At 41.5% G+C, this 144,179-nt stretch overlaps 8 protein-coding genes across 10 annotated transcripts; 4 read left to right on the top strand and 4 right to left on the bottom strand.

The window, feature by feature from the left end:
- Positions 1-26,043: 26,043 nt before the first annotated feature.
- On the top strand, positions 26,044-32,677 carry LOC311035905 (methylmalonate-semialdehyde/malonate-semialdehyde dehydrogenase [acylating], mitochondrial-like; the record flags this gene model as incomplete). Its single annotated transcript, XM_084044385.1, has 12 exons — positions 26,044-26,082; positions 26,623-26,661; positions 26,910-26,984; positions 27,865-28,026; positions 28,565-28,643; positions 29,076-29,378; positions 29,602-29,723; positions 30,097-30,286; positions 30,777-30,958; positions 31,108-31,287; positions 32,165-32,263; positions 32,543-32,677. The coding sequence occupies 12 exons, from the start codon at positions 26,044-26,046 to the stop codon at positions 32,645-32,647; spliced, it is 1,575 nt and encodes a 524-aa protein (XP_083900511.1). The 3' UTR covers positions 32,648-32,677.
- Positions 32,678-33,038: 361 nt separating this feature from the next.
- On the bottom strand, positions 33,039-53,317 carry LOC311036093 (basal body-orientation factor 1-like; the record flags this gene model as incomplete). The annotated part of the gene is made up of 13 exons (XM_084044616.1): positions 33,039-33,511; positions 33,732-33,800; positions 34,610-34,714; positions 34,873-35,366; positions 45,424-45,568; positions 46,799-46,869; positions 47,429-47,509; positions 47,606-47,749; positions 48,615-48,669; positions 49,779-49,947; positions 51,154-51,253; positions 51,546-51,798; positions 53,274-53,317. 13 exons carry the CDS (start codon positions 53,315-53,317, stop codon positions 33,412-33,414), a joined length of 1,830 nt encoding a protein of 609 aa, XP_083900742.1. The 3' UTR covers positions 33,039-33,411.
- A 4,048-nt stretch (positions 53,318-57,365) lies between these two features.
- entpd5a (ectonucleoside triphosphate diphosphohydrolase 5a) lies at positions 57,366-66,662 on the top strand. The gene is made up of 13 exons (XM_084045655.1): positions 57,366-58,529; positions 58,980-59,059; positions 59,568-59,711; positions 60,371-60,446; positions 61,210-61,245; positions 61,667-61,755; positions 61,849-61,928; positions 62,045-62,106; positions 62,225-62,326; positions 63,043-63,186; positions 63,495-63,551; positions 64,472-64,587; positions 64,824-66,662. The coding sequence occupies exons 1-13, from the start codon at positions 58,088-58,090 to the stop codon at positions 64,905-64,907; spliced, it is 1,512 nt and encodes a 503-aa protein (XP_083901781.1). The 5' UTR covers positions 57,366-58,087; the 3' UTR covers positions 64,908-66,662.
- An 816-nt stretch (positions 66,663-67,478) lies between these two features.
- coq6 (coenzyme Q6 monooxygenase) lies at positions 67,479-80,470 on the bottom strand. Its single transcript, XM_084045150.1, has 12 exons — positions 80,141-80,470; positions 78,983-79,117; positions 77,634-77,692; positions 74,814-74,940; positions 73,475-73,605; positions 73,250-73,357; positions 72,808-72,870; positions 72,604-72,711; positions 69,823-70,025; positions 68,896-69,011; positions 68,313-68,479; positions 67,479-67,605 (listed from the first exon to the last, which is right to left on the bottom strand). Exons 1-12 carry the CDS (start codon positions 80,340-80,342, stop codon positions 67,576-67,578), a joined length of 1,449 nt encoding a protein of 482 aa, XP_083901276.1. The 5' UTR covers positions 80,343-80,470; the 3' UTR covers positions 67,479-67,575.
- A 1,621-nt stretch (positions 80,471-82,091) lies between these two features.
- fam161b (FAM161 centrosomal protein B) lies at positions 82,092-90,614 on the top strand (the record flags this gene model as incomplete). Its single annotated transcript, XM_084044615.1, has 9 exons — positions 82,092-82,300; positions 82,389-82,888; positions 83,238-83,557; positions 84,908-85,032; positions 85,247-85,414; positions 85,673-85,772; positions 85,857-86,032; positions 86,294-86,359; positions 90,500-90,614. 9 exons carry the CDS (start codon positions 82,092-82,094, stop codon positions 90,612-90,614), a joined length of 1,779 nt encoding a protein of 592 aa, XP_083900741.1.
- A 469-nt stretch (positions 90,615-91,083) lies between these two features.
- Positions 91,084-92,867, top strand: ngb (neuroglobin). The gene is made up of 4 exons (XM_084045022.1): positions 91,084-91,293; positions 91,900-92,002; positions 92,180-92,299; positions 92,429-92,867. Exons 1-4 carry the CDS (start codon positions 91,199-91,201, stop codon positions 92,579-92,581), a joined length of 471 nt encoding a protein of 156 aa, XP_083901148.1. The 5' UTR covers positions 91,084-91,198; the 3' UTR covers positions 92,582-92,867.
- Positions 92,868-102,131: 9,264 nt separating this feature from the next.
- Positions 102,132-141,164, bottom strand: tmem63c (transmembrane protein 63C). Of its 3 annotated transcripts, none has more exons than XM_084044869.1 (23): positions 141,035-141,164; positions 135,785-136,029; positions 130,548-130,627; positions 129,035-129,122; positions 127,783-127,820; positions 126,741-126,883; positions 124,736-124,787; positions 124,132-124,240; positions 123,724-123,797; positions 122,379-122,459; positions 122,129-122,249; positions 121,761-121,894; positions 120,662-120,784; positions 119,140-119,293; positions 117,174-117,280; positions 116,462-116,548; positions 116,215-116,280; positions 115,954-116,116; positions 115,678-115,783; positions 114,473-114,640; positions 113,920-114,032; positions 105,736-105,810; positions 102,132-104,746 (listed from the first exon to the last, which is right to left on the bottom strand). In XM_084044869.1, exons 2-23 carry the CDS (start codon positions 135,992-135,994, stop codon positions 104,522-104,524), a joined length of 2,517 nt encoding a protein of 838 aa, XP_083900995.1. In that variant the 5' UTR covers positions 135,995-136,029; positions 141,035-141,164; the 3' UTR covers positions 102,132-104,521. The 3 variants fall into 3 exon arrangements, with proteins under 3 accessions (XP_083900995.1, XP_083900996.1, XP_083900997.1); XM_084044870.1 differs by lacking the exon at positions 141,035-141,164 and adding an exon at positions 139,989-140,272; XM_084044871.1 differs by lacking the exon at positions 105,736-105,810.
- Positions 107,864-108,940, bottom strand: LOC311036883 (beta-1,3-galactosyltransferase 5-like; the record flags this gene model as incomplete). Its single annotated transcript, XM_084045894.1, has 1 exon — positions 107,864-108,940. The coding sequence occupies one exon, from the start codon at positions 108,938-108,940 to the stop codon at positions 107,864-107,866; it is 1,077 nt and encodes a 358-aa protein (XP_083902020.1).
- Positions 141,165-144,179: the final 3,015 nt, after the last annotated feature.

The raw sequence follows: 144,179 nt of genomic DNA, 5'->3' as shown, positions 1-144,179 counted from the left end.
AGAGGTGTACAATTGCAGGGCTCAGTCCTGTTAATGTCGGGCCTCCGTGAAGGAAGCTGTGGCCGATCATTCTCCCGACCATGATGAACAGCTCACTGTCAATGAGGCCAGGCGCTGTAGATGGAACCAGGTGATCTTTTTCACCATCAAACATTCGTGTCACTTCTGCACAGCCTAAAACACAACAAAAAATAATGAGAAAATTATTTTGTGCGGGGACAGTGGGCAAGAAAAAAAGGTCTTGCCATGTCACTTACCAACATCAAAATGGAAGCCAGTCTTGACCTTGTGCATGACAGACGACAGGACATAACGCCTCACTCCAGTTCCAATGGCTTTATCACCTGTTCAGATGTTTTAAAAAGACAAATTAAACCCTAGTTCACAACTTAAGTAGTCCTGGCTTTCCAAAAGGTGGCATACCCATTTGCTGTTAGAGATAGCTTCATTTGGCACAGTAACAGATACAAACAATATCCATATGCGTTTCAGGTTCAAATCTGCTGACATGAACTGAAGTGTAAGAGGAAAATGATATGCCACTTTCCAGAAACCCCAGACTAAAGGGTCTATTATGTACAATTTACAACACTTCATTATTAAATATGATACCACACCTTGTAGTCTGCACTTAAGCGGCGAAGCCCACACTTTACCCTCCGCCTTGTAAAAACAGATCACTGTGGCATCTTGCTCGTGTTGGTCTTCCGTCACATCGATTGTAAGATGCAGCGCTTTTCCATTTCCATGTTTATGAAGGAGTTCCGTACTGAAAAGATAGCATGCCATCTGAGGGTCCACCGCAGTTCTCCAAGCTATGAAAAATTAACAGCAGTACTGTTATGCAAGCAAGACTATATAATATGCCACAGTCTTGCATAGGCACAAGATTAGGGCTCCCGCCTGATACATTAGTTATTAGTATAAAAACTAATTACAGATAGGGGCAGCTGCTCAGAAAAGGGGCGGATGATTTGAGCACTTGCTTTCAGCTTGTGTGTTAGAGACCATGCTGAATTCAACCCCCCCCCCCCCCCCCCGTACGTCAGCAAGCCATGTTTTAGCTCCACCCAGTGCTGAAAACTGTCTAAATGGTCAAACTACACAAATCAGGACTACATAGTGCAGTCTCTTTAACCCTTTTCATCCATTATGTTGTCTTTAACACAGTATGACATGGGTTATAAACCAATAACTTAATCTCCTTTACAGGGCAAAATCCAAAAAGGCAACTCAATTTCATAATTAACAGCTCAAGGGTCCTGGGTTATTTGATAAAGGATTATCACCATTCAGTGGAGATGCTGGTCTCTCGTCATCTTGTCCTGGTGCCAAAGGAGAGAGATCCTGTGAAGATGAAGCTGGTCTTGGACCTGGGGAGCTGTCCCTTGAAGACGACTGGCCAGGCCCGTAGTCCAGGAAGGTATACATTGAAGTCCCCGGGAGGGAATCTGTGTAAAACGGACGTGGCGAAGGACCTGAGAAGCTGTGCCTTGAAGACGGACCTGGCCCGTAGTCCGGGAAGGTATCCTTTGAAGTCCCTGGGAGGGAGTCTGTGTAAGACGGACGTGGCGAAGGGCCTGGGAAGCTGTGCCTTGAAGTCTGACCTGGCTGGCTGGCCATTGGACCTGGACTGGTGTCCATTGAAGTCCCTGGGAGGGAGTCTCTATACAATGTACAGGGTGTGCTGGCTTGAGATGGAAAACCAGAAGTGCTGGTTGATGAAGAGGGCACCAATAGTCCATTCACTCCCCGTTGAGTTGTGGAATCAGCTGCATTACGTTCTTCTCTGTAGCAAACGATAGACATTTTAATTTTTTGGATGGGAGACTTTTCAATCAAGAGTTAGAGACAAGTACAATATGACGGCAGCGCAACATGGAGTTAAAGTTTGACCCAGTCTACAGTGCCGGTTTTAAAGGTATAACAACGTATAGTCTTAGTGGGTCAATTAAGTCTTGTGTATAGAGTAAATATGCCTACCTGTCAACACACAGGCTGGCATGGAATTGAATGATGGAACGTGGCTGTCTTTCCTGACAAATTGGACACACCTGTAATAAGGGGGATGTAAAGCAAGCGTCAATTACATAAGAAAAAAATCAACATTCAAGTTAACACTTTAATGTAACTGAATGCTATACCAGAAGTAAAAAGAGAGACAAATACCTCACACCCATCGTCTACTTGTTTCGTGTCCTCCTGCATGTGCTCCATTCCTGTAGAGTCGCCCTCCAAATCGATCGCTTCACTGGTACTGTCCTCCAACTGTTGATATCATACATCAATAGTTTTGATCAACTCAATAATTGGACATGTAATCCCAATGAACAAAGGACATGTGTATGTTACTACTCACGTTACAGTTCTGGACATGGATGGCAAGCATCTGTAGTGGCATCATGTTTCCACACATTTGGCATGATGCCTTTGGCATGCTTGCAAATTCAGGGGCATCAGGGGGTAAGGGGTCGGTGGACAGCTGTTCCTGAAGAGGAGCGATGTAGATGCACCTCTTTCCATTGCCCGAGTTGTCCTTCAGGACTGCGGTTGTTGAGTACCCAGGAACGCCAGTCGGAATGGCATCAATCTTCCGCCGCCCACTGCCACCTTAAGATAAGTCGTAATTAATAATTAGCACTTCGAACCGTTCAAACAATGTAGACACATGGCAATGCCTTACCAGGTCACTTAAGCAATTAAACTTTATTGTAAAGTAAATGAATTCAAAAAGTGTGAGAATGTTTGTAAGGTATAAAGCTGCAAAAACGTCTACCTTGCGCCTTATAGAACATCCAACCTCCCTTTTTGCGGCTTCAGCTTGGGATATTCAGCATGAAGGATGTCCTCTATATGAGAGCTGTGTGTAAAGAGAAAACCACCATCAACACACATTAAACAACAACATTATCTTAATAACTGTTAGATGAGTTTAAAATGTCAGATCATGCAAAGAAGACAAAAGCCCTAAACTGATTGTAAATTCAATGTGACACAGCAATGTCTGACCTACCAACCAATGGGAGTGGCAGACATTAAAGACAGAATGTAATGAAAAATGTGTTGTTCACGCTTTTACAGCATACCCACGGTCATATGAGGACATCTATCATTAAAAACTAAGCCTTGGCATACCATGTGGCCCATAGGGCAGGAGCACATCTCCTGTTTCTGTAGCGTTAGGTGGCTTGATGGTCATCCCTCAGCCATGATGTACTCCAGGACAAAATAGTATACAACCCTTAATGCTGAATGCCAAGCAGGGAGGCATTGGGTCCCATTTTTATAGCCTCTGGTATAACAACCGGGGAACCGCACCCCGACCTCACAATCTCAAGGCGGACACTAACCAAAAGGGCGCTGAGCTCAATTTTCTTTCTATTCAGTATATAAAAGTCACTAAAAGTTGAATTGTAATTACTTTCCGTGTACGTGAGGGCATAGGCAGACCACGTATAAATACATCTTTTTTTCATTCCCCCTTTTTATTCTCATAGCTGCACTCAAACATTCAAATAAGTATCTGAAAACATGAGGTGAGAAATAAGCAACGCAGTATATTAAAGTGCGCAGCATTGCTGCATTGTCCCTACTGTTTATTATGTGCTTTTTGAATAAATAAAAAATGATCTTGATTCTATATAGCATTGTGTGCATTGTTTTTAATTCTCAAATATGAGTTAGCCTTACAAAAGACAGCTCTACAACAAGCATGTGGTGTTCACAATCAACAAATAAAAATACATTTTGAAGACGAATATAAGTTTTTATACTGTGAGCATATCTAAACGCATAGGCCATATATATATATATCATTTTTTTACCTAATTTCTTCTATGCAGCGACTCCAAATATAGTTTTAATATGTGGGCTACAAATCCAATAAAGTAGCCTACACTAGTTGTCATACTCTGTATGTAGTTCCAAATGCAATTTCGGAGCACTAACATTTTCCTATTTAAAAGTATTTCTATTTATGTGTATGGTCATGGTTATTGTGTAATTAAAAACAATGCTGTTTATTACCACACTACAGCACATCTGAATCTCGAGCACTTCAATTTGCACAAAATACCTGACAGTAAATCATCAGTAGATGAGAATTTTAATGATTTCTATAACTTTGGGCTAATATTCATTCAGTGATATGCCACACAATTGTGCCTATTATGGCACTAAATAGGCCTACTTGTTTTGGCCATATTAACATTTAATTTCAGCAAATAAAGATCTTCAGCAGGTCTCCGTGGCTACCAGTGTTGGGCAAGTTACTTTTAAAAAGTAACTAGTTATAGTTAGTAGTTACTGCTCCAAAAAAGTAGTTTTGTTACTTTACTAGTTACTAAATTATGAAAGTAACTAGTAACTAGTTACTTTACTTTACAAAAAAAATAAGAAAAAATGTATAAAATAAAATAAATATATTATTTCCAAATGTTTTTGATAAGCTATACATTAAAAAACGTTTATTTGTTTCTTCTTTAGAAATATTTTCTTTCACATCAGGATGTAATGATCATTATACTCAAAGCAATACAATAACCCACCTATCTCCCACACTCCCTCCCCAGTCAGTTATCAGTTTGAATGAATTTGATGTTATTTGCATAATGTGAGTGGCCTTAATCTAACTGACAAAACCTTTTTTTTATAAAAAGAACTCACACTTATGCCAGTGTACTGTATTACACACACACACACACACACACACACACACACACACACACACACACACACACACACACACACACACACACACACACACACACACACACACACAGAGAGAGAGAGAGTTTTAGTGTTGCTCTGTGGCACAGTGAGAGAAAAGACCATTGTAGTCATTATGAAACGTAGTGGAACAATTAAACGTCTTTCTGCACTGTAGTGGCCCTGCTGCTTTCACTGCTATTTTGCTGACTAGTTCTCTGAAGGCAACAAACTCAACCGTTGCGATAGGAAGCATGTCCTCCTCAACAACATACCTGCCAATCAATCTGTTTAGTTGAGTCTGGGTGACATGCTGTGGTGATTCTTTTTTTAAATCGTTTTTTGGACGTTCGTTTTTTGGCTCCATCTAGATCACTGCTGGTGATTAGCATTGCTGTTACTCGATGTGGACAATGTTTTCTGTCACTGCAATGTCTTTAGCTGCGCTGTGTGCTGCCTGTGCGGTTGTGGTGATGGGTGTGTTGCCGTGTGTGTGTGGCAAGACCCGCCCAACTCTGTCTCTGATTGGCTTAGGCTGACATTTTACCCCCTGTTAACCAATCATTCCTCTCTCTGGCAACTTTCACTTTCTCAAGTTAGAGTGAGTGGCATCGCTTGAATTTGCCTGTATCCATCCAAGCCTGCCTGTCCTGTTTAGATGACAGGCAAGCTGCTCCGCGGGGGAGACAGTTCAGTTGGATCACTTAATGTAACGCACCTTTTTAAATCACAGTAACTATAACGCCGTTACTGAATTGGAAAAGGCAACGCGTTACGTTATTAGTTACCGCAAAAACTAGTTGCATTACGTAACGCGTTCCCAACACTGGTGGCTACTGAAGTGACACAAAACAAACACTACCGTTTAAGGGTCACACGCTGCCATCTACTGAGCCTTTTTGTATGTTCAGGCAGGATTTTACTGCGCATTTGCAATACCCCGGTACTACGCTGGGACACGCCCCTGTAATCCATCCTTCTTTATTTATTCTAGGTGTGTACCCTCTTCAGGTAATGCTACCTGCCTTCGACCGAGCCCAGCCTGGGCATGAAGAAGTTCTTCCCCTCCCTTTTGCGTAGTGGTGCTTGGTGTGGGCAGAAGGTAGAACTGGAACAGCCTAGTCTTACTCTGTGGAGTTGGATATGGACTCTTTCTTGCTTTCGGGGTTTTCCCCACAAAGAGAGCTCCAGTGTCTTCAAAAGTCAAAGAATATGCATGCATACAGTGATTAAAAAATAAACGATGACTCATGTATAATGTGTTCACTCTTAATCATAAATTAATTAGAACCATTACATAAACACCAGGAACGTCCCTCGTGAAAAAACACTATTGAATCACTACTCATAACTACTACCAAATGTCTACACAAAAACTACCATTTCATTACTCAATTGCTATTGCGATTAGTAGTGATTTATGTAGTGATTTCAATAGTAAAATGTGGAGAAATGGCCCGTTTCAGTACTTAATCACTACTGATAATTACTACATAATTACTATTCAAATCACTGCCTGGCTGCTACTTAATTACTTCAGCCTCACTATAGGCTTTTTGGAAAGAACTATACAATCACTACACATTCATTGTTGAATTACTACACAATGCTTACAGATCTACTGCTGCAGCTCTACACAATCCCTATGGAAAATATTCATGTAGTGTTTTATCACTACTGATCACTAATGAATTACTTTGTGTTCCTACACAAACCCTTTTGATTCACTTTTTAAACATTACACAATTATCATTCAGTTACTACTGTCTTACTATTAAACAAACCCTTTTGAATTACCTCTGAAATTCTACAGAATGCTTACACATTTACCGCTGTTTCTCTTAACAATCCCTACTGAATCACTCCATGTTTGTGTGTAGTGTTCTATCACTACTGATCACTAATGAACTACTTTTTGTTTCTACACAAACCCTTTTGAATCACTTTTAAAACATTACAGAATCATCATTCAATTACTTCTGTCTTACTATTAAACAAGCCCTTTTGAATTACTTCTAAAACTCTATAGAATGCTTACACATTTACCCCTGTTTCTCTTCACAATCCGTACTGAATCACTCCATCTTTGTGTGTAGTGTTATGTAGTGTTCTATCACTACTGATCACTAATGAATTACTTTTTGTTTCTACACAAACCCTTTTGAATCACTTTTAAAACATTACAGAGTTATCATTCAATTACTTCTGTCTTACTATTAAACAAGCCCTTTTGAATTACTTCTAAAACTCTATAGAATGCTTACACATTTACCCCTGTTTCTCTTCAAAATCCCTACTGAATCACTCCATCTTTGTGTGTAGTGTTATGTAGTGTTCTATCACTACTGATCACTAATGAACTACTTTTTGTTTCTACACAAACCCTTTTGAATCACTTTTAAAACATTACAGAATCATCATTCAATTACTTCTGTCTTACTATTAAACAAACCCTTTTGAATTACTTCTGAAAGTCTACAGAATGCTTACACATTTACGCTGTAGCTCTTCACAATCCCTATTGAGTCACTCCATCCTTGTGTGTAGTGTTCATGTAGTGTTTTATCACTACTGATCACTTACAAATTACTTTTTGTTACTACTTAAACCCTTTTGGGTCACTTTTAAAGCTCTACACAATTGTCATTCAATTACTTCTGCCTTACTATTAATTAATGACAACATCTACTCATTACTTGACCACTGCATATCAGCAATTTCTGATGATGAAACTGGTTACATTACCATTTATCAATTCAGAATCATGCTCAGGTTCAGTTATTCGAGGGGACATGAAATCAATCAATTATAACAATTATATAACATTTATATAACAATAACAACAATAACAATACAAATATCAATACAAAATATATTATCTGTCTGGCAGTACATTCATTGCTGTAGTTGGACTCCATTTACAGTGGCAGCCAAGTTCAGTCTGAATCAGATCTGGGCCACATCCAGATTGGAATCCGATTGGTTTTAATGGTCACGTGATGTTAATACCGTTTGGATTCCAATCTGGATGTGGCCCAGATCTGATTATCTTTTAGTTTTTTTCAGCTAAGGTCTAGACTTCATTACGTATATTTGGAGGTGAAGGGTCAGTCTTCTGTGATGTCTTCTTTTTTGGCCCACCGGTCTTCTTGGGACGTTTTGGCTTCCCTACCTTGTCCTCGTAGTTAAGCTTTGCTGTCACCACCTTAAGAACTTTCTTTTTGGGAACGCCGCATTTCTCCATCACGTAGGCTGTATGAGGGAGAGAAAACAGATTAATGATTAAAATTGAATTCTGGGTAACAGACTAGAGCAATGCTGAACCATCATCGCCCAGTAGTGCCATTCAATGACCAATGGGAGAGATAACAACCGCTGGAACACACCCACCTTTGTCAGGTTAGGATTGTTTGGGCTCCGAGGGTATGATCCATAAGACATAGATATTAGGGCTGTCGCGATGACACAATTTTAACCGTGGTGTGATTAAGTGTCTCAGAAGTACGGTATGCGACAAAAATTGCAATGGCCCACCCCACCCTTTTTTAACCTCATCCTTTTTGTGGGGAAGGCAAATGTGTTTAAAGCGTTGTAAGCTTGTACAAGCGCTGTAAGCTTGCCAAGCGGCTATTTTCAGCAAAAAGCTTTCCCCACAATAATATAAGACAGAACATACACTAGTATAGAGCTCTGAGGGACTTCGCTCAACCATATGGAGTTCAGGTGGTTAACAGCAATTTTACACTTGAATTACTATATATAAATAACCTACAATGAATAAGCTTTACAGTGTTGCTTTTTAAATAGCACAGCAGAGATGAGTTTTTACTGTATTTTAATGTTCACTTAGTCTTCATTGCTGTGTATGCTTTTGTAATGCTTTGTGACCATTTCGTATGAGCCGTGGTTTGTGTGGTATATCTCCCCATTGCGGTTTGAAACAGAAATATTGCGGTATGCGATTAATGCGACAGCCCCAATAGATATGCCTCTAATGTAGAGTCATTATGATCCCAAAGATTTTTAAAACCATCCTACTGTGTGCTCTCGCCCTGTGTCTCTATATCCTTCCGGGTGGGAGGGACATCACGACAGACCCTTGTCTGTCGACCTAAAGTTGTCTCAAATGTTAACATTTCAGGTCATGAAGCAAGAAACAATAATTTAAAATCTCACCAACAACAGCTTGAAGCTTCCACGGGTCAAGCATGGGCTTCGGGGTGGCAACGTCTTTCTGGATGTTGCACTTCTTTCCTGTAATTAGGGGTGGGCAATATGGACAAACATTGTATCACCATTTTCAGCTAATTATCAGGATAACCATAGTTATCACAATCACTTTTGCTATTATTTTAGGATGATCATCATTATGATTGGCATACAATGATTAATTGTATTATGATTACTAATTATACACACAGGGCGACTGTATTCTCTGTGGCATGAATAATCAATAGAAAAGGTCATTTTGTGGGCTGCCGCTGGCCTACTGCGCATATCACAAATGTCTCTGATGTCGCCGGTTCGACTCCCGATCCGGGCGACCTTTGTCTCTCTCTCTACCAGTTTCCTGTCAGTATGCTGTCGTATCAATAAAGGCATTAAACCAATCCCGGGCTCCCCCAGAGTTAGTGTCAAAGAGTCCTTGAGCAAGACTCTGAACCCCTGGTTGCTCCCAGTGAGCAGGTTGGTGCCTTGCATGGTTTCCTCCGCCATTGGTGTATGGATGCGTGTGTGAATGGGTAAATGTAATGCAATATTTGTAAAGCGCCTTGGATTAAAGGCGCTATATAAATGAACCATTGAGACCATTGAGCACACCCCTACCTGTGATGCTGCATTGTGCTAGTTCAGTTCTGCTGAACAGGAGGGTCAGGAGACCGTTTGTTAAGGCTGAGTGCTTGGAGTGGTCGATGTACCGGAGGGAGTGCTCTGGCACAAGAACCCCTCCTCCAATGTCAGTCTGAAAAAGAAACAGAACAGTGTACAGAATAACTTCAGAAATTATTGAATATTACTAGTAGTAGTAAGCTATTTACCACGAGAGAGAGTGGGTTATGCGAGTGCAAAACAACCCAGAAACAGTGGCTTTATCAGACCATAACACACAACCCTCGAGTGGTAAATTGCTTTTCTACCACTTCGACCATATAAATGAAAGAAAACAAGTTGTTGTTAGCCCACAACCTTTTTTTTTAAGTCAATCAGAATCCAGTATCCAATCATGTGACCAAAAAAAGTGGTAGAAGTTATAGTAGTTATCGACAACACTGACAAATGTCTAAGGTTAGAGCTGGATAGCTGAGAAGTGGCACGTGACAAAAACAGTCAAATTAATACTGGCTTTAGACCACGTAGATTAGGACATTTTCTATCAAATTGGGGGTTCTTGAAATAAATAAGTAAATATAATATTGTGTAACAACTACCTCTTTTTGTGCAGCTTGATTTTGACAGGGCCTCAGGGTGACCCCTGTGTCTAAAGCCCCCGAGAGAGCTTCAACTCGGCTCAGAGGTTCTGGGAGATCTGTAAAGATGTACAAAAACAAATCATGTAATTTAAATCAGAATCATTTCTGAATATTTGGAATTCAACAATATATATCACTTCTGTAAGTTTAACCTTAGATCCTAAATGCTCAGTAAAATACCTGATGACATCTACACCAGATCACGAGATCTACAAGCTCACAACGCGTCACATTGTGAGCTTGTAAATCGGCTTTTTTGGGGAATGTTCCCCCAGAATAGGGATGCTAAGGTTCAAGTGGTTGAACGTCAAGTATACATTTATTTGCAGTCAGTACTGATGCAAACTGATGGACATTTCATGCTGTGGAAAGATGGGGATATTTACGTAGTGTAAAATGATACAAGATCCTAAAAATGTAACAGTGTAATTCAGGGGTACCGTGAATGAAAGGTTATGGTAAACTAATGGACCCTTATATACCTTTTAACTCTTAAGATGCTAAAATGATACGTTTCATTTTACGCTCTCAAGAGTTGAACTATTGTTGAAAATCTGCATTGTTAAAATAACTTGAACTTACTGTCAAAGAGCAGCATACTGCTTCTCAGCTGAGAGTTCTCTTTAAATTAATAAATTAGTCATAATCCCGTTATTAAGACAATTTAAATAACTAAACAATGTGTAGAGTTGGGTCATTGACTTCAAAAACATCAGCCTACGCACTTATTATCAATACAGTAATAGTAGGCTAAAAAGCCTACATAAACAGTATTTCTGTGTGTCAACACTCACCTAAAATGTCCGCCGCTTCTTCTTCATCCTTTTATCTTCTCTGAAGCCGGTTTATAATTCTTTTTGATGAATCCAAAGCAACGCAATTTATCTAACTTTCTATTGAAGTGCTGCAGGCTCGAGACAACATTCATTCTCCCCGCGCAGTCACGAGCATGCTGAGACATTGTTGCCAGATTTTGTGAGAGAAATAAGCAGCCAGGTCTGTGAAAACCATTAAGCCCAAAAGAAGCGACATTTGCAGATGGCTATTCGAAAATAGCCGATCTACAAGCTCACAGTGCGTCGCATTTGCAATGCATTTTGTGAGCTTGTAGATCTGCTATTTCTACTATCAAAAAGAAGTGAAATCTTTCACTAATATTTACAAGCAATTGAAGCAACTTTACAGAAAAACAAGCCCAAAGTCGCTTATAATAAGCAGATATGGCAACACTGCTCAGGGCCCATAATGCACTTCTCTGTAAAAAAAAAAAAAAAAGAATAGATGTACAAGCTCACAATGCATCGAATTGCGACAAGATGTAGATCTGTAGATCTGTTCATTTTGGTAACCATAGCAATAAAAAGTGTTATTTAGAATCAAACTAGCATATTATTTGGCAATTGCGATAAAATAAATATATTATGTCACATCACAAGAAAAGGACAAGAAATGTAAAATAAAATAAAATAAAATAAAATATACTGTATAGGCCTACTGTATACTGTATATACTGGGGGGGGGGGGGGGGGGGTATTGTAACAGAAGAAAAACTTCACAGTCTAATGGCAGGTATGATGTATGATTCTTAGATTTTGTATTTATTTGTTTTTTTATTGATGAAGATTTTCGATTTTTGGGTGGGAAATGTTTTGAAATAATATAGTAATATATTTTTGTAAGAAACAAACAAAGGGATCTTTCCTTGTGATGTGTCCATGACCCACAAATGGGCCCCGACCCTCTGTTTGGGAAACAGTGATCTAACCCTGTGGTTCTCAACCCTTTCAGGCCGCGACGTCACAAAATAATCATATTTGAGCTGGGGACCCCCCACCCTGATAAGCACTTGGAATGTAGGAGTTGATGCATTTACGTTTAGTTTGACTCTCTTGTGAAAATAGCAGATCTTCAAGCTCACAAAGCCTCGCAAGGAAGGTGTTGTGAGCTTGTAGATCTGCTATTTTCAAAATGTTTTCTTATATTATTATTATTGTTAGACAATTTGGCCAATGTTTGACCATTTTTATATTATAGTTTGTTACTTTTGATGGAGTAATGGTGTTTTGTTTTTTTAGGTATTAAAAAGGTCTTAAAGGTCCTTAAATTGTCACATCTGGGGACCACCCCCAAATCATGTGGGGACCCCCCTGGGAGTCCCGATCCACATGTTGAGAACCACTGATCTAACCAAACCTGACCAGCTGCTAAGCTGGTCTTTGCTGGTCTGTCCAGTGTCCAGCCATCTGACCAGCTAAGTCTAGCTGGTAAGCTGGTCTTTGCTGGGCAGTCCACCCATTTGACCAGCAAAGACCAGCTACCAGCTTGGCTTTGCTGGTCAGTCCAGCCAGCCAGCTGGCTGACCAGCAAAGACCAGCAGAATCCAGCTTAGTGACCAGCTAACCAACTACACTGGCAAACCAGCCTGACCAGCCTGGTATGCCATCTAAACCAGCTTAAGACCAGCCAAGACCAGCTAAAACCAGCTAAAACCAGCAACCATCATAAGCTGGTTTGTGCTGTTTTTTTAAGCAGGGTAGGCCTATATCTCCATATGGGCATGGCACCTTTTGTGCCCATATATGGAGCAGACATCTATTGGCGCCTGATGCGAACATATTGAGGTTAGACACTCCATATTTGGGTGTAGCTGCATGGTTAAGGCTGAATTTGACATCAGAGATAAGGTTCTCTTTAAATTCAGTTCTCTTTACAGTTCTCTTTAAATTAATAAATTAATAAATTAGCTCCATACATTGCTGAATGTACTAAACTGGCTAAAGATGGTTTTGAGTGGACAAATCCCATCACGGGTAAAAAACTGATTTCCAAAGTTTTCAACCTTATTTGTACTGCCGACGCTGTTGCTAGACCGCTTCTCAAAAATACAACTCAATTCAATGGCATGTATGGGTGTGATTGGTGCTTAACACCAGGTGAAATTGTACCCAAGGGAGCAGGTTTTATGAGATCATATAGTTCAAAAGACGTACCCAGGTTACGAACCCACCAGCAACAAGTTAACTATGCAATGGAAGCTCACCAGACTCAAAAGTCTGTATGTGGCACTAAAGGTCCAACGTCCTTAATGACTCTTCCCCTATTTAATGTGGTTGATGGTTTTGTTCCAGACTATCTTCATTGTGTGTTACTCGGTGTTATGCGGCAGTTGGCTGCCCTTTGGTTTGACACTACTCACCACCGAAAACCATGGTACATTGGCAATCAGATCAAGGCTATAGATAAGCACTTGGAGAGTTTTTCTCCACCATCCAAGATAACACGCCTACCAAGAGCTATGTCTGAGCGGACACATTGGAAAGGGTCAGAATGGAGAGCTTTTCTTTTGTATTATGGTTATGTTGCCTTGGAGGGCATCCTGCCCACTGTTTATCTCAGACAGTTCTTTCTACTCTCGTTTGCCATTCATCTGCTGTTACAGGAGACTGTTACACAGTCTGCAGTTGAAGAAGCTGAAAAGATGTTGACCAAGTTTGTGAAGAAAATGACAGTACTCTATGGTAAAGAACATACCACTTACAATGTTCACCAGCTTCTACATGTCCCCAAAGGTGTGCTAAATCTTGGGCCACTGTGGGCAACGTCCACCTTTTCTTTTGAGGGAAACAATGCTGTCCTCTTAAGTGCATTCCATGGCACAAGACACATTCCCAAACAAATATGTAAGTCGCTGTATCTTCAACGAGCACTTGTAAAACGAGCATCTCATCTGCTGCAACCAAGCAGTAAGTGCAAATCATTATATGAGACCCTGACTACCAAAAAGGTGACCTTGAAAATGAGAGAGTCTCTAGCTCCTGACCTTTATGTTATGACAAGGCAGCATTGTCCACCCCTGACACACCTGAAGAAGCCCATAGAGACACTGTTTGGGTTTCACATAGAGGACAGTCAGGCGTCTGCTTATGACAGGTTTTCTTTTGGCGGTTCCATTTTTACCACAGCACACTACTCAAGAGAATCACGAAGAGACAACTCGGTAGTTCTGGTTAGAGATGGTACATTTGGTGTATTAGAAAAACTGATTTGTGTCCACTGTAGAACCAACCAGCAAGTGTGACTGTGAGCTGAAAACCTGTCTAGTGGTTCGAAAATTGTCTCTCAAACCCACAACTACCTGTCGACATTATGATCTAGGAATCCAGTTGGACTGTCTCCTCAAAGAGGTCAAACTGACAGATGTTTTCTTTGCCATTAGACCATGCGAGATACTGCGGAAATGTGTGCTCCTCAAAAGTCAAACGAGACTCTATGTCATTCCACTGCCAAATCACCAAGAAACAGATTGAGTCTTAAAAGACATCTGTTTTGTACAGTACTCATTTATTTATTTTATGTTCTTTATTATTTGTGTCTGTTCAGTGGTTCAAATTATTTCATGCTGAGGACCCCCAAATTGACACTCTTGTTCCAGCCTTTATGGCACCCTGGGTGAACCAGTAGTAGGGCTCTGTACTTCTTTGCCTCGATACATCATTTTCCCCATACCTGAAATGTACATCTTTACATTTCTCAAAATTGGTTCATCCCTTCAGACTGACACCTCTGTCGCAAGTTGATGTAATTTGGTGATGTGTGGCACAGATACTCCCAGTGTTTTCACCCAGTTAGTGGTTGTGACGAGAATCCCTCTTTCCCTAGTGTTACGCCCTGGTGGGCATGGTTATCAGGTTAGGGATAGTGTTAGGTTCAGATTAGGGCTGGGGATGGTGTTTAGGTTAGGGTTCTGGTCAGGGTTAGATGTATATCCACGCCCACCAGGGAAAACACTATGGGAAGGGGGAGTATCGGTTTGAGTGTTAGGTTTCTTTTCTTTTCTGAGAGGTTAGGTTTAAGGTTAGGGTTAGGCATAGTCTTTGAAGTTTAGGGTTGAGGTTAGGTTTATGTTTTTGTTTTTTAGTTAGGGTTTGCCACTAACTGGGCAACACGCCAATTAAAGGGAGTATCTGTGCCACACATCACCAAATTGCATCAACTTGCGACGCAGGTGTCCGTCTGAAGGGATGAACCAATTTTGAGAAATGTAAAGATGTATTTCAGGTATGGGGAAATTGTGTATTGAGACATGAGTACAGAGCCCTACTACTGGTTCACCCAGGGTGCCATAAAGGCTGGAACCGCCACTGACAGTACTGTATGTGTCGATGGAGTTAGACTCCCAGGTGTTGTTGTTGCGACCTGTAAATAGTTGTAAATATGTCTTCCCTGTGCACTTTTTTTTTTTTTTTTTTTAACATCTGTTTATTGCAGTTTTTTGTTTTTTTTCACATAGGAATTTTTCAAAAAATCGACAACAGAATTTGCACAGATAAAGAAAATACAAAAAAACAACATGAAACAAAACAGAGACATACAAAACACAACAACAACATACACAACTTAACTAAACTGAATGACATACAAACAACATGAGGCTGATGACAGTACGTGTACTTTTTACTGATTTTGCTAATGGTGGTCCTTTAGCCTTTAAACTCAGGAAATAAATGATTTAAATGCAACCTCTTTCTGTTGTGTTTTCAGTTATCCTGCCACATATATCCTATGTTACAAAGACAAAGTGTTTAATATTGATTGATACTACAATAAGAGGTTTATCTATACAGAGTGTCAGAGACCATGCTACTGGTGGTATTATTACATATTCACTACACTAGCACGTAGTAAGAACTCTACTTGATCAATTACATGGCTTCGTAGTAAAGCAGTAATGTTTTAATAGCTTTTTCACTACTCTACTTCTGTAGAGGATTGTCGTGTTTTTACTATATCTTCACTACACAATCAAGTAGTAAAAACTCTACATAATCACTATTTGAATGCCCTTGTAGTAAAGCAGTAATGTTTAACAGCTTTTTCACTACTCAGCTTCTGTAGAGTATTATATAGTGTTTTTACTACACATTCACTACACAACCTAGTAGTAAAAACTCTACATAATCACTATTTGAATGCCCTTGTAGTAAAGCAGTAATGTTTTAACAGCTTTTTCACTACTCGGCTACTGTAGAGTATTATATAGTGTTTTTACTACACATTCACTACACAACCTAGTAGTAGAAACTCTACATAATCACTATTTGAATGCCCTTGTAGTAAAGCAGTAATGTTTTAACAGCTTTTTCACTACTCGGCTACTGTAGTGGATTCTGTAGTGTTGTTACTACACATGCACTACACTAGCAGGTAGTAAAAACTCTACTTGATCACTTTTTTAAATATTTGTAGTGATTCTGTATAGTAGTTACTGCATATTCACTACACAAGCCAGTAGTAAAATCTCTACACAATCTCTATTTAAATGCCCTTGTAGTAAAGCAGTAATGTTCTAACAGCTTTTTCACTACTCGGCTTGATTACTACTGGGAACACTACTGTTTCACTAAGAAACTCTACTGATGTATTGTGAATAGTGAATAAATTACAGATTTACTACACAATTGCTACAGGTGACTATACAGCCACTACTACACAAGTAGCTTTTGTGTAGTAATTCAGTAGCAGTTTTTCATGAGGGGTGGTTCCTGTTCAACACAAAGTGAGATAGAAGAAAATGTGATCAAATAATGTATATTAAATATTCCCTCCTGTAGATGATTTTTTTTAAATAAATCAGACTTATATAGCGCTTTTCTTAGTACACAAAGTTGCTTTACAAAACAGCTGAATAATGTAGCCTAGTGTCCACTTCTCTATCCTGTATGAGGCGTCTTAACTGATTGAATTGTATGGACCTGAAAATGCATTTTCAGTAAATGAAACGCTTGGGACAGAAACCCCTGTTGCTCAACCAACACTATAGCAAGTGTTACTGTCACAATATGGCCTAGAGCTATTTATCACTTAATTTAACAAAAGAATCACATTTTGCAATTATTAAAAGACTGCTTGAAATACTCTACCACGTGTGGCAGCAGTTACAAGGGGTACAAGTGGCGTGGTGCTGAGTCTGCTGACACTATTTGGCAACGGTGTGGCAGGAGGAGTTGGGCCTTGTGGAGGAGTTGAGATGACTGCCATTGGATTATTTCTGTTAATTATAGACATCATGACTCTTTCGATTTTGGATACCAATTCACTTTCCTGCTCCTTAATTTCAAGAGAGAAAGACAAATACAAAGACAAATGAAATACATTAGTTACAATTGCCATTAGCTTGCAATCATTTCATCTCTATGAGAGTCTGTTTTTGAATGAATGACTATTTGAAAAAGGGTTGCATGAATTGGAAATTTTACCAGGACATCATGAACAAGCGATGCAAACCATTCACATCTACTTATAATACACTCACATATTCTGTTTCGAGTCCAGCACTATCCACAATCATGTCAGTGTAATGTATTTGTTTCTATGATGACAGCAAGTCTAGTTATGCTTGCTAAGGGCAGTTCACATTGAACACTACTAACAACTACATATTTTTCCATTGTATTTGTTAACACTTCACCCGCCAAGGGTTTATTCATAATGTACACACTGCTAGACATTTGGGTTTTATAACCTTTTAACCGGTCACAAAAATGTATATCCATTATAATCCGCGATCGGCTGGTGTTTAAAAACAAACACGACGGGTGGACGACCATTCAAAGGGTTAATGTCTCTCTCTCCTTCTTCTCTGCTTTTAGCTCTGCCTGAAAACAGGCTGCAGACGTCATATCTGTTTGGCCGTCACGTGATTTTCACCCCGTCCGGCCATCTTGGATTAGCTTAGAAACCGATCAGCTAACAGATCGTTTTTAAACATAAAGAGGATAACTGTTCGTCGATCAAATAAAGGAAAATATAACCGGAGCTTACCATGCGTTTTTTAAACAGTGTGAAAACCATGATGTTTAGCCAAAACCATGAAAAAAAAAAGCTTTTTCGGGAAACTTTGATTGATTGATGTACTTTATTTAGTAAGACATGAGAACAGTACATGGCAGTACATAACAGTACATGGAAGTACAAATTCGCAATACAAGGTCTACTAAACTGGATAGCTCAGTTAAGCACGTAGCTTGTTTAAGATGAGATCCCCATGCACACAAATCATGTTGACATATAAGAGACAGACAGATATACACACTACTATACAGAATGTCATACAATCAGTTTACAGGTTACTGGTATGAAGTATGAAGGGTGAAAAATATGTACAAAAAGAAAGAGAGGGGGGGGGGGTAGGTTAGGTTAGGACATGGGGTAGGTTAGGACTTGGACAGGGGCCATTTTTGAATTGCAGCCTCCTGAAGGTGTATCTTTAGGGCATTTTTGAAAGTGAGTAGGGTTTTACACTCCTTTACTCCTTTTGGTAGGGCATTCCACATTTTAGATGAATAGCATGAGAAAGAGTTCATTCCCTTTGTTGTGCCAAATCTGGGTTGAACATGGTTTGTGGAGCTGCCTCTGGTGTTATGATCATGGACTTGATTAACATTTTGGAAGTATTTTGACAAATACAGGGGGATCCCAATGTTGTGGTGTATATTTTACATAGGATGGGTCCTAAGCGTCATGGGAAGAGAAACAAAAACAAGGATGGAAAAAAAGATTTAACGGCCCGTATAAATACAGGCTTGGCGGTTAATGTGCTAATAGTAGCGAGCCTGGCTCTTTAACACATTGCGTGTACCAGGGGGTCCCCAGCTAGTATAGTTGGCTATCAAAAAATTGATTTCTCTAGAAGCTTGTGGCTACAAGCTTGTAGATCTGCTATTGTTGTTAGTTGACTAGTATGTAGCTTAGCACAGTAGGCTATTGCTAAAGTGGAGATCTGGTACCCAGCTAAATCGTTTGGCACTTCATCTAACATACATTTCTTCCCTTCTGCAGGGAATCATTTCAAATGTGGCCCCATTCCGTACACCAATAGGCTATATGAATCCATTTGAAGGCCTTGATATTAACATTTTTGAAAACAACGTGGTCTGCTAACTGTAAACGGCTTATGGTTAGCAGAAAATGATACCTGAATTCGCATGTAACAAATTATTGTTGGCAGAAATCCTAGTTTACTGTTTGTCTAAGCTGAATCCTTAATTCATTTGACTTTTATTAAACGTTTAACCGAACGGGGGGGGGGGAAGTGGTTCACTGGTTAGAGTGGGATTAACTTTAAACATGTTTTGCTCACAAGAGTAAAATGCTTACATATTATTGCGTTCGGTAAAGAGGTGATGTGTAATACTGATAAATATTACTTAAAATCTTTACTTACTGCCAATGTGTGAGCTGTAGGTGAAAACTTTTAACACGATGATATATACAGTGGCCCAATTCCAAACCACCCCCTCACTGACTCATTGACTTGGGTGCGCGTTCATGTGAGCTCCGTAAGGGCTTGAGGGTTGTTCCAAATGAAATCGGAAAGTCAGCCTGAAGTCAGCGAGGGCTCGGGAACGCCCCTTTCTGCACCCTTTCCGTAAGTCAGCACCTTTGGAGACTTTGGCAAAGAAATTGCCCACAATACATTGCGTAGTGGGAGTTACCAGAGGACGCCGATACCCACGGTGCCCGGATTTAAAAGGGAAAGAGGCCTTTCTTCTGCGACGTCGCTGGCCGAGAAATAAATGCAGAATTAATATGTCTTTTTACCACCGGTCTCAGTAGCGGGGGGGGCGGAGGGCGGGGGGGGGGGGATTCATGTCATGGCATCAGGCCAGGGTTCATTAGTGAGGAGAATGGAATAAAAAAAATAAAAAGAAGTTCAGTTGAACGTTTGAGAACCTTCAAAAAGCAGGTTTTTGAGGGATTATTTTTATTTATTATTTATTTTATTTCTAAAGGAAAAATTGTAATGGATTTTTTATTATCAAATAAATTGATTAAACACTTTAATCAACCCTATTTTATACTTCGTTCGTTGTACTAAGTTGTTGTGCAAAATAGCAACGTGTCCCAGAAATATAAAGTTACTCCTAAGGCTATCATATAATTTACTTATATTGACTGTATCGATAGCTGTTTCACTCATGATACAATGTCTCTTTTTTATAATATTTTATAATATAAAAGTTTATAATATTTAGAGAAATTCGAAGTTTCAAACAGGGAGGCAAGTGTCAGTCGAATCTTTGGTTGTCACGGCAACGTTGTCATCTGTCGTCAAGGTAACGTGGGACGTCACAAAGGGCTGTTCCATTGCTTTTGTACCCTTTTGGAACCCTTAAACCCTCCCACACTCAGGCACTTACCAGCTGACTTACCTTAAGCTAATGAGGGTGCAGGGCTTGAGGGCTTAGGGTGGAGTTTGGAATTGGGCCAGTATTAAGACGACACGACCATCCTTGGCGCGTTTTAGTAGTACAGTTGTACAGGAAGTTCCAGGTTATATACAGGTTACCTTGGCTAAAGCCAAATCACGTGCCTGCATCGCCACCTGCTGGATGGAAAATGTAGCTGCGTTCATAACTGCATTCATACAATTTCAACAAATAGAAATGGGGTGTTTCCTTCAATGTAAAGGCCTCTACGTTTTTTTCCCCCTTTCCCCCTAAGGCACATATCATGAACCGAATATGACTGAATTTGAAAGTAATGTGCATAAAAATCAATAAAACAAAGTAAGAATAAATAGAAGGGCAATATTAACACATATTTAATATGCCGCATATATAAATTTGACAGGGTTCACATAGGCAGTGTGTCAGGAAATCCAGTCAGTTCCCTGCTAGACCTACATCTGGAAATTCAGTCAGAATAGGAAAATCAGCACCCAGTACAGCCTACATTTGGTGTAGAGAGAACAGGTCCTGCCCGTCCGAAAATAGACATTCCCATGGACAGACTTTTTTACTTTATAAAGCAGAGTGAATGTAATGGTACTTTTGTGGTATCAATTGTGCACATGTTGTACCAAGATCTTACATACAGTACAGCCAAGTTGAGTTGAAGACAATTTTATTCTCCATGACGGAGTATTGGAGGGGATTTATTGCAGCCTGGAGCATTCCCAGTTGTTGAGTAAAAATCAGCTCATTTGGATGGCCAGTGTCCTCCCAGTCAATGTCATCCAGGTCTGTTTCCTGCAAATAGTTTGAGAACAAGAAATGAATAAGAATTAGTTTACAGTTTTTATTTTTCTTCCTTTTATGTGTAAAAGTATTGCAATAGCAGTGACACAACTGCAATAAAAGCATAATATTAAAAACAGTGTCATTCTACGGTATTGCTTGGCGGTTATAAAGGACTCCTAGGTGCTTGTAGCAATCATAGTTATAGTAGTGCTTGTGGAAGTATTGGCCATCCGCAGTAGTTGTAGCTGAGGTCATAGTGACAACATACAGTAGCACATGCCATCATTGGAATGTGTGGAGGTTAATCAGAGTCAAACGTGATGTGTCCAAGTATTAGAGTCCGACCGATATATCGGTACCCGATATGGCCTTATTTGGTTATATCGGATCATATCGGTGAAATTTCTCACCGATATGAAAAAAAAAGACCGATATGAAGAAAAAAAAAAGTTTGCTCAAAAAGCACGTTGCTGGTGTAATGATATATTTTGTCCAGCAGAGCGCGCTGGGCTTGTAGATCTGCTACTTTCAGTAGGTCTACCATACTCTACACAACAGCGTCGACCAAAGCAGCTTCAACCAGCGGATACTTTTCCCAGATGCGACGGTAAATTAGTTCAATCTGATGACTGGTTCAGCCCAAGACGTGCCAGTATAAATAATTGTGGATTGTCCTATAATAATAATAAATATAGCTGCAAGCAGCGATAATACGGGGCCAGGGAATGAAGAGAGAAAAAAGAAAGAAGCAATGATAAGTAATATGCACAATAAGCCATTGAAACATAGAATACTGAACTTGAGAGAAAGAAGACCATGCAATTAACATGAGGATTTTAAACCCTCACTAACCCTAACCTCAGTAAAATAACGCCTAAGCCTATCCTCAAGACACACTATGTGTTATCCGAATAATGCCAAATCATGATCACCTCAATACATTGTCGTGGACAGGGATCGAACCAGCAACCTACGGACTCCAAGACTGCCTTTCTTCTCATTGAGCTAGATATATGGCCTCCCTGATAGTGTCTGTTGATATTTATAAGTATTTCCGTTCATTTTGAACCAGGCCTCTGTGTCCCGAACTACTCTAGATCACTGGTTCACAAACCATTTACCAATAAAGGCACTTTTTTGTGTCTCCTCAGAACGAAAACTAGTGAAAGTAGCCGATCTACAAGCTCACAAAACGTTGCTATCTGAAAAGTTGTGAGGTTGTAGATCGGCTATTTTCACAATGAAGTATATCATACATTAAAAGAGAGACAAAACTATAAGTAATATGCACAATAAGCCATAGAAGACTGAGCTTAAGGTCATCTATTTTTCAATGCCACCTCTCACCGAGAGAGAGAGAGAGAGAGGGGGAATAGATTGAAGAGAGATGGAAGCAGATTGGATTGATTGGACATCTCAACCTATTGCCATTAACAGGAATCGAACCCTCAACCTTCAGATTGACAGGCTGCAACACTACCTATAGTGCTATAGCTTTGTCCAGGCTGAGGTTGTCTGTTAAAGATAAAATTGAATTAGTGAAAGCAGCCGATCTACAAGCTCAGAAACACATTACTATCTGAAAAGTTTTGAGGTTGTAGATCGGCTATTTTCAGAATGAAGTATGTCATACATTGCAAAAACGTACCCTCTAAAATAAGCATTTCATGTTATCTTTATCAATTGCACATGTGTTCATGTTCATGTGTTGGTAAAGGTGGGGTGTCCGCCTCTGCGGTCCTTGCCTACCCGACCCGGTTTGGCCTTCTCGATTGCGGTGGCTAGGTCCCAGGTCGACCCCCGTGGCGATGTCGGCGTTGAAGCCGAGCGACACTGGCTCCCGTCGAACCGCCCAGGAGAACTGCACCGCGTTTCTGACGCCGTCAGCTTCTGGGAGCAACTTGGAGTCGACCATACGAAGGGGGAGGGGCGCCAGTCCCTGGAATCCTGGAATGGGGGCCCCGACTGACGACCTCACAGGCTCCATCGGCTAGGCAAGGCCGCACCTAACCATAGCACGACGGAGCACGTGATAATGGGCTCCCCGGCTACCTTGGCCTCCTGGCTAGGCACCGGTGAGGTCGTCGCCTTCTCTGGCTCCGGGACAGGAGGGTCTGGGCTGACCATCGGTTCCTCCTGTTCCTGGTAGGGGGTCATGGTGTCATCGTCGTCGTCCTCCTCCGCCTCCGGCGCGAGAGGTTCGTCCTCCTCGCTGTCGCCGTCGTAGCAGCACCCTGAGAAGTCCCAGTTGGCTACGGGCGAGGTGGGGGTATGGAGGAAGTCATCGCTACCCTGGGAAGGTCCGATGGCTTCTTCGACGACACTCCCGGAGGAGCCAGTCTGGCCTCCCCAGTCCGTTTGGGGTCCTCTGCTGCGATGAGTAGTCAACATCCCCTCTTGCCGCAGGGACGAGGAGACTCCATCTTGTTGTTGTTGTTGTTTTCGACACGAGGTGGTCAACAAAGGCTAAGCTAGCCTAGCCTAGCAGAGACAGAGAGGATAGGAAAGTTGAATAAAGTTGAAAACTCGGGAGAGTTATAACAGAAACTTATTTTATCACAAAAGCACCCGTGAAGGAACAACTTGTGCCCTCGCTTCAGGTTGTGTTGGAATTCGCTAAGTTTCTCAGGGACCCCCACAGGTCCCCAAACCACAGTTTGGGAAACAGCCATGGACCCCCTTGACACCCTTCAGGGACCCCCATCGGTCCCTGACCCACAGTTTGGGAAACAGCCATGGACCCCCTTGACACCCTTCAGGGACCCCCATAGGTCCCCAAACCACAGTTTGGGAAACAGCCATGGACCCCCTTGACACCCTTCAGGGACCCCCATAGGTCCCCAAACCACAGTTTGGGAAACAGCCATGGACCCCCTTGACACCCTTCAGGGACCCCCATAGGTCCCCAAACCACAGTTTGGGAAACAGCCATGGACCCCCTTGACACCCTTCAGCGACCACCATAGGTCCCCGAACCACAGTTTGACACCCTTAAGGGACCCCCATAGGTCCCTGACCCACAGTTTGGGAAACAGCCATGGACCCCCTTGACACCCTTCAGGGACCCCCATAGGTCCCCAAACCACAGTTTGGGAAACAGCCATGGACACCCTTGACACCCTTCAGGGACCCCCATCGGTCCCTGACCCACAGTTTGGGAAACAGCCATGGACCCCCTTGACACCCTTCAGGGACCCCCATAGGTCCCCAAACCACAGTTTGGGAAACAGCCATGGACCCCCTTGACACCCTTCAGGGACCCCCATAGGTCCCCGAACCACAGTTTGACACCCTTCAGGGACCACTGTGGTCCTAGACCCACAGTTTGGGAACCAGCCATGGACCCCCGAGAAACCCCTCAGGGATCAAAGGTGGTCCCAGAAACACAGTTAGGAAAGCAGTCATGGACCCTCAGGAAACCCTTCAGGGAATATCATAATGTATAATATTTTTTTTAATATATATTTCATTTATACAGATATCATAGGATTTTATCATTTTGATTTAAATTTGTAATTGTTTATATGAATCAGGAATGATATATACGAAGGGGGTAGGAGTAAATACGTCTTCATTTCTTCCTATTCCTTTTTGAACATGTTGGGGATTATCCCCAAGCATTTATTTATTGTTATATATTATTTAGTTTTGCTTCATATTTTTAAATATATTATGGCTTTCATTGTTATTTGTTAATTTATCAAATCAAACCAAATTATTATAAACATAAACACAGTTATCATCATCAACAAAATAGTAATACATTTGACCACTGACCAGCTCTATGGGCTGGAAGTTTGATCGCTCTGGGTTTGATTGCTAAAGCCTGCCCCCTCATTAACATACCGTCAATGAAATACGGCATGAAATGATTCATGAAATAAATGTTTAAATAAATACGGAAATAAATACATAAATAAATAATTAAATGTTTAAATAGATGATTAAATAAATAAATACGTAAATAATAAGGAAATAATTAAATGTTTAAATAAATAATTAAATAAATAAATATGTAAATAAATAAGGAAATAAATACATAAATAAATAATTAAATGTTTAAATAAATAATTAAATAAATAAATAATTAAAAACATCAATAAAAACATAAATATACAAATAAATAAATACATATATATATAAATACATAAATAAATACATAAATGAATAAATTTCAATATTTAATTGTACATTTCCTTGCACAATTATGTATTTATTTTAACATTTCTTTCTTTATAAATTCATGTATTTATTTATGTATTTATATCTAGATACGGCATTTTTGGCATTCCATACACACACACGTTTCTTTTAGTGCTTTCAAGTGTCGTTTCTGAATGTTAGTCTTCAAAACATGCTTCAGAGTAAAGAAGAAAGAGGATTTGAACTCTTGACCTTCGGACCACATAGACAGTGTATTCACACAGTAAGCTACCATGCTGCCTGCTTCTAATCAGTTTTCAATCTGCTTTAACTAACAACAAACAATGATACAAACAAAATACATGTCAAAATAAATGTGCAGTTAAAATATTTTAGTTTTTTCTCTTTGGCACGGTTTGTTGCTTGTCTAGATGTTTTATTTTTGACCAAGTTATGATGATCAACACCGATAAACATTGTATCCAATGGTTGTAACAATGGCTCAGCTCATAGGCGTACTTTGTAAGAGCCAATGGCAGGTCACGCTTTTCTCCCGTGCCCGCCCACTTGAGTGAACCCAAGTAGGTGAAGGATTGTGAGCCTCCTGACAAACTGGCCACTGTCCTCCTATACCTGGGTGTCAGGGGGTCATTTTTTGTACAATAATAATTCATAGTAATTACATTCATAAGAAGTCCACAATGGCATCGACTGCAATGAGGTCATTGTTGCAGAAAAAGGTAAGAAAAATGTATGGTAACAACTAAAACAAACTTATCGCCTCTTGACATCAATGTTTACAAATTGGTGGATTACATGTTGTTGCAGGATATGGTGTGCCAGATTGTTCTGTAAACTACTTTGTTCTTCACTAATGGAGTTGATTTCTTCAGTTACTGAGAATTATTTCACAATGCTTCATCTGTCTGTAATCGTTTTGGAAGAGGCACTCTATGATTATTTTAACACTGTGAAAGAAGTGCATTTGCAACCAGACAGGCATATATATCTCTTTTAATCACTTTTCGGGGTCTTTATCAGTCCACCTGTTAGCAGAACCTCAGCTCCAGAGTCCACGTTCATTATGCATGGTTTGACTTTGACCCCAACAAGTGCAGTCATGCCTGTGCCTCATAGTTGCACATTAATCTGGTAAAGGCTGGTTGAAACTGGACAATGCTCTTTTGCATTAATGTTTTGCATTATCATAAGCTATACAATTCTGATCATGTGTATTGCAACACAACCTGCACTAAGCACCTGCTCTGTCTTTTGTACAGGTCCCACTTCAAGTGGGGCGCATGTGTTACTCCTCTGTGGTGAGTGGATGAAATATTAATATTGTCTGTATTGCACAGTTTTGCAACACAACCTGCACTAAGCACCTGCTCTGTCTTTTGTACAGGCCCCACAAGTGTGTTACTCCTCCTCTGTGGTGAGTGGATATATCACTAGTCTGATCCATCTGTTACATGACACAATGAACCAGAATTATAATGATCAGCTACATACACGGTAAGTTATATGGTGAAAAGATGCAGATATAATGTATCATCTCTCCTTCCAGCCAACCACTAAGCTGTTCATAGATGGAAAGTTTGTTGAATCCAACACTTCAGAGTGGCTTGATATTCACAATCCTGTAAGTACTTCATCTGGTGTATACCACATAACAGTACACTTACATCACTGACCTATGTCCAGTAGTTGAGTTAGTTACCTGGGTATGGGTGGAATGTTTCACAATGGTCAGTTATTGAATAGATGTCTTTGACATGACTATAATCAGCTAAATCTACTGAGCTAACCAGTTCCTCCTTTTTTGCATTCCTTTTTAAGGTTATTATGCACTTTCTGATGCAAACGGTTTTCTCTAGGAAAATTGCCTATAGCAGCTTAATTATTAAGTCAACGTTTTCCTGTACAGGTCTATGCAGTGTTAGGGTAAAATGTCCTTCATGGGAAAGTTTGGCCGGCAGCCTCTTGGTCATTTTGGTGAAAAAACACACGTCACATACAGCGACCACATTCCAGTCATAAGATTAGTTTTGACTAGGACTTTGAACGTTTGCCATGTACTGTAGTTTACTAAATGTCCTGGGCCCCTGACCAAGGGGTATCTCAGATGAGCATCCTGTGGAGTTAACCATTTACATCATTGTTACCAACTTGAAGAAAATGTCCTTTGACAGTAGACAGTAGGTGTCGAAACATCAGTTGGAGATTTTCTTTGCACATTAATGTCTGTAAATTATCAGTGTGCTCCAGTCTTCTCTCTTAGTTGTTTTATTAGTCCTAAGCCTGAGAAGTATTTTGTTGGATGACACCCTATGACCTCCAGTTCATCAAAACATTTCTCACTCAACACTACACTACAACATTATCTAATATTTATCTAATATTTATTTAGGTGATATGTGATACGTTATGAATCTACACCCCTTCTTCAGCCTGTCTACATACGTCTTGATGTTTTTCATAATGTCCCATTACGGCGTTCTATTTTATCTTCTTGGATGCAGGCTACCAATGAGGTAATATCTCGCATACCCAAGGCCACCCAGGAGGAGATGCTGGCGGCTGTGGACTCTTGCTCCAGAGCCTATAAATCCTGGTCTGAGACCTCCATCTTGGCTCGGCAGCAGATCTTTCTGCGCTATCAGCAGATTATCAAGGACAACATTGTAAGTCAGTGAAAGGTTCAACAGCTCATAGTGTAGTTTTAAACCTCACAGAGTTGAGTTAAGACCTTGGTTTTAGGGATGCATATCATATCCCCTATGTACCTTTTTTAATTGTGTAGTACGCTGGATTTCAATGTGGGGTCCAGCGACCCCCAGGTGTTTGTAACTCAGAGCATGTACAAATGGAACCAAATGGACCCATACGTGTCCGTTAATATGCTCTCCGAGTTAAATGAACACTGAGGATTTTACAGAATAGATTGCCTCAGACATAAAACATTTTTTCTTTATAAAATGGGTTTCTGGCCTAATGCATATCAATGTCTGCAAAATGTTTGAGAATCACTGGTGCAGTACATTGCCTAATACTTCTTTCAGGTTCAGCTATCTTTACCTTGCCTGTGTTGATCATAAATTGACAACCTGACACTGGAGTGTTACTACATACACTGTTGTTGACGTTTTACTTTGATGCGTCAGTTGAGACTTAAATGTGATGAGTTAAGTTGAAAATGTGAGGTTTCCTTGTGTGTTGCAGAAAGAACTCGCCAAGTCAATCACTGTAGAACAGGGCAAGACCCTTGCAGATGCAGAGGGGGATGTGTTCAGGGGATTGCGTAAGTTACTTACCACACACAGACACACACATCCCTGCCTTTCTAAAGATCAACGTATACATACTGTACACCCTAAACGTGCTCTGCGGTAATGGGAACAGTTCATCATGTAGATGAAAATACTGTAATCCAGTGAGTCTATTCCAGCACTTTGAATGAGTTTACCTGCTTGTTTCCACCTTCCAGAGACTGGTTTATGTGGAATTATTAACCTACAGCCCTGCACATCCACAATCTGTTTTAGTGAAAATGCAAGTGTCCCCTGTATGTAGCTGTCACATTATGCGATTGCTTGCTTTAGGTGCTCTTTCAATTTGACTTTTCAAGTTGGATGAAGACCTTGTTGTCCTGTTTTGCCTTTCAGTGGTCTTGATACGCATTTATGTTTGTTTTGCTTTATGGACTGTATGGTTGTATGGTTATTTCCTCCAGAGGTGGTGGAGCACAGCTGCAGCATTACCTCTCTGATGCTTGGGGAGACCATGCCCTCCGTCACCAAAGACATGGACATCTACTCATACCGCCTGCCCCTTGGGGTGGTCGCCGGCATCGCCCCCTTCAACTTTCCCGCCATGATCCCTCTCTGGATGTTCCCCATGGGCTTGGTGTGTGGTAATACCTACCTCCTGAAGCCATCGGAACGTGTGCCCGCCTGTGCCATGCTGCTGGCCAAGATGCTGCAGGATGCTGGTGCGCCAGATGGAACACTTAACATCATCCATGGCCAGCATGATGGTATGAAATTATCTATTCTTCCTACGTTGCACAACCCTTTCAGCAACCCTTCAACAAAAATGACGTATTTCTGTCGAGTGAAAGGGCCGTGTAGCAAAGTATAAATTACCCGTAAGCTGTAATATCACAAGTTGGAACAGATAATGAAATGAATAATAGTACATGTAAGTATAAGATAAGTAGTGATGCTAATAGACATTGTGTATCTGCCTTTCTCTCACAGCTGTAAATTTCGTTTGTGATCATCCAGCCATCAAAGCAATCAGCTTTGTAGGCTCTAACCAAGCTGGAGAGTATATCTATGAGAGGGGATCCAAAAATGGAAAGAGGGTACAGTCTAATATGGTGAGTATGGAAAACCCAAGTCAGAATGTAGCCTACTATAAGATTTGCATTTCAGATATTAGTTTTCAGAAATGACCAGAAGGTGGCAGCATTGGCCCACAAATTGTTGTTGGATTTTGTTTTTGCTCTTCCTTATTGCCAACTGTACATAAATGAATTGAGATGCAGAACAGAAATTGGAATTGGGCAACACTGCTGAATTATGGGGAAGCAATGTAATATCTAATCTGTACAACCTATCCTGTTCCTATCCATTATCTTTTATGGCATTATATATATTAATAATATTGATAACATAATAAATGCCACAAATATTCACATTATATTGTGTAATCATTGAAGTCACATGAGTCAATTGAATCATGTGCTGTAGGGAGCCAAGAACCATGGTGTAGTGATGCCTGATGCCAACAAGGAGAATACCCTTAATCAGCTCGTAGGCGCCGCATTCGGGGCGGCAGGGCAACGCTGTATGGCCCTTTCTACAGCCATCTTGGTGGGCGAGGCACGCAGCTGGCTTCCGGAGCTGGTGGAGCGTGCCAAGGTTCTGCGCGTGAATGCAGGTACCCCACCCTCTCGCCCCGCCCTCCCGTTCTCTCCCTCTCTCCTAGGCCCCCATTCATCGCCGGGGGCCTTCGGTTTGGCCCTCTTAGGGCCACCCACGCCGGCCTAACCACACCTCTCGCCTTGCGCCCTACTATAACTTTGCATTGGAGTCAGCTGGGACTGAGAGCATGTTCAGTCAGTCATGCTGCAAGTTTGTGGCCAAATCCGCAGCCCTGAGCTAAATAGTGACTCGGAGCATCAAATCTTTTGAGAAAGCAAGTTGATGTGGAAGAAAAGAATGAATAATCTCCCCCTTGTTTGCAGCGATATGCACTCTAATTTGTGCGACTGCACAGGAAACCTCTAAACAGCCATTTTGGAGGGAGTGTCTTGGAGTGCCCTTCGCCCTGGCTTTTGTGTGTTTGTGGCTGGACGAGTATTTGTAGTGTCTGTACTGTACATGCATAATGTAAACCTCTAACCGGTTGTTTTCGGGGACCCTGTCAGGGGACCAGCCTGGCGCAGATGTGGGGCCTTTGATCTCTCCCCAGGCTAAAGAGAGAGTCAACAGCCTGATCCAGAGTGGCGTGGACGAGGGAGCGACGGTACTCCTTGACGGTAGGAATGTACACGTCAAGGGTTACGAGAACGGCAACTTTGTTGGACCCACAATCATCAGCAAAGTCACAGTATGTGTATTAATGTCTATGTTGATTCAATTATTAACAACACCTACCATGTATTTACCCAATGACATAAAATAGTAAATGCCCAAATGGTGAATCACGTCATGAGGTCTGACCTCAGGTGTCCTCCTTTGTTTTGTCCCCCCCCCCAGCCCCAGATGAAGTGTTACACTGAGGAGATCTTTGGGCCGGTGTTGGTCGTCCTAGAGGCAGACACATTGGATGATGCCATCAGTATGGTCAACAATAACCCCTATGGCAACGGAACAGCTATCTTCACCACAAATGGTGCCACCGCACGCAAATACACTCATGAGGTGGACGTGGGCCAGGTGAGTGACTAGAATCTCCTTATGTGTTTTCTTGTTTTAGGAGAACGGTTACATTCACAGCCCGCTGTCAATGTCTATACAGCATTTTAAACAAGGAGTCACACTTCTGTTTGAAAATGTACACACACGTGTACACACACACACACACACACACACACACACACACACAGAGGAACAATTATTTTCCATGGCAAGTATAGCCTTGTTTGCTCCTGAGTTAAAATATACACTTTGGTGCCCCCTTTCCATCCCGTGGGGTCTACAAATAGCCTCAGTAAATATGTATCTGTTCAATAAAAACACGGGGGACAAGACTTTTCCTGGTAGAATTAGAGGAGGGGGGGATCTTAAATTAAACTCAAAAAGGGATTCCTTGGAACCTGTTAAACTTTTAAGCATAAATATTATATGACCAGCCTGTTTGTTTGCTTGCGGTGCCCAGTTATGGCCCTGTGTTTGCTGTTCACATGTCGGGGAATGCTGCAGGCCATGTGCTGGACTCCTTTCCAAACCTCCATGCAGCAAACACCTTTTATTCCCCCCCCCCCTCCCTCCCATATACCTTGGCCAAAAGGTCTGACTCCAGTGTGTCCAGAATTACACCCGCAGTTTCAAACATTCTAGACCAGTGCATGCTCATTTCCACTGCCTTCAAAAGAAACACGTTTTGTTATTGTTTAGTTATTCCTCTCCCTTTCATAAGCAAATGAACAAAACACTGTCAAAACTGAGAACAAATCAGTTCTTAGGTTAGTTTTAAAGATAAGTATAGGGTCTGTCAGGTATCATATTTACATACTCATCCGAAGGCTTAGATCCAGGCCGCTATTGTGTAAAGCTTGCGCTCATGCAGATGATGACTGGTTGCGTTTTGCAGATTGGAGTGAATGTTCCCATCCCTGTTCCACTGCCCATGTTCTCCTTCACTGGATCCAGAGGGTCCTTCAGAGGTGACACCAACTTCTATGGAAAAGCAGTAAGTAGCAAACGAACAAGTGCCTTGGAATTAAGGTTTACTAAACTGTCAAATTTGTGACAGTGCCGAACAGTGTTAAAACATTTGGATTATACTCAATACCTGTTCGAACATGGCGCTTTGCTATCTTATACTACAATACCCAGAATTCACTGCAAAAGCGTAATACTCTCCATTCCATTCCCCCTGGTGGCACAGGGAAGAATGGCTGTAGGTTTTTTTTCTAAGTGATTGATAAATGTAGTGTAAGTGTTGATGTAAATGTGTTTTCCTCTGCAGGGCATCCAGTTTTACACACAGATAAAAACTGTTACTTCACAATGGAAAGCTGAAGATGCCACGTTGAAAACTCCTGCCGTTACCATGCCCACCATGGGACGCTAAGCCCCAATGTGTGTTGTGAATAGATTTTTTTTAACTACTGTGCAGTCCCACTAGCTCAAGGGACGTTGCCAACCCTCCTCCTCTCAATGAGACAAGCCTTAATGTTTAGAGATTGTCTTCTTGACACATTTTAATGGTACATCATTATGAAAGTCAACCATTATAAAGCTGTAGATGGATAAATATAATTTCTCTCCTGAGCAGATTTTCTACTAATGAATGGTGTAAAGAATGTTCCTAATGTGTAGACATGTGTCAAGATCTTGACTATGCATACAACCTGTATAACGGAAACAATACAATCTATTAACAAAGCTAAGAAAAACGTTGTTTGTTATCCTTCCAACACAATGCCAGTATTGAAACTCCACTTACTTACTATAGTACATGCATTATCTGTTTAACATTTGGTGAAGGCATTTTGCCATGAACATTGTATTTCCTTTAATAACTGTCAGTCACACGTTCAGTTCCAGATATTAAATCTTAAATTAATTTAGTTTTTACAGTACATCAGAATTTCATGGTTAGGAAAGGTAGCAACTGGAGTAAAAGGCAACTTGTTAAATCGGATGTACAGTACATGAGCTGTGCGTGCTGCAGAGATAGGACAGAAATAAGCAAAGGATTCATTTAAGTCTTGGTTAAGGTAAGAGCTTTCCCATGAACATAAAGAACACAAAGACACACATAATTGCAATTTTGCGGAAAGCAGCAGACATCCCAGTGAAAGTGCGATGTAAGTGTCCAGGGCCAGACACAAGTCATGTGGTGTTTATATCCGGAAGGCTGTTGGGGTTGGAGGGCAGGCTGGATACAGGCGCCTGGGTGAGGAAGGTCATCGGGGACGGCAGCTCTGTAATTCTGCAACACAGGCGTCATTATGTCACACACACACACACACACACACACACACACACACACACAAAGAATCTGATAAATCACACTTGGGAATCACAGTCTCACAAGTCCAATGCTTTGCCGGCTAAACATGGAATGTGGGAACAATAAATCTGCACAGGCTTTGTAATTAAAAGAAGAAAATATAGCTGTTGTATTCTCATGCATTCCGCTGCTGCCTTACCCAGCAGCCTCGCTGTGAATTGGATTCTTCTTAGAGGACACAGACAAAGCCAAAGGTTGGCTGGGGTCCCTGTCAGGAAAAATGCAGAGTTGCAATGAAGTACATCATTTTGAGAGGCCATGTTTTAACACTCTGGTGTTTCTATTCTCTTAGGACTGCAACTAGCCTCGTAAAGAGGTTAGTTTGGGTCAGTGCGAAGTACACTGACCGAGGTTCTCTAAAATGGCCTTCCACGGTCACCAAATTCAGCATGTTATGCTGCTAGACTACATGCCAGACCACGGTTAACGTGAATATACATCAACTCTGCCCTGATGTACCCCCTATGCAGTCAGATCTCCTGTACACTGCTTTCTGAAAATCATGTTACCAGCTGCTCCACGACCACAAGCGTTCAAAGAACTAAATAAACGTCTTGGTGCACGTGAAGTGGAGCCAATAGGCTCAAGGCAAATCGACGTGACCAGATGTTTGTTTCCAAGCACACGACTCTGTGGCTGATCCTATTTTTACTATTGTGCCCAGACTCTTTCTTCATTCTTTTTAAGCAGCTGGACGGAAAAGAAAATTGGTTGAAGCCTTAAGTGATGTTTTATGGTATCCTCTTCTGCTGAGAACAGAGCTGTTTAAGACATTAAATAGAGGGAGGAGTCACAAATGGGGGCTCAGGCTGAACTATTGCTTGGTGTCACTGCATTTTGTTCTGCAGAATTAATTGCATCAGAAGTTTCGTTTTCATGTTCGGTGACTCCAAATGGACCATCTTGACCAAAGTGGGGCCATTAGGCATAAAAGGGAAAGTGACTAACAACCAACATGTTCGTTGCTTACTCAGTCATCCACTTGAATCCAATCTGTTGAAGGGGGTAATACTATACCTTGCTCTCTGTCCGTTCATTTTTGCAAAGAGCAGTCTTAGCACTTTCTCCTTCTGCTCCCAAGTGAGATCTGAGATGTCAACCTTGTTGCTCTGCACATGAGTCCTGAATCAGAAGGGGTGCATGAAATCAATGAATGCAAAACATGACTATAATACATGAGCATTTCCTTGCCATAAGCTGCATAAAGATGTGTACATTAGCATTGAAAAACAAAATTAAAAAAAGGACATTCTCGCTAGGATTCTGGCGTAGGATCTCACCATTTTGCAGCCTCATCCATGTCTGAATAGACACAGTTGGTGCTATGAGGGTTCTTGTGGAAGGTGCGGATGAGGGGATACTTCTGCTTGCCTGCCCTGGCCTCAGCCATCTTACTGCGGTAGGCTTGCAGTGCCTCCTCTCTGTACTGCATTCTGCTGGCCTGGATCTCTTGCTTCACCTGAAATAGAGCCTCCTGGAAGAAGCACTCCAGTTCTGTGCGCTGTTCTACGACGACACATGCCAACCGCTTGACACGGCCTATCTCTTTCTCCCGCATGGCCAGCACCTTCTGCAACTTGTCCAGTTCTACCTGGCTGGCTTGGGTTCTGACCCGGTGTCGCTGCTGGGTCTCCTCCTTCTCCTGATCAAACTCTTCGGCCATCGACCCGAGGGCTCGCTCCAAGGTAGCCACCTTAGCATTCAATTCGGATATCTCCTCCCTCCGGGCCTTCATGTGAGCGGCGTTGTCCTGGATCATCAGCTCACTGGTACCCTGAGCGAAAACGATAGCAGTGTTGTTCAGGTCAGTCTAAGAATGGTCTGATCAGTATTACTATACAAATCACTTGGGGCATGCCGGTAGGTGAACAACAGGAGGGAGGCTCGCAACTCACTTTTAAATGCTCAAATTTGTATTCACAGCAGCAAGCAGTATGCATACCGGTAGGTGACCAGATAGTGTGTCAACCACGTCATTTACCTGCATTTACCAGGTTATAAAGTTGGAGTCTAGCTGGAGAACAAGTCAAATGAGAGCCCAATATCACAAAACATGTCCTAAAGGGCTGTACATAAAAACTATAATAACTAATAAAACAATAATAAAACAAAGTAGTGCAATGCATATACAGTACATACAAATACACGCGCGCACACACACACACACACACACACACACACACACACACACACACACACACACACACACACACACACACACACACACACACACACACACACACACACACACACACACACACACACACACACACACACACACACACACACACACACACACACACACACACACACATACAGTATAACAATGTAGACCATTTAAGATAAGATCATGTCAAAGGCTAATGCAAAAAGGTGTGTTTTCAATTAACTCTTGAATAAGTTGAGGGAGCTAGACTCGGATATGGATAGGGAGCTGATTCTTGGGCTTGATAGTTGCAATTACCCATCTCTGCCAGAACAGGACATCAAATGAAGAGAAATACATATGTAAATGGGGTGTACAACACATTTTTATGCCTCCATTAGCAGACAGCCATGGCCGCAGGCAAGTTTTTTGCCAGTACGTACGTACATACGTCCCAACCTTGTGAACGTGATATCTCAGGAATGCCTTGAGGGAATTTCATGACATTGAGTCCCAGTTAACAAACGTCCACTGGGATTCAAGGATGAACTGATTAGAAGTAAGAGGTCAAAGGTCGAGATCACTGTGTCCTTCATTCACTGTACTATACTATTATGAGTCTGGACCGACACGGATGTAAATGGCGGGTTGGCGCAATGAGATACAGTATTTCTAGTTTCCTCTTGAGACAGTGTATTTGGCCATTCTGTGACATACATACAGACAGTCTTGTTTCGCTATCACCTTCTGGCTCACTTAAAAGTACTAAAGCTGCAGTCTACAGGATTTGATCCTACAGTATGTCTCCCATACAAGTGCAGAAATGTCTACCGCTGAGCTAAGATGGAAAGCCTGTCTAGACAGAGGGTATTACAATTTGAGCATCAGGCAGTACCTCTTAGTTGTCAACCAGTAGTAGTGGTTGTGGTGACTACCACACCATAGGATCTAATACACTATACATTTCTCAATAGAAAAGCAGGGAGACCACTTCCAACCGCAGCAGTATAGCATAAACAAATTCTACCATACAGATTGGTTAAAATAATATTTTATTCATTAAAATAACTTCCAGATTTTAGGTTTAAGAGAGAAAGTTGCTCCAGTACACTAACAAAGTTCTATAGAATGTAGACACTTAAGCAGATTCTATAATGTGCAGTAAGGTATACACATACTGTACATACACATTGTATGCAAATTAGTGCAAGTAACAGTGTGTTGTTGGCTCAATTCACTTGCTGAAACATTTTTTTACTCTGTAACCTTTCATTAAGAGCAACAGACAGCAGTGTTGGAAGGAGGAGTGTCAGGACTCTCATGTGCTCATGTAGTTCAGTGGTAGTGTCATTGTGACAATAATAGCAATGCCTATTTTCAATTCCTACTAAGACCTTTTTCCAGAAACAAACTAAAAAAGTGTGCTCCTTGGAGCACAGGTTTTCGCCAGGGCCCAGAAACTTAGGAAGGCAGTCTTAGCTAATAGCCAATTGGAATGGGATCTGAAAAATCAGACTCATACCGTCATCTTGATCACATGACTATAGAGATAATGTAATGTGTACACATTTGTGTGAGGTTTGGACAAAATAATACTGTAATATATACAGAGTAATATTTTAAGAAATTGTTTTGTAAAAATCAGCCTCCTGGTGTCGCTACAGGCCGATGTGTAAGATTTGGGGCAGAGGTTCTTCCTTGGCCTTCCGGGAGTATGCGTGCAAAGTTTTAAGCCAATTGGTCCAGAGATTAGCTGCTCACAGACACACGGACCGACGGACGGACAGAGGCGATTACGTCGTCTCCGGCCTTCAGCCATCCGGCCTGGCGTCAACAATAAATTATCACAAATGAGTGAGAGATATACAGAGAGATATGAAAGAGAGGAAAGGTAAAAAAAGTAAAACACTTTTAATATTTCAAATATAGTTTTCATCTTTAAAAATTGGCTTATGGGAGGACCGGCCAGCGAGCGGGCCGGTCTGCGGACCATGTCATCAATCTCAGCCATAACCATAAGGAGTTCCCAATGCAGCTACGCCCAAATATGGAGTGTGTTGTCTAACCTCAATGTGTCGTCATGGCATCAGGCGCAAACAAATCAGTCAGCTCCATATATGGGCACAAAAGGGACTCAGGCATAACCATAAACAAACCCGATACACCCATATATAGGCATGTCACTATGACTGAGACATAAGATCCGAGGAAAAGATCCACAGAACCACAGATCCAACCGCTATGCCCAACTTCAAATTCAGTGTGCGCATCGGCAAGGACTTGGAGTCCGCCGTGGAGTAATTCAGAACCGCCGATCTGCTGGTCCTTATGGGCATATGTGTGGGAATCTAGGTGAATGGCGCACCCACTGCAACTGACCTAGTCACATGACCAGGACGTTATGAAAGTCTAGTTCTTCCCAGTAGAGAGAGATTTTGACTCTACAGCAGATGATGGTAGATCAAAGCTCAACCTTGTGTAGCACAGAATAACCATGTGAAAGGCTACCCTTTTGTTTGTTACGGGTAATGCTACTGCTGGCCTTTGTTTGTTAGGCTATTGTTTGTTTGAGCACATGGATGCTTTACATGCTTAGAGCACTTTAATTTGTGTCAACATCACTGTGTTTTATTTGATCTTCTTGAAATGCATTTATTTATTTCAGTTTACAAATGAAGTGACCTTCAATGAACTTCTGAGCTGTGTCTAGAGACCTGGATATACCGGTAAAACAGTATACAGTCTATGAGTTCCTTTATATTTTAATACATTTTTAGTTTTGTAATATCACTGTCGTCTTCTTGTAGCTGTGGTGCTAGAATTGTCCCCCGCCCCTTGTCCTTGCATTGTGCTGCTGGAGGTGTGTATCATTCACTGCAAAGCAAAGTAGGTTTATACTGTTTGTTCTTTTTAATGATGATTTCAATATAGGGTTTGCATTATGTTGTAATACTAGGGCTGGCAACTAATGTGTTTTGTCTATTTCCTGAAAGGGACCAGTCCAGCCACTGTTTTCCACTGCTATTTTACTCTTGTTTGGTTTGTCGCTGCATATTTGATTTATTAGTTATTGGCATTTAAGGTTCAGTTACAGCAGGTGCATATGTTTTATGGTGTTTTTGGATGGTGATGTGTGTTAATGAGTCTGCTCTCCTCTCTTTGTCGAGTGTGTGTGACTCACTCTACAAGGCCGGGTCCTCCTTGCTCCGTTCTGTCGTGGGACTGCACTGTGGGACTTTTTGTTTTTTAGTGGTGTGTATATTAAACCCTGACACTGCATGATATTTTGTATCAAGTTTTTTAGATATTGTGTTTGCATGTTTGGTGCCAGGCCTGCGTTTCACCTTTCTGTCCCCCATAGTTGCTGGTAGGTCTGTGTGCACGTGCCAACCGACCTTCATAGCCTGAGGAGAGTAAATCTCAAAAATGCACTTAACCCTAAAGCAGTGGTTCTCAAACTTTTTCAGGTCAAGGACCCCCAAATTGACACTTATTAGGCCGCGGACCCCCATTTCAAAAGATATGCCAGGGACCCCCATAAGAGAAGATTTTTTACGGCTCTAGCAGTGATTCTCAACCATTTTAATTTCAAGGACCCCCAGTTTGACATGCATTAGGGCTACAGACCCCCATTTAATGGCATTTCTATCACTTGGACCGCAATTTATATTGTAAAATCTATGCTAAATTTAACCCTAACGGGTCCATTTGGTTCCATTTGTACACTCTCAGAGTTACAGACCCATAAGGGTCCATTTGGTGCCTAATCTATCATTTAGCTGGGGACCCCCTGGAACTCCCACAAGGACCCCTGGGGGTCCCCGGACCCCACTTTGAGAACCAATGCCCTAAAGAGATCTGCCTTACTGACCTTAGGCCCTGGCCATTTTAACTATTGAAATGAATGTATACTGTAGTTACTTTCTAATAATAAAGTCAAGTAAATAAAGTATGTCCTATTTTTGCACGAAAATGCCTCTTGTACAGCGTTCCTGTTTAGGGGAGAAATAGTCGGTCACATTACACACAGTGAATATTCTAACCCAGTGGCAGTGAGCCATAGTCGCTATTAGACCTCTGTCTAAAACCGGGTTATAACTGGTCTAACAGTGAAAGTCTATATAGACGTCATTTCAACGGCTATAATATACCAGAGCCTTGTAATAGAGAGTTCCGCCACTGAGGGGGCAGAAACAGCGCCGGTCACATGGTTCATGTAAACTGGAAATGGTTACAAGGAGTCATTGACTTCAGTGCATTCTATAAACTTCCGGTTTAGGGCTTTGTCACTATTCGCCAATAGACGGCTGTGTAGAAGACCTAGCCCGATGAAGTGAATGGAGGTGACCCAACTCTTCTTGAATGGCTCTGTAAAATACTAATGACATGAAGTATCTTCATATATGGCCATAAAAGGGACACAGGTAGACGGACAGACACAGGCCATAAAAGGGACACAGGTAGACGGACAGACACAGGCCATAAAAGGGACACAGGTAGACGGACAGATACAGATATCTCCATACATGGGCACAAAAGGGATACAGACAGACGGGTACTCTGACAAACCCCCAACACTATATGATTCAGACATATTGGTTGGATCGGCGGTGCGACGAAGGTGTGAGGGCCGCACAGCGGCCTGAACTCTCGAAGTCGGGCCGAACCTCTAGTTTAAGTAAAAGAGGTGCTTAAACCCTTAACCTATCATCAAATAACAAAGACATGCATGCAGGTGGGGATTTGAACCCAGGTCTCTTATATCAGAGGCAGCAGCACTAACCAGTTGGATTTTTCATATTCCATCCTGATTAGCTAAAATTGGCTTCCAAAGTTTGCATTAGTGGCCCGTTTTGAACAAAATGCCTCAAATCGTGAACACAATCCGATTGCCGTGACACTTTGCACGCACATTCCCACTAGGCCAAGGAGGACATGCCACCCTTCATTTTTCAAATCTGCCTCATCGTGGCGCTGTAACAGACGGATTCACGTTTTGGCCTATAACTCTTGAACCGTAGCCAAGACAGATTGCAAGACGTGCCACCTCCGGTTTACTTCCCGTATCTGCTTGACGTAGGTGGACGCCTTTTTAGATTGATTCCAATGGAAAAGTGAACATGAACACAGCTTCTGAGGGCTCTGTCCCTTATTTTTAACTCTATGCTCTGTCCCCATAAGATGTTCTAAAAACTGATAAACTAAGATTCTATATATGAATATAGTACGTGACATTATTATGGGCATATTAAAAATATCATTTCCCATCATTTTCTTTTTTTATTATTATTTTTTGAATCTTAATTTTTTTATCCCACGATTTTGTAACCCATGTTTTCACCCAGTGACATTTGCCTATGTAATCCTGGGCACTACTCTCCCTCTGCCCTAGGGAGAGCCCAGAACTGAGCTCATGCCTCCTTCAATGCATGAGGAGCCAGCAAGCCGCTTCTTATCGCCTGACAGGGGGGAGTTTCCCCGGTCGGACGTAGCGCGTGGAAGGAACACGTTATTCCAACCAGTTCCTTTCCGCTTGATCAGCCGCCGGTTGACCAGGGGGAGGCAGTATAGAGACCAGGATTACTGCATGTTTTTTGTGAGGGTACCTACCCTAGGGGACACGGGGAGAACATGCAGATTGCAAACTCCACACAGAAAGGCCCTTTCGCCAACCCCACCTAGGGTATGGGCACTGATGACGTGGAGGAGAGGACACGCCCCCAGCACCCACAGCATCCCCAGTGGGAATCGAACCAAGGACCTTCTAGCTGTGAGGCGGCAGCGCTACCGACTGCTCCGTGCCCCCATCATTTTCCATTATCAACTGTCTTGGTTGATGGGGTATGATTTGGGAATCATGACATGTTGCTAAAAAATCATGCTATACACACTATAGTCTATAGTGGTAAAATATATACCTTATAAAATGAAAGGCCCTGTTAAACAGGAGCACATCTAGCATAAGACTGAATAATACACATGTGTGTTTGTGGGGGGAATTTTATGGGTTCAGACAGTATAGACAGTACACCATGGCAGACTATTTGACCACAGTGACTATTAAACTGAGAAAAATCATAACAATGTACAGACACAGAGTGCACAGCCTCGACTTCAACAAACCTGACTGACCAGAGAGGACAGGCTGTGCTTTCACTGCAGTCAAGGAGTGGTGGAGACAGAGCTTCACTTCTTGACCACATGTAAAAATAAAGATACATGAAAAGAAAAGGGTGATACCCAGGCAATCCCCTACTTGGGTGAGAAAGCTGAATGTTCAAGGTCATTAACAATGATCAACATCAAAAAGGTCTCAAATACTAAACCAGTAAATGCTTAACTAATGTATGCAGGTCATTGCAGGACCAACCAATGGCGTGTGAATTAGCAGAAGAGTCCTTAATTGGCTATGAGAGGCTGCTACCATAAGCCTCCACGGCCATTAGCCTGTGTCTCACACTGAAACTCTCAGATGTACAAACTTGCTTGTAGATCAACAATTTTTGGCAAAACATAAATTAGGCACAGTGACGGCTCCAAAGAATGGAGGGGCTATGGGGAGGCTGGGTTTTTTAGAGCAGGGGCAATGAATTTTGGCAACAAAAAATACATAATACGCCAAACGAGTTTCAATGTTCCTAATAAATAAATAAAAATAATGATTTCATAGTATGTTTACATAGAAGTCAGTCACTTTTATTTCACATATTTATATAGATTTTATTTATTTATTTATTCCATAAATATCTTTCCGTTACTGCCAGGCAATACTGTTCAACTGCAACAGCATCACTGCTTTGCTTTTTTGCACGACCATTGGAATCTTACCTTAATTTATTTTAACTAACAACTTATACCCTCTATCTATACTTAGTAAACTAATTAGGACATCTCTTTACCGAAAATAGCACACTACAAACTCACAACGCATTGCGGTTGCGATGCGTTGTGAGTTTTCAGATTTGCTATTTTCTGCAAATGTTCCCCCCAGAAGAAACATGGCAAAATGTAGAAAATGATTGTTCAAACAACTCTGTGTTTAACAGCAAAGTTATGGTGGCCTTGGTTTGTTAGAATGCCATTCCTACAGTAAAGCTCTGAAATGTAAACTACTAGTGTATGATGTACTATGATTACATGCTTGAAATAAAATACAAACTTTGGATATAACTCTAGCAATTTTGCCAATAATACACATGTCCAATGCACTTAGATAAGTATGACCTACAGTTCAAGAATTGAAGGCCAAAACGTGAATAGGCCTGTTATGGCGCCACCATGAGGCTGATTTGACAAATGTTGGGTGGCATTTCTTCCTTGGCCTGGAAGAGGGAATGTGCGTGCAAAGTTTCACAGTAAGTGTGGACATTATTTGTGGCATTATGTGCAAAATGGGCCACACCCGCAAACTTTGGAAGCCAATTGTAGTCAGGAATATCTTGATCACATGACTATGTACAGATAATGTGTACTGATTTGCGTGAGGTTTGTTAAAAAATCATACTGTGCTAAGTCATACTATTATATATAATAAAATCACACTGTACCAAAGAATGTAATCTTATACTATACTGTTAAGTCATCAAACAAATGCCATACTATAGTTTACAATGTATTAATATTTTTAATCCATTCTAATTTATATGACTATGCTATAACAAACCCATACTTTTTTTTAAAACCCATGTTTTAAGGAGATAATCTGGCGAACTCAGCACAATGAAAATACAGTGCAGTATTTTCCCTGAGTTCCAACAAAATTGCCCATCAGTGGCTAGATTCCCAAATGTAATGGGCCAAAACCATGTGGCCTTCCTGATGTTGGTGTACAATATTCCACAGACAATGTGCAAGTTTGATTAATCACAGCCATATCTAAATCAGCAAACAAATTCCCATTTATTTACCTCTGCTGGATAGGGCACACAAACCGATAATAAGAATTAACTGTGCTCATCGGAGCACAGGTCTCCGCCAGGTCAGGTAGGTTATTGTGGGCCAGCAATGTTCGGAATTCGCCAATCAGGATAGAATATGAAAAATCGGAAGGAACCATCTTGATCACTTGACTACAGAGATTTACATGATGTTTGGACAAAATTTGTAGGAGTAATTTAAAAAAGAAAAGTGTTGCAAAAATCGGCCTCCTGGTGGCACTACAATAGGGCAATGTTAAAAGGATTAGCATTTGTTTTCTCAATGTAGTGCGAATGTGCGTGCAAAGTTTCACCGCAAATTTCACCGCAATCGGACGTGATTGCTTTGCGGCATTTTGTTCAAAACGGGCCACTCCTGCAAACTTTAGATGTCAATCTTAGCCAATCAGGATGGAATATGAAAAATCAAACAGATCCGTCTAATCATGTGTACCGATTTGCGTGAAATTTGGATAAAATCTGAAGGCTTAATATATATATATATTTTTTTTACATAAGTTGGCCTCCTGGTAGCGCTATAAAAGGCAAATGTGAAAAATGCAGGGCAAAGGTTTTTCCTTGGCCCCTAGAGTGTGCAAACAAAGTTTTACACAAATCGGTGCAGTTATATGTAAAAACACAAATCGTCCCGTTATAGCGCCACCATGAGGCTGATTCGAAAAGTGGCATTTCTTCCTCGGCCTAGTGGGAATGTGCGTGCAAAAGACGGAGACGGAGTCACGGACGGACGGACGGACGGACAGGGTGCAAAACATCTCGGCCATGCCTTTCGGCCTGGCGGAGACAATTAATGCAATAAAAGACAGCAGTGCGGTGGGTTGTCCCTTTTCATTAGGCACATTTTTAAAGCCATTAGCTCCAGCTATGCCGACTCCACTGCTGTGACATTTAGAACAAAATAATATATTTATAATACTCTGTATCATCATCACCATGGGGCCTGCCCATTGGTCCGACAGCCCATTATTCCAAAACCCCAATAGTTAAAAAAAAGTTATAGTTTAGTGTGAGGTTAGGGTAAAGATTAGGTTAGATTTTGTGATCATCTGCACCGTTGGACCAATGGTGCTTCAGTACAAACAGCCGGACCAGTGACATGGCACATCACCATCTCCTGTTTTTCCAAAATGCGTTATCCACCCGTAAATACAATTTTGGTTGTGATGGTGACGTCATGGTGATTTGGTCTAGACTGGAGCACATTAGATAGATAATGGTTTGTGACATAACAATTAGATGTGATCAAGAAAGTACTAGGCTGTGTTGATGTAGAAGATTTCAGAAGGTTACTTTAAATCTTACCTTATGGTAAGGTACGATTTAAAGTAACCTTTGGTGTCATTTAGTGTAGAGTATGGTAAGGTCCTAGCTATACTCTAAATTGTACTTATGAGGTAATTAATGTATAAAGTATTTGTTTGTTTTAGAAAATCATTACCGGAAAACATTAAGTTGGGGGAGGGGGTATAGCCACTGAAATGGAGCCCATTTGCCGGTGGAAACTCTCACCACAACCACCAACCACAGAGAGGCTGGCAAGCACTAGGAGGTGAGGGGAAAGCAGGACCACAAGCTAAATACACAGGGTCAGCACAAGTAAACAACACAGGGGAAATACCACCTGAAATACACCCTCCACAGATTATCTGACAAGTGTTTTCTAACCAAAAAGGATTAAAAGTTTCTTTTTTGGGTGTGATTAGTCTCTGTCCAACATCCCTGTCTCCTGTCCCCTGGTTTAAGCATACCTTGTTCAGTGCAAGGGAGGCGTTTTCCTCAACCATTGACGCTGTCAATCTCCTCAGGTCTTCCACCTCCTTCATGTGATAGTTAAGGGCCTCATTCAGCCGGACGTTCTCCTTGAATACAGAGCGCGAGGCGTCATCCAGCTGGCTGTTGATTTGGGATACAAGCAAATTAGAAAGAGAGGCCATGTCTGAAACTTTCAAAAAGTGGTTACTGCCCCCCCCCCCACACACACACACACACACACACACACACACTCTGTGTTGAAACCATAGCTGTTTCATGAAATGTTCAGTTTCATAATTTTCCCATAAGAAACACTGTCGTGCAACGAAAAATAACTTCAGTGTCATGTTGTATACCAGATGTGTGGTGTTTGCCACACTAGGGCAACACAATGAGAAGTTATAGCAGGAATATCAAAAAGTCAGTTTAGCAGGCTACATGAAGATATGAGTGTTGGCCTTATGCAGCAACTACTATCTACTGTAGCTATTATAGTAGTGATCTACAAACATTTATGTTTTTTTCACTTTCTCCCTTATTTAGTCTTTGTGCCCCAGTCCCTGCCACTGCCAACCCCTACTTGTTGGTCGCCAGCTGCTTCCTTTCACCTGACAGTGAAGAGCATCACAGTGAAGTTGTAACGCATGTGGAGGCACACGCTATCCCTCCCTCCCTCTGTGCAGACAGGTGTCCTGGTCAACCTGTAGGAGTTGCTGTTCATTTTGAGCGCCTGGCCAAGCCGAAAGCACAGCGGAGGAATCAAACCTCAGCCTCCACGGTGGTGGGCAGGTATTTTCCCCCTCGCCACCCGGACGCCCCACAAATGTTATTTTGAAATACTATTTGCGGCCTGTTAATTTACTGTGACTCACTCATAGCTGGTGAATTGGCTTTGGAGCTGAATAGAATGAGATGTGTCCATGTAGAGGAAATCATGACTAATATATCCCAGTCACATTCTGTGCTCTTAGTCAGCAAATTAAATTAAACTGGGTCAAACTAGAACGTGTTCACACTTAAAATCAATTAGTGGTACTCAACTCAAATCAACATCAAAACCTCACCAACACCAATGTTTTATGCATGGTAAAATGTAACAACAAGCAAAGTATACCCCCTTATGGATTCAAAATGTTTATGTTTATTTAAGGCAAAGCAGAGACAGATATAGAGCGAGACTGCTACAGTAGAATTGTAATCGTTGTCTGTAAGTGATGTACACATTCGTGAACATGGCAAGATGGTACAGTGGAAACAATGACCTTGTTTTTTATACATATGATTTATTTACTTCTGCTGCTCTACCCTGCCCTGAATGTTCAATTTGAAGAATAAAATTAGCCTGTAATGACACAGCAGAGAGACACTTACACAATGGCTTCGTTGTGGGCTCTCTCAGCTAACAGGGCGATCCTCTGCTCAGCCTCTCTCTCCAGGCAAGCCTGCAAAGGAATAGACACAACTCAATGTTCCTCCTGTGTCTCTTTGCTTGTTTTGGCTTCATACCTGACTACATAATTGTTCAATTTGATGTCAATAACTACTTTCAACTTGGCGTCTCTATTTTGGGAATGTCATTATAGGTGTTATAACTTTCAAACATCGTAAAAAAAAAAATCTAAATCCTTTAAAAACTTAACTACGTAACTTTTCAAAGATTTTTTTTGCTATTTAATAACAAAAATAGCCAACAAGCTCACTACATGTCAAGATGCGACACTTTGAGACACACAACACTAACTTAGTTGGATCGCATTAGTCCACAGCTATTTCCATGTGTACTTTAACTTATGACGGCAGTGTCGTCTTTAAGAATTGACCTAATTTCTTCCACTGTGAAAGACAAAAAAAAACTGTACATACTGTAATAATAATATTAACTCAAATTGATATAACGCTTTTCTAAGTACCCAAAGACGCTTTACATGGGGGGCATGAGAAAACAACAAAGAAAAACAACTTTATTAGGGGGAATAATTGTCTGTCAAATCTCTTTCATACCTTTTCAATGAAAAATCTGTGCTCCATTCTGGCCAGGTTGTCCTGGTGTTGTTTGTCAGCAACACGCATGCTTTCCTTAATCTGGAAACCACAGAGTTAATGTTTACTGATAAAATTCTGTGATGAAGGCCAAACACACCTGTGAAGTACAGTAATCATCTGCGTATTTATCCTCACATCGCTGAGCTCTTGCTCCATCTGGGCTTTCTTCTTATGAAACTCCTTAATCGTCTTCCACTCCCCCTGAATCATCTTAAAATCATCGGACCTCTCTCTGAACCTGTCTTCCAACTTGTTTATTTGAAGTGTGTATTCAGCAACCTGCAACATTCAATAACAACATTATGTACAGAAGATAATATACTGTAGTGTGTGTTTACGCACTATATAGCTTAAATACATAAATTTGTGAAAGGCCATTTGTAGATTCAGGAAAAGTACATGTTTTTTCAGAGAGCTGTCCAGCGATTCCAGGAACAGAGAACAACTGCTTATACCAGCTGGGAAGTAAACGTTCTAAAAGTTCACAATGACCATGCCCTTTGCAACCCAGCCCAACTTAAGCACACATCAGGCTGGGTTTGTCAGGCTCAATACCTCAAGTCAGAGTCAATTGCTACTGTGGACACACCAGTCAGAGAAAAAATGCAACAACGTGACCAAAGTCATGAGACACCAGCGAAACATGCGCCCACAATGATGTACATGATGAGTAAATGAATGGTTTCCAACCATCTGACTACATCTTTTTGGCTTAATTGTTATTCTTCAGATAAGGAGGAAAGCCGAAATCTGTTTGCGCTGCTACTGTATGCTGTGACGCCAACGCGCGCTTGTGCTGTTGTTGCCCCTTAACTGACGTTTCTGGCAGCTACAGCAACACTCAAATGGCAGTTACCCTAAGTGGTATTGTGTTACCAAGTGTTATCATGGTATCAAGTCAATATGGCAGTGACATATTCTTTATCTTTATTTATTTTTAAATAAATGAAAAATGTTCAACATGGTGACATTGGGTGACACTGAGACTCAGTGGATAGCACTCTTGCCTCACAACAAGGCATTTACATCCTTGGTCTACTGGCAGCGTGCACAAGACATTTGGCTCTGATCTGTCCAGTGAGACACTGAGACGGATGTTCTCCGAAATGCTTTTCAAGTATTCCTCTATAAATTGGCTCTAAACCTTTAGGTCGGAGGGCTTGAACTCAACCTGAGCATCTTCAGGTAACCTGAACACACTTGAGACCGAGTAATGTTAAGTTGTTCTTCAAGAGATTTCAAGCATTCCCCTGGGTCACAACTTAAGTGTAAGAGAAACAGAAACAGTGCTTGAACACACAACCTGAGCAACAGTGAGTCACTGAGACGTAGGCGGCCGTAGACGGCCTCTACTCCCAGAGTTTTTCAAGCTTTCCTCTGGTTTATTCCCCTTAAGTTCATTGTAAGAGAAACAGAGAGCTTGAACACCCAACCTCAGCAACACTCATTGACACATAGGTGACCTCTACTTAAATTGGCTCTCAAAACTCACATTTAAGTTGGAGGTCTTGAACTTGCAAAGTCAGCACCTTCAGCCAAGTGCTGAACATTCTGAGCCACTCAGTCCTTTTGCATGTTTGCAGTTATTCACCCTGTCCGATTTAGACCTGAAGAGCATGGGATTTGAACATGGCCAGCCAAACTTTTACCTACTATGAGACAACAGACCATCTGTTTATGTTTTTAATACATAACCATGTATGAATGGTATGAAACCCACTTATGTCTTTTAACGTAGTTGGCCCAGAAAATATATAACATTTGGAAGAATAGAGGATCACCCAATTAATTTGTTTATGAAAACACAAATTTTATTGGTAGTCTTTAAAGAAGAACTGCTGTTTTAGTTTAATTCATTGAAATGTATAAAAAATAGAAAACAGCAAAGAAACTTGTGAATATATTTAATGGTTTAGCTTTATTAGACAATGAACCCAACTCAAGTTCTTTTCTCTTTTTCTATTTCTATATTTTCTCTGTGTGCTAAATAAAACATTGAAACTGTTCAAATGTATTTCACTGACATCACCATATTGACGTGCCACATCGCACACACATCTTGACTCTTAAGATCAAGTTTGCATGTGTTCCAGAACTACATACATGCACAAACTTGCAGTATATTGTACATGTATACTGTATGCATGCCAATGGTTTGTAGTTTGAACATTATTCAGGATTGGCTGTGATTTCACAAAGGTTATCTTTGGGCCTCGCTCAGGTGGAGGGGTAGAGATTTCGTCCACCACCACGGAGGCTAGGGATTTGAATCTTCCCCATTACCTCCGGCTTAGCCGAGCATCCTTACAAGTACAACTGGCTGTGTTCGGGGAAGGGAAGCCGGGCAGGGAAGGTCATCTTTGTTGCTGCACAGGCAATTCCTATGGGCTGGGGCAGCACCTGACAACAGGGGGTGGTGAAAGGTGAGGAGTAGGAACCGGGTGGAGGCACTACATCCTCTCGGTGGGGGCTCCTCACTGGCATGTGAGTTAGTAGGGGCAGTAGTCAAGACTACACAGAAATGTGTGGGGAATTGACTAAATTGGGAGAAGGCTTCTCTAAATTATTTTTAAAAGGTCATCTTTCCAAACAAAGAATACCCGCCATTTCAAAGTGGAAATGCGCCTACTGTGCAGTTCTTAATGTAGTGTGGTAAATGGCTTTGGAAAACTCTTTATGATATAATTGTTTGGCTGACTGGTTTTCACAGCACCCAGAGTCTCATCATGCATGACTTTCAAGACAAAGGCCAGGGAACTCACGTTCTCGGACTGCTTTTGATGAGGTAGTTTCCATTAGCTAAGTCACTTTTCAAGATGAACCATTTTATCACCTCGCAATGAGAAAAAGGGTTGGAGGAGCGCGTCTCGAGGTCAAATCTTTGGAGTCGACCACAACAATATATATTTTTTCAACATGGGCATATGTGACAGTTCCACCATGCATGTCTAAAATGGGGATGTTTCAAGTTGATCCAGACCAAGCCTCTTTTTTGTGCCTCTGCTGCTTATTGGATCACATTTTTACTAGTATGAAGTAAGAGCTAGGAGATGGAAAACAGCTGTTAGCAAAAGCTGAACATTTTCCCCCCTGTTTGGACGCTTGATGATAATAGCATTTGATCATGTGATTTTAATTACAATTAACAGAGGCTAATAAATAGTGTCAAAAAGAATTAAAATAGACTGTGCGCTATTCTTGGCAATTTACAAAGACATGTGAGGGAATGTATAACACGTCAAGATTGACTAGCAGTGTCAGTGCAGTTTTCCAGACCATGATCTTTTCTTTCTTTTTGTTTTTGCCACTCAGAAGGATTCAAATCATGTTTAGATTGTGTAACTGATAATGTACTGTTTAGTTTTTTGTTATGGCTGCTTTCTTTGTCTTACATAAAAAGTAAGTGTATAATTACATACAACACAGCTGTTCAGATCCAGCACATTCTTTTGATTCTTTAGATGGGTTAAAACTGTTCTTTTGACACAACAATTCTCATTCCACTTGACACGTAACTTGATTTGACACTAAGATGTAAAAACATTGTGCGTATTGACCACTGATTGTAAAAATGTATCTTTCTACACTGTGTATTACTGTATACTTACTGTTTAATTAACAATGAGATTTTGTTTTGTATGCAAAAGGATTTCTGCCATTTTTTCTACCAACTTTCTAGTCACATAATGACTGCTGTGTTTGTGTAATGTAGGCTACCAGTTTCTGTTGCTCCTCCTGCGCGAGTTCCTTTTGCCTTCTGAGTTCATCCTCCAACATTGTTATCTATAAGAATGAATGACACAAACAAAATGTATCCAAATACACACACACACACACACACACACACACACACACACACACACACACACACACACACACACACACACACACACACACACACACACACACACACACACACACACACACACTTGGTGAAGTTGAGATATTGGCAAAAAGACTATAGCCTATGGATGTTACAAAAATGACTACATAAAGGAATAGACTAGCCTACATTAATAACAACAACAATATAACAACAACAACAACAACAACAACAATAATATTAATTAACAACCTTCTCTTCCCTCTCTGCATCCTTTATGTTTAACAGTCTGATGATGTCAATCGTGTCCTTTTCTGTTCGATACTGATGGTTTGTCAGGTCATCATTGGCTCGTGCCAACCGGCGGGCAGCCTCTCGGTACTGCCCACGTGACTGGTCGGTCAGCTCCAACTTGGCCTCCCATAGAGCAGCGTTGGCCTTTGCCTTCTCGATGTCAGACTCTTTGTCTGCTTTAGAGTCTTGCTTGCTTTCCTTCTTTCCCTTTCTGCATGAAATCAAGTGAAATTGTGTTTGAATAGTGCAGGGGTCTTCAACACGGGGTCCGGGGACCCCTAAGGGGTCCTCAGAGTTACTACTAGGGGGCCGTCAAATCTTTGTGTGATAAGATTTGTCTTATTCTGAGGGGAACACGATCTACAAGCTCACAACACCTCGCGTTGCGAGGCGTTGTGAGCTTGTAGATCTGCTATTTTCGGCAAAGTGGTTTGGTGCAGAGGGAAAAAGGAGCAAATCAAGTGCAGAGCCAAAGGTCAAGTTTACTTAAGTATTAAGGGTTAAGTGGTTAAACGTCTGAAACAAGGGAAAAACATAAATTGACCATAAACACTGATAGTGCTGTCAAACAAGTCTATGAAGCTATCTATGAAATCTATGAAAAAGTTTAATCTGTAACACAATTTAATGCAATATGAAGTGGGGGTCCCTGCTTCATCTCTCTGTCAGTTAAGGGGTCCTTGGCCTGAAACACACTGAAGACCCCTGGAATAGTGTTAAAACGAAAAGTTATTCGAAGCTAAAGTGTTAACAGTCACAGCAGGGTACAGACAGCTGCAGCTAATTAAATCAATAATTAGTGTGTTAGATGTTTATTTTATGGTAAGACATAAAAACCCATAGCCTACTTTGTGTCAAATTAGCCAAAAACTACAAATAATTTTCTTTATGTGACAATAAACAAACACAGTTACCAATTAGACATGCATACACCTAATTATGTTGTAATGTACCCAAAATATAGCTACTTAACTATAGACACAATACCCAATTTTAGGAATGCCTAAGAAGTAGGCTACTGACTGACAGTATCAAAGCTGTATGCTTGCTAACTGTAAACAGTGGTGGAAAGTAAGTACATGTACTCAAGTACAGTACTTACTTAAGTACAGTTTTGAGGTATTTGTACTTTACTGGAGTATTTCCAATGTAATACTTTTACTTCTACTTCTACATCTCAAGAGGCAAATATTATACTTTTACTCCACTACAATTTTTTGACAGCTTTAGTTACTAGTTACTTTCTAGATTTCAATATTGCAAAACATAGATTAACCACTTTATCCCTTTATACTTCGGCTATTTGAAAATAGAAGATCTACAAACTCACAATGCATTGCGTTGTGAGCTTGTAGATCTGCTATTTTGAAAATATTTGTTATAAACACAAATGGGACTTTCTGAATAATGAGTACTTTTACTTTTGGTACATGAGATGCATTTTTATGCCAATACTTTTGTACTTTTACTCAAGTAAATTTATAATTCCGGAATTTTACTTGTAACAGAGTAGGCTACTTCTACATTGCAGTATTGATACTTTTACTTAAGTAAAACATGTGAGTACTTTTCCCACCACTGCATCTAAATCAAACATGCCATCACTATTGTGTTGCTGTGTACTGTTGATCCTGTTATTATGACACTTCTGTTAGCCGGCCCATTCATTGCTGCTTGCTAACTTACCCGCCTTTCGCCTTCTTTCCCTTTGTACTTTTCTTCTTTGGCATGTTGTGGCTGACAGGCACAAATATATAATCAGAACACTAGCTGGAGATGACTGTTGCAACGAGGAGATGAGAGACTTTTCCCTACTGTAGCATTGCTTCACTGATCAGAATTGCCACTGATACCAGCAGGGACATTGTTTGCAATTAGTGTTGCCATAGCGATGCAGTCACGTGTGGAGAGACTCCCGAAATGTATCTGCCTTTGGTACCTGCAGGGTATGTATAGCAACCCATTCATTTGGCTAATTTCTGTAACTTTCAGTGGTGGAAAAAGTACTCAAATGTTTTTCTTTTAAGTAAAAGTATCAATACTGCAATGCAATGTAGAAATACTCTGTTTAAGTAAAAGTCCGGAATTCTAAATGTACTTGAGTAAAAGTACACAAATATTGGTATCAAAATGTACTTAAAGAACCAAAAGTAGAAAGTACTCATTGTGCAGAATGTCCCATTTCACAAGTTCAAAATGTATACAAAATCTTTTGAAAATGGCCAATCTACAAGCTCACACTTGTAGATCTGTTTTTTTTTTTCAAATGGCAGAAATATAGGGCTGAAGTGGTTAGTGTGTTTTGAAATAATAATCAAAATCTACAAAGTAACTAGTAACTGAAGTTTTCATATAATTGTAGTAGAGTAAAAGTACAATATTTTCCACTGAGATGTAGTGGGGTAGAACATTGGAAATAGTAAAGTAAAAACAATACCTCAAAATTGTACGTAAGTACAGCACTTGAGTAAATGTACTTTCCACCACTGGTAGCTTTGAACAAATGCAAAATGTTTTGCACATAGACATTTCTACATATAGGCCTAGTTTATCCCACTGTGCAAATGTAAATCCTCAGGGATAGCAGCCTATTAACAGGCATACATTTGAATTACTCCACGAGATAGGCGTGCGTTATGTTCCTGCTCAAAATAAGCTCATGAATGTTGGATAGTGGTGGAGATCATTACTACATTTGAATGTCTGCCACTGCATGTTTGGAGTCTGGGATGACACGGTATGGGCTGCATATGTCACTTGGCTTGTAATTATGATTTGTTTGCATGATCTGTTTTTTATCAAACAGGATCTGTTTGCACACAACGTCTTCCCACATGATGACATGACATACACTTTGCCTCTGCAGAAATGTTTGCATTGTCCTGAAAAGAACAGTGAGCTGGTCATTGGCACCAAAATTGTTTTATATTTGCAATTACATACAGTAAGTCACAGAGGAGCCACTAAAATCAAATAAATTGCAGTTGACTGTACATCTTCGGTTAAGCTTAACCAAAAGAAACAATGTAAGCTCAGCGCAGGTCATAATTTCAACCCAGAACCACTGCATGTCCCCAGCCATCTTGTTCAGCTCGCTGGAGGCCATCCAGGGAACACTATTCAACAAACAAAAAAGTAGATATCACAAAATGTTAGGGTGTAGCTACTGTAAACTGAATCATATAGACTTATGCCTTTTTTGCTCTGGCATCATGCATAGAGTTTGAAGACTAAATTTAAAGGTAATTGCTATGACAGCAAGCAGAGAAAACTGAAATAACCCTGAGTTTTCAAAGCTGTCATTATCATTGGAATTGTAATGACAAGGTTTAGGCCTCTTCAATAGACTTTTTGGGGTAGAACACCCACAAACATGGCATTCCTGAGGGCAACATTGCAGCATATTAATAATACATTGCACAGCTTAGATTACAAAGCTGGGGTCCCCTCTTATGCTTTACAACGTTCTGCTAGCTGGAGACAAATCACTAAACCTTGTATTCAAGCTACCCCATCTTTGGGTAATTGTGTTCATAATATGCTGTGTCATACCATACTGTAGTTCTGCCATACTTAGCTTGCCTATAGATTACAGTGTGTTTGCTACATATGCTATTATTTGGCTGCGATTGACCTAGTTTTCCTTGCATCTTTCATCCTAGTCTTCCTTTAATTTAGTTTGTCAATTCACTCTAGAGTAAGATAGAACAGTTCTAAATTGCCATTGCAATATCAAAATGAATATGACAGTGTAATTGTAGGATATGCTTGTCAAGCCATTGTTCACACAATATCACATTGTAATTCTTGCTTAAAAGAAGGTTTATGTGTCAACGGCTAGAGCATGCAATGATTCACTGTGTGCAAGATAGCAAGTGCCGTAAGATGCACACCTGTTAAAACACAGCATATAACCCCAAAAAAACTGTTGTTTTTCTGTTTTTTCCCCCTGTTTTTTTTCTTAATTTGTATATGGCAGAACAAGACTATACCCACCAAGCCTATAGTTAGAGAGAAGAATAGACACACTTTGCAGACAAGACATGGCTTCTTCAAGAAGTATGTAAGTAATTGTTTAATAGGAAATCTTTCTAATTAATTATGAATGACCAGATCATACTGTTAACATGGCCAACAGAATATCTGAGGTCTTACACATGCATGCTTTGATAGGGGTAAAAGACCATTCTGGTCAGCCACAGGATTGGGGGAAAAAAAGTAGCCACGGTATTTAGAAAAAAGGAAGGAGGAAAGAAAGTCCAATATTTTTAGTCCAAATTACAGTGTTGGAACGGTGCTTTGCACAGCAGAGTGTCCTGGGATTGGAATGGCATGATGGGTGAACACTGGTGCCAAGCCCAACCCGCTGTTCACTGTCCTTTCTATGTACCTCCTCTCTGAACTCCGTGGTGCCCATCTGCAGGACCTCGCTCCACCCCCAGTCCTTCTTACCCTTCTAACCAGGCAGACAGTTTCTGCTTCGCTCACCCAACACCCGCTGTATGAATGTGAAACGGCTTCATTAATAACACAAGCAGAATTGAATGAGCCAGCAGGCTCAGATCACCTTGGACACCTAACTAAATATCTTGAAATTCAATTCATTGCAATGCTTTTCCAGCCCCTCTATTCCTCATCTGTCGAAGCAATTGAAAGTGTTTAGTTCATATAAGGTCCCTCAGTCTGTGCATAAATGTCCAGTGCTGCTGGGATATCCTCAGTTCCTCTCTCTTCCTCCCTTCCCAAAGACCAGGAATTCTGAATGTTACATGGGACTTCAGCTGATACATTGCTGCATAGTTTCAAATACATTGCCAACCACCCACCTAAATCAGAGAAACAGCCACTCATGCTTTTCATGCATCCTTTCTTCAAACATGCCTTGCTGCCCAAATATTTCTGCCTTGGAAAACCTGTGGTCAGTTCAGGGATGAGTGGGAGTGAGATGATTACTAACATTCTTTCAACTTTTATGCCAGTTGGAATATAAATCACGTTTGCACATCTTTTTTGAAAGTAAGCTTGGTTAAAAGTACTACAAGTAGTTTTTTATGTGGGTTTTCATGCACACGTCATGGTTGTAGCATGAGGAGTGGATTGTGATGTATTGCAGGGCATTTCTACACATGCAGTTCATCATTCCAGTTGTTGAAAGGGGTTTGTCAGGTAGTAATGTAAACTCCATCTAGTAACTCCACTCAGTGACTCATAGTTTCAGCTTGAAATGGACCATTCTGCTTTTGGGGTTTCTCTTCATTATAACACCATCTTGTGTCTTCACCACAATGTCCCACAGCGTATTTAAACAACCCTCAGCATTATTTTGGTTTGGTGAATGTAAAGCCAAGTTACAATTTAAAACGTAGGCATATAGCAGACTCCCTTATCCAGAGTGACTTACAAAGTACAAGATCTGAGTATATGGCATGAACCTATTCAACAAACAGGGGAAGTGGTCAAGTAACTACAGTAGTGTGCAAAGAAAATAAATAAGTACTACAAAATAACTAGGATTACATTTGAAAACAAGCGTTAACATCTAACAATTGCAGCACTTCAGTAGCTATAGCATTATTAAGTGTAAATAAGATTTGTTTAGAAAATGTCAATTACACATTTCTATATACTGTAAGCAACGTGAGCATCAAATAATAAATACATATTTTGCTCCATTACAATTGCAACACTTCAATAGCTTTAGCATTAATAAGGGTAAATAAGATTTGTTTCAAAATGTTCAATTAGGTAATATTTCTATATAAGCAACGTGAGCATCAAATAATATACATAATTTGCTCCGCAACAATTTCATACATCACTGCCAATATAAGGAATAGACCAAATTAGGATTATAAGCACTAGTGAAAGTAAAAAGAAGAAAAAAAGTACATGCAATGGGATTTTAGAGGCTAGTTGCTCTGTAAGTCTTAATTAAACACACTCATAAAATATATTTTAAGACCATTGCTTTAAGTTTCTGTGTGAACCATTCATTTTGATGTCTTGATAAATCCTTTTTTCCCTTCTTATTTTTGGGGACATTTGGCTCCCGATGAAGAAGGGAGAAAAAAACATGTAGCCAAAAATAATGTAAAAGAGAGAAAAAAAGAAGAAGAAAAAAAGAAAAATCTGCTGGTAAGCAGGTATTCAGCCTCTAGCACGAGGTGGGGGGGACTCTGGAAGGAGCTGGGATGGAACTCCACATGATTGGTTGATGGCTGCTGTTGGCGTGGCTCTGTGCCAAGCCCTTATGTCTTTATATACTGTAAACAGATGACCAGACAGTCCCGAGTGTGCACTGTGAGCCACCGTGTCTCATCCTCTCTGTACCTCCATCACAGCAGCCTGCAACATCTCCGGTCCCTGCAGCTCCTCCGTACAACGGGGCCCCTCTGATAAAGTTTTAACAACAGCACCAAAAAAGGCTTTTCATTTCTTATAGCTTTTTTTGCTCCTCTTTCTTCTTTTAAAAAGTCACGGGCGGTCTCTCTTCCACAACAATGGCTCTCCAGATGTTGCTCCTGACTCTGTCCTTGTGGTGGCTTCTGGCCGGGAACTTCTTAGCGCAGGCCACCTACTACCGGCATCACCGCCTTGTTCCCCATTACCGCTACCGCGAGCACTCCGCCAACGCGGAAAACCATCTGCCTGAGGTCTCCAACCCGGTTCCTGAAGCTTCCCAGCCGGCCATTCAGGCATACCCTGACATTCCTGAGGTCTTCCATCCGGCACCGGATTCTTATCACCCCGTGCCTGACGCTTATCTCCATGTGCCTGAAGTCTTCCATCCGGCACCTGAGCCTAACCATGAGGCTGCACATCCACCAGAACCTGAAGCTTCCACCCCTCTGAATGTGAACCGTGTGTTCTATGGAGTCATGTTCGACGCTGGCAGCACCGGCACCAGAATCCACATCTATAAGTTTATTCAGAAAGACCCAGGTGAGTGGGGTTTTCTCTCTCTCTCTCAGCCTTATCCAGTCTCTCTCTGCCACGGTCCCAGGAGCCAATAAGGATCCACATGCCGGTGTCTCCCAGAGAGCCTCTGTTTGCTGTTAGGTCATTCACTTTCTGGTGTAAAGACAAACATGTGCCGGCAGGGTGTGGAGAGAGCACGAGCAAGACAGGAGTGTAAAAGTAGCTGAGTTGGAGTTTTAATTTGCCTGTGTGACTCAACTCTGCGTTTACTACACTAGTAAAGCAGACTTGTAATAGTGATTCTGGATTTAAGTCAACTCCTACTGTCTAAGTATCGTGTGTGATAATTGAATGCTTTGAAAATACATGTTTTAAAGTTGCAACTCTTTCATATTTGAGGCGAACGTCCTTCAATTAGCTGTCTTTTGCTTGGCTTATTATGTGCTCTTTGACACCCACTGCTTCTCTCTTTAGTGGAGCTGCCAGTTCTCGACCACGAAATGTACCACGCAGTGAAGCCTGGTTTGTCTGCTTACAAAGACAACCCTGAGGAGGTATGTATGCCAGTTATGCCATTACTTGATATTTAAGATGATAAAAATGGGGAAGTTCCCCACTGTCTACACATTATCTAAAATCTGGAGTTTTAATTTAACTCTGAGAGTGTGAAAATGGATCCCTTACGGGTGCATTTTTACTCTCTCAGAATTAAATGAACTCTCCGGATTTTACTGTGTACAAACCATTGGGATTTGTTGCATCCCTGTGATAGAGACTATATACTGTAATTTGAAGAATTCTTTGTACTGATGCCATCACCACTGCCTACAGTCCAATTAACTTCCACGAGATGACGACAGCAACATATACTGCATTTATAGTCTTTAATCCTTGAATATATCCCATTGAACCGAAACATCACTACGAATTGTCGTCTAACCATCAGTCCAGTCATTCATTCATCTTTTTTGGTTTGCTACCACTGTGGGTACGTTGCTATGTGCTACTGTATGTGACTGCTGACTGTCACTGGTTTGTAACTGCTCATTATCCCTCCTTCAGGGTGGTAACACTGTCAGACAGCTGTTGAAAATTGCCAAAAAGACTGTGCCCGAGGAAGACTGGAAGCAGACACCGGTGGTCCTGAAAGCCACAGCGGGTCTGCGTCTGCTCCCCGAGGACAAGGCCAACGCACTGCTCGATGAGGTGAGGCACGTTTTCTCTCAGTCCTCCGGCAATTTGGCACAAACATAATCCATTCCACCAAGGAATGGGATGAGAAACCACTAAGTGCTTACAAGTGTCTTTGAAAAGCACGCACGCACGCACGCACGCACGCACGCACGCACGCACACGCACACACACACAAAACCAGGGCAAGTCTGCCCATTTGGAGGATATCATCAAGTTGTAAAAAAACAGCTGTTGTGGGGTTGTCTGGAGTAACGGTTAGCCGTATGTCATTTGAATTATTAACTTTTAGACTACTGTTTCAACCATGCTTGTGGTCGGGCATCTGTCACTCAGAAACACTTCACCCACCACAGTTTATTTGCCGGTGTTTTCAGAGAGGACATTCATTATTTAAACCCTATATACAGTACTTAGTTGACCAGGGTCCCCCTGGGGTCTATCCTTGCCCCACCCATTTTCCCCTCTACACCAAATCTCTTCACCAACAATAGCTGATCTACAAGATCTACAAATGTTCGCCTATTATGAGAGACATGCCTAGAATAGGAATGCTAGGGTTTAAGTGGTTCATATTCGGATTGTCATAGTTTATGGCTACTACATACTGTAGTGTAGCCTATTACATGGTTGGTGGGTGAATGAGGTGAAATGTAAATGTGTTGTTTCCACAGGTACGAGAGGTGTTTGACGAGTCACCTTTCTTTGTACCAAACAACAGTGTTTCCATCATGAACGGGACAAACGAAGGTAGGTCATCTTGGTATTGCCAGTACATTCAGTATGATGAAAGCATTCAAAATGTCAGAAAATGGTTCGTGTTGACGATTGCCAACTGAGGTACATCGTCATTCACTAAAGTTGTATCTACCAATACTGTCTTCATAAGAGCCTTTTTATGGCCTGCAGCTACCTCATAAGGCCTGCTGCTACCTCATTGAGACAATTAAATATCCTTGTCTGCGCTGCTGCCCCACGCCCAATAATTTAAAGTGATCCTCCACATCACCCATTAAGACAACCTCACCACGTTATGCTTCATCATGCACTTTGTGCCATTCATTATCCACAGTTTATGAGCGCAATAACTGACATCTGAGACTATTGTTATTACCTGGGCTGGTCTACAATCCTACAAGACTCACACCGCTAATTTTATTGCACTTTAACAACAGAAAGCTAGACAATGGTCATCTCCGCCACCCTCGTTTAGGCCTTTTCTCTGTTAACCCATTTCAAACCAGTGTCCCTAATTTGGGAATGATTATTGGCAGAAATGTTCAAAAAAAGGTTAAAAAATAGCAGATCTACTTGTTCACACTCCATCGCAATGCTACGCATTGTGAGCTTATAGATCGGCTATTTTTAAACTATTTGAATAGGGCTTAAGTCGTTAAACATGTGTACGAATGCCTGAAACAAGCCATGTTTTGTAGTTGAGCTGTAATAAATAGCAACCAGGTCTCATGGTTTTACTCATGTCTTCTGTTTTCCTTCCACGTGCCCGGTTTAGGAGTCCTGGCCTGGGTTACTGTGAACTTTCTGACAGGTAAGACATTGCTCCTTTTCTGCTACAGTGGTGTTAACGGTCAGGGGGGCTTCATATCTGAGGTTGCCACTGTACACAGTGGGCCGGCAGTGACTGACTCTTGTGTTCTCTCTGAGGGTCTGAAGTTGAGTCACTGTGACCCATCTGGTTACTATATTCTTTCACAATTGACGATGCTCTGGTATAGCTTCACATTATTTAAAGACACACCCTGAGTCCAAAACAAAGGTCAGCACAGTTGCAAGAATACTTGTCAGCAGGCCAGAATGAATTCTAAATAAAACAAGTGGCCAGTTAATGTACTGTACATGATATATGGTCATATCATCTGCTTACAGACAATGATGATGAATATTCAAAAGCATGCCTTCTACAGTTTTCTATATTGAGTTGTGTGTTTATTGCAATTTGTTTGCTTTAGGTCACTTATATTCCCATACAAAGAGGACAGTAGGCATCCTGGATTTAGGCGGTGGATCTACCCAGATCACTTTCCTTCCCAAATCAAAGGTGAGACATACTGACATACTGTATGGTTTGACTAATTAACATTTGAATATATTGATGCATATTACCAATAACACACTGCCCTTGTTTCAACAGAAAACAGTTTTCACTGCCCCACCCTCTTATATAGCCAACTTCAACATGTTCAACCTTACATATCAACTCTACACACACAGGTAAACAATGGAAAAGAGGCAACTGCCCTTCTACAGTATATGTAATTCTAATTATTTTGGGCATGAAAACCTGTAAATAGTTACAAATACATAACTTAATGTCTCACCCCTCATAGCTATCTTGGAAACGGACTGTTTGCAGCTCGACTGGCAACTCTTGGTGCACTGGGAGCTGATGGTGGGTAATTCTACTAAGTTCTACTTAGTACCTGCAGGGCTCATTCCACATCTGTCATGTGTACTTCTGTACGATGGAGAATGGCAGGTTAAAATTGTCTGTGTTTCCACTTTCTCAGGTCTAGATTGGAAAGTCTTTTCCAGTTCCTGCCTGCCTAAGAAGTTTAAAGAGGATGTCACCTTTGGAGGAACTACCTACCAAGTTAGCGGAAAGCCAGACGGTAAGTTTAAAAAGCTTTTGCGGTTTTGATTGCCTTCCCAGTTCCTTGGACCCGACAGCCTACATTCCTTGCATTCACGTTGCGGAACCCAACGGTATATTATGCAGAACAATATACAGTACTGTAGTCTCTCACGATATTTTCCCATAGGAGTCCCTGGGACATTGGCACCGAACTCATGTTTTGTCATCCTCTCACTCTCCGCCTTCCCTCTTGAACAATTAGACTACAGTCAACCTTGTATTTAAATGAAAGGAAAACTGTCAGTTAACTCCACAAATAAGGCAGCTACTCCCATACCACAGTCAAGTAGCCAAAAGATACTGGGTTAGTCCCTGAGCTGTTATTTTTCTGTGTAACGAGCGGCTTGATCTTGACCGCTTTCAATTATGTGGTAAAAATAGACAGCCCAACAGGGCCATACTAAGTGCTGCCCTTGTCAACACATGGTTTTGTAGGCTCGACCGAGCCAACCAGTCCCATGGGTCTGTGTGAAAGTGGTCTTTCTGGGGCTTCCCTGGTATAACTGTATGGTGAGAGCCCCCAACTTCACCCGTCTGACCTCACTGACTGAGGCTTCAGGCTCTCTGGGCTGCATTCCTCTTTACATTTCCTCTAGCCACTTCCTTAACACGCGTAATGTGCTCTGATATAGAATGTTTGAGTGTTAAGTCACTGTGACAATACTGCATTCGTTTTGATTTTGTCATATGCAGGCTATGCAGGCTATAAGCTGTGTTACTACGAGGTGATGAGGGTGATCAAAGGAAAAGTGCACCAGCCGTTTGAAGTAAAGGGCAGCAGTGTCTTCTATGCTTTCTCCTACTACTTTGACAGAGCTGTGGAGTCAGGCCTCATTGGTAAGTGGGCAGAGAGAAGAGAATCACCTTCCAATTGTAGTAAATAGTCATTTATAACAGAAGAGATATAGTGTACTTTGTTGTAAAGTAAATCGTGAAAATTGCAGATCAACAAAGTTCACTGTGCTCACTTACTACGCATCGCAACACATTGCAATGCAATGCATTGCGAACTTATAGATTTGCTTGTAGATCTGTTATTTTTGCTATATATTAAAAACGGTTTGCCTATAAAGACATGACCAAAATAGGGACACCAGGTTGAAAGTGGTTAAAGCAATGTTTTGTTTTGTTTTGCTTTATTACAGATGGAAGCCGAGGTGGCATGGTCGAAGTCAGAGATTTCAAAAAGAGAGCCAAGGAAGGTGAGAGTCAAACATTTTCTTTGGGGCGGGTAAGCTGTGGTTTGCATTAGTTCAGAGCACAGAGTACAAATAAGGAAGCTCGCTGTTTATTTACATATTTTAGAACCCAACAATCTCACAGGCTTCACATAACCACTGAGTTTTCCTGCAAAACACACACTGTTCTAATCACACGAGTACTAAACCTTGTTTGTGCCCAGATAACTTGGCACAATCGTGTCAACTTGGCACAGCTTGCCCTGGCACACACAGGGATTATTGGTGTGACAGTTCTTAGCTCAAATGTCTCATGGAGACAGAATGTAAATAAACAACTATATGCATATAGTGTTTTATAATGTGTAATATGTTTTAGGGATGCATCACCAAAACATAACATTTGAGGTTTCACAAGGCCTTTGCAAATTTGTTTAGATACATTCTATGATCACCATTAGCTAGAGTTTGTGTGGAACTCTGAACATCCAATGCAGAACTAGATTTATCACTAGCAGGAATGAATTGGTGTCTTCTGTAAACCTGTTTGTGTTTGTGGGAACACAGTCACATGGTCTTGATGAGCATGTCTGGCACAGACAGGGGGCTGGCAGCTGAACTGAGGTTGTCTGTCTGGCCCCCGGCAGAATGGCACCTGACAGCCACACACCACACACTGGGGGCTGGGACACGCTGTGTACAGTACACGACTAGCGGACACTGCCTGCCACCCACCCTCACCCTTACCTGACCCTTACCTCACACCTCCCAGCAAAACAAAACGCTCACCTTTTAATCACGTATCGTTAAGGTTCGAAAATATGTTCTGCATTACGACATTAGGATGGGCTGCAGTGGTGTCTGCATATTTTGCTCAAAAGACACTTTGTTTTAAATAGAGCTCATGACAACGTGTGACGCTTGTGTGACATGCTTTTTTGCAGTGTGCAACAAGATGACCAAGTACCGCGCCATTAGCCCCTTCCTGTGCATGGATATGACATACATCACCTGTCTGCTAAAGGAGGGCTTTGGTTTTAAAGACAGCACCATGCTGCAGGTAAGTCAAAAAGGGACAGTCACTGCACTGGACACAATGCAGACTAAACAAAGAGACACATTGAATGCTTCAGATACGTGAGGCACAATAATGATAGTATAATGACAGCTTGGCTTATAAATTATGGCACATTCTATAATCCCCTTAAGCTTTCGATATACAACTTAATTACTGTTGTTTTGTCTTTTATCCAGTCATGGTTTGACATATATCCTTTGTGCTCTTTATTTCCACAGCTAGCTAAGAAGGTGAACAACGTGGAGACAAGCTGGGCCCTGGGAGCCACCTTCGACCACTTCCGTGACCTCAACATCCACTAAGGACAGCCAACTGTCACTGCCGCACTGAACGGGACAGGTCTGTCACCGTGGGGCTGTCCACGATGCCCCACTGACCAGCCCCTCCCTCAGACAACCCCAATCCTGCCACACTCCTCCAAGCCCACCGCCCCCCCCTTCTTTGACCTCAGCACCCTGCAGATACTCCAAGAACTGTTGAAAAAAAGAAATCACTATATTTTTTATAAGGCCAGCTATTTCTACTGTACGTCAAGCCCATTATTAGTGAGCTGACTTTATTTTTGTAAGGCAAAGCGTTTACATTTTTGGCTTCCTCCAAGGTGTCTGATCAGAAATGCTGTCTCACTTGCCCAGAGAGGGTTGTTTAGAAGCAATGCAACACGTCATGGTTTTTAGAGAAGTTTGTACTGTTGTCCTGGTACGCACTGTATAGTACAGTGGAACATTTGAAAAGATGGGTTGTATGCAACATGCAACCTTTAGTTGTATTTCTAAATGCTTGCAAATCAATACTTGTCTTTTTTATATTAACTAGGATGTTTTCATGAGACGGGGGGGAGATAAGTTGCCCTTACAAGCTGTTAGAGAAGTGTAACAGAAGCGTAGACATACAGTAGTTGGAAAGAGTAGTTGGAGAACGACCAACACAGTCAAAAAGTTTCCCTTTCCTTAGATTTTGCACGTACCACTTTAAGTTGCAGAAACTGTAGCTAAGACATTAACTGTTGCTTTGGTGTCATCTGCATATAGTTGTATATATTAATCAAGGAGCGTCGGATTCACTATGACTCAGGGGGCCTAAGAAAGCACAGCGAAGGAGAGATAAGTCTTGAGTGTGTGTTGCATGATAAATGAATACTGTTGTATGTATGAAGTTAATGCCTGTGTTTGAAAGTTAGCCTTGAATATTTGTTTTGTCTACAGTGGAGCAGTTCCTATCAAGCGGGGAGGCCAAATTGTAGTGCCCCAAGTCTAAACTATATGTTAGTATAGCAATGGAGGAACATATCATCAAGGCTAGCTAGAGTGTATCTCAACATCATTTACAGACATAATACATGAAACACAAACAACAAGAAAAGCACAGCAATTAGGCAAAAAACTATAAATCCATGACTGCTTCATCTGTTCGTGTTAATCCAAGCCACAAATAACACAAAAAAAGGTTTTGTTATATTTTCTCTTGTGAACTGTACAAATATTTAAATAACTGCAAGATTGCCTCATTATACAGTATTTTAATAATCTTTGTATTTAATATAGCCATTGAACATTTCTGTGTAACTGCTCTTCAAGCCATGCCTTTGCTGTCTTTTCAGTATTCAACATGTACAATAACTACTGCTGTATATAATATCACAATGTAAACTTGTATTAGTGAAGTACTTTGACAAAAATCTGCTTTGACATTTAAAGCTGCCGCTGCACATTTGCTCAGAAATGCCTCTATTTTCATCAGTTGAATCACCTGATGACTTCAATACTTGTATGTAAATTCCAATATTTGTAAAACTTTGTAAGTGAAATACACATATGCTGTACATTTTAATAAAATATAAAAAAATACACTTTTCTGCAAATTCATACTTAGAATCCACCTGGATACACCAGTATTTTAGGCATAAACCCATTTAGACCTGGAACACCTACAGTACAGTATATGTTGTTATAACTATCATGCCGGGAACACCTCTGTGTTACAATATTAGCTGTTGCTTTATATATATATATATATATATATATATATATATATATATATATATATATATATATATAACAACTTATCGTTGCTGTCGGGCAGAAACCTCTTATCTCCATATTTTAAAAAAAAAATCCCACAAATGAATGCCCTACTACAGCGTCACACAAAAGAAGCAGATATACAAGCTCGAAACGTGGTGCAAAGCGACTAGTTTTAAGCTTGTAGATCTGCTACTTTTGCTATTTTTGAATTTGAATCCTGAAAAGTAAGTTGTCAGTTTCCACCTGACAGAGACGATATATTGTATAAAGTAAACGTTTTTCAGAAAACTGAAGTCAGGATTTAGAAGCCATTTTTAGAATTGGCCTCAGGTCTAAATGGGTTAATAACAATAGCTTCATGCCTTACAGAACATGTACAAAAATATAAAGTATACCTGACAGCATATCTTAACACCATTTATCTATTTCTGAACACTTGATTTATGATTGACTATAACAACTATTACAGAGTAGCAACATGCACAATCCATCATTAAATGTCTCTAAAAGTGTCTTGTGTTTTAGCATATAGGAGACATGCTTTAGCCCTGATGATATATTTCATAAATTCTCCTACAGCAATTAAGAGAACTGTGTGTGAAATATGAAGCATAACATATCAATTTTGGGCGCCACTTATGTCTACATCATATTTAATATGTGCTCAGCGCTGTCATAGAGCATGTCAACCTCAATGTTCAATGTCACGAAAGGATGTGGGTGTGGATTTCTTTTTCTTTCTTTTTTACACCAAAGACCACTTCTAAGATTAACTTTTACCATTAGATGGTTCCAAAAACAGGCTTTTGTCCTTGGTTTCTCAAGTTACAGCAATAAACACATATAGAAAAGAGTAAAATAAAACTTTTATTAATTTACACTTTCACATTCCATTCACAAAGCCATGAGTCCAATCAAACCTCCACTGCAGGGCAAATATCACCTGTCACTTGCTTGCAAATGCCATGATCTGCTCCTGTAAGAATCAAGATAGAACAGGATGAACTACACCATCACTGCACCCGCCTCATCATGCTTAGTAACGGTATGTTAGAACTGAGCGCTACTACAAACCTCTATACGAGACCTGTAAACCGGGGAACTCTTGACATTTAATATGGAAAAAATGTCACGTTAAACTTCGTGCCTTTAGGGTGAAATGTCTTTACAGTCACTTTGGTCTGAATCACTTAGTAGGAAATAAAGCTATTTCACTTGAGTGGTCTGTAATAAAAGTGGTGTGAAAACACAACCCAACACCGCTGTCCGCTGCTGCCCCAGGGCCAGCCCTGCACCCCACCCACACACTTTCAGTAACACTAAATTTGGGGCTAAACTTAGATGCCATAGTAGTAGGTTCAGAAGCATGGAAATTATAGGCACGGCTGGAGTTAAGCCCCATGTAATCAGAAGAGGGAGCGGAGCGGGGTGGAGTCACGTTGGAGGCGGGGCTTATATCTGACAGGTGGATGAACGTTCCTGAGTGACGCTGAGATTAAGACTTGATTTATACTTCGCATGCTTGTACATACTGTGCGCTATTTTCGGTGCGCGACACCCACACACAAGTATAAATAGGGCTTACGTTGACTGGCGAAAATAGGTTTCCCCAGGGGGAAACGAGGTTTCCCCAGTGACATATAGGATATATATAATTAAAGGTGAGAAGGAGAGAGAGCTTACTTTTAGCGGAGGAAGCATGTTGGTGGCCTGCAGACCAAAGGTGCGTAGGAGGACCGCAGGAGCAGCATTAGTGGAGTAAAGATGTTTCATAAGGTCAATGGCAGCCATCATGGGTAGGTTGTGCCGCTGGCGTTCAGTTTCGTATTCCAGCAGGTGCTGCATGGCTCCTACACAAACAAAGCACAGCCTTTATGAGCTGAAGTGTTTGAGAGGGTCTTGCACTGTGTTAAGCCTTGTGCATGGCCTTCATGTGTTTTCTGCATTAAGTCAATATACACTGGAGCTATTTTGACTTCAAAACAGACCAATCAACTAAGCGAAGAAGTAAAAAAAAAAAAAAAGAGAAGAAAAAGAAAATACAGAATCACATAACAGGATTTTCATTTTTTTACTGAACGCAACGTGCATGCAGTTCTTTGGTGGATTGGGGAGAAAAACATCAAATAAACTCTTGAGGAAAAGCTGATTCTTTTTATAATGCAAGGTCAACAGTGTGCATTCAAGCTGGGGCCATGGAAAAGAGCTTAGGAGAAACCACTGGCTAGGGCTGCAGAACTTGTGTCTGCTTAGGGCTCTCACTGACCCAGGTCTTTCCCGTTAAAGGCTGCTTGGCTCAGGACCCGCGTGAGGCAAGCCACATCCCCAAAACCCAGGTTGGCTCCCTGACCGGCTAGGGGGTGCACGCGGTGGGCTGCATCCCTGCAAACACAAACAAATCCCTTACTATGCAAATACAGGCAACATATTTTTCTCTATGGCATAGGATCAAAGCAGTGTCCACTTGAAGCAGTTTAAATTCATTTGCATTCTGATTCGGATTCAGATTCAGTGAACTAAAATAAGCGAACATTTAACAAACTAGTAGAACAAAGCGCTTTCCATACTGTATATTCACAACAAAAATAATTTAGGAGCCTATCATTATGCAAAGAACAAAATAAAATAAAATGACTAGGCAAGCTAAAACATGACTTTCTAGGACACTCTTTTCACGCAGGTTCCAGCACTCTCCACCTATTGAAACACAGCTATTAGCTACTGTACAGGTATGTTTCAGAAAGGATAATGTACATGGTTATTACTGTACAGTTATGTTTCAGAAAGGATAATGTACATGGTTATTATTTTATAATCTATGTATGGTTTTATAATCTATGTATGGTTTGAGGACAGAACTGAATGTTTTCGGAAAATGGAAATGCATACAATCCCATGTTGACTTGTGTCATACTGAAACTGGAATGCACAAATGAGGTAGTTGCACATCGCTGTTTGCACACAACATGAGGGAGTTATTGTTTCAACAGTGAGGGAGTTATTGTTTCAACAGTGGGTGAGTGAGTGAGTGAGTGACTGACTGACTGACTGACTGACTGACTGACTGACTGACTGACTGACTGACTCAGGGTCATTGACTATACTAGCCCCCATTGTTTGTCAGAAAAGTTCCTGTGTCAATGTCCTCTACATCTGAGTCAGTGGCACAATCCTCTCTGCTTTAGTGTCTTACCCAATGAGTACCACCCGGTGCCTTATATATTCTGATGCATGGCCCATGCCCAGGGGGAACATGACCCTACTCTTTGGGCCAATGCCGGACACGCTGGGGGGAAGCTGGCGCGTTGAGCCGGCAGATGGCATCAGGATCGACAACGCGCTGCGGAACAGGGAGCCAGCTGTCTCCATCAACTCAGACTGGTTCTCATTACTCCACTGTCTCACACACACACAGAAACACAGAAACACACACACAAAGTAGAGGAATGGATCAGCTGTGGTTTGTTGAGAGAGAAGCATCACAGTTGACAAAAATAGGATTAACAAAGTGATGATGTCTGAGGTCCTCTCCTCATACAGGAACCTGCTGATTCTTCCTGACTTGAGGCTGAAGACAGAGAGTCTTCCAGAGGGGAGTAGCTCAAGCCTGAGAAATCAGTTTTCTTTCAAATCCCTTGTTAAAACGTAATTATTGTTTGATTGATTTAATGATTTTATTTCTCACTGCAGTTGATATTATATACATCTCATGTTTTTATCCTCTTGCAGATTTTTTGGTGATTTACACCACACACACACACACACACACACGCCATCTTTTATGGTATCTAGTGGCCTTAGAAGCACTTTCAGTGATAGATTAGTTATGCTGAAACATTATACTGAACAACAGAATATAACGTCTTTCATACATGCAGTGCCAAGCTTTTTAATGAAATGCATTATTACATGTATTATTTATTTTATTACTGTATAGAGCGTGCCAACGTGTTGTCACCACGGGGGGGCGTGGCATTGGGTGTGGCATTGGGCAATGTTAAGTCAACCTGATGATTTTTACCCCTCAAAGATGTCCGCCGCTACCAAAAGACACTTGTTGACGCCCCCTTCAGGATTTTTGGCACGCTCTATTGTATTTCTCTGTAGTTTTTGAATAGGGTAATGTTGTTTTTTTAATTGTCTTTTACAGTACACATGTTAACATGTGTTGGCTTGTAGCTTCCCCATTGAGGATTAATACAACTGTTAATCTATGAATCAACTAATCGATCAATTAATCAAGAATGAGCGATGACAGCCCAGAAAATTGAGAAAATGAAGACACCAGTACACAACAAAGAAATTAGCTGACAAAGGGGCAATTCTGAAGTACAGGCCGTACTTCAGTTTCCTCCTCCCTAACTAACTGGTTTGGCAGGGCTTTGAGAGCTGGTCTAATTAAAAGAAGACGCTGGCCAGGCCATGCAGTTGAATTAACTCCATTTGAAAAACATTCCATGCAGTAATGGTCGACACTGGCAGACCACAGGTTTAATTAGCAAACCAGGTCTGAAACCAAGCATGAGTCAACCGTGGTGACCCCAGCCATCGGCAGGGCCAGTAAAAATAGCAAGCTTGGGAAAAAGGAGTTTCTCCAAACACAAAAATGGAAAGGTAAGCTATATAATGTTCACTGTCAAACATTAGCAGTGTATACTGTTAACGCAAACATATCAGTGACAAAATAAATGAGTTAAACTGGTCTTACATGGTCTGGCATGTTTGACTATGACTCACAATATACTTGACATTACTGCTGACCTTTTTCCAAAGCATACTGCCACCTTTAATTTTGGAATAATTATCTGAGTTTCCCTTAGTTCTGCTTACAGGTGATAAATCCACATTAAAATGATCTGCTTCTCTGGCTGAGAATTCGATTTGAATTTTGTTCATGAATCAATCTTTTAACACCATATTGAAATCCATGGAACCTGGCTAGTTCTTTGTGCCAGCTGCGACCATGATAGAGGCCTGTTAATTGCTGTAACTGTTTAATTCTGATAGATTAATACTGTAAACTATTATATTCACTGTTGATAGACTGTACATGTATTATCCAGACCGCCACTGTTGTAGGCTAGCTGACACTGTACATAATCAAACTAATAGCCACTGCTAATAGTCTGTACATACAAGGTGATTTTCACCACAAATAAAGGCATCAACATGTATGAAAGAGAAATCAACTATATGAATGGTTTTGATGCTACATACTCGCTGGCGATTTTTGCGTCATTCATTTTTCATGCCCCCGGTGTGTAAAGACCTTTACCAGTATCTATTACCTGTGTTTCACGCTTACTGCTATGACACCTGAATTTCCCCATGGGGGTCTATCGTATCTTATCTTATGGAATCCAATTACTTTCCTGGAAACAAACAAAACACACACACACACACACAAAAAAGCATGGTATGCTTTGGGAAATGGTTGACAGTAATTTAAAGTACTAGACCATACCCGGTCGGCGCAGCGCATCCGTGGGGGGATATGCGCACATGATCTGGCAACCCGGGAGGCAGTTTGTCCCATAGCTGGGCAGCCCCGTAACCATGGCGACAGTGTTTGAAACAAAAACGCAAATAAGAAGCTGAGATTTGATGAAATTGAAAAACGGGCTTCACAGTTAAGTTCAGATGGTAATGGTCAATGGCTGTGTGCAAAATCAGAGCAATTGGTCCAGCCACTGAGGAGAACCGGGTAGCTTCACCTACTCACTCACTCACTCACTCACTCACCACTACAGACAGAGGTTACTAGAATTATAGTAGGATATCGTGAGTTGCGGTCCATTGGCTAAACATGAGTCCTCTGCACTATCGGAGTTAAATTCTTGCTGTGTATAAGCTACTAAATTAGTCTCAAAATGATCAGTGTGTCAAGACATGTTTTGTCTCGTACATTGGCCATTACATTATGCATTATCATATAAAGCAGTTTAGTGTTGCTGATGTTAGAAACAGGCCTTACGAAGGCAGAGTTGATGGCATCAACGAAGCTCTCTTCGTCCAGTTCCAGCAGTTCTTCTGCATGGCGGTGGCTGGTAGACCACACCAGAGAGCTCTGTGTGTCCGACAACTACAATGCACAGGACACAGTCGTCAATATACAATCACATTCTCAGGTAAAGGAAGGATTCTACTAAGGAACTACTAAACATGGGTTGGAATTTACCGGTAGCATTGCTATGGGTCCTGTTGGGAGGAACCTCTGCCATGCAACAATGTTCTCTGTGGGCTGATGAGACACATACGGTAAAAATGAATTAAAACAATAATAATCCCCCTGCGGAATAAATATAAATATATACATACATACATACATACATACATACATACATACATACATACATACATACATACATACATAAGAAGAAATTGTTTTTACATTTATGTATGTATATAAATATACATACATATACATATGGTAGAGAAATTGTTTTTAAATAGCTTTTAACCACTTTCACAAACTGCGATGCCCAAAATAGGTGACCCTATTTTGGGCATTTAATTATAGGCGAAAACGTTATAGATTGGTTATTTTAGAATAGGGCTTGAGTGGTCAAAAGGTATGTATGTGGTTTCTTTATCCATCCATCCATCTACACTGTACTGACCTCTGATAGGTGTAGCACAGCCACTACAGCAGACTGGTCATAATTCCACTTTACAGTGGGAATCCCCGACTCTCGCCTCACCATTGAGTTTGGTCCATCGGCACCGATCTGAAAGATGCACAGCTCAGGTATAGAATAACGCTCACTCCAAACGGACACAAATAAACAGTCACTTTTGAATCTTTCAATGAGGAAATGTAGATGAAAAATAACTGCTAAACTGACCAGAAGCTTGGTTTGAAGTGTTTCTCCGCTGGCCAACGTCAACTGGACCCAAGGGATGGAGTCAGCCACCTGGCAGGACATTGGCCAAACGTACTTCGCCACCTTGGACCTGTACTTGACATTCACGTTATCTGACCATGAAGATAGAAGTGGTTAATATGGATGAAGCTGATTCTCTAAATAGAATGACCTTGGCTCAACTGATGCAACCTTTCTTCTCATAACAAAGAAATAGAACTTGGTCCTGGCCATTATACCAAAGTGACACACTAATCAAGGGTTTGCTACTTTCTTTGTCCAAAAAGGAGGGAAAAAGCAAGATCTGGCTGTGATATACGCAGTGCAAGATCTATAAACCACCTCATAAAACTCCACTGGCTTTCCTCACTGGCATAGGCTAGTTGCTGAAGCTCACATTTGACAATCTTCTTAATGGTCTCGGCTTGCCACATTGCATTGCCTAATAGTGTTTATCTACAAGCAGACCACGCCACACTCTGCCAGCATGTTGGGTTTTGCACTAAAACTCCCCGTATTCCTAAAATATCAGGAGCGGTCCGGTCACTCTAAACATGAAAGGATCCTGAATTACACTGGCTCTTGCCGACTTGGAGCAAGGCCCGTCCGCAGGTCGACTACTGGTTCCCGAACACGAGTGTCAAATATTGGCTTGCAATGATTGGAGAGAGCAGAGTTACAAGGAGCCCAGCTGGCGCAGAGCACGCTTTTCATGTACTGACTCTACAGCACTACAACACCATGGCCAGAATGGTGATACACATGAGACAAAACGTGCAGCGACCGCACATCTGTTACACTTTGCATCTGCAAAATGTTGAGAAGTCCTGTTTATAAATATGCCGGTTTACTGTCAAGCACATGGCAGAGATACTTTTTCATTTGTGAACCTCACAAAAGCCAGTCTGATGCCAACAACAAAAAAAAGAAAAACAACGCTATACACACCGTCAGCACTTTAAGGCCCTAAGAGGTGGCAAAGACTAGAGCACATGGCAGCTTTAAATAGGTCACTGGACCACTGCACGTGTCTTCAGTTGGTGCCGGCCGCTGGGGCTCTGGCCTGGAGGAAATGTGGCGCTTGATTGAAATAGCAGGAAAAACACGGATGGCTCCAAGAGCTGAACTAGTCGTTTAAAAACAGACACTGGGAAAAGTACAAATAAACAAATCCCATGGGCAGGATGGAACAAATGCGGTGGTATTAGCAGCCAGACCCAGCATCCATTAACAGGATGGCACAAGAATCAAGAGGTCTTGTGTATCACCAGTAGTACACAGAGCTTTAAGCTGAAAACTCAAACAACGTGTGCTTCCTTACCAGAGAGACTGTCCAGCTGTTTAGTGAGGGCAGCCACAATGATGTCGTTCTCCACAATGTATGCCATCTCGTCCTGCAGGTTGTCCTTATCAAATGTAATCAGGGCATCGGAGCAGGCATCCCAAACCTAAATGAGAGGCCAATTATCCCTGTGGTCTACAACTCTATCCTTAAATGCACCCCCTTTTCCCTAAATATAGCCAGCCCAAGGAGCACGGCTTCATAGAACTGAACACATCAAAGTTGTTTGGCCACGGTCAGGGGTTGGCGGTGCGTACAACCAAGCACCAGGCTCAGATCTATGCCCTACAGCACCTCTGCTCCTCAAGCTGACCTATGAAGGCCGGTGAAACAGGGTGAAATGCATGGGAATTTGCAATATGAATTTCTTAAACACATTTTCTTGGAGAAACAAATGGACATTTTCACATTTGACAATATAAAGATTTCAAGTTTCTTTCCCGCTGCAGTGTTTGTAAAGTTGTTCTCTAGCTATGCTATTTCACTGATACGGTCTAGAATACATAAAATAGAATCTTTACATTTCATGTTTATAGCAGGAGTGACCATCGTCACCCCCGGCAATAAATGTGCAGACTTAATGAGTTTAGGTAGTATGTTTTAAGTGCTCATGTAAAACGTTTTTACTTATATATTGTCCTTTGCTTTTGAGCACCATATTAAGCCCTTTCATTCCAAATTTGGCTGAAGTGTGTTAGACTTCACTTTGAACCACTACTGTTTCCCTATACAGTATACACCAAATCTCTTTACCGAAAATACCACATTAGAAGCTAACAATGCTCACATTGGAACACATTTTGAGCTTGTAGATCTATTTTCATTGAACGTTTGCATATTATGATATGCCCAGAATAGGGACGCTTGGGTTCAAGTGGTTAAGATCTATAATACACATTTCTGAAGATGACTCAGTCTGCATGTCAATATCTCCCCACAGGGGGTTAGTTTCCCTAACATGAACACCACTAACACCACCACAATCACCCCCTGTAGAATGAGCACTAGAAAAAGTTGTAGTTATAGGCTACTGTAATTTAATTCTCTAAGGCATCATTAAACGTCGTTAAACACAAAGAGGTGAAAGTGTTTGTGCACGATTAATCCTTTCTTGGGCCGTAACCATGGCGACAGACCCTATCATTCAGGAGTAATATGCTGCTGTGCTACTTTTTTCCAAGTTGCCATAAAGTAGGGGGATATGCCCTGCAGCAAACCGCTAATGGCACTGGGGTATGCAACTTGTGATAAGCGGTTAGGAAGAAAAGATTTAGTGAGACCAACCCCAAAATTATTTACTTCTTTTTTTTTTAAACCTGCACAGTAAAAAGATATGACTTTTTAAAAGAACAAGGTCACGAGGTCCCTTGAGAGATTTAAACGCCGTGCACAGCCATGCAAAATTGCGACGTGGGAAAAAAACAAAAACCTAATGACCAAATCTCATTCTGCCTCATGTAGCGTTTCCAAACCATCATGCTCAGGGGACAATTAAGTGGGAAGAGTATTTTGTTGGGTGGAAGGGATCTTATTTAGAGCTGACCTCAGTGCATTCCGCTACTACAGTATGGCTGAGATTCACGAGCAGAGACAAACAAGCCGAAACAGCGGCAGTGCAGCGAAGGTATTATGGGAGAGGTATATCACCATAATCACCATACAGCCCTTCATGATGACATCCTCCTAGGCCCTGAGAGAAACCCTGCGGTTAAGTGTTTGGTGCACACCGACCACATCTTACGGGAGGGACGGAGTCTGCACCCGCAGCTGTAAAATGGGTTCACTTTGCTGCAGACAACCACTCTTCTAATCTTTCATCTCAGTCCCGTTTTTCACATGAATCTTCATAATTAGAAGACACGGGGAACGAGCACCCATTTGAAAACGTCAAGAGGATTTATTCTTCATAACGAACATGACTTTAATAAATAAACACTGTGATGCTGCGGCTAGTACTCCCAGTATGCCAGGGCAACTGGGGTTCTGTTTTTAAAACTACCTCGTGCCCTTTGGGGTTTTGCGGCACACTGGTATCCGCAAGGCCCTGTAGATGCATAAATTGCACAGGAGAACAGAAGAAAATGTATGCTAGTCGACGCCACCGTGTGTACAACTTTTCAGAGCCAACAATTACATGCTGCCCCAGAGAAATGGTATTGTGCTGCTTGTTCACTATAGTAGATGAGTGAGTGAGTGAAAGTTTAGCGCCGATCCAAAGCTCTCCTCCTGCACTGCTCATTTGTTAAGGCGTGTTGATTTATGGAGGACAGAAATATGTCTGTGGCAGGATTAAATCTGACAGAGTGCAAGGGGAAGGACAAAGGCTGTGCTTGCATGACAAGGAAGAGGATTTCTGGAACGTTACTTTGTAGAATACGTTAACCACTTTCAACCTGGTGTCATTTTGTGCATTTATCATTATTATCAGTGAACATTTTCAAAAGGATTTTCACAAATTTTCAAATGTTTTCTATCTTTTTCAAAAACAGTGAAAATAGCATATCTCACACAACGCATTGTGAGCTTGTAGATCGGCTATTGTCGCCACATGACACCATCGTATGATGAAGTATAAAATTTGGCTTAAGTGGTTATGGTTTATCGTTCTCCAACAAAATGTATACAGATAAGTATTTTGATCTCTTTTTGCATGTATCTCTCAGATCATATGAATACTATATTAGTCAGAAATGTAAACAGCACATGGTACATTCTAAAAGGACAACAAAACACAAAAAATGTCATCATCTAATCAATAAAATATACATTAATGGAAGTTGGAACTTAAAGGTACAGTACCTGCATTTTCTGATAGGGCTTGTACCTCATGTTTGTGATATGATCCCATGCTCCAATACCTGTATTGGCGAGGACAGTGTTTTAGATATAACATATTACCTGTCAAATTTGTAAACAAACATACAGTTCAGTACATATGATCTTGACCATGACCTTAAAATATAAACACAAGTTTGAGTTGGGTGAATTTCAGCACAGGTCAGTGTAACTTGGCATGTCACATAATTTATCTAAAATGGGCAAAACATTTCATTTTAGGCTACATTTGGCAATCCTGAATCATTATGTTCAAGGTGAGTCGGTCCTGGTTGGGACATATTTTGACAGATCAGGCCCAATGATCACACATGACTGATCAAAAAAGTCTGTGTGAGATTTGTCCATCAAAGTAGTTTGTTTGATTCCCCATCCGACTAATGTCTTTGTTGGGATGTGTGTTCAACTGTAAAAGGCTGACAAGACATTTGTGAAAGCCTGGTTACCCTCCATGCAGCAATGCATGATGGCATATTGTAACCGGTCCTGTTTGTTTGTTTTATACCAAGTTAGCTTGAGAATGGATTGGCAGATTGTCGCGAACCTAGGAGGGAATGATCAGTACGCTGTCCCAAACAGGTGATTTATTTCTCGTTGAATTAGGTCAAAGGTCAAGGGCACAATCAAGGTCAAGGTCTGACCAGTTACAGTTGTTAAATTATCAATTGTAGTCTGATATAAATGTAGTGTTGTTGAGGCTGGTATAATTATGATCATTTTAATTCAAAAGGTCAAGAGAAATCCAAGGTGACATAGATTATATCATGGACACCTGAAGCCAGACATGATCCCTGCTAAGCCTCTGTGACTGGACAGCTACTGATCCCTGTCCTACTTTGCAAGAACTATTTAAACATTTGCCACGAATGAGATTAATTAACTAAGTGTCCTTTTAATTGCTAACACTCTGACAAGGGAAAGTTTCATTGGCCAAGTAGACAAACAACCTGACAATTTGTCCAAGGAATTTGTCCTCGGAGTTTAACCAATCCTAATTATTAAGAGCAGTAGTAGCAGCAGCAGTTCCAGGGAGCTTTAAGGGGTTCAGTGTCTTGTTCAAAGACACTCTCTGGCACAACGCCAGGAAAAGCAGGGCTCAAACAGGAGATTGCACATTCCAATTCCTAGACGACCACTCTACCATGAGCCACTGCTGCCCCAATATCACAGCAAAGCAAACTAAACCATAGCTAACTTCATAGAGTGGCATTTACTAGTACTGGGCATCTCACCATAAATAGTAGTAGTTATAAACATATTTATACAGCATAAGTCTATTTCAATTGCAAGCATTGCATGTCTGCATACCGTACCACTGAGGACTGTGGCGGAGCCGGGACTAATGGAACTAACTCTGGTGCTGTAGTTTTCAGGGACACTGTCCATCACTTTCTTGTTGCCTGCTTCGAGCAGCAAAATCTTCTTCCCGTCCAAATTGGGATCCATGCCTGTCAACAGTGACATAATAAGCATGACTTCAGAATTCAGCCACGCATGTTATTTTGTATTACCTTTAATTAAATATTGTGGTATGTGTGTGTGTGTGTGTACGTCACATGTATGTGTCATCATACTATAGTTTAATTTAGACATACAGTATGGCTGGTGTCACGATAATAGATAGCCTTGGATCAAGACTATCATAGATGTATTTCATTGATTTTTACATTTGCATATCTATCATATAGATATGCAAATGTCAAAATTGATTTAAAAAAATACATCTATGATAGTCTTGATCCCAGGCTAGATGATAGATAAACAATAAATTAAGTGAGGAAAACAACACTATTAGGTTATGTGTCATACCATTTTTTTATTTAGACACATGGCGTCATGATAATAAATAAACAATAAATTAAGTGAGGAAAACAACACCAACTATAAGGGTTATGTTTATTTTAATTGTTACTTAAAGTAAATAGGGGGCTGAAGAACCACAAGAACATTTGGGCAGTGCTGTTGTTGACATGCCAGGTTTACATTACAAATTGCATAATTGCAATCAGCCCGTACTCGAAGTGTTGCCATGTCAGCTTATTATAAGACACTTTGGGCTTCTTTTTCTGTAAAGTTGCATGTAAACATTGCTAGTTGCGGGTTGCGGTTTTTGGCCTTGTTTCCAAAGTGAAAGTGTACTTGCTTATTAAGGCTTGCTTCCAAATTTTTTAATTATTATTTAAACCATGTGGTTCTCAAATATTTTCATGAAAATGTTTTGTGTCAGGTACCAGATTTGGTATCTGTACCAGAAATATTCCAAATATTCAATTTTTTGTTGTTGAAAATAGCAGACCTACAAGCTCACACCGTGCTCACAAAGTGTTCACAACGTGAGCTTGTAGCCGATGCATATCATAGGTTTAAAGTGCTCATGTAACCTTCTTTTGGGCCTGTTTCCATAGAACTGGTTGCTTATTTCTCTCACAAAACCTGGCAACGCTGCTCGAAGGACATCATCAATTACTTACCTAAACAACAAGCCATGGCGGACCCCACCATCCCTCCGCCGGATATAACAACATCATAAACATCATTATTCTGGTCATTATTCTGGGTGCTCACTATTCCTCGACTCATTGTTTTGACTCTAGATGAGGAGTGCTTCACCGCACTGATGTAACACCGGCTAAATCCATTCAAAGCCAGCGTGGCCTTTGTTAGACTATGCATTATAATGCACTGCACTGCACTCTGCACTGCACCAACTGACTGTTCTGGAGTCACTGAAACGTTTCGGCTTGAAATGCGTCCAGTTATTATCTGTTATAATCCAGCCATGTTGTTGACATTCACATCACATGCATAAAAAGCAAAGTACTTCCTGTGTTGTCATCCTGCTGGAATAAGGTACTTTGTTACCAATGGGGGAAAAAGTACTCACATTTTTTTACTTAGGTAAAAGTATCAATATTGCAATGTAGATCAGGGGTCTTCAGCAGGGGGTGCGGGACCCCTAGGTAGGGGGTCCTCAGAGTTACTACAGGGGGTCCGCCAAATCTTTGTGTGATATGATTATATTTTTTTTACATTAACCACTGAACCCTAGCATCCCTTTTCTGATGAGATCTTTAGCCAAAAATAGCCGATCTACAAGCTCACTTGAGGCTTTAGGTGTAGAGGGGAAAAAAGAGCAGAATTTTATACAATATAGAGTAGGGGGTCCCTGCTTTATCTCTCTCTCAGCTACGGGTCCATTTGGTTCCATTTGTACACTCTCAGAGTTAAAAGAACACTGATGATGGCGATACAGTGTAGATTGGGACCCCCAAGTCCCAGGCATATCTTTTCAAATGGTGGTTCCTGGGATAATATTTGTCAATGTGTCGGTCCTTGATGCGAAAAAGGTTGAAAACCACTGCTTTACACCACTGTTTATTACCGTACACAGTTTACCTTTCAGGCAGCCGGGCGCCTGCCTTTATGTCGGACAAGGAGGCTGCCTTCCAAATAAACACAAGGAAAAAAGTACCTTGTTTCATCCAATGAGAAAATAATGCCAGTGGCACCTTGCAATACTCTATTTGCCCTCATGCAGCGCTAGTATCACCACTTACCAGACATTGCACACAAACGGAATAGAACTTTACATCTGGCAGTAACTTATCGTTCAAGCCTTTAGTAATTATTGTACAAGTTACAACATTATCACCACACACCATAACAGAAATACTGGGTCATTTATAAATATGAGAAGGATTCACGAAAGTGGAAAATAGTCTGAACGCAACGGACTATTATTTGCTGTCTTGTCTTGTGCGCTGCAGGTTTGTTTATCACTTTGGGAGTCAGTTGTTTTGTGTTTGATATCTCGTATTTTGTGCGTGGCGTGTATGAGTGTGGAGGGTCTAAAGACGAGCTTTGTTTAAGTGTGGAAACTATACCATACACTTTCCCCCCGATAACACAATTACTATCATTGTGTGTCAATGTTGAGAAAGTGGCTTGGTTACCATGGTAACATGAGCTCGAAACATTGGCTGCAAATTGTGGGAGGGCAATGATTAATCATTAATAGGCTATTGATAAAGTTTCATTGCGCAATGTGATTAAGTCTACACAATGGAGAGATAAATATGCTTCCATGCAGGCAGGCATGAACATGTGTTTTCAAACGTTTTTAGCTGTGTTTAACCACTTAAACCCCATTTGGGTAACCGCGGAGTACCTCCTAGGGCTCAACACTAGTGTATTTTCTGTTTTCTGTTATTGTGGGGAAAGCTTTCGCTGAAAATAGCAGATCGACAAGCTCTCAATGCGACACAGTCACGCACGTGTCCTGTTGTGAGCTTGTCGATCTGCTATTTTCAGGAAAGCTTTCCCCACAATACCGATGCTGGGGTTTAAGTGGTTAATTATTTTACATTTATATTGACTCAATTTTGTGTATTGATCTTCCATGTTCTGGCATTCAGATAAAGTATGTCAGACTTGGAAGCCTTGCTAGTGGATGGTCTTGGATCAGAACGTAAGTTTGAGAGCCGTCTCCAGGCCCTGAAGGAGGCCCACAGGAAGCAGCTGCAGGAGGCAGAGAGGAGACAGAGAGAAGATCTGGACAGAAGGATTCAAAAGAACTCTCTGCTCTCAACAGACATAAACAGAAAGCCCAGTAATGAAAGACATTCGATTAGGTATATTGTGCAGTTTTCCCTCAGTTATCCGTTGTGTTTGTAATGTTCATGTCAAATCCGTAACTATTCTATCATTGTATTTCCATAGTCATTTGGGCCCAAGCCGGTCCAGTTCTACACCTGCCCTGAACTCAGACAAGGAAACATCACAGCAGGTCACCATACAGTCGGAGAGGCTTGTATGGAAATCTCTGTCAAATGTCTCCCGACAATGTCATGATAAGACAAAACCAAAGCCGTTTCAGAAGCACACTCCATCAAACGCACTGCTGGAGGACGAGGCAGAGTGTCAGAAGCAGTTCCGTGCTGTTCCCGTCCCCAGCCATGTGAGTCTGCCCCTGTACGAAGACATGCTGCGTGTAAGAGAGGAAGAGAGGATACAAGGCCATGAGGAGAGGAGAAACTTCCTCCTCTCCTCACAAAAACCATTCAGCTTCCTGGAGGGAGAGAAAGAGAAGGGAGACAACTCAGACAAGTTAACCGAAATGTTAAATCAAGCCACCAAAAATCACAAAAACAAAGCTGCTGTTGTAAGGAAGTCTCTTCCCAAAGAAACAGAGAAACCGGAAGTCTCTGAACCTCTGAAAGGTGTGTGTGTGTGTGTGTGTGTGTGTGTGTGTGCGTGTGTGTGTGTGTGTGTGTGTGTGTGTGTGTGTGTGTGTGTGTGTGTGTGTGTGTGTGTGTGTGTGTGTGTGTGTGTGTGTGTGTGTGTGTGTGTGTGTGTGTGTGTGTGTGTGTGTGTGGCGCGTGTGTGCGTGCGTGCGTGCGTGTTTGTGAGAATGGAACACTTTTATTTAAATAAAATACGGTGTCACAGAATGTGCTCTGATGGCTCACTATAGTACTTCTCTTCCGTTAATATAACCAATGCATACTGCACATTATATCTACACCATACAGCTGACACTTCTTCCATCTGAATGTGGTGTTTTTGTAGACGTTCACGCTCAGACAACAGCACAGGAGACCTTGAGAAACTGCAAAGCGCCTGTACAGAATAATAATTCCTCTGGGGACCCTGAACCTCGCAGCACCCTGCGTACAAAAAAGGAGATGTTGGCCATCCTGGATGAGAAGCCTAGTTTCCATCCAAAGATCAACCCTATTGTCCCTGACTTCAGCAGGCTGCACAAGACCTTTCAGACCGATGCAATGAGAAGGACAGAGAGGAAAGATGCAACAAGGTGTAAACCATTCCACCTGCGAACGTCAACTCTCCCCTCAAGACAAAGTAGGATGAGCCCTGAAAACTCACAGGTAGACCATATCCTTTGATTATACCATATATATGCTTTGCTTTATTTAGATAGTAGAAAGACATGAAACTGAGAGATGAATAAATACAGGTCTCCAGCCAGAATTGAACCATAATGTTGTGATGAGTTCCGGTGAGCCTCTGGCATGGTTGCAGCCCCAGGATTTTGTTCAGTATTTCAAGACTGTCAACAGAAGTTCAATCATTTTGTGATTTGCAAAGTTGTTAATGTTGCCTTTATTTTGAACTACAATTTCAGTTGGGTCACTTTTCAGACCAGGTATGTTAGTTGTAGTATAATTTCTACAATTTAGAAATGTTTCCCTTTTTCCCCCTTTAATTTGTTTTAGGGCTACAATTCATTCTTTTTTTAACCTTTTGTGTGAACAGACGATACCAAAAACATTACAATAATAATAATACAAATGCCACCAATAGCAACACATTGCTACAACATATTGTTTCCTGCAACGAAAATAAATCTTCATATTCTGTCTTAGACTTGGAGGCAATGGTCATTGAAACTGCTTTCCTCCTCAACTATCTCTAACATTTTATATCAATCAGTCAACCATTATTTCATTCTCAGAAGACGAGTTGAGACCCTCTTTTCCACAGGTGCCGAGATCACAAGTTAAGAAAAACACAAAATAACATATTACAATAACAATGAAATGACGAAATAAACAACAAAATCACATCTCATAGTTCATAAATTCGTACTTAATTTTAAACCGGTGCAATTAAGGTTAACCAGAGTTGATATACCAGACTAAAAAGGTCCCAGGGGAACAAGGGACATTTACGGGGCGCTTGACCCCGTAAATTATGCCAGGTAAGCGGGACACAACACTGAAAAGTATTTCCGAGGTCTATGGAGACAGTCCTGGGACCGTGTAGGCTCCAGTATTCCAATGTAAAAGGGGAATTTAAGTAGGGGGTAAAATCCCAGTCAAAGCTTTGTAAATAAATAGGAACCAATGCTGATCTCTCCAGATAGCAAAGGAGGACCTGCCAACCTTGTTATTGAGGATGCAATGGTGGGTACTGTAACTGCCTGTTATAAATCTGAGAGTTGAGTATTAAACTGAATCTAATGGTTTTAAGTGTGGTAGCAGTAGCAAATGCATTTCTGTAAATTATGTCCCCATAATTCAAAGCAGAAAGGAAAAGTGCCATGATCTGTTAACGATAGAAGAAACCAAGCTTCATCTGCAACTTCTTAATTATATCTCTTTGCAAAGTTTGTCAGTTCCTGTTGTATCTATAATAAACCATGCCGATATCCATAAGTTATCTATAATAACCAAAAGCTTTTAAACTAAAAAAAAAGTATTTCTTCTTTCCATTAGGAACCAGCGTGGGTGTCCAGCTCTTTAAAGAGAAGTCATTCCTTTGGGGGCTTAACCTCACTGTCCACTGACACACTTCCCACGTACATCACAGATTCTGCAAGACAGCGCTGCATGGCCATCAGGTGAAGCTTACTGTGTTGGCAATATAGCAATATTTAAAAGGAAAAAAAGCAATCTATCTTAACCACATGAACCCTAGCATCCCTATTCTGGGCATGTCATTATAGGCAAAGAGATTTGGTGTAGAGGGAAAAAAAGAGGGGAAGTATATAGACCATGAAGGACTCAACATTAATTTGTTCTATGTCCCAAATCTTTTTTTCCCCCCTTGTGCAGGAACTCAATGGAGCTGAGGGACAGTAAGAAACAAGAGAGTGAAGAGTGGATGAGAAGGTACCAAACGAGGTCCCAAGCCATGAAGAGAGCAGTTGCCATCCGTGCACAGGTTATGGACCCACATAGCAGCTTGAAAGAGGTGTATCACGAAAAACTAAAACAGCATCGGTAAGTGTCGGACCGTCGGGTAAGAAAGGCTGTGTTTTATATCTTTTGTGAAGAGACATCTCAAACAAATACGAGATTTTGATATTATTATTATATCTGCAATATATTTATATATCTGCTGCTCAGTGCTGTATTTACTTGCACAAGAGACTGTGGTATTCTATATAACTGTTGCTAAGTGTTGTTGATATACACATGACAACAACCACACACTTGTGCCACAGTGGTCTAATCTATAATTTTCTCTTTGACTGTCAGAGAGGCTGACCAACAAAGGATGAGAGATTATGAAAGAGAACTGCGTGACATGAAAACACGAGTCAGCGTACGCCCATTTCTGTTTGAACAGATGAAGCAGGTAAACACAATTATAATTTGAATTGAAAAATTACAGAAAATATCAACTTTCCCAGTTGCATTATGTTTTAACTCTTATTTCCAGAGAAAGGCCAAGGCTCATGCAGAGCAGGCATACAGGAACAAACTGAAAGAAGCCGGGTTGAGTGAGCATTTCGTAGAAGCAAATGGAGCTGCTGCTGAAGTAACTCAGATGACATCCATATCATCATCTGAGGATGAGAAAGATGAACACGCCATTGAAAATGACACTCAGATAAGGTATGCAACATGGGTATTTCTTCCATATAGCACTTGTCTTCGAGTTTTGTCCATACAATCATGTCATACCACTGTATCCGGTGACCGTATGAATAGAACCGGTGCTGGAAAGCCAAAGCCTGCATGTGGTTTAGTCATAATGTTACATTACATAATGCTGTGATTCGGCCTCAGAACCTTTTGGACGAGAAAAGTGTAGCCAAGTAAAAGTTTCATGTAATTACTATATAGGCATTTTCTAACCCAACATGTCTGATTTAGGGAAGAAAATGTAGACGACGGAGAGAAAATTGAAGAGGTAGAAGAAAAGAGCGTGAAATCCAACGGGTACAAAAAAACGACATGATCAAAAAGTTCCAGGCGGCATGGATTGTCTTGTGGCCTTTCTGCTTGAGAACAGTGCTGTCCTCAAAAATAATTCATGTCAAGGCTAACTACTGTATGTGCAAAGAGGCAGTTGATAGTTTCAGATGTGTAACTATGAATTATGAAATTGCAACGCATCTGCATTTTCAGACAAATGCTAACGCAAAATCTTATGCTGAGCAAATTAAGTAAACATGCATAGAACTCCATAAGTAATACATTTTTTTAGGGGAAGGGAATTATGCTTGAAGTTTACAAATGTAAATACAGGTATATTGGTTGTATGATATTCTATCCTCATTAAAACAGAAAATCAAAGGCTAGGTTTTTTTTATTTTGCATTAAATAATTGGAATATGAAAGTTACACTGTAGAGCATGATGAACATTTATTCATTTTCCAGAAAATAACAGTTCAAAACAAATTGAGATTACCAATTTACCCTACTGTGTCTGTAAAGTGAGTTTGTGTTTTATTCTATTCTAAAACAAGACATCTGATGGATGTATAAACGTCATGCTAATCATATACCACTGATTTATGCCTAAGTATTAAAACTGCCACTCTGGTCAGCTGGACCTTTCTTTTAGCTCTGTTTGAATAATCATAACAAATAATCTGTCAATGGACAGGTCCCGTGAGGACAGGAAACATCTGAAATGGACATTTCTCGGATGCTTTGGTCAATGTCCCCAGTTATTTCTGGAGCCACACTGCCACTTAAACAAATAGCCCTTACCGGTCATGTGCCGTCACAAAGACCAGTTCAGTGCTCTGCTCCAAGCCTAAACTCCCACATCAAATGGCCTTTTACACTGGCAATCCTCTGTGAGCATGTACTGAAGTAGTGAACTGCCTGGAATTCCAAGGATATATATTTTTTACTAACCAGATGGAAATGTCTGGATATGTAGATCGTAAGGTCTTGTTCCTGACAACATCAGTTATAGTGGATAGTATTCACTCCATTCAATACAGTACATTGTTGATAGACTTTACTGTTTATTATCTGTACATTATATTCCTACTATATGCACATATTACCTGTGTCTATATTTATAAGTACCTAGATCTACATGATGCCTAGTATGTACTCATTGATCCTTTTTACCGTTAATACTTTTTACTGGTGATATAATGCATATATTTTATTTATGTCCGGTCAGTCCAAGTGCAGACGGCCAGGTCAGTCCCTAGGTCTATTTAGGTCATTTATTTTGATAGAATGCACATAATACAGATGCCTCTACTTCTACCTACTGGTGGCCTATACACTAAACACCATGCACACTTGGCCAGTCCAGGCGCAGAGGGCTAGGTTAGTTATACTGTCTTTTATATTATATTGTTATCCTATTTTTACAAGTGTTACTACAAATTCTGTAGGTACTTGTTCTCTAATATATCCTTACCTGTATCTTTGTTTGCCCTGACTGCGGTGCTGCTATGACAACTGAATTTCCCATGGGATCATAATTCAACTGAATCCAACCATATTGCCATCACTTCTGGGGCCATTGGATTCTTTATTTTTACATGTTTTACATTACAGGCGGTCAAAATCTAGATAGCAATTCACTAAATCAAGTGATCTACAAAAAGGAAATACAATATTTCTATGCCTAGGCCTGCGGGTTGTAAAAGCCCAAAGTATTGGTTTGAAATATGTTGGCTTTTGTTTGAACGATCATGAAAAAAGATGTCAAGAAGCTACAGGTCCCTTGCATATTACCTATAGATGTTACAGATAGTCTGAGAGTTCATCCCAACACCTCAAACATCACATGACAAAGCTTCAAGGGCTCCAATAAGGTTGTCATGGGAACCCTGTATCCCTCCCCATGCTGCACTGATCCCTGAGGAGAAGGCTGTCCCTCACATCTCCTGTTGCATTACTGGAAACATCCAGTTTAGACAAGACGTGATCGGTTGAAAAGCCTAATCGATTAATTTAAATAGAATCATTGATTTAGTGATGTATCATGTACATATTTCTAATATGTGCCAAATTGATTAATTTATTGTTTTAACATATTATAAGTAATACGATGTATGTATGACGTTATGGACTGCAGGGTAACTACTGTATTTAAGTCATTTCAAGATGTCCATTTGGGTTCAGATAACATGTCGAGCATTTACCATAATTTTGTACTTTTGTTTTTACCTTATTTCACTGCCATTCTAAATTAATCATATAGTTAGGCAGAAAAAACCCCAAGATGAATCACTTATAAGAAATAATCGTTTAGTTGCAGTAAAGTCTTAGAGTTAGGGTTAGGTAAACAAACATAATGAACAAACTACTTGTGTGGTGTCCCTATTTCATGTCATTATAGGCAATAGACCCCTTAACAGACGACGTCACACTGATAAGAACCAGTATGCGTGCAACCAGTATGCTCTCAATGAAACCCATTCTGTCAGGTCTCGCTAGGACGCGCGTCACTAGCCAACACACAAGAGGGGGTTGGGGTGTGCTGAAACCAGCGCACCCCGAAACAACAGGTTGGGAATTGATTGCGTGAAACAATCACCTGTGCGTCCAGTCTCAATGTTAGTAAACAAATAATTGGTCTATACATACTGTATGTAAATATATAAAGTAGATGTTCAGGCCGCTGTGCTGTCTTCACACCTAGATTTATTTTCATAATATTTTAGGCCGTGTGAAGCGGCCTGAAAATCCACTTCCACGTGGTCTCCATATATGGGCATGTCAAGTCTGCAATGTAACCCAAGAACATAATGTCACGTTTTGGGACGTATTGCAGAATTCGCACACGGTTACATTGCAAACATGAGTACCTATGTCACATTTTGGGACATTTTCGCACACGGTTACATTGCACAAGTACCAATGTCACCAATACATACACGTACACAGTATATATACATATACAGTATATAAGGCTTAAGTGCTTACAGTAAGTCAAAATAAGGAACGATTCTCTGTAAAGGAATGTTAGAGCACTCCACTGCCGCCTACAATGTGTAAACAATCTACAGTGCCTTACAATGGGGGCGCTGAGAGTGGGAACAAACAACATATCTCATTTAGATTAATAACAGGGTGAGTGTTTGGCCACCACATATTATGATCAGGGTGTCTGAGGAGTGGCCTCTCTTAGCAGATCAACAATATAATTTCACCAAGGAGGTCGCTCATTATTTTAGCCGCCATACGATATTAAAATTCCCACACGTTTAATTCTGAGTGCAAGGGCAGCAAATCCGTTGGTTGTCTAGTGCCAACGAGGGCACCACGATTTCTTTTAATTTAAGATGAAAGCAGTGTATATTAAAATCAGACGGTGGTGAAGTTCACTAAGGGTCAAAAGAGACACGCCCACGGTGTAGATGATACAGGCCTCAAATGGATCACTTCATCTTGAAAACAAACCACTTAAGCGCACCTTATTGTTAACATTTAAATTAAAGGTTATTCTGCAGTCCAACACCCAATGTGCTGGCAGTCCCTTTTTAACTACTTAAGCCCTATATATACTTCACTGTACAATGAATAGCAAAAGACTTCATAACACTTGCTATACGTTTTTATAATTATGCATAACAACTTATAACAAGGTTTATGAAGTATTATAAGTGCTGGTCATAATGCATTATATGCTCAGCGGAACAGCACATTATAATTACCATAACTTAATCAGTTATAAAGTTGTTATGCATAATTATGAAGTGTTATGAAGCCTTATAACTGAATTATAATGCATTGTAAATGCGATTATAATGCATTATAGACCCCACCTTAAGTTAAGTGTTACCTGGTAGTTATAATGTGCTGAACCGCTGAGCTTATAATGCGTTATGACCATCACTTATAATACTTCATAAACCTTGTTATAATTATTATGCATAATTATAAACATTTATACCGAGTATTATAATGCATTATAAATGTGATTATAATGCATTATAAATGTGAGTATAATGAACATTATAGATAAATAAAATAATGACATGCCCAAAATAGGGATAGGCGCCAGGATGAAAGTGGTTAAAAAAAGTAAGGGCCAACTGTTGGTTTGTATGTTTGTTTGTGTTTGTGTTTGTGTTTGTGTTTGTGTTTACATGCGCAAGGTGCCCCCCTGGTGCTGTCGCTGCCAGTTCACCTGCAGGAGGAGCTGTGGCTCATCGTTGCAGCCTCAGCGAAGCGAAACAGAGAGATCCCTCTTTTTCTCCTTCAGTGGCATGAATAATATCGCTGCTCTGGAGAGAGAGCATATCAAGAGAGAGAGAGAGAGAGAGAGAGAGAGAGAGAGCAGTCAGTGTGACAGATAAGAGCGTGGTAGGACTTGTATCCCTCTGACTGCACCAGGAGCAGTGGAGCGAGAGAGAGCAAGTGCATCAGGGTGTCAGGCAAGTCCCTGTGTGCACAAAAGCACACACACACACACACACACACACACACACACACACACACACACACACACACACACACACACACACACACACACACACACACACACACACACACCTCACAGTCTGGCTCTGCCATAAGAAGTTCAGAAAAAAAGTGTACTCTAACCAAGGTACAGCATGCTTCGTACATACTTTGCCAGGGATCGCATCCAACGTCTCGATGTACAGTATAACGCTGTCGCTGTCTCGGCTTGATGTCCACTGTGCTTTCCAGGTGGGTCGGCAGAAGTGTCCTCTCGTGGAGTCACTCTAGCATATTATGGCTTTCCTCCAACTGCACCTTCATCTGGTCCACTAGAATATCTGCTCCACTATAAGAACTTCTGCACGTGCACAGAGACAAGAGAGAGAGCGAGGATGGCAATGGCAGAGAAGGACAAGGAGCTGATACGAGGCAGCTGGGAAAGCCTGGGGAAAAACAAAATTCCACATGGTGTCATCATGTTCAACAGGTAATATTCTTCATGATCCTTACATCCTACATGGTTGCATTGATGGGAATGACAGTTAAGTGAGAAAACAAACAAACCTAACTTTCAAGGTCCTTAGTCTGTGCAACAGATACTTATTAATTCACTTCACATGCATTGTTTTGCACAAACACAAGAAGAACATGGTAAAGAATAGCTGCATGTTTTGTGTTTGTAAGTTAATTGTTGGAATGCAGTCTTGCTAATGTAGCACAGGTGTAAAGAGAAGATAACGTATGCCAGCTCCTCCTGCACAGCACACTTGCACAGCACACTTGCACTATCTAGAGACCAGAGGCTTGACTTGTTGCTTGGCGACAAACAGCAATAATCTACAATTTACTTTGAGACAGCTGCTGCCAAAAAGAGACGCGAGAAGACGAGATCTGATTTAGCTACAATTTATAGAGGGATATTGTGCCTGTGTGTGTGATGTTTGGCAACACATATGTCAACTGTATGCACCTCTGGTATTGAATAGTGTGGCATGTGTGCACAGCCAAATCATCAAGTGTTAAATGGACCTGTGAGGGTTAAATTAAATAGTTAAATAAATGAATGTTTTTTAACTGTATGGGTCTGTTGTAGAATGTTTGAGCTGGAACCTTCACTCCGCGATCTCTTCAACTTCAACACAACCTGTGTTGAAGACTACCTCTCCAATGCTGCATTCCTAGATCATGTCACAAGGGTGAGCTCAGCTCACCACAGCAACCGCTACAAGTATACACACTGTATTAGTACAGCAGTTCACTCTCAAGACACAGTATTGAGCTCTTCAACATGTGCGTGTGTATATTTATAAGCACGTGTGCATCCGTTTTCTTCTTTGTTTGTGTGGTGTGTGCACATACTTATGTGCTTCCAGGTGATGCTTGTCCTCGATGCAGCCGTCAATAACCTTGACAACCTTCTCGCTCTGGAGGACTATCTGGTGAAACTGGGAAGGAAGCACGCGGCAGCAGGAGTCAGCACCAAGTCATTTGGGGTAAGACAATCTTACAACGGCAATTCAAAATTCAACAATCCATAAATGCACCATGACATCTCGGTGACCCTCTTTGTGCATGTGTCCTGTACCTGCTTGTTCCCTTGTTTGTTTTGGGCTGCTTTTTAGGTGGTGGGGGAGTCCCTCCTCTACATGCTGCAATGCAGCCTGGGTGAGGCGTACAGTGCCCCCGTGCAACAAGCCTGGCTCAACCTGTACACCATTGTGGAGGCGGTCATGAGCCAAGGGTGGACTACGAACAGCGAGCACAAGGCCGACTGACACAAGTCGTTCAACATTAGTTGCCATGGAGTGAGGTTGTGTAACTTTGCAGATCGGTCTGATTTGGCTGCTGTACATTTCCTCTGTGATTACGGGTTGTGTTTGTCTGCGAATGTACGGTGTAATCACGCACAGCAGTGATAGTTGGATCGACTGACATTCACAGAGTTCGCTTTCTTTTTCTGTGGATGTTGTAGCTACTTGACCCTGCTGCTGCTATAAAGTGGAGAGGATTTTTGTCAGCCTGCTTTGGCTCTGCTAACATCATATGAGGTCCTCACATGGGGATGAGGCTTTAGGCGATAACTGTTCCAAGTTTAAACTGCTTTGTAAATAATGGCATCGATATATATCTACTCAAATGATGACAATGCCTGCGGTGGTCTTTGTGATGTATCTTTTAAAAAGTTGCACAATAGTGAAACACTGGATATTACATTTGGGCATCACACTCTAATGAAACTGTGATGATTACTGTGGCCCACATTGGCAGCTTCTGATAAAACGTGGACACAGTGACACTGAGTCCTTTACAAAAATTGATGCAGAACCCATTAAGACTGTTTGTTTTGTGGATTTATTATTTAAGATGGCAGTAACCTTTAACCTAATGATTAACCACTTTAACTCTGGCGAAATGTTTTTAATGTTTTGAAAGATAAAAAAAAATAGCAGATATGCAAGATAACAACACATTGTGATGCGATGCTTTGTGAGTGTTTAGATCAGCTATATTTGAAAAAAAAGTAAGACTGAACATAGGGCTTAAGGGGTTTTCATTTAGGAAATACTCTAATAGACACTGACATGAACTGTTACATTCTCTCCGATAGCTTCTTCTGTGATCTCTATGACTGTTAAGGCATCCATGTGCACCTCAGTTAACATGGTGCATGATGCCTCTTTATTCACAGACTCAATAGGGGCTCGAGCTGACTGTTTCTGACTGTTAATCTCTAACCTTGCTAGACTGTTATTGTTGCTTTAAGAGTTTGGATGTAACAGACATCTTAGCTCAAAGAAATGAGAGCATCATTTCTCTTTGACTTATTCAGTTTTGTCCCACTGTGTGATGTAGTTTCGCTGTAGTTTATCTCAATAATGCCTATTAATCTAAACATTGTTAATCTAGCTCCAAACACTTTTGACCACATTAACACAGCGACCATTTTGCGTTTACTTCATAGTTGAGGGGTGGGAAACATCCAGGGGGGGCTTGAAGAACTGTTATGCATTATGGTCACAATAACATATATTGCACCGCCACCATATAAAACTGGGACTGTGTTTGGGACTGGGACCCAATTATAGCATTCCCTTCAATTTATCTAGATCAAATCTCTTGCGATAATCAGTTGTGTGAATTAGAATTACTAGACCATACCCGGTCGACGCATCCGTGGGGGGATATGCGCACATGATCTGGCAACGCGGGAGGCAGTTCGTCCCATAGCTGGGCAGCCCTGTAACCATGTTTTACACATAAACGCTAATAAGAAGCTGAGATTTGATGAAATTGAAAAACGGGCTTCACAGTTAAGTTCAGATGGTAATGGTCAATGGCTGTGTGCAAAATCAGAGCAATTGCTCCAGCCAGTGAGGAGAACCGGGTAGCTTCACCTACTCACCTACTCACTCACCACTACAGACGGACAGAGGTTACTAGAATTATAGTAGGATAGTAGGATAGTAGGATTATTGCTGCTATAACATTTCATTTTTCTTCCTCAGTTCTTTACATTTACTCTCATAATGCCAAGTCATTTTGCAACAATATGCCAAGTATTTGATAATAATACCACACCGCTGCTGATAGGTGGTTATTATCGCTTTAGTCTGAGTTTACATTCATAAAGTTTATTTTTGTATTCTGAAGTGTATCTGCTGTGATAAGAGAGCTGATATATGCCCTCGAAATATTTAGCTTTACGTGACTTTTCCTGTAGAATAATTCTGTCTCAACACAAGTCAACCACATGATGTGTGCTGTACTAAGGTAGATAATTAACCAGACACCTTTGCTGCCCCCAAAGGAGCAAATCAGTGCAACCAGAATAATATTTTATTCAGTGTAATGGCTGTATTTGCTTTATTTAATTTTATTATCTACATTTCAGTGGGAAAACATTTTATTTGTAAACTCGAATATCCCTGCATAGTCTGCTCAACCTGTGCTTTCCCAGCTACAAGTATATTGTTTGTTAACTGACTGTGTAGGTGTTGTATTTATAGCTGTTCCTTTCTTAGTAACAGTACATGCACATTGTGGCTCATCATGTCTATTTTCAATTAGCTGAGAGTAGCTCTATTTGGCAGCCATGATTGACAACTGTTTGTTAACTCCTTAACATTCAGGTCTGTTCATATTGGGTGTGTCAAAGTCTACCTCATTATCAGCTGCTAATGAGCAGCTCTGATTTCACCAAGCTATTCTTTTACCAAAAACGAAAACCCATTTGACAGTTGATGCAAATAGGCACTCTCTCGACCAAACAGCTTGTAATCTACAATCTACACTTTATGTAACATGTTGTGTGCTTTCTTGACACTAAATAAAGACATATTCTAATTCAGCAGTGTGTTTTTACCCGCAGTCAGTTTGTTTCAGTCTCTGACCGATAACTGATAGTTGAAATGCTATGTTCAGTGTTCAAGAAATCATTCATATTATGCACGATTTCTCCTACTTTCTACTCTGAATGCCTGTTCCCTAGCATTATGTAAGAGCCGTGTGCTGAATGGCTAATTCCCCTCGGCTACAGAGGCGAGGGCAACCTCAGCTGAATATCAGAGCGCTATAGGCATATCAGCCTACTTAAACATGCAACTGCACAATGTCACACTAAGATCATCTCTAGAACTCCACCTTGCCTTAACAATGAACACAGTACTGTTTTTATCCTCTTGCAAAATATTGAAAAAAGTTAAGTTTGCACGCAACAGTACACAAATGCTTGTTTGTGTGATTGTGTGTGTTTGCTGAAAACGTGGCAGTGACATAAAAAGGTTGAGAGACGGGGAGACTTATGATGTAAGATTTAAGAACCTCATTAACTGCACTGGGCTTGTTACTTCCGCAAAGAATTCACACGCTCAGTTTGGCTGCATCATTGTTAATGTCACATCTGTGGGCCGACTGTCTGTTACTGCTGTTGGAACAGTGGCTGACATCATGGCCCTAATTTGACATGGCCCTAATCTGTCTCTGCGCACTGCCAATGTTATAAACACTCTCTGTCCCAATGAAAGTTGGCTTTATGCATGCTGATGCAATGTTACTCGTCCCACTTCAGCCTACAGAGCAATATGGGGGCCAACACTCGTCTGCTGAGGCGAGGCTTTCAGATTTTTTTGACCTGGCCTCGTCTCAGGTCACTATTAATGTGTGAATGAAGTGTGTAATTAATAGGTTTAAAGGGATAGTTCACCCAAAAAAATCATTTTTTTTCTATCGATTAGTCACCCCATGGAGACTTGAATTCATGGATATTTTTTAGTTTTTGTCGCATTCCTAAGCCAATAATTTGATGACAAGTGGACTGGTAGGTAGCGGTTCCGTTAGGAGACACAAAGGAGACCCTGTGTCTCCTACCGGAACCCTTGCCGGTCATCAAATTATTGGCTTAGGAATGTGACAAAAACAAAACATATAAGTCTCCATGGGGTGACTAATCGATAGAAAAAAAATTGTTTTTCTCCAAAAATTGGAAATTAGCAGATCTACAAGCTCACAAGGCATTGCGATGCAATGCTTTGTGAGTTTGTAGATCTACTATTTTCACTATTCATCATATGATGAAGTATATAGTGTTAACCACTACATTAATTACGGACATAATTATGCTCACAGCACATCATTGAATGCTCCCTGGTTTTAACCGGGGAATACGTATAGGCCTCTATGGGTCCAGCAGGTAACTCACCCCTGAGAGCTGGAGTGCTGATTCTGAAGGTTGTACACTGACACTCTAGAGAAGAGCCTGTGAGAAAAGAAAACACACATTATTTTTAGAAATTCTGCAATGTGTTTTGGAATGAAGGGGGATTGAACGTTGTCATGGCAACTGTGAGGGTCCAGAGCGGCATGTATGAGTGTTTGGTTTTGGTGAAAGAGAAGGGCTAGGTACTTCAATCTCAGCTGATAAATCATATAGGAGGATGGGGGGGGGCTCACAAACCAAGATGAATCTAAGACAAAAAAAAAATCTGGCTCTGTCACCAGAGCTGTCACTGCACAGCCAGCAAAACCTTTGCAACGCTGTGGTATTGGTTAATTTGTACTTTGACGTATGACCGTGTCGCTTGCTGAAAACAACTGCTTTGTTTTTTTTTGTTGAACATTTGTTATTTTCGGTAAGCAACGCGACAAAGAGTGGGTAGAGAAGCCGCCTAGGATCAGAAGGTCATCGGAAGGTCAACCTCAGCTCACCCAGTTTACAGTTCAATTCAATTCAAATCAATCTTTATTTCAGACCCAGGGAGATCCATATCACAACTATACAACACAACACAACACAACACAACAAAATAACAGAAAAAATGTGTTGAGCAAGACACTCAAACACTTAAACCCTATATTCTTAGTTGGCCCTTGCCTCTATACTAGACCCTCTCCTTTTTTCACTCTACACCAAGCCGGTCTAAGCTCATGTGCTGTGAGCTTGTAGATCTGCGATTTCTGCTGAATATTTGCCCCAGAATAGGGACACTATAGGTTCAAGGGGTTAACCCCTGAACTGCTCCCCAGATGCCAGGCATCCATGGCAATAGCTAGGATGGGTAAATGCACAGGGCAAATTCCACAATATGAGCAAATGTACTGTGGCAAAATATCCCAACAAGAACAATCCTATGGGTAAACTACATAATATGAAGGTCAGAGTTAATGTTGCAAACATACTTGGATACGTGGAACTATTTGAGCAACAACATTATGTATACCCAACAAGAGCAACTGATTAATAAAAATGTGCATGTTGAGACTAACCCATTAGGGACTGACAATATGACCTGTGGCAGGAGGTAGAGACATTTTCTATTCTAATCATCTGGGCTGGAGAGGGGAGAGCGGTGTGCAACACACCCAGAGGGATTCACCTTTCAACAGAGGCAAACTGTAGCAGTTGCCAGGGGTGACGGGGGTAAATGTCAGTTATTACTCACTTTTTCAGAAGTGTCAGCAACAAAAAAGGCTGTAAATAATGACAGGTATACAGTCATATACTGTACAACACGAGTGTTGCCCTTTTCCACTTTTAATCTTTAACTTACTGAAAGTGATTATTTGATCCTATATTTTATAGTTTCTAGACTCTAGCCGATATACAGTACAAGCTGATCAACAAGCTCACAAAACAATTCTGAAATAGCGATTGACAAGCTACACAGTAGCTGTGAGTAACAGATGAGCCTGGCTCCAGTTCTAGAGAGTGACTACATGTAACATTGGAAACCATCAAAACCAACAACATGAGGCAGGAAGTTAAAAGTCAACTGTTTTTATTACACTATAATAATAATCATCAATTAAAGCAGGAGCAGAGGAATATGGGGGGGAGGAGGGGAGTGTAGGCCGTCGGTTCTGTCTATGTTTGGGGGAAGGGGGGTAGGTTGCCTTTCAGGCAGTCCAGGGTTAAAATCCATTAAAAGAACTGTATCTTGTATCTTGTGCATGAGGGTTACTTCCCTTTCCAATGGGGGTCCAGTTGGCTTGCGCCCATCATCTCTGCGTCCAGGAGGAACTGCTTCTCTTCTCCTGCCTTGGCCTTTAAATAGGGAGAGATCAAGGAGCCCAGGAAGACTAGCGAACACTTTGTGGAAGCCAATGGGGATCCTAATAAAGAATAAATAAAGAATAAAGCCCAGCACCAATAATTCAAATAAAATATTTAGTCATTAGCTCATATCCTGCACCTTCTCAACTTTACTTAATTGCTTAACTGCTCTTTCCATTGACTATACACTGGCATTCTATACACTGCAACTCAAAAGAAAAGTAAAGAAAATACTCACAAATCTATAAAATATCTAAAGAAATCAAAGCTGCACCATGTAACTTTCTCTTCTACCCCGGATTTGAACCCGGTTTCCTGCGCAAGTGCTGACATTTTTACCTTTGAGCTAATAGAGCCTGCCTTTTTGCTCAAATTGAATCTTGATCATCAGGTCAAAATTCATGTCAGATCCTGTGTCTAGGTGAGACATGACCTTTGACACAATCTAAATGTCTCAATAGAAGAGCAGGGAGACAAAATACAACCACCCCAATTGTATAAGTTATATTGCACCTACATACTCTACCATACAGATTGGACAACATTACATTTTATTAATAAAAAAAAGTTACAGTGTTGCTTTAACACAAGGCCTGCTGTTTGGTAAAAACAACATACTATAGTTCCCCGTATTATGGGGAACCCAATGTTCATTCATGCATAGCCAATACTGCTCTGCATTGCAGTTGTTAGGTGAAGGCAGAGGTTCATGCAATGACCCCTTCGATCATCTGCTGTGACTTTGGGGGCCAATGAGGTTTGTGGTATGCATAGGGGCTGATCCCTGACTAGTTTATATGCAGGCTCACTGCTTCAAATGTCAGTTCATCAAGGAAGTGAGCTCCTGCATTCATTAGCCTTGTCTCCCCAGCTCTGGCAGGGAACAGTTTAGATTAAGGTCTCTGGTCTGGTTGATGCATGTTTTTTAGACAGCCAGTCTGATCAAGAGAGAAACCTCATAACATTAGATCCGCAATGTCTCAGGAAAGTCAAAATGAAACGAGACGGGTCTTACAAAGGCATGGCAATCTGCAATTTACAGGGCGGCTGTAGAGTGGGTAGAGGCCGTCTGGTAATCAGAAGGTCACCTTCTGAGCTAATCTTGACCATCTGACCAGCCATCAGCTGGGTGAAGCTGAAATAGAATTTCCCCAGCGGGATGAATAAAGGTATACCAATAAATAAGTACATCTGTAGCTACAGTATGGATAATAAGTGTGCAGTTTGTGAACGAAGCAGCAATTAGACTTTTTCACATTTTGACATCATTACCAATTAATGAAGGTTCCTTCTATTCAGGTCAAATACAGTCAGGGTGCTGGTTTTGTGCCTGTTGACTCATGGGAATGGCTCTGCTAAACTAATGGAACACAACCTTATTTTACATCAATATGGCTGCCGTCTAAAAGTTTTAGATGGGCTAATGTGCTAACATGAGCTTAGCAGCACAAGGTGAGCTTCGATTGGTAAGGCAGCGCGTTGTTTTCCTACCCGATCCTAGTAACTTGGCAATGCCCCCATCTGTGACACCTTTACCCTAGTCACTGCGTAATTCCAAGAGGATAGCACTGGCCGGCTTTCCTCCGTGTTGGAAAATAGTGCCAGCTCGGCGCTGCCTGGGGGTGTTGGGATTAATTACGATTCTGTCCCTATCGGTACATAACTCGAACAGCGCTGACTGAGTCAGCTCTAGTGGACTTTGCAACATTCTGAACAAAAACTATGCCTAAATCGAACCTTAATCCTAATACAATAATTTGTGACACATTTTAATGTAGATTAGGTTAATAAACAACGGCGGGAGAGGGATTCGATTCCGAGGCACTGGGAATGGAAGTCTAATGCTTTTCGGTCAAGGAAAGCGCGCTCTAGACCAGATCACACTGGTCAATTCGGAAAGAAAACCAGGCTTTCCACATGGCGGAAAGCCGAGGTTAGCAGCATCAGGTGAGTGCTAAAGTGTTTGTGCTGTGATTGGTGTGGCAGCCTCAGCTGAGCTGTATATGGTTGGTCGCTGTGATTGGTTAACTTTTGTGGGGACTGTGATTTTTTTGTAGCAGTCAGCTGACCTTTATAGTTCACTGTGATAAGTCTACTTTCCAGGACAGATGGTCAATACTGTTATGTCAATACTGATGGACATTAATTACCGAGTCCATAGGATATAGAAAGATGGCGGATTTGAAATTGCTGAAAAATAGGCTTCATTTGCGGTTTGTAGAGTCTATGGACGTAACTCTGTCCATACTTTTTTACTGTCCATGGTCTAGACAAATGCTAGACCCAGTGTAGATGGCTGGCCCCTTAGCCACGCCATAATTACGTGGCAGACAGGTGTCGACCAGCTTACATTGTACATTAAGTGCTAGGACCAATGAACAATATATGTTTTAATACTTATGTACTCGTACACAAAAATAAAAATAAAGAAACCTTGACCTTGAACCGTGACCTTAATCTTCATCATCAAAAAGGTATAAGATGTAGTAAAATAACCTTCATAAAACATACCTGTGTGTTTCACCTCTTGTTCAATTATTTACCTGAACATCACTGATTCCTCTAAAGCAGCAATCAAAAAACAGGGTCATATCCCAAAGATAATTCTTGAATTATTTTGACATTCATTTCACAACTTCATATTTGTGTAAGGAGTCATGGCCAGCAAAAGTACATGCTTGTGTATACATGTGGCCAGGAGGACGGGTGTGTTTAAATTGAGCTTTAGGTTTCAGTTACCGTCCTCCGCCGCCAAAGGGCCAGTAATGATCCAGCGTTTTGGACAAAAAGCCAGAGAGCAATACATCAATCCTGAAAGCAACATACAACATTACAGTAAGTGCAAACACATCCCCTACTATTAACCATATGCTGTCAGCTGTAGACTGGCTCTCAACCTGTCTTCCTGCAGAGTGCAGACCACAGCTTTGGAGAATTATAATGACTTCATGGCACGGGATGAGTGGAAGGAGCTGATTTCTTTTTAATTTCACATTACAGCACTTCACTTTTTGACAGATGAAAATCTGTCAGGCTGACGGGGGTCAATCACAAGCTGGTCCTTAACCTCAACCTTGGAGAAATAACAACCCACATTTACAGCTGGCTGGCCAATGTTTGTCCTCATTTTACTGCAAGTCAATGATTCTGAGAAATCTATATTAAGAAGTTAAGATTTACCAGTTTACCAGCAAGACAAAGTCTGGAAAAACCACTGAATCTCCAAATAGACATAGCAAAGTCTACAGAATGATTTCAGTATGTGAACAGAAATGGCAGATGTACAGCAAAGCAAATTAAGCATTAAATCTAACATTTCCTACTAGTATGGTTACAGGGACCATGAAAATTCAGTTCTCTTTTGATTCTTCGTGACACCATTTTTTACTCTTTGCAAACGATCGCAGCAGTCTAGTCAATTCATACGAGCATTATAGAAACCAATCTATTTTGTATTTTTCAGGACAAAATGATTGTGATAGACTTTTAAAGCAGAAACCAGAGCGCAATTGGGCAGCTCAGAGACTGATCCCTTGGGAAGATTTCTGATCCATCCTTCAAATAGATTTACAGAATCTTTACCCACATTTCTTGTTTTCTATTGTCAGCTATTGTGTTCTGCAGAAACCAAATTTCCATTGTTCTTCACATGGAACAAATAACTTTAATTTTGTAAGACACTGTAACAGTCCCTTCAGTTCATAAACCACAACTGAAAAATTGCTCCCACGGGATACATTTCAGAAACATGAATTTTAAAAATACAGTATGCAGGCTACTGTATATTCACATTACACACAAATATGTGATTAAAATCACATAAAACCCTTTATGACTTTGCAAACAGCAGAATGAACTTGTAACTTTGGGTCACTGCCTGGCATTTCTTGCACTGGTTCACATTTATAGTTACCGACTTTGAAGTACTGCTCAATTTACTTTACAACACAATAGCTTTTCTATTGTTAGAGATGCTGTGGGGGAAACCATTAAGGGTCATGTTGTCAATGGCTGAATTGCAATTAAACATGGGGATATTGTAAGTTAAAATCATAAAAGGAAAGATAGAAGAGAGAATAAAAGGGAAGATAGAAAAGAGACACTGGTTAGACAATTTTCAAAATGATTTATCTCTGCTTAGAACTTGGCTTTTGTAATCACAGAACGCAGCAGTTAAGCACTGCAAAGACACTGAGTGACATCCATGAAAAGGCACCTTGAGCCACAGATCCATCCCCCTCAAAAAACATACAAAATAAAAGACAAATAATGAAATAATTTAAATACATATAAATATATTTTTGCCATGGCACATCTGAGATGAGCCAATACTCAAAAACAAATGAGTTAATATCATTAGAGGAGCCTACTGCTTGCCTCTATATGCAATACAAACTAGTCACTGGGTGACCTGATCTGGGTTGTCAAAAGGTGTGTTTGTTTTTAAGTCCATATCCCTGGTCCATATTCAGATTCAGTCCATGCAGCATATGTCAGGCCATGCTGGATTGTCAGACAAAAGGGAGTTTTTCTTCAAGGCACAGCAAGACAGCATGTTAACAAACCACATTCGGTTTACATTCAGGTTGACATGGAAACCTTCACCTCGCCTGGGAGGGCAAAATTAGCAAATATCAGCATGTTATTGTAAATTGTGAGATCAGTATGTTTAGTCATAGAACTTATGACCTTGAGAAGAATGCATAGCGACAATCTCTCTTGTTAAACAGACACTATCAAGTCAACATGCGGTTGAATTCACCTTTCAATTTGGTTAGTATTTTTACTGTTGTGATTATTTTTAGCTGTCATAAGAATTGTGAGAATAATATGATGTATCAATAATCAAAAAGAGACGAAAGAAAACAGCAAAAAAAACTAAATGAATTATGATAGTAAATTTGCATGACTAATTGTTTAATTGGCATGACTAAACATTTAGTCCTGTTCTCCTGAAATCATTCCCTTCAAGATCAAACTCCAGGTCAATTTATATTTCTGAAAATTGTTGGGATGCCAGAATATGCGTATAATTTTAGTATATTATAAGTTATTTTAAAACAAAAAAAAACTATTTAATGTAATCTGGCTGTGTTCACACATATAGCATACATCAATATGGACAATCCTAACTGTAGTGCCAATAGAGATTGAGGGGACACACCAGTGCTATCGAGTAATTGGCTCTGCTACCTCGACCATGGCAACCATCGATAAGATTGGCTGATTTGAATAGACCTCTGATGACTTGTTTCTCAAGTTGCTTAAAATATGAATGCATGGCCATATTTAACTCAGATCATAATGTCAAACTAGATGAGACGGCTCTACAAATAGAATAATCAAACTCCCAACCCAAAGTACAATATTGATTACATTACATACAACCGTCAATTTGGATAAATAGCAAAAATAGCAACCTCAAAATGGTAATAAATAACAACAAGCTTCAGGTACAGTCAGGCTTCTTGTGCCTCTGTAGAGATTTTGTGTAGATTACGTCTCTGAGTTCCATTCTGCCCTCCGTCTGTCTCCTCTCTCACTGCAGATGGCTTCTCATGGTGTTGCCCTCACCCTCTGCCACCCAGAGCTGTGCCACAGAAGATCCAGGTCCGCCCACGCCAAGACCACTCTGTCGGTCTGCTGGGGCAAGCCTGCACCACCCGCTCCAATGGGAACTGTCCCCTCACCTCATGTGGTCGTGGACATGTGTCTCTGTCTACCTACACAAAGGAAACTCCAGCCAGGTCACATTCAGTGTGGTTTACCCACCCCACACAAATTAGGCCTCAAAGATGGAATAAAAGTGAATCTAAAACATAGAGGTAAATGTACAGGCAGATGTACAGTATTCTATCCATGGAGACTAATGCATGGTGGTTAATGGTCATAAGACAGCTTTAGGACATGTTTTTGAGACTTTGAGGTCCACAGGCATCCTGCTCTCATACAGTAAGTCTATCCCCAGGAGGGATTTCCTTCTAACCACAGGTTCTTAAGACTTTCAAAGGGACTTTCTCAACCAGCCCAAATCCAGTGTGAGGGGTCTGAGGCAGCTGGGTTGGATTCTGAGGTCAGTGGCGAAAATGCAGCATTGTGGCATTTAGCTCTCTGTGTGTTTCCCACATAAAAGGACACAGGGACATTAGCAGGCGGGCATTTGGTGTTACTGGTAGCCCACTGGGCTGTCCATGAGTTGGCTGGAATAGTGCGGGTCAGGGGGGTCCTGGAGCTCGGTTTCATGGGTCTTGGCCTGTTCCTCTTCCTCTTCGTCTGCGGGAGAGTGACCGGAGCTCTGAGCACTGGCCATGGCACCGTAGCTCTGGTGTGCTGGAGAGGGCATGGGAGTCAAGCTCAACTCTGGTTCTAGCAACACAGATGCCACAAACAGCTGAGGAAGGGAGATTGACACATAAGTCATTCTGTATGTTAGTGGCTAAAATCATATTAATGCTACAGTGTATGAGATAATGACTCAGTTGTTTTCATTGTTTCTTTAAATCTGCTATGTTAGACAGGTTGAATCTATGCCCATGACTGTGGAGTAATGGTCTTCTCTGTTGCCTAACAAGTATGTACATTATATACCTTTAATGTCAAATATTGCAATTCAGGGATTTGTTTTGTACAACTTGGAGGACAGGTCCATCCTGATTTATTTCTATAGCAATATCAATAAAGCTCCAAAATAAGATGCCCCAAGTTCCCAGGCAACTGTATACCACAACAAGAGCTTGAAACTAACTTAGATGTGTTCCCAGGACTGCACATAGTCTCAAGACACCACCAAAACAAAACAATTGCCAAAGAGACTACGCCTAGGGTTAGTTTTCACATGGACCGTGTTGAGTCGACATGGTCCGCATCTACAAATATTGATATGAAACATATTTTTGGTTAAGAAACGTCAACATTCAACAATTATGGTTTACAGAAACAAATGAAAAAAAAAGTTGTTGGCAATTGGGTTAGGGTGACACGGTGCAGCAGGTTGGAATCCTGATTCTCTGTTTTTTTATTTTTTTTTATTTAGAGTAGCCAATCATTTTACCCTCTTTTTATTTTATTTTAAAATATTAAACAACGATCCTGTGGAGGACGCACCGAATCTGTCGTTTGGAGGGAGTGTGAAACAGTAAACCACGGCCTCTTGTGGCTTAGTTGGTTTAGTTGCTTTAGACTTTCAATCTGGCATCCCTATTTTGGGCATGTCATTAAAGGCAAAGATTTTCCAAAAACAAATCCCCCCCAAAAAACAAACAAATAGCAAAAACAGCGGATCAAGAATCTTGTAGATCGGCTATTTGTCGTAGAATATAGGGTAGGGTGGTTACGATATTTGTTTTGGATTAGTAGTGAAAAATGTAGTATTGTATGTACACTAGAGGCAGTGGTGGAAGTCACAGTGCTTCTCTCTGGGTCAGCCAACGTCTCCTCTGCTGGCTGGTCAGACATCTGGAACAAAAGACAGGATTCAGAAGTGACTGGCAGAAGGACAAGTTGGTTCACTACAGCCTCTAAGACTTTGCTCAGACTGAAGGCAAATCGGATTTGTTTCTGAAATATGATCTTTAGGACTGACTATACACACTTGTTATTTGCAAGTAATCACATCAGATTTGTGTAATCAGTCATCGCATTGGCTGCTGTGGTAACGACATACTGAAACAACATAGGCGTGAGTAGTGCTTAACTTAAACTTATACTGTGGTGATTGCCACAAATAGCCAATCTACAAGTTCACAACGCGCCGCATCGTGTTATGAATTTGTAGATCGGCTATTTACAGCAAGTGATACCGTCAAATGTCGTAGTATGAATCAGGCTTCAATGTCCAAGTATACAGACTGAGACACATCTTTAGAAATCAGATTTGAATTGCATTTCAAACCACCTACAGTAGGAATGTGGTTCAAATCTGTTTGTGCCGTAAATCTGTTCTGTGTCCAGCGGCTGATTCGTGTGTGTGTGTGTGTGTGTGTGTGTGTGTGTGTGTGTGTGTGTGTGTGTGTGCGCGCGCGCGCGCGTGCGTGTCCAAACACCACACAAATCGGTACACAGCATCTCTATAGTCATGTGATCAACACGGATCTGTCCGATTTCCCATATTATATCCTGATTGCCTAAGATTATGGTTTCCAAAGTTTGCAGGATTAGTTCGTTTTGAACAAAGTGCCTCAAGTCATGAACACAGGGTGCGATTTCCGTGAATACGGAAGCTTTTCTGCCCTGCCAAGCCAAAGAGCAGTAACTACGTTTTTGGACACAGCGACTTATTTGGGTTGCCCAAAGGTCAAATTAGCCTTTGTGATGTTGGGGGATAAACAATAACCTCAAGAACAGATGTACAATTAGTGTGATATCACTTATATGCCAATATCTCATTTGGCTGACCAGTTGAATCACTTTTAAACCCATTTTTCAGTGATTTTTGTTTTCGTAGTTACTGCACTCTGCCTTGGCAGGGCAGTATAGATCTGCTATTTTTGTTTTTAAATCGGGAAAATTTGTGCAAATCTTTGAATATATATATTTTTTTAAAGCTATTTTTTTTTTAACTCAAGTCTTTGCTTCTGGGGATTCTACAAATGTTTTCTAAATCCTAAGAGTTTTTTGAAAATATATATATCAGTGTGTGTGTGTGTGTGTGTGTGTGTGTGTGTGTGTGTGTGTGTGTGTGTGTGTGTGTGTGTGTGTGTGTGTGTGTGTGTGTGTGTCCAATGATTTATTGTGTGCACCTCCTTGAGAAAGGGAGAGCAGCACACATCCCCCCTTCTCTGGCCTCCCTATAGAAACTCAACTGGCTCCCTGGACCGTTTAGTCCAGGGGTCTTCAACAGGGGGTCCGGGACCCCTAGGGGGTCCTCAGAGCTACTATAGGGGGGTCTGCCAAATCTTTGTGTGATATGATTTAGTTTTTTTTACATTAACCACTTGAACCAGAATTCCTTTTCTGAGGGGAACATTAGCCGAATATAGCAGATCTACAAGCACAAGAGGCGTTGAGAGAGGCGTTGAGTTTGAGCTTGTAGATCGGCTATTTTTGGCAAAGAGGCTATAGATGTAGAGGGAAAAATAGCAGACTAAGTAAAAAAAAAACTTTAATCTGAAACACAATTTTATACAATATAGAGAGTAGGGGGTCCCTGCTTCATCTCTCTCTCAGCTAGGGGGTCCTTGGCCTGAAAACGTTGAAGACCCCTGGTTTAGTCTTCATTTTAAAAGGATCTCTGGCTAATAAGCCAAATATACCTTAATTTCATTATAATTGCCCCCTATCTAAAACATTTTTTATTTATTTTACGAATAAGTTCATATTTTACTCAATAGGGACAACGCCAGGGCCGGATCTACCATATGGGCACTTTGTGCACGTGCCCAGGGGCCCCTGGGCATCAAGGGGGCCCCCCCAAAAAAAAAGCTTTGTTTTTTATTTAAAAAAAAATGTCCCAGTTATTTATGATTGTTAAAATGATTAAACATACTTATTTAATAGAACCTGAACCGACTTATGCATCGTAAGTCGGTTCAGGGTGCAACCGGTGCCAGTAGTCCAGCATCTCGGTGGGCGTGACGTGGTGAGAGGTGACCATGCGGCTGAACCTGTCCCTGTCGAAGGGCTTCAATCCACCCGCATAGAACAGGAACTTGTTTGGCGGCGGCGTGATCCGGATCCCCAGCTTGTCCAGGCACATGCCCACGTAAACGTCTTCCATGCTGAGACGAGGGACGCTCAGAGAGGCTCCGTAGATCTCCGTCGCCAAGTCTCCGGAGAACACGTAACCCGTCCCGACGCAGAATTCGGGGTACGTCTTGCTCGGGTACTCCTCTTTGGATACGTAATACTTGGAGTTTTCGTTCCGCATCGGCCTCTTTTCCCGATGGACGTCACCCGTGAAGAGCTTCTTCCTGGGCTTCACTTCGGGTCTGAGCAGCTCGCGGACGAGGTACTCGGTGTTGACGAAGACGTCGCTGTCGGTCTTCATGACGTAGCTGGCCCGCGGGCAATGCCTGGCCACCCAGTTCAGGCCCATCAGTGTCTTCACGGTCAGGTTGCGATAGGTATCCATGAAGTCCTGCTGTAGGATATCGCCGTGCCTCAGACTCTCTGACTCCAAGGTCCTCTGCAGGCTTCGTCGCCGCGGCTTTCCTTCCTCCTCCTCCTCCTCCTTCTTGGCACCCAGTAGGAAGAGCCGCACGACCCGCGGACCCCCCAGATTCCCCGGGCTCCCCTCCTGGCCCCACGTGCGCCGTATGGCGTCGCGGCGCTCCACCTGATGGGCCTCCACGGTTATGAGGAGCACCAGGAACGGCGGCGCCTCGCCCTCTGGGCATATGTTGGCCTGGTTAATGATGTAGCGGAAAGGCCCAGCGGGAAGCGTGCCGTTCGGCCAGCTTTGGCCGGCATCACTAGCCGCTGCCAGAGACGAGTCGTCCTCCAGACCGGCTTTCTCGATCCAGCCCCTTATATTGTAGTCGGCCAGCGTTGGCGCTCCGCCAATGATTCCCACGAGCGACAGGAGACCCAGGAGCACGGTGATGATGATGTGCGCTCGCCGGTGTTTTCCTCTCCAGCAGCGCATCATGGCCTCGCTGATGGACTCCGACGGCAAGGCTCCTCCTCGCTGTTGAAACGCTCAGTTCAACGGGACCTGTTCTGATCTTACGCGGCTTTAGCTTCACTGGTATGGATGTATACAGGAGAAAGCTTCTATAATAGGATGCAGCTGGAGACTCCGTAGACAAGCTCAGAAACCGCTCACCGGTCTTTAAAAAGACTCTCTCTTGATGAGGGTGTGTTGTCGTCATGACGTCACCTCGAGTCGACCATATAAGGGCCGTAGCAATCGAATCAAATTACTTCATCCATGGAAATATGTATTACTTTATTTATTATTTCATGCATGCAAATACTTATTTATTATGACTTTAAGCGTTTTAAATTATTATGTATTATTATTTATTTATTATTAAGCGTAGTATTAATAATACTCTAAATCTACAAAGTGACTAGCAACTTAAGTTTTCATAGAATTGTAGTGGAGTAAAAGTACAATATTTGTATCTGAGATGTAGTGGAGTAGAAGTAAAAGTAATGAAAATTGGAAATACTCCAGTAAAGTAAAAATACTTTATGCTAGTGGATACTAGGTAACTATGCAGATTTCTCTCTCTCTCTCTCAATGTCTTAAACATGGTTAAGACCTGGAACGTGTTTAAAACATGTTTGTCATGGGTTAACGTTGTCAAAATGTTAAATAGTGTAAATAACAGATCTGCAAAGTATGTTAACTATTCTCAGTGGTTTTGTAACACGGCAACATAGAAAGTAGGCATTCATTTATGAAAAACTGGGGAAAAAAAGAAATAAACATGAAATATGGAGATACTGTACAAGGTTCCTGACAATCTGCTGTCCGCATGTTTTCCAGAAGAGAAGTGGAGAGCATATAGAGCACCGAAGTCCTGACGTCACTACCAGTATAGGGCGCTTTTCGCAGGTTCGTTGCTTTCCTTTTTGTGTTGATATCCTCATTGGGGAATCTTAGACCGCTTCATATAAGTGCTGTGTTCCAAAAATAAACACACCACCCGGGCGATTTTACTCATATCGATATAAAGCATCGACTGAAGGTGTAAATGTACACATTTACCCAAAGAGTAACACAATATAAACACTAGAAACGAGTCAAACGACCCAAAGACTACATTTTCCCACGAACGCGGCTGCTGTGGGGACAGTGATTTCAGACCCGGTAGTAGTAGTTCTTAAGACTTTTAAGGCAGAATTCATTCCATTTTTAAACAGGCTGTATCAAATATGAATGAATATCATAAACACATTCGCATTTGCCCGGCGTACCGGGCAAATGCCCGGTAGGCCGCTGGGCCAGTGGGCCACTGGGCCCCCCCCCCCCCAAAAAAAAGACTTTTTTTTATTTTTTTTTAATATATTTTCGCTCCCGTTTTAGGATTATTACGGTCATTTACGGGTCGTGCGGCCCAAATATTAGTTACGTTAATATTTGGGCTGGGATGCTTTCCAGCAGGGGCCTCAGTGCGGCTGCAGAGTTCATGTGCAGGGCTGGGCTGAAGCAGTGAAACACTCCCCCCCTAAGCCTAAACAACCACCCGGCAATTTTTTTTTCATAATCTGTCCGTCTGTCTTTCCAAGCCTTTTCAGCTGCAATACTAAAACGTCCTCTTTGGGCAGAGGGGCGGTATTGAGGAAGTTTGTCGGAAAATGTGAAATGGCCTGTTCAGACAATCCATGAAATGAAGATGAAAGACTGAGAGTTTAAAAAAAAACTTTTTTTTAGTACAAGGGACACTGGGGAGTCCAAAAAAATATATATTAAAAAACTAGAAAAACAGTAAAATTCATGGTGTATCCCCTTTAAGTTGAATAGCCCTGCTCTAGAGATTGGAGACACCACCTACTGTACCACACCTGTCCATTCCCCTCAGGACAGCTTTGATGTCGGCAGATATGTGGCACTTGTTCCTGCATCCAGAGAAGCGGAGATGGATTTATTTATACTTTGGTGCAGTTGAAAATATTGTGTCCGCTTTACACTGGCCTACAGGGCTGTTTTGGTACAGTGTAAGTAAGTAGAAAATCAGGACGTATGTAGTAGTCTGTCCCTGGAGCAGGATTTGGATTATGCACTTGTAAAATCTACTGTTCTAAATTTAGGGAGGGTAAGAAAACGGGCAATCAAATGTAAAATGCATTTATAAATGGTGTATAGAGCCCTGCATTGTACATTATTCTTAGCCCCACTCCTGCTGGATTTCTGACCATTCCCACCCACACCGGTTTCATTTCTAACTGCCCGCAGTTCATTTCTAAAAATGTAAGTGATATTTAGTCCTCCATAATCCCGCAATATTACCATCTAGTCCTGCATAATCCTGGAATATTTCCATTGGGACCCAAAAACAAACGGAAACACAGAATGAAAGGGTGAGAGCGAGAGTGAGAGAGAGACAGACAGACTCACAGAGAGAGAGACACAGAGAGACTGCCATTACAGCACCACGGACAGCGACACAGTGCGCTAAACTGGACTCACTGCTTGGCAGTAGGTTATTATTACTAAATAGATGCATCATGCACATACCTGTTTTGAAATGACGCTCTCCTCTACATTTAGCCTTAATATAAATGTGTTCATATCAACGTAAAGCACAACTACACATGCTTCAGGTGCACTACATCTGGTTTATTGCGGGGCGGTGCAGGACTTTGCGGAACCCACTTTTTTTTTTTGACCACCCATTCCTGCCCGCAGGTATTTAAAAACTGCCACCTCCTGCAACATTTGCGCTGGGTCACGTGGGACCTGTAGGATCCAAACCCTAATGCAGGGCTCTAGTGGGGTCATGCCACCGAGACTAAGGATTTCACTTAGTTGCGTGAACTTGTGTTGCTCGAGGAATTCAAGAGGAGCCTGCAGGAAAGCATTTTGGTGCATTTAAAATGAGCAAAACGTTCCAATCTTATCATGAGCAGCAGTTCTAGCTGAGAACAGTCATTTGTTGTGCGTGGTACGTGTCCCTGTTTTTATTTCAGTGACAGTGGGCATTTGATTGCTGATTGTGTGGTGCTAGAGAGGAAAGAGTCTAGCATAGTTCAAGATGTACTGTAGGTCAGGGGACGGTGTACAAAATTGATTCATTGGATTTTGGGGAGTTAGAGAGAGGGAAGTCCCTCGCACTCATGTTGTACTTGTGCCTTGTTTCTCCTAGGCTGGGGACATCTGATTCTGGATAGGCAAAAATCGGATTTGGGCTGCCAGTCTGAACATAGTCAATTCATTATCTACATACTCTGCACAGGAAGGAAGGATGGACTAAAACAATCAAACTAAACTACATATCCTCTGCACAGGAAGGAAGGATGGACTAACAATCAAACTTAAAGTTAATCTAGTCATGTTCATTTATTATTTATCATATCACAGTTAGTTCCAGTGTGACATTTTTTTATAATTTTTTAATAAGATTTAGAGTAGCCAATTCTTTTTTTACCTCTTTTTCTCCTCAATTTAGTTGTTATGCCAATTAATTCCTCCCCACAAATATTTCTATGTTGTCACTGCTGTCATATCCTACTGACTCACCTGCCAGTGAAGAGTCCCCACCAGGAGGACGTAGAGCCTTCGATCTACTCCTCCCGCCCAACACTCCCCGTTCACAGGTGTCGCCCCAGCCCTCTCTCTCTGTCAGTATTACGTGCAATGACCAAATGTTCGTGTAGACGCTCGACAAAGGCGGTTGCACCACGGTGTATTCGAACCCACAACCTCCGTAGTGGTGGGCATGACTTTACCACTGCGCCACCCGAGCGCCCCAGTGTCACATTTTGATTGGCTCAGAGATTCTAATGTAGATTCTACTGAGTAACAAGACTGCATCTCCCGATAACAGCACCCACTATAAAATGTATACCTCTGTCTTATTTACGTTATTATACCTGTGACTTAGCAATGGCTGTCAGGGTCAAAGTTAAAGGTAGGGTAAGTGATTCTTTGGTTAAAATAAGTGTTAAATAGCTCTATATTCTGAAGTACTCACTACTATAGTGTGTTCAGTAACAGGAGTCTCCATGTCTCTCCAGCTCAGGATGGAGAACTCAGACTGGATACAGATTAAACAAGTGAAATTGGATGTGCTGACACAAATAAATGAGCAGACAAAATTGGAACTGGAACACTGGAATGAAGCTGATAAATGGGTACTCTCTCCAGAATGGCTGAGATTTTGCAACCGAGCTGATTTTATTTTTTCTGTTTGCTGAAGAGCTGGAGAGACTCTGTTACTGAACACTTTATAGCAATTACTATCACACTACTACTACTATCCAAAAAAAAATAAAGAAAAATAAAAAAAATGGGCAGAATAAGCCCTTTATACCACTTACCACCAAACAAACAAGGAGTTTGGATGTGCTAGAAAAGGAAAGGAATAAACTATGTTTTCTTTGTGGAATAAACTTTAATAATACGCTTATGTCCTCATTGTCTTGATAGCCAATCATAAATATTGATAATGAAAACTGTGGTATAATCGCTTGTAGTAGTGTGGTATGAGCTTGTAGATCTGCCATTTCTCTTTAAATCGTGAAAAGTTGTGCACACATATATATTTTTAAAGCGAACATTTTAACTCAAATCTGGGGAGTCTACGAATGTCTTCTGAATCCTAATGTTTCGTTCATCAGTGGTTCAATTTGAGTAAAAAAAAAATCGCTTAAAAAAAACGAAAATGAATGAAAATCTTTGAATATATATATATATATATATATATATATATATATATATATATATATATATATATATATATATATATATATATATATATATTCAAAGATGTTCATACATTTTCACAATAAAAACAAAACCCAAACAGATCTACAAGCTTGTATATATCTGCTATTCTTTTAATAGCAAAGAAATCTTAAAATGACACAGATGCTTTCCCCGGATTGAATGGGTTTTTAAAACATCACATATGTGACAAAGTGCTTTCCAGAAGCATGTACTGTATTTCCATTACTGACCTGATAACTTGTTGACTTGTCCAGCTGCTTCCTAAGGCACACGCCAAGGAGGGAAGAGGCAACACAGGCGAGCAGGGACACCAAGGTGAACAGGGTGATGGCATGCATAGCGCCTGGAATATAAAAAGGGGCAGACCAAAGTTTCTTTTACCAAAATGCACATCATGGATATATGACATTATAATGAAACTGTGTATGGATTAGAACAGTGGTTCTCAAACTCTTTCATGTCAAGGACCCCAAAATTATATGAATTTTGCCGCGGACTCCCCCCCACCGCTTTTTAAGAAAGATATTCAAAGACTTGCACAAATGTTCAAGATTTTTCGAAAATAGCAGATCTACAAGGTCATAGCGCGGCATGAGTGCCACGCTATGAGCTTGTATATCTGCTATTTTTGAATAGCCAAAGTATAAAATATCGACACAGTGGTTAAAATGATTGTAACGCCTTATTAACCAATTTTAATGGGGACCCCCTGGTACCCCCCAATGACCCCTGGGGGTTGCCAAACCCCACTTTGAGAACCAATGGATTGGAACAAGGAAGTACCAAGTCGAAGGACGGAGAAGAAGAGAAGCCAGAACATGCCGAGGATGGGAGCCACTATGACCTGGCTGATGGCTGCTCTGTGGATGTGACGGCTGAGCCTGGTAGGAACATATGCATAGTAGATGTTGTACCTGTCCACCATGTGCTTCAGGATCACGTAGAGAAGACCTGGGAGCAGAATCACACACCAATGCACGCACATGCACACACACACACAGTTTTACAAACCTTTGTGGACATTGCATTGACTTACATTCATTTCATATCCCTTTACCCTAACCTTAACTATAACCCATCTAACATTAAACCTAACTGTTACCCCTAACCCTAACTCTTACCTAGGTTCCAGTACTGTAACTTGGTCATAAAGCATTGCCATCAAGAAGAGTAGCTGTCGGATGAAACTGTATTTTTGACCCATTTCCCAATGTTGTATCAAAAATGTAAAGTAATAAAGTTCCTCGAGATGTCTGTAGTAAAGACGGGGTGGTAATCTTGTGGATTTCTTTTTACAGCCTCTGTCACCTCAGCAGCAGTTCATCTTCTGCGTTTCCTGCAAAAGCCAGGGGAGGTCACAGATGGGGCTAACCTTTACCCTAACATTAACCATAACCACAACGATTTAACCTTAACCCTTACCCTAAATGCAAACCTAACAGACACGTGCCAAACCCTAACTGGAGGGTTTTTACTGGAATTTTACTGGAGGTGCAGTAAAATCTGATCGGGGACATGTTTCACCAATCAGCTGGTTAGATGTCCCAAATATGTCCAAAAATGTACTGTGGCCTATGCCAGGAAAACGCACGCACGCACGGGCTAATTAGTATACAGTATGTATTCCACTTCCATCAGCATGTCAGTTATACTCTCTTAAATGTGGGGAACACACATTGAAACACAAGGGGCAGCAGAGCATGGTGTGGCTGTGCATGACTATCTGAGGGCAGTAGTGAATTGCAGCTTGTTGAGCTCTGGGCAGAGACAGGAGTGGAGTGGGCGTCTGGCTCGCAACTCACTGTGTCTGAGCGTCTGGGACTACGGCAACACATTCACACAGTCTGCACCCGGCTGGCAGGCAACAGAGGTGAGGGAGGTTACAGTGTTAGGAGAGACACTCCACATGCACACGCACACACACACACCCATGCACGCACACACACATTTTACTAATGTGCAAAGCTGCACTGTGAGTATATGCTCACCGAAGGGCATGATAATGGGACATGTGATGCTGTAGGTCATACTGACAGCAACGATACACATGGTCCAGGCGTACTGCAGACCGAACTGGAACTCGTAAGCCTGGTTCTGCAGGCGAAAACACAGACATAATAACAAATATGACTGAGCAATCTCTGCATGAATATTTCTTACATAACAGCAACAGTATGAACCGCAGAACTGTGTTCGGTCAATAGACAGCATTCCATCACAGCCCACATGAAAACAGTGAGATAAGTGTGAAATGGTTGGCTGACCCGTTTGACGTGAATGCGTTCAGCTTGGGACTTGGCGAAACAGAGGCGAAGCGCGTAGACAATCAGTGCTGGGATACGGAGCAGCTCCATGGCTGTGCCAATCAGACTGGATGTGATCACGTAGTTTACAAAGAAGGCCCCATTGTCAGGAAGAAACACGCACCTACAGCACACAGAGATAATTTGCTTTCAATTTAAGTGTGTTTAGTTGCTATATAAGAAGTGTAGGTGTTTATCCCCTGATAAATAAGGTAGTCTTACTGGAATTTGACTTCCTTCTCTTCCAAGAAATTGACATCAAAGAGCCATCTGAAGAACAGATCCAAGCTACAGACAGAATACAATATTTATTTAATTGTTTCCACCTACTTTTAACAACTAAAGCCTCTAGTTGAGCGAAACATTTAAAGAATGACTCTTAAGTCAACTATTACAGTACTTCTACTACTACTGCAATTAGAAGAATTATACAAACAAAGCCTAACTACTAACTAAGTGCTAGTTGTACCTGGACAGGCCAAGTGATGGAAGGATGATCACCATGAACACCAGCAATAAGAAGCACTTGTGCATCGTTATCTGGTTCTCACCCGATCTGTTCCAATACAAATACAACAAATCAGTGAGGATTCATAGAAAAACATGCATTCTTGCACACTTAATGGTAACTATACACATACTTTATATAGGCCTACTGTATACTGTACGTGTTGTAATCAGAAGTCAAGGCTTTATAGCTGGGATAATTAGCACAAGCTATGGTTTTTACAATTTGCATTCAGCTTCATACATGGCGTTTGCACAGCACATTTGTGGGGGTGGTTATTTAAAGAAAGGGTGCTCAGAGACGCTGGGTGCTGCTGAGGTTGTCTCCTTGTGCACAGTTGTTCTGCTCCTTCAGTGCATGGCGACTAACTGTGCATATCATTATCCCCACATGCACATCTCTATGACAACCTGCCCAGAATAATAATAATGCTAGGAGACTGACACAGAGAGAGAGAGAGAGAGAGAGAGAGAGAGAGAGAGAGAGAGAGAGAGAGAGATGAGGGGGGAGGACATTTGAGTGGAATAACCGAGACAAACATTTGAACTATCAATTTTAAGAAGCGAGGAACAGATATTTCCATTTCAGAAGGCAGAGAGATATGCTGGAGAGAGAGAGATGCTGGAGAGAGAGAGAGCATAAGAGAGAGCTGTTAACAGTGGTTTCTGACTACCTGGTCCAGTGGGATTCAAAGAAGGCAGAGTAGTAAACGATGAAGGGCAGGAGCACGGAGAACGCCCAGAGGAGGAGGGTAGGGAGGAACTGAGTAATGACTGGGTTCTGTATGGAGACCAAACAGTACGAAAGAATGTGAGGAACATCACTTAATTGAGTTGTAGCACGGAAGGACAAGCTGTGTTAAAGGAACACTGTCTCTCTTCTGAGGTGCATTTCAGTTGATGGTTATTATAGTCTCTAGAAACAACAATATTTATTCTCATGATGCATTCCTCTGTGTGGCAAGCCCATGCAGTCTATGGCCACCATTACATTAAAGTCATATTGTGTAACATTCTCAATTAAAGGAGAATTTTGGACTAAGTTTTTCTTACCTTTTCTATGGCGTTAGGAGTAGAAAAATGTCATAACTCGACCCCGGGTCCGCCACAGCTTAAAACGTGCACGGATAGGCCTTGCGTTAGATCGCATATTTTAATAGTCTTGATTTTATAATCAATCTCGTCTAACGAGACTTAGGTTTGTTTTTTGTTTTTTTTGTTGCATAGTGTTCTGTCACTATGAACGTCAGATCTCACAAAAAAAAAGCTATTAAAATATGCGATCTAACGCAAGGCCTATCCGCGCACGTTTTAAGCTGTGGCGGACCGGGGATCGAGTTATGAAATCTAGTTTCTACTGTACCATTCATCCTAAGATATCATAACGTCATAGAAAATGTAAGAAAAACTTAGTCCAAAATTCTCCTTTAAACAGAAGTAATTTTTTATATGTTTCACTGGTATATTTTTCACAACAACCATTCCACTTAATGTGTTTCTCTAAATACTTATAAATAATATCTTTATTCACGAGTCTGTCCCTGATACTCGTGCCAAAACGGCACTGGAAATGTATTTATTTATATATTTTAACATGAATGAATACAGTTTCTGACAAATTATTGCAGACCCTGTAGCATTCCTTTTACTAATAGACAAACACTGTAATAACAATGGAGCTGCAAGAGGTGTCGCCAAAAAGACTATTGAAATTAATGTTACACAGCATAACTTGTAATTCTGATGTAAACTAGTGAACAAGGTTGTCACTGTCATGGAGGTTGAAAAACAGGAAGTAAGGATTGTAACTCTGTGAATTGGAGTCACAGAGTTGGAGTTTACTCCAATGACATCACTGGAGTAACCTGCACAGCAACCTTCAGCAGCATGTCAGAGACAATTCAATTCAATTCAGAGACACACAGCAGACTGCTAGGGGTATGAGAGCATCTCGACTTACTGTACAGTATCAATTATCAAAAATACTGTATCAGTATTTTATTTATTGATGTTATGGTTAATGCAAAAGTTAATTACTTTATGTAACTCAGATTGCACAAAAAGTGGTGCTATGATGTTGATGTTACAGCGAGTGTGACAAATAAAAATCCCTCTGTTCTTTTTTTACTCTGATTTTAAGCATAATTATATTGTTTTTACTATGACTGTTTTCCTTAAATTATACTAAAAGAAAAATCGCAATATATCACCTTGATAACATGATAGTGTCCCTTTAAAGTCATAAGCATATATTAGTTATATTGTCAAAGATACTATGTTAACACAGTTAACATAGTAGATAGAATAGAATAGATAGAATAGTCCCAACTCTTTGGGGTGTTTTTTGTCACTGTATATGTATATACAGTATATGCACATAAGTGAAATTCGTCCTCTGCATTTACCCATCCTATAACTAGGAGCAGTGAGCAGCCAATCGCTCGGGAGCAATTAGGGGTTAAGAGTCTTGCTCATCGACACATTGCTGGCCTGGCCTGGAATCATACCTGGGACAACCAGGGGCTCTGGCTTCCCAGACAGGCTCACCAACCACTCAGCTATGGCCACACCCAACCATTAACACATGTAACATCCCAGAAAATACCACTTGCATACAGTTTGAGTCTATATCTAACTGACCCGAAGGCTGTCCACAGGTCTGGTGACGTTGAACTTGTCTATAGTGTTGACGATGATGGCGGGAGTGGTGAGGAAGAACAACAGGAGGAAGAGGAGGATGTTGAGAAGGACACAGCGAAGCCACCAACGAGAACCACACACAGACAGGTTTTCCCTAGAAACAGAGAGGCACATACTGTATATGAAGATAGAGGATTAAAGGAATACGCTGCAGTTTTCGTTATTGGTCAAAGCAGGAAATAAAAGGTTGTGTGTGTGGACATAAAAAGAAGAGGTTGTGTATGTGGACATAAAAAAAAGAGGTTGTGTATGTGGACACAAAAAAGAGCCATCAGAATGTGACAGTTTTCTGGGCTGTTACTGCTCGTAATATAAAAATAATTGTTTTGCACTAACCGACAGATTATGTCATGAATTGACTATACTGTACGTCAATAAATTAGACAGTGGAGCATAATACAAAAAGATGCTCGCTGCAAAGCACATGCTCCCTAACATGCACATATTGATATAAGCCCCAATTAGTCCCCTACGTAAAGCCCATGAGCCGCCGAGCCCAGCTATCTTCTTGTGTGGGAGGCAGCGAGAGCGCTCCACTGCACTGAACTGCAGGTTGGGTACAACACACTCCAGCGCATCATTTTAATGACACACACAAAGCATAAAGAGTGAGCACTGCTGCCGTTTCTTTGGTTAATCTCCTATACATATGCATCACTCACTTGTTACATAATCTCAGTGGGTCTGCTGTATCGGTGCAATTTTTTGTACCCATCGTTTCATGCTTTTGATTTCCTTTTTTTAATCTTCTGTGCAGGTTGACAAGGGGATCAGTGGGCGCACAAATAACAACATTGCTGTTGTTAACGCTGGAATCCGGGACTTTTAATGAACAAAATGTTATATTAACCAAACAGTATGTATGTTAATACAATATGACTAGTTCATCTGCAGTAGTTGGAGGTGGTCTCCCTACCCTTCCATTGAGACATTTAGCGCCTGGTGTCAGGTAGGACACCTACTGGTTGACAAGTACACCCACCTGAAGCTCATAGGCCCAATATCTCGCCTGGCCAGTTAACCCAGGTTTATATCCCGGGAGTTGCACTTACCTCTCTCTGTCGGGAGAGGACATAAAATGTATGGACAGCACCTTTAACCCATTAAAACCAAGTTCTGTATCCACTTTAACCATTACTTTATATTTTGGCTATTCAAAAATAGCAGATATACAAGCTCGTAGATCTGCTATTTTTGAAAAATCTTGAAAATGTGTGCAAATCTTTTTTGTTTATTATTAAAAGGCGAACATTTGTAACACAAATCTTTGCTTCTGGGGGTCCCTGGCACAACATATTTTCAGGTGGGGGTCCACGGCCAAATACATATCAATTTGGGGGTCCTTGACATGAAAAAGTTTGAGAACCACTGCTACAGGCTACTTTCTACACCGGAAATAATAAAGAAAAAGTTGTGGAAAAACTGTGTGCGACTTTTGACTTCCTCAGTTGTCAATACTGACCAGATAATGTCACTGGGGGCGGGAGCGTAGCCCAGTCCCCAGCTGTGAGACTGGACCACAGTGGTGATGCTGGACTGCTGGGGTCTGCGACGACAGCGGACACGACCGTAGTCCTTTACAATGCTATAGAGATATAAGAAAGACAAACACGTGCAATGTCTAAAGTCAAGAGAGGTAATTAAACATGCACACTGTGTATTCAAATTTCATCAAGTACACTTGATCCTCAAAATCCTCAGTGTTACTTGAACTGCGAAGAATGTACAAATGGAACCCATAAGGGTCCATTTGGTACACTCTTTGTGGTTCAATTAACTCTGCTCTTTCTCCCCCGTTTCCATTCATTGTCTGAATTATTGTGACTAGACCATACCCGGTCGGCGCAGCGCATCCGTGGGGGGATATGCGCACATGATCTGGCAACCCGGGAGGCAGTTTGTCCCATAGCTGGGCAGCCCCGTAACCATGGCGACAGTGTTTGACACAAAAACGCTAATAAGAAGCTGAGATTTGATGAAATTGAAAAACGGGCTTCACAGTTGCGGTCAGATGGTAATGGTCAATGGCTGTATGCAAAATCAGAGCAATTGGTCCAGCCAGTGAGGAGAACCGGGTATCTTCACTCACGTACTCACCACCACTACAGAGGTTACTAGAATTATAGTAGGATGAGAGAGACAGGCAGGTATCACCCTAAGTATCATATTGTATGTTTTTTTCCCCAAGATTGTTTTTGCCTTTTCTCCCCAATTTACTCGTTATACCAATTGATTCCTCCCCACACACATTTGTGTGTTGTCACTGCTGTTGTATCTTACCGACTCACCCGCCAGTGAGGAGCCCCAACCGGGAGAGAGCCTTCGTCCTACTCCTCCTGCCCAACACTTCCCGCTGACAGGTGCCACCCCAGCACGTACTGTAGGAGTACGTGCAGTGACTAATATCACCCTCCCTTTCCGGCTTCCCTCCCTCGAACACAATTGTGTGTGTGTAAAGTCGGGTGCACCACGGTGGATTCAAACCCACAACCTTCGCGATGGTGGACACTGCTGGGCAGGCACTTTACCACTGCGCATTTTCATCATTGTATGTTACTTACACAGCTGTCATCCTCTCATCTCGGAAAGTCACAAAGGCTATCCCCAGTCTCTTCAGGGAGATGCGATTCTTCTCAGCGTTAAATTCATCAGTCAGCTTCTCTTCTAGCTCACTGTAGTACTGTTCTGCGTCCACCTGCAGAGAAAGAGTAGAGTTCATTTTATTCATCACGTCCACTTTCACAGTCAGTTTGATGCCTCATACAGAGTAGATTTGCAAAAGCAAGGTGTCAGATTGTTGCCGCTCCAACCTAAATCTGGATTGCAGTGCCATCCAGTGGAAATGTAGTAGAACTTCAAGCAGCAATGCACTTGCACTACAGTGACATTGTATTGCAGTGCACATTGTCATCTGTAAAAGTTACAGTACCTGCTCAAAGCCACATAAATCACAGCAGAATATCTGAGCACACGGGTGAGTCTTAATCATGATCTTCCCCTCCTTCTGGGCTTTGGTGGTGAAATACAGCCTTCCTTTCATTGCCTTCCGCCTGCACAATGCAAAACACACACACACACACACACACACACACACACACACACAGTTACCAGAGTAGATATGACACAACCCATAATGCTGACCAGAAACTGTAGCGTTCTATTCAACAGGGAATATGTACCTCTCCAAGTCGAGGGTCATCAGCTTGTGCACGTCAAAGCAGAAACGGATATCGGTGACGGTGCAGCTGGGGTAGGCCTCACTGGTGGAGGGAGCCAGAGTCAGTCACACTATTACTGTAACATTGTTACTGTAACACCGTCTACTGTAACACTGTATGTTTCATGTAACTACAGTACGCTGTTACTGAAAAGGGCCGTTCACATGAAGCACTAAAACGAACTATAACTAGTATAGTTACCTCTTATCTCCATATTTCATAAATTAATGTCCTACTTGACCATACTACAGCATCACACAAGTATCAAAAATAGCAGATCTACAAGCTCGAAACTCGGCGTGAAGCGACAGGTTTTGAGCTTGTGTATCTGCTACTTTTTTGCTACTTTTGAATTTGAATCCTTGAATTTGAATCCTGGAAAGTAACAGTTTTGGACATATGAGGTTTCAACTGACAAGACAATATCCTTCACCATCGTCTTTGTTGTACTTGAGGTGTGAACTCTGCTATCAACTTGAGTTGGAACAATTTTTAAAACTACGGTATACTGTATATTTATAGTTATTGTTATAGTGCTTGGTGTGAACGGCCCTTAACCCTGCATGTTTTATGTAACTACAGTACAGAACATAACATTGTAACATTGTAACCCTGCATGCTTCATGTCATTCACGATGTTACTATAACACTTCACTTTTCATCTAACTACGGTACAGAACATAACACCAGTAAGACTCCCTAATCGGGAGATAAGCAACCGTAGGTCACATGTATACAGAAGAGGGCTGTAACGGCGATGGGAGAGAGAGTGTGTTTATAGGGGAAAGGAGGGATTGTTTGTGGGGGGCAAGCCCCCGAGTTACGGCATTTTATGTGAGCTGCAGTGGCAGGGGGTCCTCCACTGGGGGCGCCACCACTTTTTCATCCGTTCTGGAGCACCAGGAGTGGGTGGTCCCCGGGAATGGCCCGTGAGCAGCCCCGTTGGGGTGGTCATTTGGTAATTTGTCCACATGTGCTCATTTTTTACACTTGGGGGTCCCCGAGGCAGCTGGGGGTCCCTGGAGCTCCGGGGGTCCTTGGAGGGTGTAGTTTGGCGGGTAAGGAGTGTGTGTGCAAAATGTGGCATGGATCGGGGCAATGGGTGCGGAGATATGAGCAGGGCAAAAGTGTGACGTGTGTGACGGAGTGACGGAGTGACGGACGGACACCTGGAGCAGCTTTCTGTAGTAAGTGCAACCTACGGTCGCAATGATCTCCCTCGTGAGAACAACCTCAGCGTTGGTTTGTTCATGAAGTCACATACATATATACATAAAATCATACTATAAACAGAATGTATGCTCACTGAAAGTGTTTGGTGATGAGTCCTGGATCTGAGATTTCTCTGGGTATGGAGGTGATCATGAGTGTTCTAGCCACCTGCAACAGATAACACAAAACAACAACAACACAGTTCATATTGCCTTTGATTAGTTATCTGTGCACGTTATGTCCTGTTATCTTTATATATTTTTTCTTGTGAAAAACTGTGACACTGCTCTGGAAAGGTACTACAAATAATCATTACATAGAGCACTTACTGTACAGCAAGCATATTGTCAGCAAATGTTGCGATCTAGTTATCAGTCACAAAGTTATACTGCCTTCTTAATTCCGTGGGCATTTTGCTCTTACTTCATACTCGTTGGGTTGGGTATCAAGTAAGGGCAAGATGGCTGTGGTGTGAATAATGGTCAATGTTATGGTGACGGACCTTTTCGTCTTCTCTGTACTCAAGCTTTGAGGAGTGGTGGACCATGCACAGCATGGTGATGATGAAGTAGAGAAGTGCGAAGATGCTGTGAAGCCACAGAAAGCTGTCCCTACGAAGAGAAGAACATTTTATCTCAGTGGGTTTCAACCCTTTTCATATCAAGGTCCATTATTTATTCGGCATTTGAGCCACGGATTCACCATTTGATGAGATTTAGCCTCTCAGACCCAAAACTCTGAATATTTTGTTGTCGTTGGATGAGATTTTGTCCACAATTCCATGCTGTATTGATGTTGGTACCAAAGGAAACGTTGATCAAAATAACAATTCTTCTACATTATCTAATTGTGTAGACTTCTTGTAAATTAAATAATGCAGATGTTTAACAATAATTTACGGGTCCATTTGGTTTCATTTTACACTCTCAAGAGTGAAAGATCTAATAAGGGTCCATTTGGTTACAAACTCTCCATTTATCTGGGGACCACCTGGAACCCCCTCAAGGACCACTGGTTGAGAACCACTGTTCTATCTGTACTGTCTCTGCTTGTTCTTAGCTATGAGATAATTCTTAACATTTAGTGTTATTTTCATTCAGACTTACCTTGAGCTGATGTTAGCCAGCGTTGTTCTTCCCAAAGTTTCTGTACTGTCGTCTGTCGGTATAATGAGATATGACATTGACACTATGAGTTTCGGATGAGGTAAGAATGAGGCAATACTTTTCAGAAAATAATGTTCTCCACCCAACTTAACCCATTAAGACCGGGAACGCATGTGTGTCATTTTAAGATTTCTTTGGCTATAGCTCATAGCACGGCACCGAGTGCAACGCTATAAGCTTGTAGATCTGCCAAATAAAAAAAGAAATCTGTTTGTGCAAATCTTTAGTTTGAATATATATATTATTTTAAAGCGAACATTTGTAACTCAAATCTTTGCTTCTGGGGATTCTACAAATGTCTTCTAAATCCTATCAGTTGTTTGAAAAAACCTGTGTTGCTATAATATCAGTGGTTCTCAAACTTTTTCATGTCAAGGACCCCCAAAATGATATGTATTTGGACACGGACCCCACATGTCAAAATATGTTGTTCCAGGGACACCCCCCAAAAGCAAAGATTTGAGTTACAAATGTTCACCTTTAAAACATATATAATATATTCAAAGATTTGTACACATTTTCAGGATTTAAAGAAAAATTGAATATCTACAAGCTTGTAGCATGGCACCTATGAACTTGTATATCTGCTATTTTTGAATAGACAAATACATCTTAAAATGACAGAGATGCTTTCCCGGTCTTTATGGGTTAATGAAGCCGCTTGACAAGACACTTCACACAAAATTCAAACATTGCAGTCACGCCTCACTGCAATATTTTAGTTTGGGCACTCTTTGTTTAATGTTTCCATGGCTACCTCTATAAGTATGTTGTTGTTGTTTTTTTTTACAACAGGGTGACACACTGGTTGGTCCATAAGATGACAGCCAACACCAATAAACTGGCTGTGGAAAACCCTGCTCCTTATAGACCCTATACTGTAGTCTGTGGTCTGCATTCCTTTTGGCATGACTTACGCCCGATTTATACTTAGGTGTGTGCCAAACACAGCCTACCTACAAGCTCACAACGTGTCACGTTGCATTGTGAGCTTGTAGATCGCTGCTTTCGGTGCACAACACCGGAGTATACAGTAAATCAAGACTGAAACTCAATGTTTGTTACAGAAAAAGCTCATAACTGACAAATGACATTTGTTGCCATTTAGCAGATGGTTTGGTGCATCATCTCAACCTCTGCCACACATGTGTGTTAAGGGAAATGTGTTGCCGATTCCTGCTCAAGGTAGGGCTTGATTAAATGCCAGTATTGTATTAGTGCAGCGTGTCAAAGTGCTGTGTTTAGAAGTGCAGAATGTGTGTGTGTGTGTGTGTGTGTGTGTGTGTGTGTGTGTGTGTGTGTGTGTGTGTGTGTGTGTGTGTGTGTGTGTGTGTGTGTGTCAAAGTTGTTATGGTCATTATTCTAGTATATATTTTTCTATTCTGATTTGCATTTCAGTTCAATGGAAAAGTAGTTTCAGTAAAGCTCTATATTTGTCACACACACTTTTAGTAGTTTTAGTATTGGTTTTACCTCCAGTGAGCTAAAATAACATTGGTCTGTCTGTGTGTGTGTGTGTGTGTGTGTGTGTGTGTGTGTGTGTGTGTGTGTGTGTGTGTGTGTGTGTGTGTGTGTGTGTGTGTGTGTGTGTGTGTGTGTGTGTGTGTGTGTCAAGGTTGGGTCATCTTCAGTTCATATAGAGTTCAATGGAAAGGTAGTTTCAGTGTAGCTCTACTTTTCTCACACACGCTTTTGTAATGAATAGTTTTAGTCTTGGTTTTACCTCCAGTGAACTAAAATAACATTGGTCTGTGTGTGCGTGTGCGTGCGTGCATGCGTGCGTGCGTGCGTGCGTGCGTGCGTGCGTGCGTGCGTGCGTGTGTGTGTGTGTGTGTGGGGCCTGGCCAGTTTCCCAGTAAGGTGCCCTGCATGCCTGTCCTGAGGTTAAGGATATCCCCGGGCCTTCAGAGGGTGGACCAGGCCTCAATGTAAAGACCCAAATTACCCAGGAGGTTCCCGGAAAAGTTGACAGGCAGGATGACAGCCAAAGACAGCAGGCAAACCACTGTCATGAGTAGGATGATGTGGCGCTGGAAGGACAGGTATGTGACCGCATCGATGCCACATTTACTGCGGATCTCCTCGTCTCTGCAGAGACAGGAAGCATACAGAGTTTAGTGTGTGTGCGTGTGCGTGTGTGCGTGTGCGTGCGTGTGATTGTGTGTGTGCGTGTGTGTGCACATGGGGTGGAAGGAAGGTGAGCCAAGGTCCATTTGTACATTCTAGGAGTTTAATTTAACACTGTAGCTATTTGTAACTATTTACCAATACGATTAAACATTTCACACAGGTGCAAAATCTAACATCTATTATATAATGTTTATACTAGAAGGTATAAAAAGGAATGCTTCGGGTAATTGTAATGATACTGAAATGGGTCTTCCAGTACCCAAGGGTACACAGGCCAAGGGTCAGTCTGCCACCAAGACAAATGGGTCTACAGCTCATGCCTCAACGTGAGTAAAGCTGAGCCACAGCTACGCTGGTGTCAAAACGTGTGGTTGCCCTGGACAGCCTAGTTTCAGGAAACCCAGTGTCATAAAATAGAAAAACAAAAAAAAAATAATACAGGACATGCTAGCTGCTGCCATGGCAGCCCACACATCGAGATCACACACACAGGGTGGGTTTGCACTTTCCCAGGGATCCCGGGCTGAGCCACTAACATGACATCTAAAAACAGAAGCACCCACACTCCACCATAATACTATGGAAACCATGGACACAGGGGGAAGTGACTTTTTTACGGGGCTAAATCAGTTGAGTGCAGTCAGACTTGAGCGAGTTCAAATATTCAGTGGGGAACCACGGCACCGCTGGTCGCATGAGCCCAGACTCGTTTGTTTTTGGTGCTTAATGAGGGATAACATGAGAGGTTACGTTTGATGATGACATCAACTTTAAAAGAGAGCCGGCCAATTAAACGATGAGAATTAGGGGGAGGGGGAGGGATGAACCAGTTAAAAAGTACTACTTTGTGTACTTACTTCATATGGTAAAGTGATGCAAGCCAAGAGAAGAAACCCTGAAAGAGAAGTCATGACATGAAACATTCAGTGGAGAGCTTATTAAAGTCAATAAATTACATACATGTCCCATCCGTATGGAAGTCAGTGCACAGCACATCTGGCTACTAGCTTGCATCGAACACTTTAATAAAAACAAGGCCTCCAGAGAGACAAAAATGAGGAGTTTTAATAGGTCTAGCCTGAGGCTGTAACTACTTTACTGTGTGTAGGCATTAGGCAATGACTACAGTCTATAAACACAGAGGGGATGACATCACTCTTGTCACACAGGTGTCTGTCATAGATGGGCCAGCTGAGTCAGGTTATAGACTTTTCTTTTGCAAGGGTCGACAAGGAGATATTTTACTGCTCATTTCACTCCATTTAAAGCCACTGCAGAGCTCATGTGTACGAGCTCAAAAGGACCACATGGGGGTGGGGTGAGGGTTATAGTGGGGTGTTATGTACTTGATATGTTTCTTATACAGTATGCAAAAATCCCCTAGCAACTTCCATATGGTGTCCAATTTTACAACATACATTATTATGATGATGATTATTATTATTATCAAAATTCAGGTTGTATTCATCACATGCAAGTATGTGCATTGAAATGCTTCACCGGACAGTGGTAACAATGTCTAATTGCTCAAACTAAGATAACAAGAAAAAGAAGAATGCGGAAATAATGCTTGCCATCAGGTGACCATTCCACACACTACTATACTACAGTTCCATACACTGAATACTCATAATGGGTGTTGATGAAGCGTGTGTGATACATGAACCAAGTGATCGTGTCGCTGCAAGATCAAAGCGTGTAATAAATCTATTTCAACAGGTGTGGATGGATGGACCCATAGCAAATCTTGCACCCAGGCAGGGTGTGGCAGACTGTGGGTACGGTCACACATCTGTGTCGGAGGTAGATTACATTACTCATGTTGTCTTGCTGATTGTGGGCAATGATGGTTTTCTGGTGTGTAGTTCATAGACTTAGGTTGGAGTGGTGGCTCACTGAAAGAAAACTACAAGTGTAATGCTTGCCAAGTGGGGTCAACATCATGCTTCTTTACTATTGTGACATCCGGTCAAATAGCACGGCAATAGGAAACTCCACCCCTTCTCTCCCATAGAATGGAAGTGAGCTTCTGTATGTGTGACCGTGCCCTTACGCTTACTGAATGCCCCTGAGCTGAAATGCTATTATGCCAAACCATGCCATACTCACCATATCCTTGGTCTCCGAGTCAGAGGGGCTGGACTCAGAAGGAGACTTCTCCTTCTCGCTTGGCTCTCCGTAAAACAGAGATGTGAGACTGAAGTGGAGAGCAAACGGAAAATTTAGGATTGTTACAAGAACAAACAAAAAATGTTATGCTTTATTTAACCAGGTATGTTAATTGAGAACCAGTTCTCACTTGACCTGGGTAGACAAAATACATTAAAAGATAATAATAATGGCTGTCAAAAGATTCAGATTTTTTTATCAGATTCATCAGTTTAGCTGTGATTAATTATGATTAATCACCTTTCGTAAATATGCCCAAAATATTTATCTGTATATTGTTGTGGGAAAGGAAAGATAAATGGTGTGCACCCTTGGTTGTGCTACGGAAGGAAAGAGGAATAATAGCAAGGTTTATTAACTAGCCTTCTTACTTCGAGTAGTGAGAATGGAAGAGAGAGAGAGTGTGTGTGTGTGTGTGTGTGTGTGTGTGTGTGTGTGTGTGTGTGTGTGTGTGTGTGTGTGTGTGTGTGTGTGTGTGTGTGTGTGTGTGTGTGTGTGTGTGTGTGCGCACGCTTGTGCATGCGTGTGTGTATGTGTGCGTGTATGTTGGCTTGATGCACAACAGGTGTATAGTCACACCCAGAACAGGGTGTAATTAAGCCCAGTGGGATTTCTTAAATCAGCCATCACCCATCCTGCGGCACCACTCCTACCGATATATCCTGACTCCCTGAGCAATAGCTCTGCCAACTCAATCTGAAATGAAGCCCATGGCACTGCAATATTATTGAATCTGGTCCTACAGAGAGAGAAGAATTGAGGGATAACAACATCTACTACTGTGATCAGGAGAAATCAAAAGTTATGGTGCCGAGCGGTTTGAATCCAATAAAAAGTTGTGATGGAATTTGAAACTATTTCCCTATGCGCCAGTACTCCAGACATTCCGCCGGCACATTGAATTAAAACAGACTAATTAAATTACACCTGCTTGGCAAAACATGCAGATGCTGGGTACCCTGGGATAGTGGTGAGCTGCTGCTGGTCAGGCAGAACTAATCAAGCTCATATTCTTATTGGAGAGGGGCTTCAGGACAGGCTGAAATAAACAATTGCAATCTATGAAGACTGCTGAGTGGGCTGGAGTTTATTTTGACACCTCTACACATACGTGCAGGCATGTACGCATGCATGCATACTGTATGTGTGTCCTATGCGTGTTGCATTTGTGGAACGTACACTTTCAGACCCATAAGGGTCCATTTGGATCCCCTGGTGGGCCCCGGACCAGACGTGGAGAACCAGTATATTAATTGACACATGACCAAAATCCATTTCCATTTGCCTCTGCAGTACCATTTAGTACCAGGAGAGGGAGCTACAAGCTGTGGTGTCAGCATTCATGTCAATGTTTCATATGAGAATTGCTACTCCATCTTGAATACATTGCCCTGGCTCTGAGACCAGCAGTGTGTGCATGATGTGTTTAGGGTGAGTTTAGTGGAGCTTTCACCTGTCATTCTCCACCAGCAGAGCCAGACGTCCATAGTCCCACGCAGCCTTCCTCAAACAAGAGAAGATCAGTAACAGGAACTGTGAAGCAGAAAGACAGACAGTTGAAAAAAAAAACAGACCCAAAAAAAGTTAAAAACTGAACTCTACACCTCTCCAGAAAACGTAACCAAATTCAGCAAACATTGTCGATCTACAAGCTCACAATGCGCCACAACGAGCTTGTAGATCAGCTATTGTTGGCGAAGAGATTTGGTGTGGAGAGAAAAAAGGAGGGGCCAAGTACAGACCCCTGGGTAACCCCCGAAAACAGCCAACGTTAAGAGCTTTCACAAGTATAAATTAAGCATTATCTTTCCAGTTTGTCCTCCTCGCACCTCCTCATAACCTTTGCACTCCTTACTATTGCTTTGAATGGTTTGCTTTTAACCCATTAAAACCGGGAAAGCATAATTTTAGATTTGAGCTACTATATATATATATATACAGTATAGCAACATACGTTTTTCAGATAACAGTGGTTCTAAAAAATGGCAGATGTACAGTACAAGCTCATAAGCTTGCACATCTGCTATTTTTTAACCTTTTTTAAAAATCTGTGAAAAGTGAATCATTTTTGAATTGTTTAACACAAATCATCTCTTCTAGGAGTCCCTGGCACTAAACATTTTCAGATGGGGGGGTGTATGGCCAAATACATTGGCACGAAACGCACGCACGCACGCACGCACGCACGCACGCACGCACGCACAGGTGCACACACGCACGCAACGAATGCACGAACACACACACACACACACTATGGGGTGGAATGAATCAAAATGAATGCAGTTAATTAACGTAATTACTGTAGCAGTTAGCAGCAGGTGTGGTGTTGATGGTTAGAATTACTGTTTTCTGTTAACTAGTAAATGTGAATAGTACCGCACAGTGACGTAGTTGAAAGGAAATGGATCAAATTAATCATGGAGAGTGTCTTGCTCCCCAAAACTGTTGCTCTTGCAGCATATCTGCTCCTCTCTGCCAAGCGGCTAGACTGCTGAGCACAGCAAGTTCAACCAAACTGATCATATGGACTCTACAGGAGTAAGATGCCTTCCGAGCGTCTCCTATAGGGAGGTCCTCGTTGCACGTCCCACTGAGAGACCAAGGACCAGATGGGGGGATTACATCTCCACACCTCCCCCAGGAGGAAGTGGCTAATGTTGCTCAGGAAAGGGAAGTCTGGAGCTCTCTGCTGAAACTGTTGCCCCTGCGACCGACTCCGGATAAGTGGTTGAGGATAGATGGATGGATGGACGCAATAACCCTGGCAATGTCAAGCAAGCTGATAACTTTTATGCTTGTTACACAATAAAATCTGCATTTACTTGTCATTAATAAGAAACAGTTCCTCTCTTTTTCTCTCAAGTGTTAGTTGTAGCGTCACAGCGCTTCACTCAACACCGCACCAGAACCACTGCCTCTGTCAGTCAGACATTGGTCAGATCGCAGAGGTCTTGTCAGGTGTTTGAGTTTTGATACGTTCCACCCCGCCCCCCCCCCCCACCCCCCACCCTCCCCCCCGACACACACACACACCCCACACATGCAAAAAGCTATTTGTCCTTTATTTTTACTACATATTCATGACATTTCTGCTAAAATTGGTGTCATTCAAAACGAAACAACCTGAACCAACCACCACACACCCTTGCTTCAGACTGAAGAGGGCCACTACATACAAATAATACGTTCAAACGTGTCCAAATCCAGCACCAATAATGAGCCACCGTCTTCTTTTAGAGTAGTATGTGGTTGTCTTGGAAACAGAGAGGTCAGCATGCGAGCACGTCCAGGCACACAAACACGCACGCACGCACATACACAGTCCACTTCTGACAAACGACTGAGTGTAGTCAATAGCTAGATTAAGTGTGAATTGTCCCTACTCTCCCATGATGAAAATAAGAACAGTTCACAAAGAATACACTGGAATGCAACATGGGAAAGAGATAGAGCAAGAGGGAGAGAAAGAGAAAGAGTGGTAGAACATTTGAATATGTAAGACCTCTTGATCAATCATGTATTATTTACGCAACAAAGTAGTGTAATTATGTTTTGCCTTAGTTATATTGGCTGAAACATGATAGTGACTTTAGACTTAATGCAAATGGGGGTCAGAGAAGGTGAAATTTGGACTTTAACCACAACATATAAATCATTGTTCATTTGAGCCAGTAGGAGGTATTGAGTCTGAGTTGGGACTGACAACACAGTTAATAGGAGGAAAGCTCCCATGAATGTTGCATTATTCTTTCTTTTCTTTTCCTTTTTCACTGATCCAAAGTCAAGCATCTACTGTAGGTAATCAGGGCAACCTTGGTCGAACCTCAAGGATGAATATTAATTTTGCTCTTAATCTCACGGTCAGGTCTGAATGTTTAATCTCACGGTCTCATTTCTGTCTATTTCACAGGTTTTCAAAGTGCGAACCAAGGGGCCAAGAGAGGAGGGAAAAAAATCTATAATTTTTCCTGAGCCTGAGGTATACATTGTAGAAAGACATCGAGAGATTAGGGGAGTGAAATGCAGTCCGTACACGGACAAATGTCCGTGACAAGAACTTGTACATGTCCGTGGCACATTTTGTATTTTGGTTATAATGTGTACATAATCTATCCTAAATATTTAGGTATTTAATAATTTGTTTGAAGGATTTTGGTGACTGGTAGTGTCGGGAGGACTTGCTCATTAATATGTTGCAGGAGATTTTTTGTGTTGGTACCCGTACATGATTGCATCAGGTGAGGATGCAAGACAAGACAGACAGCTAGAAGTAATGTTTGCTAATAGCTGCCTTCATTCTTTCATTGTTCCACTGGCATACCTTACATCATACCACCTACACATGGTCTGAGACTTTCTCATCAACATTGAATACTTGTTCACCTTAACGGAAACCACAACTCTTGAAACAAACAAATGAGTGGGGCAGTGTGAATTAACACAGGATTGACCCTGGCAGCATATCAATGGTACACATGTGTTACGTGTTTATTAAGCTACTACTATTTTTCAACCACATCTAATGAGATGAGACAAGACATCAGTTGAATGAGTTTGGGAACAGACCTACAGTAAGTGAAGAAAGGGAACTTGGAAAGACACTTTCTGACAATCCATAAGTCATTTGACTAGACTACACCTTTCCAGCAGACATAGAACTGAGAAAAAGGAACTGAAACTCCATATCGCCAATCGCCATATGCATTTGTGTACCATACATGGAACTCGAACTTGATGAACTTCTCTCATCATTATTCTACTGTAAGTATTTGTCTCATTAGCGAACTGCATATACTGATGGTGAAGAAAGAGAACTTGGAAAGACACTTGCGGACAAACCACATGTCATTTGACTAGACATTTCCAACAGACAGAGAAATGAGACTAAGGAACTAAACTAAGGAACTGAAATTTCAACAATTGCCCAAAACCATGCTAAAAACATCAGGTCAAGTGCAATCATCAGTATGTTAATCATAAATAATGTTTTTATTATTATTTGATGTGCATTACACTTTTTTCACAATTACACATATTAAACGATTGACTTATTCTCTTTGCATTATTTGAATTAGGGGTCTATAATGTAAGGATAAATAGATCTCATACCCACAATGAAACTGTTGGGGCACCGTTCTAACCTTCTTGAATTAGCACTCACGTCACAAATGTGTTTCGTTGTGAGCTTGTAGATAGTTTTCTTTTTTCCGAATAAATATATATATATATATATATATATATATATATATACATATATTGTAGATCAGCTATTTTTGCTTTCTTTAAGCCATTTAGCAATAGGGGGGCCAGAGGCTATGGCTATTTGGGGGTCCTTGGCATGGAAACGTTTGCGAACGTCTCCATTTCTTCATGTTGTGTGGGTGGTTTGCATTTCTCCTGCAGAGCAAGATCCTCTGTGATGCCCAGACTCTTTCGGGTTGATTTTTTACACTAAACTGAACACCTTTTTTTCTGTGTCCCACATACAGTATGTTGTGTTCTGTGGGATGGGCACAGGGGCTTGTAGCCATCATTTAAGGCAGTGCACGTGGTTCTCAAACTTTATTTATTATTTGAAGGACCCCCATAACTGATTGTACAAATGGAACCAAATGGACCTGTAAGGATCCGGTTACATCTGTAGACTCACAGAGTAACAAGATACTGACTTGGGGTCCCTGGATCCCACTTTGAGAAACACTGATCCAGTGGTAAACCTGCCTTGATCTGATTTCCTCTCATCAGTAAGAGGCAATGCTCAAATCCTTCAGGTTGTCCTGACAACAAGGAGGCAATCAAACACAGGCCAATTATAAATGTGAAGCTGATAGATTGAGGGTGATGTCACAGTGCAGAGATCAAGCTTGACAGGACTTGACAACCGAACTGAGGGAGTTGACAGTTGAAAGCATGAAGCCTGTTGTTATCTGCGGACAGGGAAAAGTCTGTATGCAAACAATGTGTACCTGTGCAATGTATTGTATTTAAAGGAAGTCTAGAGATTAATACAAATAGAAAGAATGTGTGCTTTTATGTGTGTGTGTGTGTGTGTGTGTGTGTGTGTGTGTGTGTGTGTGTGTGTGTGTGTGTGTGTGTGTGTGTGTGTGTGTGTGTGTGTGTGTGTGTGTGTGTGTGTGTGTGTGTGTGTGTGTGTCACACACACACTCACACACACAGACTTCAATGAAGAGCAGAGAGAACTTCTCATCCTTCTCAAACACAGAGAAGTAAATTGCAATAGCAGTGATCTTTAGCTATACTGTGCATCCCCTTAGGGAAATAACCATTTCACCTTTTTCCCCTAGGGGGGCTTGTCTTGCACACAGATAAGCCACACAACGATTCAGCAAAGACAATACAGCAGCAACAAAAGTTGAAGTGCAAAGAATGAAGACAATTACGGCAGGCAAAGTGCAGAGAATAAGACAATAGGTTCCTTCCACAATTGAGCTACTTAGAAACATCAGCACAATAACAACCATGGATCAATTCAGTGACAGTACCCTGTATAACAGAGAAATAAAGTCACACAGAAATAGTTTAGTGCTGAGAACCTCTGCAACAGCTGGATTTTATCTAATTACAATTAGTGGATTCAAATAATGTACGTGTGTGTGTGTGTGTGTGTGTGTGTGTGTGTGTGTGTGTGTGTGTGTGTGTGTGTGTGTGTGTGTGTGGTGATGAATGTACCATCCAGAGGACCCCATTGATGGCAAGGACAGTCGGTATCCCTCCAAAGGGCAAGCCCTGCAAGACACTGCTGCGAGAGTGGGAACGATAACACCTCTCTGCTGTGCTGTTGCCTTCCCCAAGGGAACCCAGAAAGCCCAGGACATCCAGCTCCATGCCGCTCCCCTCCACAGGGGCTTCCCTGGTTACAAACAGCTCAGAGTCCACCATCGTTCTTCTCCGGATGTTAAGTCAAGCAACCATTCCTAAAGGGAGACAGAGAGAAAGATTATAAATATTATTATGTTGCATTCATCTGACCGTTCTGGAAATCCCCTTTACCTGTACTGTTTAAGGGGCACTCGGGTAGTGCAGGCACTGCAGGGGTAAAGTTCCTGCCCTCCACCTGCCTTGGGGTTCAAATCGTCTGCGGTGCCTCCAGCTTGGCCAGCCAGACACTCCAAAAAACACTGTGTTTGAGGATATGAAGCCGGGTAGGGATGGCGGTCGCTGCATGAGCAACTCCTACAGGTTGGTCAGGGCGCCTGTGCAATAGGGACAGGAACTGGGTCGGATAAAGTGTTCCTCTGCATGCGTTACACCCTTCCGGTGAAACTTCTTACTGTGAGGTGTCTGCAGCACTCCCACATGCACAACTTTAGGGGGTCACAAGTGTGGGGAAAGGTGTACTGTTACCTTACTGTGATTGGATAATTATTTTATGAAGACAGAGAGACATACCCATGAGTGCCTAAGGTCTTTATGCACACAGAAAACAACTCATACTGTGCACAATAACATCAGAGAGAACCAAAACCATCTCCACAACAAATCCCCTTCCTTTGTTTGCACAGATGGAGATTTAGGGTTTCACGTATTACTTGTTGCCATAGCATTTTTCGTGCTTTCATGCGTTTGTGATCGAGGTCAAATGTATGCTACTGTACTTCGCTGCAAACATTATCAGAATTTATGGACCATGTTTTGTTACCATAAAGCTGATCTTGTTCTCAAACAGCCTTATCAGCACACATGTGTCTGTGTGACTCTTAAATACATCCATGTTTAGGCACACAAAATATATTTCTGTGATGGATGTCCATTAGCTTTTTGCTGAAATATAACTGGCTTAAAATAAGGGGCTTGCTTATCACTTATCATTATGAATGACTCATTCAACAGCCTGAAATATGTGACAGGAAGATGTTAACCAGTCCACTTAAGTAGAGGGAGGCAAACATATTGATCAATGGCCTTGCTACTTACGCTGCATGTTTGTGCTCCAGGGATGAATCAATTCAAAGTCAGGGTACTGTACATGAATCAAGGCTTTTATCTGTGAACTCATCTGTAAACTGAATGAGTTGCTGAGGCTCAGGACTTGGCGTCAGGGTTTGTGAAGTGATGTCACCCCCTGTGCATTTTCAATATGGAGCCATCATAATGAATTTATGTTCCGTCGTATGGGTTGCAGATGCAACGTATGATGGAGCATAAATTAAGCATAAATGGAGCTTCATGCTGCCTGCCATGACCACAGAATCAAGGCCTGAGCCTGGTAAATCCTCACACAATCCCCTGGTTGATCAATACATGCCCAGCTGTGGACGCCCCTCATACAGCAGGCTGTCCAAAGAGAACCAACAGCAGAGTGCTGAATAAAGCCTTTATATATCAAACTTCAGAGTTGCATCAGCACAGTTAATGGTTCTATGATTCTAGTTGCCTCTTCTTTCAGATGTGGTAAGAAAAGTGAAATTCTAGCCTCTGTGTTTTGAGGGATGTTGTTGTCTCCGCCAGGCTGAAGGCGTGGCCAAGACTATGTTTTCGCCCGCCCGTGTCTGTGTCTGTGTGTGTGTGTGTGTGTGTGTGTGTGTGTGTGTGTGTGTGTAGCTAATCTCTGGTACCGTTGGACCGATCGGCGTGCACACACACACTCCCTGGAGGCCAGAGCAGAACCTCAGTCTGTTATAGCGCCACCAGGAGGCCGTTTTTTGTAAAACAAATCTTTTGATATTATGAATGAATGAATGAATGAATTTTATTTGTATAGCGCTTTTCCAAACAAAGTTACAAAGTGCTTTACATACATGATTAAAAACCGCAAACATCAGCAAGAGAACGAATAAAATAAGAAAACAAAGAAAAACATAAACAAAACAAAAAACGGCATTTTAAGGTCAGTCCATAAAACAATCCTTAGGAAAAACACTTTATATACATATTACTCCTACAGATTTTGTCCAAACATCACACAAATCACGTGTAGTCATCTCTATAGTAATGCGATCAAGTCAGACCTGTCGTATTTTTCATTATTATATCCTGATTGGCTAAGATTGGCACAAATCATTTTTTTTAAATCTCCGCATGTGGGCTATAACTCCTGAACCGTAGGTCGTACAATCAACTTTTTTTTCCCCAGGATTCTGACGCAACTTACAGGCCCTGTTTGGGCCAGATTACATTTTCTGCCATAGTGTGATTTCTTCAAAACACACTTTTCGCTACTACTCCTACAGATTGTGTCCAAAACTCTCTGGGGTCTTTTTCAGATCCTATTCCAAGTGGATATGACCAAAGTTTGCAGGCCATGACTAGGCAGCCCAGGTTGGCAGAGACCTTATGGAATAGAGAACTGTAGAGTCAACGCAATACAGTAGTGTGCTCTGCAGAAGCCCAATGTAGCCAAAACTGATTTTACATCGCTGGCCAAATGCACTGCTGTCCAACTTTCACTGGAGCTGGGACAGACAGAGACAGGGTGGGACGGGCGGGGGTGGGGGTGTTTGGTGTGTGTGTGGGAGGTATAGAGAACTAACAGTGAACCGATAACAAAGAGAGAACAGAGAATTAAGTGAAAAAAATGGAAGACTTCCAATGAGAAAAAAGCTGAGAGAGCGATGCTAAATAAATCATGGCGTGATTTATCACTGCGTCAATGATACAGATGGAGGATCGCAGTAGTTCAGGTAGGCATGGAAGTTCAGCGGGTCCCACTCTCATTCACCCTCCACTCACATACACCCATGATCTTAATGGTGCAACTACGCATTCTACTTAAGCAGGCCAACACTCACTCCTACATGCCCAGCATATATCTCACTACCACTACTACCAGTTTGTCAGTGACCAAACTACCACCTCCCTAGCCTCCTCCTAAAGTAGCATATCACGTTTGTTTTATATTTGTGTATCCTCAGGTTCTGCCCTATGAGGGATTCATACTGCAAGTCTATTATCATGTAATCTCCACTGCCCTAAACATGTAGTGTGTTGTTAGTAGGAATACAAACAGAAGCACCCAGGAGGAAGTGGACTAAGAAAGGGGAGGAGCCAAACCAAGTTCCCGTTTCTACAAAGTCTGTTTTCCCTTTTGTTTTACCTAATGGGTTTCCAGATTGATTATCATGTAATCAAGTAATAACTATCTTTAGGCTCAGCATTAAAAGGACGACTTCACCCATTTTCAACCAATCCTCATATACATGGTCCTCACTAATGTTCATGATAAAATGGTACCATATTATAATGAGCATTAGTGAGGACCAATTATATGAAGATATGTTGAAAATGGGTGAACTGAAGTCATCCTTTAAGAGGGAGTTTGAGCTGCTCTGGAGCGACACAAGAACAAAGCCATATCGTTGCAACAAATGTTTTTATCTAGAAGAGAATGTTGTCATAAATAGGCTTCTTGTTGTGTAACAGATGTTTCCCGAAGACGGTGAGATGGTGAATCACAGTGACATAGGTAGGAATCCACTGGATCACTGCACATACACCTAGTTTGCATTTAGTTCATAGAATTAAACAAGAGACTGGCTAAAAATTCTCACTTTCAAGTCTATGGCAAGCTTCAGGATAGGGTGAGCACCTTGAGCCAGAGGCTCACACTCCCGCGGATGAAAACAGAGCGGTACACACTTTCTTTTATACCAACTGCCATCAGACTGCATAATGCATGAGAACTCTTTCCTTAATGCATATGGTTTCGTGTCGGCCCTGTTCTTGTGTGATTATGTCCATGTTTGTCTGATGTGTTTTGTTTGTCTTGTAGATTATAGATTATTTCTTTTATCACATTATGCTGCTGTAACGTCGAGTTGTGGCAACATCTGACCATTTTACAACGCTCCCAGTAGTCCCACCCACACTGGAATGCAGAAGTGCCGTTCTCACTACCAGCTCGTAATACGTTGATGTGTCTGCTAAAAATACTTACACGCATGCTGTCAGGAGCGGACCTGAGCCCTGTGAAACATTCCCCGTCTGCTTCTGCCAACTCAGCAGCGCTCGACTTGCATACCAATCAGAGAATAGCAAATCATCATGTCCTCGTCAACATATGACTCGATGGGGTGTCCTGTCTCATCAAACGACTGACACATGGTCAAATCCGTCCCAACTTGTCATCCATTTGACGCAACGGGTGTTAGACTGCCTTGTGTCTTTATCCAAAGTTCTTACAATGTGCATTACATTCACCCATTCACACGCCAATGGTGGAGTCAAGGTAACAACCTCATCAGCAGCAGTTCAATATCTTGCTCAAGGTACGATACAAAGCCAGGAAGAGCCGGAGATCGAACCGGCACAATTCCAGTTCGTAAACGCCCACTCTACCTCCTGAGCCACAGCTGTGATCGCATTTACGCTCAAAGAATCAGACAGCTAAGAACGTTCCCTGGGCAGGCCACATAAAGATAGCTCATATCATTGACAGTAAGTACATCATCTACAAAAACCTGTTTCTATCACAGCTGCTGCCTCATTGCATCACACTTTCTCTATGTTACAAGAGTGCAACATCCTGCTCCACCGGTTCAAAGGGGACTGGTTTAGAGGTCGGTAAGAAGGATTTAATAACAAAATGGGCTCATGGCACAGAAACAATAGGAGTCTTGCGTCATAAAGAATAATGACGCTTAAGCCCAATCGAATGCAACTATATAAATCAGAATCAAAAGATTGATTCAGATTATCTACTATCCAACGCACCTGAAATAAGTAACAGTGGATGTGCGATTATTCTCTCTACATTGATAACTATATAAATCAACCAGCATCCTGCAGAAATTTCATTAGAACACTCAGTATCTTTAGATGACATGATACTGTTCTGAGAGAAAATTGTGACAACTGATATTATTTACATAATTCTATTGTCATAGACATAACATACACTAGCAGCAGCTAGTTTAATTTGATGACAAGTGCATACTCAACTCAAACAAAGTAAGAGCTTGATACGCAGCATCTCAAACACACCTTTATCGACTCACTGACTTCATCCCCTTCCATCAAATGTGTGTCTGTCTCGCTCTCACTTTCTCTGTGTCTTGTTGCCAGAGGAGTAGTGTGTCTCCAGGCTATTGATGCTAACAATGAGAGTCCTTCCTCTTTCCACCTCCAGGAAAGAACAGAAAGCCCCTAGACAGGCTATCTAAAACATGGATCACAGCACAATCGTACCAACGTCACGGTTCCAAATACATGACTCAGCAAGTCAGGAGTCATGTACGCCAAGTCATATAGTTTTGTCTCTCTCTCGCCAACTACTTTTCTCATATCCACGCCTCCAATCCTTAGGTTTATGCACACATAATCTGCAGTCTGCACACACCGTTTGATAGTATCAATTTCGTATTCAGCTGGAGTCTCTCCAACCACATCCCCTCTGTCAATAGGTGAATATTAATCACCATATTTTCAGAACATGAACAGTTTTTCTGATTATTTTTATGATCCTCATAACTATGAATGGAAGCAGATAGCAGCCTGGAGCTTGGCTTTAGGCATTTTGTGGCAGTGAGTGACGAGCATTGGAGAGACTGAACGCTCAGATTTTTTGGTCTGCTGACAATTGGGAAAACGTCTGCTGAAATCACTCAGAGCTGAACAAACCTGAGTTAGAGGCAGGGAAAAGGGAAAGCTGTAGCAAAGTAAACCAAGGCCAGCTACAGTAATCTGTTCAATGCACCAGATTAAGAAAATAGCTGAGGTGTGTGTCTATGTTTATGCACACACACTGTTATATATATATATTATTAGTATTATTATTATTATTTTTTTTTACTGCTTTTAAAGCTGCAATCTGTAACTTTCATGTCCTGACCAGGATTAGAACCTGGGTCCCTCGCATAAGCACCACAATTTCTGCTGTTGAGCTATAATGGAAAGCTTGCTTTAGATATTCCCCTTTGAATTTCATTTAACCACCATCATTAGGATCTAATGATTCAATATAAGGAGGCCATGTGCAATCGTCACAGTTGTGTTCATTTAACAATACAGAGAATTCATTAGCCGTGTAGTAGCGTAAAATGGCACAAAACATGAACACTAAAATTTCACTCAATTTCCAAATTTTAAATGTCACTTTTTCACATACTTAACTTCACCAAGGTCCATGGTTCACAATTGGATTGGGTTCATACTCTACTTGTCCATTCATGTAGACACGGTAATAAATCATCACCCTCTGCTTCATTAAGTTCAAGGCATACAGTACATAATTATGGAGTCCTCTTTAATCTCTGAAGACACAAGTTCATGGTTATGAACTAAACACATCTTCTTGAGCAAACACCTAATAAATGACACCAGAAGAGCCATCTTCAAGATTCATTACCTGCCCGGGGAAAGGGCAGAATGCGGGGGAGGGAGAGAGGTGGTGCTGTCAGAGGCATGAGCCATAAATAACGGTGTGAACTCACATTGACTTGAGCACCACGTCGCCTAATCAACTGTCAGTCACCCTCAGGTGAAAAAGCGTGCCTCCGAGGACAACAGACAATTACCATGAATAAAACAACACTAACTTCAGCACCGTCTGGATACTCACTCAACGTGCCGTTCTCCCTTGCTGCTGTAAATGGTCCTTCCGTCTGACATAACCATCTTGGTTTGACATTTTTTCTGTCAACAGACAGCTTAATCTCAAAGACATGCATGAGAATTTCCTGTGTATATTGTGCATAATATCTCCACTGTTGCAGAGACACTGATGGTACTGTTACTGAAATATGCAGTCAGAAAGAGTGAGGTCTTCATTGCAGTGAATACTAGAAATATACTATAATACTATCTCCGGCTCAGTTGCCTACCCAGGGCTGTCTAAGTCGTGGGTTGGAGATAATAATAACCAGCTAAAGCCTTATTTTAGTCATATACAATGGTGTTGTGCAAAAGTAGCGAAAATAGCTGACCTACAAGCTTGAGCCTGTGATGACATGATTGATTGATTTTTCGATTGAATACTTTATTAGACAGAAATGTAAACAGCACTAAGTAAAGTCAGACATTTGGGCTAAAAGGATAACACAAAAATGTCCTGGGGACTTGTTTCCATTGTGGTCCTACATGCCCAAATTAAGGATGCCAGATTGAAAGTGGTTAAGGATTGTGAGAAACGCCTAGGAAAGACAGATAGCAGTGATTCATGATCCTATTGGAGTGCATGGCATTCCTGGACTTCCGTAAAAAAAAAAAAAAAACTCTCTCTTTTACATTACCTGAGGACTCCATCGCCTAATGGGGTGTTAATCAGGTGATGAAACGCCACTGCCATGAAAGCAGGGCACACAGTCAAAACCAAACCCAGCCACTCCCACCACACAGCATGCTTAGCAGGCTTGGATAAGTTCCTAATTGAAATGAGAGAGACTGGCTTTTCCGACACACACCAACAGACTCCCTAGGGGGTGGATTGTTGACTCACTCCTCGCAGGTCACAGGAAAGCCTTCCAAATAATCCACATGGATTAGATGAACATAAAGATGAGGCTGTATAGTAACTCATTAACACGATATCCATGCAGGTCTAGATCAAAGCAACCTGGAAGCTATGAATGCATGAGCATGCATCACCAGAGACTCTTTCATGCTCTCATTCAAGATGAGCATCTGCCCAGGGGTTTTGTTTGGATATATATTTTTTGGATGACAGATGATAGAGTTATCATCATGAATGATAAGAGTTATCATCATGAATGAGGGAATCGCTCTTCAAGAGGACAGAGAGTAGACAGCCTGTTCTGGGAGTGGGAGTGAACTACTACTTCCTGTTTGCCAGCACAGTACCTTCTGTATACATAATAAAAGTGCAATAATTAATCTCTCTCTCACTCTCTCACTCTCTCACACACACACACACACACACACACACACACACACACACACACACACACACACACACACACACACACACACACACACACACACACACACACACACACACACACACACACACACACACACACACACACACACACACACACACACACTATCCAGCAGAAACCTCCATATTTCATGTTTTTTGTAAAAAAAAAATGAATGCCCTATTTTATACTTTCTCATATCTATATATTTGTGTCACACAAAGGTGGTACAAATCGCAATGCAATGTGTCGTG

This window comes from Gymnoscopelus microlampas, assembly GCF_963454915.1.
Source record: "Gymnoscopelus microlampas genome assembly, chromosome: 20".
Classification (NCBI taxonomy): Eukaryota; Metazoa; Chordata; class Actinopteri; order Myctophiformes; family Myctophidae; genus Gymnoscopelus; species Gymnoscopelus microlampas.
Note: the sequence above shows the minus strand (reverse complement) of the source record. Positions and strands in the feature narration are given on the sequence as shown.

Excerpts from the sequence above, each read along its gene's own strand:
- entpd5a (XM_084045655.1), top strand. The coding sequence starts at position 58,088 with ATGGCTCTCCAGATGTTGCTCCTGACTCTGTCCTTGTGGTGGCTTCTG. Across the intron at positions 59,060-59,567 it reads ACAAAGACAACCCTGAGGAG|GGTGGTAACACTGTCAGACA; the intron begins GTATGTATGCCA and ends TCCCTCCTTCAG. Across the intron at positions 64,588-64,823 it reads AAGACAGCACCATGCTGCAG|CTAGCTAAGAAGGTGAACAA; the intron begins GTAAGTCAAAAA and ends TTATTTCCACAG.
- coq6 (XM_084045150.1), bottom strand. The coding sequence starts at position 80,342 with ATGCATAGTCTAACAAAGGCCACGCTGGCTTTGAATGGATTTAGCCGG. Across the intron at positions 72,712-72,807 it reads GACCCATAGCAATGCTACCG|TTGTCGGACACACAGAGCTC; the intron begins GTAAATTCCAAC and ends TGTGCATTGTAG. Across the intron at positions 68,480-68,895 it reads CTTTAACGGGAAAGACCTGG|GAGCCATGCAGCACCTGCTG; the intron begins GTCAGTGAGAGC and ends TTGTTTGTGTAG.
- ngb (XM_084045022.1), top strand. The coding sequence starts at position 91,199 with ATGGCAATGGCAGAGAAGGACAAGGAGCTGATACGAGGCAGCTGGGAA. Across the intron at positions 91,294-91,899 it reads GGTGTCATCATGTTCAACAG|AATGTTTGAGCTGGAACCTT; the intron begins GTAATATTCTTC and ends GGTCTGTTGTAG. Across the intron at positions 92,003-92,179 it reads TCCTAGATCATGTCACAAGG|GTGATGCTTGTCCTCGATGC; the intron begins GTGAGCTCAGCT and ends ATGTGCTTCCAG.
- tmem63c (XM_084044869.1), bottom strand. The coding sequence starts at position 135,994 with ATGGTGGACTCTGAGCTGTTTGTAACCAGGGAAGCCCCTGTGGAGGGG. Across the intron at positions 126,884-127,782 it reads GCATCACTTTACCATATGAA|AGACGAGGAGATCCGCAGTA; the intron begins GTAAGTACACAA and ends CTGTCTCTGCAG. Across the intron at positions 104,747-105,735 it reads CTTCCACCACTGCCTCTAGT|CTGTTTGTGGCATCTGTGTT; the intron begins GTACATACAATA and ends TCCCTTCCTCAG.